This window comes from Magallana gigas, chromosome 2 (genome assembly GCF_963853765.1).
Source record: "Magallana gigas chromosome 2, xbMagGiga1.1, whole genome shotgun sequence".
Lineage (NCBI taxonomy): Eukaryota > Metazoa > Mollusca > Bivalvia > Ostreida > Ostreidae > Magallana > Magallana gigas.
Genome location: NC_088854.1, coordinates 27,041,025 through 27,185,203, shown reverse-complemented (window position 1 = coordinate 27,185,203; position 144,179 = coordinate 27,041,025). Strand labels below are relative to the sequence as shown.

Here is a 144,179-nt window from a genome sequence, read left to right as displayed (position 1 = left end):
AAAATGTACATAATGAAATAACTTTCGTCTATAAATATTCACAAACATGCTTGAGTGACATTGTCACGAAACGAAGTATCATTATATGACCATCGCATTTCTTTGATGTTTAATAAGAAAATTATGCTAAGAATGTTTATCTGTAGAACAATAAATTCCATTAATGTCAAAAACATAAAGTAAAAAGAAAATCTTCAGTAAAATATATCTAACAAGGGATATTTTTAAAAATCTTTCCAGAAATGGAATTTAAAATGAGATATTAATTTTATATCAAGTACATAAAGTTCAAATGATGACAAAGACTTACATGTATATTTTTTATCAAAATTTATCTATCTGTTATACAATTTAGTCATTTTAATTCATCTCGGAGTAGCTATGTTATGAGTTATTAAGAAAAATTTTAATGATTGTTGTTATCATGAAAAATATTATTTTTAATTCGTTTTATATCATCTAAATGCACTTATTTATTTCAATCTATTTTTATTTCATGCAAGCAATAAAAAAATAAAGTATGATTAGACAAAAGTTAATAAATTCTCATATGCATTACAGAAAACAATTTATTATATCAATGTTTAATATATAACTGAAGTACACGTGCATATCAATTCGCATTGCAGATTGAATTTAGAACACACACACACAAAAAAAACCCACCACCAACAAAAAACATCCAAAGAACCAGAAAACGATGGTTACGAATTAATTAATTGTGTGCTTTTAAAAATCTTACTGCTTTAAAGTACGGATTTATTCTATATAGTTCTATCGTCAAAAGCATGTAACTGATTTACACACTTAAAAAACAAAAAGCCAACAACAAAGCGAACCAAAACCAAGAATATTGAATTAACATAACATTACAGTCAGCGAAATGAATAAGGAATTCATTCATTAATATTTTTGTTCAACCATTATCGACCATCTAGAACTATAAAAGTATATCATTGATATATATGAATATTGATGTTTTAAAAAATATATATAAATGAAAATTTCAAATCTCATTCTTATGCTTTCACTTACACATATAGGCTAATTCTAAGGGGATAATTTTCATTTTGTATTATTTGCATTATTTTATTTCACTACACTTTAGGGTAATAAAATTGGGTTACTAACTTATTCATATTTTTTTTAAAGAAAAAGGTATCTATTGATCTGATTGAAGCAAAATTATAACCTTCATCACCTTACTTAAACATTAATGATATATTTATATTCCATAAAGCAGAAATCTATATTCCGATTGAATTTATTCTTCGATTTTATTATCAAAAAGTTTAATTTACATACAGAATTAACAAAATAACACGTTTTTGTAACAAAATAAATTGAAAAAAAAATTATTTATTTTTATATTCACTATATATAATTATCATAATACAATTTGTCTTCCACATAAATAGAAATTTTAATTCTTTGTAGTTATTTTTTACATATCGCTTGAAACTTCGATTCCGTGATAACAAGAAAACAACAACTAAAGCAAACTTGCTGTTTTAATTTAATAATGTATAGACAAAATCATTTATTGAAAATGGTAACAGTTGTCAACATATTTTAATGCACATCAATACTAAATATATATTCAGTACCAGTGTTATCACATGATTTAAAAAAAAATCATTGACCCATGAGGCAAGATGAAAAGTTCAATGTATGAACAATCCACAAATGTCAACTGGGTGGCATTGCCAATCCCGTTTGTATTGTTAGCACGTGCAGAAAGAGGGTCTTCGTTAACCCTTATCATTTCCATCTTTTTGTGGTTTTGAATAATTTTCTTCTATTGTGAATTTATACACCACACCAAATCTTTGATATCATTTTAGCGACTCTTTTTTAAAAAGGATTCTGATTCATAAAGACAGTGAAATCGTAAAACTAAAAACTAAAATAATAAACAAATAAATATTATGGAATTTGATTAACAAAATTAATTTTTTGAGGAAAGCAGATAACTTATTTTTATTATTATTAGCAAACAATTTATTTCAAAATAAACAGAAGTACAAAAAATGTGGTGTTTGAAATGAATTTATAAATTTATTAAAAAAATTTATTTCTTTTGTGTCGATCGATCGCTTTCATATTACATACATTAGACATTAGTTAGTGTGATTTATAATTTAAAAAAAAAGAAGTTACAAACATTATCTTTAATGTAATCATAATAATTTTAAGTAGTTTTGTTCAGTTATCGCAGTCTTCAAAATTTTCTAACTTACTCTGGATGTTTCCGGATTATATAGTATCTGTTAGTATGCAGAATGTTAATCTAAATACATGAACTTTGAAATTTAAAAACAATAAATTTTAATAATCAGAGGTTTTGGTATCCGTCGAAATATTTAGATTACATTTAAAAAATAGATATATTTTTAAATCTTAAAACTATGCGTGCGTTTTATCTGATACATTGTTATTTCTTATATGAATTTTTTGTAACAAACATATTGCTATAAATTTTATCAAGTCGATTAAAAGAAAAATAATACTTTACTAAATGAAAAAAAACTTTTTTTTGTTTTTAAATTTTTATGAACAAAAAGTTAGAATGTGTATTCTAACACTGACTTGCATTTTATCTTTTTGGTTTTATGGAAGATTGCCTACGTAGTCAAACACTGAGTTAAAACACGTGTGTGAATCCAAGGAGACATGTAAACGCATGTTTTAGAGACCACAAGAGCTAAAAATATGTAAATGTAAGCAAATAAACGTCATGGGATGTTCCGGGTATATCTAGAATATTTAGGGTCATGCAAGCTATCGCATTTATATGGTTCATATGTCCATTTTGTGATACACAAATACATGATATGATATAAATATCCTTTTAATACCTTTCAACAGGAGTGGTCTGCTGAAAAAAATTATCCGATTGACTTAGCAAGTAGAAATAATATTTATATGGTTAGTAGTACTTTTGAACGTGCATATCTAATTTTTTACAACGAAGTTTATTTCAAAACAAGTTGATTGAAAGGTGTCATACAATTGCATAAGTAACTATTCCGTGAAGAATGTTATACGTTATTTTTTGGAACAAATAAACTAAAAAAAACTCTGCTACCTAAAATACTAAAGTACACTTAGAACTCAGTCGTCGAGGAAATAAAAGGAAACCTAAGCTTCATACTGCAGGTGTTGAAATACAAAAGTCAGAACCCTTTTCAACTGCATTTGAATAATACGCAATTCAAGAAGGGGATGACATTATTGCAAAGTGCAATCGCTCTGTATTTCTTTGTAAATAGAGAGAGAATTAAAAAAAATAAAAGTGCGGTCTCTTAATGCAGAATCCTATATTCAACGTTATTATTTATACTTCAGTTGTTTCTTTCACCTTTTTGATATCTCTTGTCGGCGTGAGCACAAAGCTCTGTGTCAAACACAATGACCCCTCAGAGGGTCATCATGGACGATCGGCGAGGTACCCGAGAATAGAGGGTCGGGGTTCTAGCCCTGACAAGGGGAAAAAAAGTAGATCAATCGATTTCAAACAAACGTAAAAGAATAGAACAAATATCCGGATAAACGAATCGTGAATGCTAACGGGTGCATGTTGATGTAATCCATGTAAGAAACAGGGGGTTTCTGTGTCAATGTGATACCGAGTTCTCCTATCTGTACACCTCTTCGTGGGGTGACTCAGAGTGTATGTGGATTTACCATCCAACTTAAAATAGATAGAACTTAACCGCAAGTACCTGCGATTTTGTGCTCAGATGTGACTGAAGTTTGCAAGCATCGACTTCGGTTTCTGCAAAGGTAAATTGCTGGTGAGGGAGTAATACAACAAAGTCTGTTATGCACAATTTATTATTATTTTTTTTTTTAAATTTACTGATTGCATGTTTAATTTTTAAGCGCATCTGAAATTTAGGGACATAATTAGATACACCATTAAATATCATTTACTTGAGAAATGCCAATTGTCTGATTTCTTTGACGTAATTTTTTTTACAAACGTTAATGTAATAACTATCTGACATCGATATCATGTAAGACATTGTATTGAATTGCATTGGAAAAGGATAAATGCAATTTACGCAAATATCATTTATGCGTATTTTAAAGGATATGCATAATTTTATTTTTTAGAATGGGATAAAATTGGTATACCTGTGTTGTCCTGAATATCAAGATGGAAACACATATGCAGTATTGGAGACTTTTCAACGGCAAAAACCGAGAAAATGATCCAGTGCAAACCTGCTCTGACTTAGACTTCTGGTCATGGTTGCAAAATCAACCAGAGATAGAAAAAACTCATACAGAAAGAGTTCAACCAGGAAACAATGAAATAGAAGAACCTGTCTTTCCTTTTGACGGCATCGATTCCTCTACAACTCTAACTGACATAATGGATTGCATAAACAAAGACAATAAGCACAAGGAAACAAAAGGTAATAAGTGCAACCAAAATTATATTGGGAGTCCCTTAAAAGTCAAATACCTTACGGTTTTGCTTGAGATATCCGATTTAAGTTTATAACTCATTTCTATTTCAAATGTCTATAAAAGCAAGAAAGTTTTAATTAATGCATGCAAAAAAGACCCCGAAGTTTCAAAAGAACACGATTAAATTTACACGGAATTCTTTCTTGCAAAATGAAAAACTATGAATAAGATATAGGTTAATATATTTTTGTTCTCAGTACCTTAATTTAGTTTTAAATTTCACTTTATTAAATATTTGTGATATCTAAATCTAGTTTTAAGCTTCGTGTTTAATTTCAGATTCTGCTATCATAGATAACAATCAGATACGGACCGAGGATGACCTTCGCTACATTGCAACAATTCTATCTGGTAAGTGATAGATTGGGCAAGCCCTAATATAAAGATTAGAAGATGTATGTCTGCAACAAAAGCCACGTCCAGGTGTTGTGGTTTTTGCGTATTTTAAAATGTAATTATTCTTTGTTTACCCACGTTTCTTTTTGAGTCTCTTTATTACCAGTTTTAAAACCAAAGGATCGACGTAAAACTTGATATATATTGTTGCTCTTTTTCTTTGATAAAATATTTGCATATGCCTGGTATTTGTTTGAATATATATTTATCTACCCTGCAACAATATTTTTTTGACAATGCAGAGCAAAAATTCTATTTTTTTTTCATTACTACAGGAGGTGGACATGTTCAGTTGTGGCAGTTTTTGCTAGAATTGCTAATTGACAGTTCTAATACAAACTGTATACGTTGGGAGGACTTAAATGGGGAGTTCCGAATAGTCAATCCGGAAGAAGTTGCCAGAAAATGGGGACGTCGTAAAAACAAACCAAACATGAACTATGACAAACTCAGTCGAGCCTTGAGATATTACTACGACAAAATGATACTGCACAAGGTTCAAGGAAAAAGATACACTTATAAATTCAATTTCAAAATCATGGTGCAGAACCTGAGAAACGTTTCTTCCAGGTCTTCAGAGGAGGATGTACTACCATATTGTTCCACAAACTGCTCCTGGTCGTCTGCTTCTTTCTTTAGCGGTCCACAGGTCGATGGACAATGTATGTACAGTGATTCTGCTTCCAATAGATATTATGGTGATGTCAAATCTAGCGAAGCTCGATCTCAAGATCCGATCTCTTTTCCTTGCTCTCTTCACTCCTCGTCATATAAATAGATAGATAATGTTTTCATCTTTTTTATAGAATTTGTTTTTATATACACCTGTTTTATAGCTTATTCTACAAAGCTATGTATGTCTTAAAGTTTATTCTTGTATGTAGTTATTGTCACTTATTATAATTCTCATTGCTTGAATATGTGCATGTAAGCAAATCTCATATATCAAAATATTTTGAGAAAAAAGGGTTTTTTTCAACACATATATGTCCATTTTATAGATTTTAGTATTCATGATCCATAACTGAAAAGAGAAATAAACATATGATTAACTTATAATCATATTCACAGTATATTTTTTCAGAATTCTGTGTTGAAAACACATTACATATAATAAAAGAAAGATAACTGCTGTTTTTTTCTCCTTTTGTTCATTTTTGTGAACACTCTTTGAAAAGATATAGAGTATAGTAAACAAGTGTTTAGTATATCCTATTCAATTTGTAGTCGTAATGTGTAGCAAGTTGATACATGTATCTACCACCATGGCGTAATTCCTACAAATGTTTATATCTCGCTCCACCTGCTGTACAAGATGTTGTTGACACAAATTATCCAATAAAAATGTATCTTCTAGGTTGTGTTTATGTGACCGAACAATATTCATTAACTGATTGCTTATGACAATATCTTAAGGGAAAAATTCGAGGCGTAAACAGATTTCGTTTGTCATCACAAGAAAACAGAATTGAATTATTGTTTCCTTTTTAAAAGTTGTTATATTTTCGTTGGATACCTAATATTTTTGATGACATTTGTCGATTAAATAGATGCTTTAACTATGAATTCAGAATAGTAATAATAATAAAAAAAAGAATGGGCCAAAGTTTTTTTTAATAGCTAAAAGAAATAAAATTTACAGAATCAAGCCAAAATATTAATAAGTATAGAATTTCCTCCCTATTTGTATAACGTTTTAAACAACACACACATATATAATTTATATATATATATATATATATATATATATATATATATATATATATATATATATATATATATATATATATATATATAAACACACCACTGATACTTATTTCGACACAACATTTTTATAGAGCGGCAATTTTATACATTGTGTGTCATGTGCCACAGTGCGTACTGCACGCGAGGAAGGTGGCCTGGTTTGTGCCCAGGAGAGACCCCAGCAGTGTTCTCCCACGCACTGACCCATGATATGTCAAGCAGTCCAATGGTTCCTCTGATATTCATGTTATGTGACTATTTGACTAAGTCGCTTTGCCTTTATCTGTTATCAATGTGCATTGGAAAAAGTACACGTAATTTAAAATGTCAAAATTAATGTAAACTTTTTCGAAAATAAATTTTGGAAATAAATATAGGGGTTAATTGTTATGCATTGTCGTGATATTTTACACAAACACACAAAATAAAGTAAAATATAAGCAATTGATTATTACACAATGATACAGGTTTGATTAAAAATATTGATGTCTATTTGTGGGAAATGAAAAGTTCATGAAATATAGGGAAATGTTTTGATAGATACAAATGTACTTTCATGGAAGAATAATAATTTTTTAAAATGCGAATGATTAAGATTTGAATAATTCCAAAATATTTTCAAATTCCTTTTTAAAGATAATAGGAATTTCACAGCAATAACAAATTGCAACAAAATAAGGAAAGTAAAAATATGATTGATGAGAGCGCATACGTGTCACATGAAAGACTCGTCAAAGGTTCTGTTTATAGAAAGGTTACTGAAATAACATTTTTTCGTCCCAGAAATAAATGAATGCATAGCTGGGGACTTCATTACAAGAAAAAAAAACGAGGGTTTACAGTTGTTTAACACGACCTTGTAAACATATATAATTGTGAAAGTACATATGAATAAAAATATTCGGCTACGTATCAATATATCAAATAAATCACCAATCTACGCAATGTTAATGACCTTTATGATTAACATTAAATTCATAATAATGAAAATTGTTTAGAATTATATATTATCTCTTTGAAAGTCAAAGATGTAAATATATGTGACAACTAATTCGTTGCCAACACTCCATTATGCTCGATACATGTCAAATGAAGTTACATCGTATGTATGAAAATACATGTGTGATTATATTGATAATATTGTAATTTTAAATTTATGCATATGATAAGCTTTTGTTGCAACGTGAACATATCATACATGTTGTTAGAACATATACTACTAGTATATCGAGAATAGAAAAAAAAATCATGATAAAATTATACAATTATTTATTTCCTGGGCATTCAATGGACCAGAATATCTTCCCAAAGTGGAGGGAACAGCTCTATTTGTTCTTTTGCCCAAGGCCAACAGCCGAGGGCAATGGAACACACTACACATTGAGATGTTCCTGCACCAAATATTCTAGCTGGTCTTTTGACTGCTCGGGCAAAATACGGTTGTTGTTTGTTTTTTTTTTACCAAATTAAGTGTTCATACTTGAATATTACAGAAAGTTTTCATACAATCATACCTTCAGATCATTGTAAATACACACATTTAGAAGTCTGTCCAAGATATTTATGCTCGAAGGAAATTCTTGGAAATTTTTTATACTTTTGAATGAACATGTGGTACATGTAATTATAAATATCGAGTAATGAAGCAACTGTGAATCGAGGATATCTTGGGATAGAGTATAAATAGATGACCTAAATGATAGATTTTAAGAACGATAGCAAAAACAAACATAATACAGTGATCAATTAAAATGAGAAAATTCTAACAGAAAAATTAAACAAACATGTTTACAAGTTGGTAACTTGGAATTTTAATACATTTACATCAGTTTAAATTATTAGTAGGTGTGTTATAGTAATAATGCATACGCAGTCTAATGACTGGCGGTCCAATAAATCACAGTCTATCTAATAGACCGGCAGTTCAACAGACCCGTTTTAATAGTTAAGAAAAACTGAATACTTTTACAAAATAAAAGAAAATTTTAATCTAAAATAGAAGCTCCCTTCGATTAGGTAAGTAAACATTATTATTATAGTAATTATATTGCAGTAATAATTTGTTAATAATTCTGAATCGAAATGCCTTGCCTTTTATTTACTGTTATAACTTTGTTATTTTTTTTATAAAGTTTTCTAAATAACAAAACAATCTTAGACTTCTGTTGCTTTATCAACCCCATGCGAGTTAGAATGCTGCTACTCTCCTTAGGTTGTATTCATGTTAAACCATGATTACTATTAGTCAAGTCTAAAATGATGTAATAATTAATGGTATAATACACCAGAGAACGAAGCAAAATTTAAGAACACAAAAGTCAATCACATTTTGTTCTCAAACAGTATTGAACAGACAATATTGGTTTAAAATTTGATTCTTTTCTATGTGAAGAATGCGATAAATTTATTTTGATACAAAGGAAATCTATCCGTTCTTGTCTAATGATAAATCTAATGAATTACACAGAGGAAGTAAGGTTATAAACAGTTAAATGCTTTTGACAAAAAATGGACGTCAAAAATAATGAATGGTTGTAAGTAAAGAGGTCTTGGTAGCAGACGACGAATGTTTGAGACAAAGTTGGTCCTTCACATCGCACTGAAGATCTTCTGAAATTTGTTTTGAAATCAAAATAAATGGTACAGGTAGTGACGATCACCCAACAGTTCAGCAAGTTGTTCGTTGAATGGTTCGTAGAAATCAGTCAAAATATTCATCGTTTCCGGCAACATTTCGCCCACGTTAACTTTCCGAGTATTCACGGGGTTCTGGAAGACCATTGCTGTCATGGTGTTACGATCAACAGGTCCTGTAGAACGCAAAAGACATTGATTTTTACAAAAGGTAATAAGGAAATGAATTTTACTATCTAACAAAAACTTAACTTTAAATTTGATTTTATCACTTTTAGAAATAATTTATTTTAGTCTGTCATTAAATCTATATTTACATTTACAACTCTGTTGACATTGAGGTCACGAAAAGTAATTATAGAAAATATGTTTTCTATTAACTATGTCTTATTCCTTTGGTTTTAGAAACAATTCAATGTGATTGTATATTTACAAGTGTATTTGTCGTTTATGTACCAACAAGAAATATAGATATTTGCACAACATTATTCAATTAGATGTTATTTTTGTCCTCTAGTAAGAGTTCTATTTGAAGCAAACCTTAAAAGATTTCTCACCAATTTGTAGAAAATCAAATATGCCGTTAAGAACACTGCTTGTTTGTGCAGCATAATCTTCTAGTCGTACAAAATGGAACTGGTCCCTAGGAAATCTCTTCAGCCATTGTTTGATGTAGATGACATACATACCAATGCGCAAACGAACCTACAAAACGGTTTCATTTTTAATGCCATGTCAACGAAATGACGTATCGGTATACAATGTAACCATTTAGATGTAGCTTTGTGTTTAGAAGTTTAGAAAACAGGATGTATAAGTTTTATTTTCTGGTATGATATATTAATTAACAAATGGGTTTCTCGAGGTCTTTACTCAACACTTACAGGTCATTCTGTACCAAATCAACTTACGAATCATTAGGTACCAGTATTCTTTGGGTTTTTTTCTTAATTTCTTATCGATGATTCTATCATTTTCCAAAACTGCATTACGGCATAGAATTCTCATAAGTACACAATAAAAACTCAGCGATTGAAAACAAAAATTGAAAATACTCTATATGTATTTAACAAATATTTGATGAGACTAGAGAGACTTTTTATAATTTGAACCCATATGCACCTGACATTATGTATTTTAACATAAATTTTAAAAAATGACCCTCTATCTTAATAATTAGAGAAGAATTTTCTTTTTAATTTGAAGAAACATATATTTTTAAATGTATATTAAAGTCTGGTGCATGTGTTTGCCTCGTAACTCATTCCTACCTGAACTGTTTTAGCAAGTGGGGCATTGAAGACACAAGCTTCCACGCCTTTCTGGTCAATGCAGTTGTTATACAGCTTGATAGCAGCTGTAACTTTGTTGTGAAAATCATCGGGCCCTTTGTTCACGGCATGGAAAAATAGATAGTCTGAATATAACCTGCGATAAAATCATATTTTACAGTAAACAAAAATTTGTACACATAATAGGAAAGAAAAACGGATGCTATTTTGAGATTTTTAAGCTGTGATAAAGACATTTTTTCTAATGGTATTACCGATCACATTTCTTTGTACATCAAGATCAAACAAATTACTTAAGTAAGCATCTATTCCATTAAATAGACACAATACATGTATTTTAAAGGCTGGAAAAAGCTAAAGTGTTAGATATTTTCTGATAAAAACGTTTCATACATACCTTTGAACAGGGTCCCTCATCATTACTATGAGCTTTGCGCATGCGTTCATTTCTCTCACGAAGTCTGCAGTCATGTATCTTGGAACACTCAAATTAAAATTATTGGGCAAAGCTGAGTAAATGTCATTATCCCAAATTGTAGATGGACTAAAATCGCCTGTAAATAAATAAATACCTTGCTGTGAAATAAACAGTAACAATGTGCTTTGTCATATGAACATGTCTTACTTTCTGTGGTGATTAAAATGTATATTTTCTCCGAATAAATAAGAAAATATACCGTATTATACTCTGTCCCGTGTTTTTGCTTCCACCACTTTTTGCATGATATTTCAATAATAGTAAATACCTTTGTGCTCAAACTACGTTCATCCAATAATATAAAAAATGTCCAGATTATCTGTTTTGAAATGCCCCCTCTACCGCTTCAGGTTTCTATACACATCCCGAAATTGAAAGTCTACGGAGATTTTGCATTGCAACAGCCATTAATAAGCCCGGATGATAACGTTAAAAAATTGCACGATGTATTCCGAGTGTATTCCGAATGGAGAAAAAATGTAAACATTCTCCATTATAAATCTCCGTAAGGAATCTGTTTTCGTTCCTGTTAATTTTTCTGAGTGGAAATGGATAATTGTTCAATGAAGATATCTTGGATATATTCCCTTTTAACGATTTCAACTGTATTTTTTTCACAGGTATGTGTAATTTTATTAAAAATCAACAAAAAGCGATGGAAGTAATAACTTGGGACAGACTATAATAATAGTTTTTTTTTAACTTTGAAAGAGTTATAATTCTGAAAAAAATTATCCCTTAATCTAAAAAAAAAGACACGTGCATATTACCTAGAATTTTGAAAATTAAATGGATATTTCTTCATGTATCAACACTTTAATGCGGTATCATTTTCTTCACAGCCTTCCGCTCAAAAATTCAATACAGAGTTCTCCATCAGAGGGACCGATCGCGTCTTTAAATCAATACTGTAGCACATGTAGATTTAGTGTATTATTTTTTTACAGACCTGTGATTTTTCTGTATTCTATTTTCTTCCGATGTTTCAACAGTTTCTCCACTTCCACGTCGAGTACCATAGGATAAAATACCCTCGTGTATTGAAAGAAGCCGTTATCAAAATCCTTCGTTCCTGAAATACACCAAATTAAAACTAAGAAATGTACAACATGCCACACAATTGAAGAGAATTCATACCTATATAAAACATATAAAAACTGCAAGAACTGCTAGAATTCAAACACAGGAAAATACATGTACTAGATTTGTCAGAGTAAATGGGGAAAAATATTTGAACTCGAATCTATTATATCTCAAACATTTAGTACTTAAATTTAAAAAGTGTCATTGGCGAATAATATGATAATTACAAATTGCAGTCCGGAGTAATTTATGAAATATTTCATTAAAAAAGCAAGATTTTTCCTTTATGGTTTCATACGATATATAGCTAATATACTGATTACCCCCCCCCCCCCCGGGTCATTGATATACAAGCCTCTTTCACTTACGATAAGTTTTGTTCATCGCTATAAACTTTAACCTATCGGTCCTCGGGGGAATGAAACGGTATCTGGATATCCAATGAATTTCTTTGAATGCGGGTTTTAAAAACTCGGGATGGTGAGACAACCGGTCAAATAAATCCGTGGTCCCACATTTTGGAAATCCGATCACAAAAAAGTACGGGACGCACTGAAGAAGTTCCGGGGAATGGTCCTTGAAATGTTTCCTTTGGTTTCGGAAACAAGGATTCTTGTAGCCCTCGGTCCAAAAAGAGCGCACGTTCTGTAAATATGAATTTGAGATCTCCATGGTTAAAGTTATATTTCGTAATTATGTATATAAGTAAACGCTGTAATTCAATTTAAGTGTGATATGTGGCAACGCACTTTGAAAAAATTATGCACTTATTTTCAATTTTAAATTTAATGGATGGAGAAGAATACAAAATTTTCAATATTACAATACCCCCCACCCCATCCACCCTTTATACACCCATTCAGTATATCAAAAAATAAAATATTTATGTATGACACAGTCTGTAAAAACGATTTACAATTAGATAATTCAAATGTAAAACAATATTATAAAAACTTTATCCCAGAATATTTTCAAATATGTGCGTTTGATCATGTTTTAATGCTATAAGCATATGCAAGGGTTGATCCGAAAGTAATGTCACAGATGTGATAAAATCGTGAAAAATCAGCATAAAGTGACAAAAAACTTGTGCTTTGAAATATCTACTTATTTCACTCCAGATCTAAAAATTTTAATGCATTATGGTAATAATCTCTGAAGATATTTTATATAAACCGTGAGGTAAGTATAGTCGCCGCGGGCTAGCGACATGATTTATGGGTCCTCGGCATTCTGGTAGAATTTCATAATTTAGTCCTTTACTTAAGTCTTGACCACAATGATCTATTCACATATTTTATCTTTTTTTATTAAGTAAATAATTACTTGTTTTGCAAGTAGTAGCATATTGGACTTCATGTATTTAACGTGCGATCAGTTTTATCGATGGCTATTCAAAAGTCATAGAACCCTTGAACATGCGTTTATTCAATCAGAATCGAACTAGCAAGTGTCCATGATTCATAACTTAACAGTTCTCTATAACATTCCTATCAGATGGTAAATCTGTCATTGCAATGATCACAGAAGATATATTTCCCATTCATGTACAGTGTATGCACACTTATAAGAATGCAAATGATGGCTATATTGTTGCTATACAGTACTATGAGGAAGTCGTCGCCCGTCGGACCCCCGAGTAACAGGATGACCACTATTTGACACCTAAAGCAGAACTGACGTCCATTTGTTTCGCCATCAGAGGACTTATTGGTTAGTGTGGTTCGTGTTTACTGCCCGATAATTTCATTATTTGTATACACTAACTACCTTTTTTGGACATTAGCTTGACATCACAAATAATTGTCGATTAAATATAGCAGGAGTTAGTCATACTTCATGCAGTGGTCAAGAAAAAACAACAATAGTGACCCGAAATTAAGAGACACACTAAAACATGTTTAAAGATGTATCACTAAATATAAAATAATCTCTTGTATTTATAATATCAGTTTAGTTTTAAATGTATCGAATAGATTTTCTCTTTTTAAGCAACTTTCTCTACTGTTTATGGGATTAATGAAATAAATAGATTAAAGTCATGTATCTAATGCACAGGTGCTTTATTTTTTATATGGACATAATTACGTATATAAAATAAATGTTCTATTTTGGGAGGAATTCAGCAATGAATGTGAAGGCTAGTTACGTCCCCCTATGGTCATAAATAATGCGAGGGCGCCGATGTTTGATTGTTAATATGGCCGAACTTTATTACTCACTACAGCAAAGTGTACATATCCATTATTGTTACTTATTAGAGTTATTTCTTTTGAATCATTTTGAGAGAAAAAAATGAAGGTGAGAGAGAGAGAGAGAGAGAGAGAGAGAGAGAGAGAGAGATGAATGAACGAACTAATTTGCGTGCAGACAGTGTCATCGTTTAATGTTTAATTCTAATTTCTATAGTCAAAAAATTTCTACGTTACCGTTGAGGATTTTTGAACATTCACGCGGCACTGAAACACATCTCTCCATTTCTCAGTTGTCTTATAGAAATTTTCCATTTTGTTGGACTCTTTCCTGCTAGTGGGTTCCATTACGTTGTCAGTCATCGATTTGATAATAATTCCAGAAGATAAAAAAAGACAAAACACAAATAACAGAACTATTTTCTGGAATCGGCCCCGTCGGACCTTCCTGAACTCTGGGAGCCTTATCCTGGTGTATTTTTGTCCCTCAAACCTGAAGTTATATAAAACGACGATTTTCATTTTTCCGAACGAATTACACGGTGAGCCATCTCATCCCATTTTAACTTTGTCTACAAGGAAAATAACAATATGGAGAGAAGGGGAAGAAAGAAGGAGAGAGAAATAATATCACGGACAATATTCGCCCCGAGGTCATACTTCAACAAAAAAAACAAACCAATGTAAGCCTTGTCAAAAGTTTTAGAAACAAATGGCGACATTCGTTTACAAGATCTAGAGGTAAGGTCCCTGAACAGGTACGAGCTGTCATACCTGTAATTAACTGGCTATCATACGACGTCAGTGGTCAGTTATATTGCTTTTCACCACCAGGCGGCGTCAAAACAAATCAATATAAAACTGTTCCGAAACATAGGAATTCGATTATTTACCATCCAAAGATACAACCAAAAAATCAAACAGAAAACTTCATACTAAACGTTTAACCAATGCTGGCAACCTAATATTAGTAATAATCTCAATCTTACATAAAATGATTTAAAATTACTAAACAATTATTCATTGACAATGGCTATTTTGTTCGATTTGCTATTTACAAAAAAAACAAAAACAAACAAAAAACAAAAACAAAAAACCCAAGCGGATACATGTCTATTTTGATGTTTTATAAATATTAAGTTGGTATTGGACACCTGCCGATATTAATGTGACTAAAAGGACATTAAAATCAAAATAATTTCATCGTTAATTTTGTTTTTAATTTTACAGAATTTGACCAAACAATTTTGGGAAAGGTAAAATTATAAAAGCCCTAGCGAAATTCGAACTCATTACTTAGAGATTCGTAGTTAACGCTCTTACCAATTGCGTTACGCTGTTAGATAACAATTATTAAAATTGTAGAAGGAAAGAAATTATAAAATTATACTTGATTTTATTGTTTATTTTGAAAGGAAGTACATACATGTAACAATATAGAGGTGTACCATACCACCTTAAGAAAACTAGTCAATTTTCAACGAAAATGCATCGCATTCACAGAACACGAGTACGTCAATTAGATATGCACGTTACACATACAGTGATATAAAATGAATGCATGTGATGAAAATAATTATATAACGGCAACAATTAAAAAAAAGTTTGGTAGGTCAATATGAATATTCAATATGCAGATAATTATTCGTAGAGAAAATATGGTTGATATAATGTGATAATACAAAAATATGTATTATTATTTATAAATTTCATCAGATAATATTATGATATACTTACATTCGAGAGAAATATTACTATACTGTAGCTTTTTTTCCCGTCAAAAATAGCGCCGTGCAGAAAATTTCATCAAAGCACTGAGAGTGACGAAGTTTTATCTTCCATCGCATAATAATAATAATTTGAAATAGACAGAGACAGAACGTTGCTGTTATTTATAAATTCGAGCCCACTCTTGCCACGTGCGGTCTTGCGTTTTTCTGTTGCAAAGTCAGATTGTGCTGATGGACAAATGCAGCAACCAAAGGAGCAAGGATTTCATTGTAATATTTTAGTGCACTGTATTGCCATGAATTACGTTGAGTGGTGTTTGCCTTCCGTAAGCATTTCTTTCCCACACCATAATGTTTCCACCAGCAAAACAATATCTTTGAGCAACACAACAGTCTGCAAAACGCTCATTCTCCCTGTGATAGACACGTGGACAACCATCAGCTCTATACAAGTTGAATTTCGACTCATCTGTGAAGAGAACTTGGTGTCATTGTTGATGTCTCCAAATTCTAGGGCCATGTCTTAACCAACATTCAATTCAATTTATTATCCTTGAGCTTTACAACTCATCGGAATACAAAATATAATACATATACAATTATATACAAATGTGCAATGTGCAGTAAGTGAGTGGACATATTAAGTCAATATAATCATGTACATATCAACATAAATGTATAAGTAGCTCAAACTGTTACAGTAGTATTATTACAATGCTGCACTCTCATTTTGGAAGCGCTAGATAAATATTTTCCTAAACAAGCATTCTGAGAGTATTGCATAAGCAATACACGTCCCCTACCGGTTTGTGGAAATATTGTGAAAACAATGCACTGTTATGCAGAATATCGAACCCGAACATTAAAGAATTGGAATATAAAAAATTAATTTTCTCGAAAATATGTCAACCAGACGCTATAAAAGTGTAAACTTGATCTGTAGTTTGATATTTTGAAGCTGTTCAGCAAATTTCATATTATTCCTCAAACGCATAACGGTGAAAACCGGTAGGGGACTAATTATTGAGTTCCTTTGTATTGTTAACACTTAAAAGTTTAGCTAGCTTAAAAACACTTGGTTTTTTGTAATAAAAACTCTTTATACTCTTTCGTAATTCAGTGTAAAAAGGACATATGAATATAAAGTGGAACTCATCTTTTAAATCTTTTTAATTACAATGATTGCAAATCGTCCCTGGCCACGTCTAGGCGTTAGTAGGTTTCCAATTATGTACGGACGTCGTGAACGGATTCCAGCTCCTCGCACTCTGTTACAAATAGTTTGAGCGCTTATACGCTAATTTCCTCGTCCAGCAATTAAAGCGGCAGTTTCTTCAGCATTTCTGAATCGACTGCGCAGGTGCTGAAGGCGGTTATGATGGTCCTGTCTGAGTGGTAACCCGCAGACGGCCAGTACTTGGTCTGTCATTCGTGCTGCCGGTGGAGACGTACGTTTAATCGCTGCACAGTCGATTGATGTACTCCAAATGGCAAATGCAGTAATGTTGTAACTTCCTGTTGCGTAGCTCCGGCAAGTAGCATCGTTACGGCCTGGTTGTATTAATCTTTGTTTTAGCGTGGCATTACAGCATTAAACATGCAATTAAGATCTTTAATATGGGTTTGATAGGAGTGTTAAAATGTTTCTCAAAATCCGAAATATCTCAAATACCTCCGATTTACAAGAAATCGTACAGAACACGCTTTTCATAAACATGATTAATCAAGCGAAACTCTAGGGTTTTAAATGCCCATATTGCTCTTTAAATAGGTAACAGTTATCCAATGATAAAGGTGAAAGTTGTTCAATCTGCTGTTTCAGAAATTTATTTGATAAGTAATTTTTTTGTATTACATAGAATAGTATAGAATAACACACGTATTTTTTTTTTAGAATCTCCCCTAGTGTTTGGTATCGGCCCAAACCTGGAAGACAAGACTAAAACAACAAATACATGTGTATTCAATTTCTTGTTCAGTGGTATTGAACAGACAAAATGTTATTTTAAAACTGATACAAGTACAAACAATTTTGAATTAAAAGACAAACAGAAAACATGTATTAAATTCATATTAATATTTTATTTATAAAAATCAACCTGGATACATGGTAACAAAATGATCATAAAACAAATCCAGACAAAAGGCAACATTCACAGGAATTTCATTTTAATTATGGACGGCATATAGGTACAAATAAGTGTAGGACATGCAATATAAAACTTATAGAATAGGATGTGCAATGTAAAACTAAGGTCAATTTATAAATATATTGCAAAGTTGGTGATAATTGAATTGGTATTGCAACAAATCAGAATTTCATAAGTAGAATAAAGTCATAAAAGAGAGGATGCTAAAAGTGCTTATTAATAAGTAATTTGGACAAAGCTGATTTTTTAAACAATATAGAACTAAAATATCAACATTAGACATTCATCTAAACTTTAAAAATTAACAAAGTTTTAATAAAACAGTAGAAACAAGAAAATACAAACTCAAGTGTAAACGAGGAAAATATAAATTAAAAACACAACATAGGTTTTTACATTAAAAATTAAGGTAGTTTTAAACAACATATTTCTCATAGTGTTTATACTGCAAGCTTGATACTGCAAATTGAATCAAAAATTGGAAGCAAGACACCTTCCCGTGAATATTGAGTTTAACCAATGAGTTTCACAACTTTCGTGTTGAAATAAAAAAAAAACAATGTACAAAATGTATTTATCAGGTTCACGTAAGGGAGATAACTTGACTGATCCAATCGATATCGAAAATGTATTTCATATCGTCATAACATCAATGATCATATCAATATATGATCGCCATGTACATAATTCTAAATGAATTAGTATAATGGACATATCACAGATTGTTACATGTTCATCAGCAGCACCAGATCTATTTTCGCGCGCATGCTCATTAGCATGTACAGCGCTTCCGGTTTGGTTGTGTCTGAAAGATTCTGTTTCACATCGAGTTCGATGCAAGTGCAAGTCTTTGTTTTCGAGAAGCAACCATGATCATGTCTCATGTTTATTTATCGGAGGAAGAGCGCCGTTTCTCTTGCGTTTGGATCTTTTTTCAGTACTTAGGGGAGGGAGTGAATTTTTGGGGCGAGAGGCAAACATGTTCTCGGAGGTATAATCCGAACTTGGAAGGGATGATTTCTCCTGAAACAAAAAGAAAGAGGTCATTGAAAAAGTGGACAAAGTTATGAATGTTAGTATCATATTCAAAATATTTGAGTTTATGTGCGAAATAGAAGAATGTTTGGTAAAATGCATGAAATTCATCACAAGTATAATTTACATTTCTTACTTTAATTTACCCCACTTACTTTCTTGACCTTTACAACTATATTGTATATATTATATAAATAGTGCCTGTTTGGGAGGGTAACAGTTGAAATTGACACCCCGAGAAAACCATTGTCAACCGACGCGAAGCGGAGGTTGACAATGGTTTTCGAGGGGTGTCAATTTCAACTGTTATCCTCCCAAACAGGCATTATTTATTTTGTTATACTGAATGTCTTTTTTAAAATTTTTAAGAAAATTTTACTGCTTTTATATAGGAATAACGTGAATTCTACAGCGAACCGTACGCGCATAATTTTCGCGCATGTAACATTTTTTAATGTTACCCGTTGCCAAGTGCGTTGCTAACGCTGAGGGTAATAGTAAATATTATTAACTGCGTCTTAACCAATCAGATTTCAGTATTTAACATGAAAGTATAACAAATGTAAATATGTTTGGTCATCTTTGTGTTACAGTACCTCTTGTACCATTATATGGTGTTGAGTGAAAGAAACTGAACTGAACACTTTGACGCGTATAATAAACTACCTAAATTGGTATACATAATGAAAATTAACTGGAACTTGATTAACTTCATTAAAGCCATCGATTTTACTCGCAAGTACGTGTGTAGTTGGTACATTGAACTAGAAATACATGTACATTGTATGTCAGCAATAGACAAATGCCATTTGAAATGGAACATTAATTTAAAAGCAACTTGTACGTTTAAATTCACATAGGTCTGAGTAGAAAGTAAACATGCAGACAGAGGGACTAATAATTTCTATAACTTTATTTGTATCATTTACTGAAGTGTTACATTTGGTCTGTACTGTACGTTCATTTTGTATATCATATAAATTACATACATTTGTGAGACTGGTATAAGATGGCGGCGGAGTATCGTTGTCACTTTCCCCCGCAGACGTAGAAGCCTCGCTTTCCTGCACGTTCGGTTTTGTGAGCTGCGTTCGAGATGAAGGTCTGCCACCTGAGTAAGGCCTGGACAGGCGCGTGCGTGATAGCGGCCGTTCCTCCTTGGGCGCCGAAGGCTCTGCCCGGGTATTTGAAACGGTGAAAATATCATTTAAATTAGGCCCGGATTTTGCCTGCAATTCCTCTTCAGATATTTCATAATTCCCTGGTCTCTCAGCACTTTCTTCAGAAATAAATCCAATCTAGAATTAAAAAAAAGGAAAATATATCAATCATGAAGACTCGCTTTCAGTTTTTAAAAACGTTCGATTTTAAAATATAGAAACTGTAAGTAAATACTAGGTAAAGTAATAGGTTACCTGTGTGGTTTTGATATAGTACGGGAAATTTTCATTGGCAGCTGACGGTCGCGTGAGTACCTGAAAAAGTCATAAACATGTTTTACTAGAATTCATTTTTCCTTTGGATACATGTACATGTATGTATTCTAAGTAAAAGGAGGTTTGTTTACATGTGAAACATTTTTTTTCAGAACGTTATTTATTCTCCGATAAAAGTTACTTATAGCAAGAATGAAATAACTTACCAAGAATATCACGTGACCTAGCATCATGATTAACTGATCAACTCCGTTGACTATTTTCTCTCTAGCCCACTGTTTGATGGCATACACTCCTATTATGATGGCGATGGGACCAGCCCAAAACCTAAAAATAACCCATTCTTTGAATCAAACCCAGCATTCTTATTGAGAAATGGATTTGACAATGCATATAATTCTTTAAATGCATGTAATACTGTGGAATCATTTTGAATTAATTTGTGGGGAATCAATGTTCGTGGTTCGCCAAAATTTACTTGGTGCGTGGGGACGTAATTTCGTTGGTAGAAAAATCGGGCTAATTTTAATAAATATTGGACAAATTCTTGTATATAGTTACGTTCTTGGGGATTACCCACGAAAGTCACGAACATTGGTCCTCCACGAACAATGATGAATCCATAGAATGCAATGTCTTACAAAACTCTATATGCAAAACTTAAAACTGTTAAAATTCCACTATTAGCATAAAGAAATGAGAACAAATATCTCGTATGGTTAAATTCTTACCAAATTGTGTAGAGGACGAATAATGGATAATAGAATTTTCCATTTTTCCTGTGTTTTTTCAGCGTCAGGAAAAGATAGACTACAAAGATGACCCAGGCCAGCAGACGGAGGGCAATAAGAGCATAGCCGGGCCAATACTCGTAGATGTACAGCACCTTGCCCGGGTCGAAGGTCTAAAACGATTCAGTGTATACCTCAATATAAATCTCAAACAGTGGTATTCAATGATAGGAATCGAAATTTACGTCATACATGTTATAAAAACAATTCTATTTGCATATTATATTTAATATATTCGAATAATGTAATATTTAAGTTACATGGTTTGTAGTTGACTTAATATGGTTTATACATGGTCAGTAAATTTCATATGGAGGCTCGAAATATTGATTCAAAAGTTGTTTTGTCCCTTCGAGTGGCAATAAATGTGACTTTTTTGATAGATGTACGATATTTTTCCCATGACTTTTGGTATTTATAACATTGTTACAATGCAAGGTTTCATGTAGACTTAACAAGTACTCATATAGATCAAGCGTCCACTTATAAAATAAGCAACTCAATTGTCAATGCTATAGGACGTGCACTTTGATTTTGCAGTGGCATAACATACTAGCGCATTCTTACGTTAGCTTCCACGATGTACAAAGTGGCGTAGGAAATGACGTAGACAGTGAAGAAGACGGAGAAGATGATGCTGGTCCGTGACTTCATCCTGCCCTTGATTATTGTGAATCCATCCGCCATCAGGAGCAACATCAGCATAAACAGCAGTGAGCTTAAGGCCCCAAACACCCGGGCTGTTTGAAAAAAAAATATAATGGTTGCTGATTTAGTTTTGGCATTCAAAATGGCTTACTCCTTTTCTTTTTCTATTTTTTTTAAATATAAATAAAATAATGAAGCAGTTTGTGTTTTACTGTTTCAAGTTTGTTATTTGGTGCATGAGGCGGCAGTGTCTTTATGTTGTTTGCAAACAGCATTAAATTTCAACAACCATTCATTCCTTAAAACTTTTTGGTTTCTTTTTTTGCAAAAATATATCAAGTAAACAGTTAGTAGTAAAATATATGTATTTTTGTGTGTATATGCGTATGAAAAATTCAATATTTTTAAAAATCAATTTGAATTTTGATTGAAGCTAAGAATAGAACGCCATTTTAAAGATTGACATCGTTACATGTACCTGCTCGCTCTGTGCCAGTCTCCTTGTAACCATACGATGAATATCTACCGTAAGCAATACACCATAGCAACAGGTGAAACCACCATATCAACAGTGATGCAAGATAGATCTTGTAGGTCACGTGGAACATCTGTCTTGAATGCAGTATGACTAGGTTTTGGAAAGAAGAATGAAGATGCTTCATTAATTTAACTACTACCTTTATAAGAATATATCTATATCTATATAAAATGTATTAAATGGTTCGCAAACGTATACAAATTTGAAATAAGTTAATGAAAATTTTGAGCAACAAGTCTGAACGTAGAGAATTAATTCTTGGGGATTTTACATTTAGATGGGATATCTCGGTGATTTTCCTGTAAGCGATGTATGCAATAAATATTAATGTGTTGAATCAACAGGATAGAAATGGATTTACAATGTGGAACACGGCTCTTCAATATTTGATCGAGACAGATAACTCTGCTGTGATGACATTATTAACTCGACATGATGCAAACTCGAGGAAGAAAAATCAAAGGCCTGAAGGGCCACAATGGCGTCGAGTTAAAGTTAATTTGAAGAGTAAAAACCTAAATAATTTTTTTAACAAGTGAAAAGCTGTCAATGTGACAGCTAACCGGGTTTTCTTTTTATATGCGAACTGTAACCATAATCCATGTCAACCCATATCCAGTGAAATAAAGTACCCCATATGCAATATTTTGCTAAAAAGACTTAGTTCAAAAGCTGGTATTTTTTTCATAAATAATCAGAATTAAAAATCCTAGAAATATTCACACCTCTGATACATGTACAATTAATCTGCCAAAGAACAACTTTTTATCTATAAAACTGTAGGAAAAGTTATCTGTACAATGAGGTTACTCTATATGCAATATTTTGCTAAAAATTGACTAACTTCAAAAGCTGGTATTTTTTCCACAAATTATCAGTAATCAAAATCCTAGCAATATGCACATCTCTGATATATGTATAATTGATTTGCAAAAGAACAACTTCTTATCTTGAAAACTGTAAGAGGAGCTATCCGTACAATGAGGGTACGCTATATGCAATACTTTGCCCAAAAATGACTAAATTTTTTGATTTTTTTTCATAAATTATCAGTAACCAAAATCCAAGCAATTTTTTTTCATAAATCATCAGTAACCAAACTCCTAGCAATAAGCACACCGCTGATATATGTATAACTGATCTGCAAAAGAAAAATTCCTATCTTGAGAACTGTAGGAGGAGTTATCCGTACAATGAGGGTACCCTATATGCAATATTTTGCCAAAAAATGACAAAGTTCAAAAGCTGGTATTTTTTTCATAAATTATCGAAAATCAAAATCCTAGCAGTATGCATACCTCTGATATACGTATAATTGATCTGCAAAAGAACAACTTCCTATTTTGAAAACTGTAGGAGGACTTATCCGTACAATGAGGGTACCCTATATGCAATATTTTGCCAAAAAATGACCAAGTTCAAAAGCTGGTATTTTTTTCATAAATTATCGAAAATCAAAATCCTAGCAGTATGCATACCTCTGATATATGTATAATTGATCTGCAAAAGAACAACTTCCTATTTTGAAAACTGTAGGAGGACTTATCCGTACAATGAGGGTACCCTATATGCAATATTTTGCCAACAAAAATGACCAAGTTCAAAAGCTGGTATTTTTTTTCATAAATTATCGAAAATAAAAAAAAAATTAAAAATAGAAAATGTTATTTATCACATAACTAATAAAATTACAACTCATTACAAATTTGCTCACCTAATTCTTAAAAAGTTTTGAATTTCAATTGAAAATTTAAGTTTATAGAAATATCTTAGGAGTTAAAATTTTTTTAGATTTTTTTTCTCTATTTTATATGAAAATAAATATTAAAATTATTATTGTGTTTAATCTTATATATTGTATACTGCTGATAACCACTCTGTCTCTCATTATCAATTTCATCTAAAATTCACAAGGATCCAAATGACACGGGCCGAAAAGATCAGGGTAGATAAAAGAAAGCACCCATTCACGTTGTTTAGAAAGTGAAAGTAGTTCACTAGTTGGTTTAAAATAACTTTTGTTTGTAGATGTACTTATCGCTCGATTAGGAAGTTTTGTTTCTACAAGATCAAACATTTGTGCATTGTCAATTTTCGATATGGATACAAAATAATCTATTTTGCAGGCTAGTACATTTCATAACCAAATTGAGTATGTAAGCCCAGCTATTGCATGTGTCTCGGTGCTAGTGTATTCATCCGCTGAAACCGAGACATATTGTTTTCAATAAAATGTGAACATTTTTAAAGACGGCAAACATTTCGAATCTGCAAACTTGTTTTGTTGACGTACAGTTCTGCTCGAAATTGAAGTATGTCATCTATTTTTCTTCAAACACATACGAAAACTTTGCACTCATTTGAGTTGTTTGGCTCCTAAAAATGTAACTTCCGGACGTACGATCCCTAGATGGCTTTCGAGCTTCGCTCGACGCCATAAAAACCCTCACACACAGTACGTTAACAGTCATCACAGAGTTTCTCATTTGATGTTTAGTTCTTTATCCCAAGAAGAGATATGACTTTTTTTTTAACAAAATCATTACTTAAGATTATTTGATCCTAGCGCTGATGCTGGCAATCTAGCTTAAAGTGATGCCTAAATAAAACCTAGCTCATTGAAAAATCCTAACTTAGAAAAGCGCGCTCTGAAATGTGCAAACAATATCTTCATGATATCAAGTAACTCACACGTCACAATAACGAATCTAGCAAAAATTCTACTTGTGAGAAATATATGTATATACATATAATATAGTAATGTGTCATATCTGATTTAATTATTAAATGAACAACAAATACGGGAATTTATTGAAAGATACGGGCTTAGGGAAGACAGTATCCAACAGTCATGAAAATGCCAAGGTGGCATATTTGCACCACTGTAAGGCCAAGTCTCCTGAATATCTGCGTATATGTGTGACAGACATTGCAATGAGTTTGTACGTGTTGATGGATGAGATATTTACTTCAAATGAACCAAAATATTACAAAAATATGAGGAAAATAGAAATCAACTCTCTTTACGTACAACGTATAAACTAGAATACACAGGAAATACTAATCCTGTAGGATTTCTAAAAATAGAATGTATCACCTATATAGCATAAAATCATTATGAACGAGATTTGTTTTTCCCGACAAGTAATTTTCCAACAAAATGTTCACATAATGTGATTTTGTTCATCATGCCGTAACTACTTACTTGCAAAGATCATAGAGACCATTGTAACGAAGAAATATAAAACCAAAAAGGCGATATCTGTCTGTAGGATGTCTGAAAAAAAAAGAGTATTCCATTTGAGTTGACCCATTATTTGTTGAAACATAATTCTATTTATTTCATCGCAAATAGCATCCAATAATCTATCGAATCTTTCTTCCATATGACATCTTTTACCGTTCCTAACAGTAAGAATCATCGCAAGATGAATTTGTGCCGTCTGGGTCTTAAAGTGTGACTAAATGACACAGCTATGTCACTCGGTCAACTTCACGTTAACTTTCAGTCATATTTCGGTTGGCATGTACATCGCCAGAATGGCGGAGATTCATCTTGCATTGTGCATTAAAACTAATTATAAATACACATAATTTATTTATTTTTTAAAGAAAAAATATGTTTAAACTTATATAAATATTGAATTATTTGAAATATAATCAGAAATGACGATGTAGTTCTTACAGAGTTCGTCTGCTGAAAATTCTCTGTGCCACATGTCGTCACCATTCGTCATGTGGAATCGGAACGTAATATTCAAACCGGCGCGGGTCTGAAGGGAGTAAAAACCAAAAACACACTTTTAAAAGCTTACTCCTCATTTATCTCTTTCATTAAAGCTCATACTTGATATTGTTGTTAATATATAGAGAAGCTCTTTTCTTTTTTTCTTTTTTTTGAGAGAGAGAGAGAGAGAGAGAGATTTACCTTTTCAATTCTATCATCGGGACACCGACTTAGCACGAGGTACCACCACATGTCACGTGACGAGCTAAACTTCTGCGTATCCTTGCACTCCACATAGTCCACCCCACTGATCTGGATGTACTTACATCCAGAGTAAGAGGTCAGGGGACTAAGGGGCAGAATCTGTCCACGGGTGATGTCCAAAACATCTTTCTTCTGTTCACAGGTCTAGAAAATAAGAAGATAATAATATCAGGGTATTACTGGAAGGTTTGAAAAGTTGTTTTTGTCAATTTTACGATCAAACGCACGAGCAAAATCGTACTAAATTAACAAATTATGGAAGCTAATTGCATATTTAGGCAAAATCATTCAAAGTTTTGAATCAATTTTTGAATTTTGTTCATAAATTTGTAATATACGATATGATATGAAGTTATATAAGTTATTGAATAAACTTTCATATATGAAGTAAGAGAGTAAAGTTCACATGATTGTACTAAACCATTGAATGATTTGTTGGAGGATTCACATTCTTTTGCATCTGTGATGAACTACATATTATGACATTGCAGATAGAATAATACGAATACGTTTTTATTCAAATCCACGTATTCTGATCATTATTCATTTTTTTTTTATTTTACATAGCATATAAACTTGATGACTGTTTTAACGTGAAATGAGTAAACTGTTTAACTTTAAACCATGTTGAACTGGATTACATAACCAACCAGTGCCCCTTCTTTATTATTCTATGAAAACTAGATTTTCAAAATGACGTGTCCTCTTCGTAAAATACATCTACGTTGAATTGGCAGCATTATAAACAAAACGTTTAATGGGCCTTTAAATGGTGCTTTAAATATACTTCCCAAAACAACCTCTATTATATCCGCGGCATTCCATATACATGTACATGCATAAAAATGACAAATTTCCATGATCTAACAATTGCTTGGCTCTTAATACATGTATTGTTGTTTTACTCTGGTTTGTTTTCAGCTTTTCGGTCAACCAACAAATTACCAAATAATTGAATTACTTAATGCAATGCGAAGTAAATTGTACGATTAAATCAGTGCTCAAAATTTGAAGTTTGGATTGATTTCATTTGGGCATACTCTATGTTTACTTATTTAAATGCTAATTGAGATATAGTTAAACGTATATCTCGCATCGATTTCAGAAATTTCATAATAAATTTATCAGTATGTACACATCAGCAGAAAGTCGATATTGATCTCTGTTTTGTGGAATCATATTTCAAAAAAGATTCTCAATCGATCCATCAAATTAAATTTTGGTGTGTGGAGGATCCTTAATATTCGTGGGCATCAATTTTCATGGATGAAGTGAAAAATGTTAATAGAAATTGCACTTTAATGAAATTTAATTTCATGGAAAAACTTAACAACGAAATCCACGAAAATTAGTACATAACGAAAATTGGTGAAACCACAGTAAATATAAGTAATAAGGAATCATTCTTTGAATAATATGAAGTGATAATTTCGGCCTGGGCGTGATCAAATCTTTCATAAAGCTCTTTGGGATTTATTGGATTTGATCACGCCCAGACCGAAATTATCACCTCATTATACTCAAAGAATGATTCCTTATTTCTTAAATGGAACTGACAAATTAATCCGGAATTGTGTGTTTTAATTACCTTGGAGCTCTGGTACACATTGTCCCATATGGTCGGTCGATCATAGTAGAACAGAAGATGTTGCTTCTCATAGGACTATGAACAAAAAGAATTGAATTTTCAGATTGTCTTCATATGGAATCAAACAAATCTTAATAATATAATATAATTGCTTGTTATATTTTCTTTTACCTTCGGGAACTGTATGTAATATTCTAGTTCACCACTTTTGCTCATGTAGCAAAATCTGCTTAAAAATATCCAGTCCTGAAACAGAAAAAATCGATAGAATTATTTTATTTTTACGTAAACGTATCTTGCGTGTACAACAGGAAACTGAAACTACATGTACATGTGTTACGTAAAGATGACGTTATAGTGATTTATGTCTGGCAATACCTGAAAAAGATGATGATGGTGTTGATAATGTTTTTTATTTCGATGATGATGATAATTGCGATGATGATGATTATTATTATTATGACGACGACGACAATGATGATGAAAGCAATTATTGTAATGAAAATGATGTCGTCAGTGATAAAGGTATTGATGACGATGGCAACCGTTGTGATGATGCTATCAATTCTGATATCGAACCACCCATAACAAAAGGAGAAATTATTGAAAGCGCGGGGGTCGGTGCCACGTTCAATAAATTATTCACGGCATTGACAATACTTATATACGTACCTTCTGTTGACGTTCTATTTGTAGAGCATGATATTAGAAAGGAAATTTAATGATTTCCTTGTAATTGGAGTGATAGGCCAAATAGGTCTGTATCCAATACTACATGTACGCAACACGAACAATGTCATGTTCTGTGGGGACTTTGAAATATACAACGCACTTGTTAATATATCCGGCTTGGTACGCTCTCTGGCAGAAAACTCACAGTATAATTTATTTGGTAGCATGATTATCTGTGCATCTGATACACATGGCCTCTTTATGAATGATTTTTTTTTAAAATTTACTCTTCATTTATAGTACACTGTACATGTAAACAGATGTACATGAAAATTCCCCACAAAACGTAAATCTTGTCTGTTTGATGTGTTGTTTTATATATAGATGGAATGAATTTTTCCTTTCTATTCGTCAAAATTTGTTGCTACAAAGAGACTATATATGGCCGACGCTAACATGTGCACGCACATTACATAACTGTTACTACTATTCGGTGCACAATTCAGCACAAATAACCGTTGGCAACAGGGTAATAGAAAATCAACCAATTTTTAAAATGCAATCTATAACTTGCATTTAAAGATGGGTTTTAAACGTGCTTTAGTTCTAAAAGTAACGGTATTTTTTCTATATATTTTTTAAGTTTGTTGACATCTGATATTCAAGGTAAACTGAAAAGCTAGAGAGCAGTGATCGAGCGAATTCAATTACCGCCATCACATATTTCTGTTGTTATTTAGAGCTGCTTAGTCTTAGACCTTTAAGATTTTTATCACAGTCAAGAATACATAACTCTTTTGTTCAACCACGTTTTTAAAAAGAGGTTTATTACAAAAATTTTCTCTTCTTTAGTTGCATCAACACATAAAACCTGAAAGGGATACTTAAAGCCGGGGGGATTATCCCATGGAAATCGTTTGCCTGTAAATATATTTTAGAACACATCCAAATACGTATATGTATTTCTTGCGATACGAACGGCCTTGATTTGCCCATTTGAATCCCTGAAAACAGGGTACTAAGCAGATTAGAAGCAAACACCGTGAATTTATGTTTCAAGATATCAAAAACAAAGACACACCTATGCAGAATAATGAATTTTAGAGCGAGATCGGGTTAAGCAAACAACAGTGATACTTGTCTCGTTAACTTTAAGGGTCTGTAGACTAGCCCATTCAACGCATAAATCCAACTTTTACGAAAATGAAAAAAGAAAGATTTGAGAATAATGGCCGCGGTATTTTCTTTAATCTCGACATTAACTATAGTAAAATAATACGTACACTGTATAATATTTTGCGTGGTCTTAAATCGTCTGTGAGAAAACTCTTGCTCATCTTATAGTTTCTATCAACTTTGCAACTGTTTCGATTCGTTTCATTTTTTTGGCTTTTTGAATAGTAATGATAATAAATGTATATATGTTCATGTATCCAAGATTCAGTGATAGCAAACATAAAACTTTTTTATTTAGAGAGAATTTAAATCCACATACGTCAGTTTTCGTTCCATCTCTTCGCCTTAATGGCATTGAGCAATTGGTCACGCCTTGTATATACAGTTAGCAAAAGTTCCTAAGTACACCCGTCGTATGGAAGATTGCACAATATGAACTCCCCAAAGTTCTTCTATATGTATATATACCGTTGGTTAGTGCCTTGTCATTCAAAACAACATTAGCATTTTTCTCTATTCCATATCTACTTTTATCATTAATTTTTACGCATTTAAAAAACCTCTAGTTTATTTTATTTAGAATCGCATCCTCTTTCTAGGAAAATGTCTTGGTCCAATTCCCTTTTAATAATCTACTTGTGTTTACTTCAAATATATCTTAACATCTCATAACCCAAAGAGAGTTTGCTATTGGTTTTGCTCTTTTTAATACATTCACACTCCAGGAATGGGGGAAGGTTCAACTGTAACAGATAAATGTCTTTGATTTTAAAACACTTTTTTTTTTATAGCGAGTACATTTATTTCCTTTTACAATAAGATTATTCCCTGCACTATAGTGATAGTACTGTACAGGGAAAAAATCTTTAATAATATAAAAAGAACATTATAGTATAAAGGAATGATATTTTAATAAAAAAGAATTATTTTCCTCGTAAGGTTATTATCAAAGTACACGTGGTAATCTTATTATAAAAGGAAATATTTGAATGTCAGGTGCAATGTACCTGTGAATATGAAAATTTATAGTAATAGAACAGGGGATAATCTTTGATATTATAAAAGGAATATTACAGTTCATGAAATAATAATGTAATGAAAAGTATTATTTTCATCGTAAGGTACAGTGGATAATCGATATCGTATTATAAAAAGAAATATCTTAACGCGTCAGGTGCCTGTGAATATATATGAAGATTTATAAAAAAAAAAAAGAAGAAGATATTTTCACTAACATATTGGTATCAAATAAAGTCCTCACCCTACATGTACTTGAATAAAGAGATACGGAAATTGTGAGGAAGAGGGAGGGGGGGGGGTGGAGGTGCATGCTTGGAATACATCTTATTTTATCAGAAAATGTGGTTATAAATGGGGAGGAAAATGAAGATATGGAATACATAGCGGAATGGGTGATGTATGAGGATGCTGAAAATAGGGTAAAAGGTACATATGTAGTATCTAATAAAAGTGGGGTATGGTGGTAAGAACTGAAGAATGAGTGGTTAGATGGGGCAAGTAGATTACTAGTATTTAGTGGCAAGGTGAGATACGAGGATGATGTAAAAGGGGAGGGGGGTGTGGTTAGAGGGCTACAAAGCGCGCATAGTGCAAAGGCTAGGTATAATGGTTTGAGGGGCTAAGTAGTATACTAGTTTATAACGCTTATAGTGGAAAGAGTGCGGTATGAGACTGTAGAGTAAGGGTGGAGAAAAGCGGTGCGGATCAGAAACCCTTGACTTGGGAAGATGGGTGGAGGGGTAGAGGGTGGTATATCCTGAAGAATCATGAATCATTCACTCACCTCATTGTCCGAGTAAATACTTCCATCAACCCTCAGGGAGAGGACATTTTTCCAGGAAAGAAGCGCCGAGACCAACGCTATGAGGGTCCATTTAAAGGCAGCCATTTTTGTATCTATGCACTCGCTAGTGTCAAAACATCGCTCTAATTAGCAGTCCTCGGACGGTTGTAATGAACTATTCCCCTATATTCCCCATCACCTTTCTAAAACGGCAATTTCCACGGAATAGGTAACGGTCCTTTATCACTTTTATATTCCCTCGGATTATTGGGCTTGATTTGGATTTCACTGAGGGTTCAGACGGAATTCCACAAGTTCAGGCGCTAAACAGTTAAAGGTATAGACCGTATTGATTTGTGCTTTCGAGATTATATTTGGGGTTCCCACAGGTAGAAATCGATTGCCCAGGTAGAATAAGCCAATAAATGAATTATCCCAGTCCGCGTTCATTGGTATCAACAATTCTCTGCCTTTCCAATGACATAAAACTGTTTCTGACACGTTCATGAGGTGGTAATTGATAAACCGGGTTACAAAATATATATTAATCACCCGAAAAAAAGGGACCCAGAAACAAACTTACAGGCATAATTTTTTACTAAAGAACCTCATTATGATTTATCTCTAATGAAATGAAATTAATTAACGGAACTCTTTGATTATAGTACCCAGCAGGAAGAAATATTACATGAGGTAGTCATATTTTAAGAGGCACAATGTATTTATAGCGGAGGCTAAAATTTATATACCCTCCCCCACCCCTTGTGGTACCCTTTTAAATACACACAAAAAAACATTGTATTGCAACGAATCGATGTACTTCATAGAATTTAAAAATCACGAAAATCTATTTTAGGAGAAAACATGCACCAATTAAAAAAATTCATAACTGCGTGCTTGTGTAGGTAATGATAGTCATATGACATCGAGTTACTATTTTGTTTCTGCAAAAAAGATTGTCATATCCCATACCCACACGTTATGGTCATCACAAGCAGAAGTTGATCTAAATTTCGTATATTTGATCGACTTTGTTTTTGCGCAATACCACGGTTCACAAAATGCAAACACTCATCTGTCAATATGTGGGTCGCATTGCCTATCAGTTGATTTTGGTCAGGGTTGAGAATTCAGAGCTTTTTCCTTTTTTTCCGAAATGACATCCACGAACAACAATTTTTTTTTTTTTTACAAGAGGTCGATGGGCCACACCGCTCTCAAGAGCAACAATAGGCACGATAAAATCAGCTTAATGGAATCATATAGTACAAAATATCTGGACAATGTTGTAAAATACATGTAGTTCCTGTATAAATAAAAAACCAATTTTCCTCCTGGATATTATTATGTTTATAATTAGGTCCCTTTTCTAAAAGGATGATTTTATACTCATATTAAATGTTGAGCCCTGCAATTCTCAAAAAGATCCACAACAATTGTTTATACATGTATATGGGATATAAACCTACATCAAACTCTAATTTAAACATATTTTATTGAATAAATCCAATAGGATTGGACAATAGACATAGCCTACACATGTAAGTATATCCTCTCCTTGTACAATAGTTCAAGTTACATAAATTTCTATAATTATATAGGATAATATACATATCTCACTATAAACATGTATCATCAACCTCTGAACCCCTTGTGAGGCCAAGAACGGTCCAGGGGCCAAAGTCTGAACAATTTTAAACAATTTGTCAAAATACGTACAAATAGGTAAACTCATATATTTTAACATTTCAGTTTTTGAGAATAATTATTACGTATTCCTTTGTAAAATTGGATTCACAATGTCCCCCCCCCCCCTTACTCCTTATAAGATCTTGATTTTAATTGGTTTTAGAGAAAATTTCTATTTACATATTCCTGTATTTAAATTTGTCCATCCCCCAGTTGAAACCCCATTCTATCCATGGGGATCATAATTTGAATAGATGAATCTACAATACCTGAAAATGCTTCCACATAAGTTTTAGCTCTCCTGGTTAAATGGTTATTTTGAAAGATTTACTCTATATATTCCAATGTAAATTTTCGCCCCACCATTGTGGCCCCATCCTTCTCCCAGGGGTCATAATTTTCACAGTTTTGAATATAAACTACTAGAGGATGCTTCCACATAAGTTTCAGCTTTCCTTGCCAAACGGTTTTTCAGAAAAAGATTTTTGCTAATTCCTACATGTTACTCCTCTTAATAAGGGTGTGGTCCATAATTTCCACAACTTTGAATCCCTTTGCCTAAGAATACTTTGTGCAAAGTTTGGTTAAAATTGGTCCAATGGTTCCGAACAAAATGTTGAAAATGTGAAAAGTTAACGGACAGACAGACGGACAGTAGACAAAATATGATTGAGCTTTGAGCTAAAAACGAACTATTAAGAGTACCTAGTTTTCGTAGTCTCGTCACACAGTCATATTAAAGAAAAAATCCACTAGATAAACAACAAATAAACAGTTTATTGGGAAGCAAAGCAATCACGTTTGTAATTCATCATGCATACCAAAGTCAATAGTCTCCATTTGGCAACCATTTTGTATCACAGACTGACACAGAGAGGGACTAAATCAAAACACAAAATATGTAAATTATGTCCGGTATAGTGCATGTATGTTAAAATAAGACAACAATCAAGTCATAATAATTCAAATAAATAGACAAGTAAACGTAATTGAAATTAAAGATCACATAAATACAGTAGAAATGTGTAAACGGGTTAAGTATATATCTTGTAAGGGAATATTGTTTTAGAGAAAAAAAAGTTTGATATATATATCGAATAAAAATTGAAAAAAATGCCAGGAAAATAAAACAAAAAAGGTAAAAAACAAAAAATAATACATACATGTTCTGGTACATGAAACAACTGACTACATAAAAATTTAAAAGTTCTGGTATAATTTGCAAACATATATGTTTTGCCAGGTGGCAATGTTATAAAAAATATTCAGTTTCTTTTCATAAATGTAACAAATAACATATAAATCATAGTTGTATATATTACCCTGTTATGTAACATTAAATAATTAGAAAAGAAAAAAAAACCTCTGTAAAAATCATTCATAATCATAATCAACAAGGGAGAGCCAACATATACTTAGGCCTAATGTATAATACATAAAAAATTATTTATACACTTTCTTAAGGGGGATGGGTGATCAACAAACTAACCATCAGATCTGCCTTTAATTAATTAGGACATTTTTGGCCATTAGCTATTTTTAGCTTTAAATCTGAACATTTTCTTATATCTTTATACAGAGGTCTAAAGAATGTAAATAAAGCCTAAAAATAGCCATGACCATCCAGAACTCTTAATGCAATGCAGTATAAATACTTATTACATAAATTGTTTCAGTATATTTTACCAATTGGAGTGCGTGTGTCTGACATAATGTTAACAAAGAAATATTCCAATAATTACCAGATACAGGACCAAAAAATCAATCAAATTGAGAATTTTTCATCTCTGGAAAAAATATAGAGACTGTCATATGATACTCTAGGGCTCGCAGAGTGCCTTATTTGTCATACTATGAAAAGTACTCAATACTCCCGCGATGCAGCTGTAACAATGTCTCTACAATGTTGAGTTTGGTTTAATTTTCCAACTTTTGAGTAATGAGCTGCACAAAAGTACACAACTTCTGTTTAATAATCAATTCACATCAAAATCTAATAGCCATTCTATTTGTCTTTTTTCCATCATTCAATTAATCAAATTAACTACCATTACTGCTCCAAGACGGAAAATCTATTCCTCAAATTCTTTTTATTAACATTATGATACAAGATGAGCATATTTCTTGTACCTTTTTTATCATTGTACACACCTAATTCCTAATATGCAAGTACCGATTTCTAGATCTATATGAAAGCACTGTAATTTTCCTTTTATGGATAAAAGCACTTTAGTCCCATTTATATTAGCAGAGGGTGTTGAAATACATATTCTAACTTCCAATGGAGAACAAAGCGTGATTAGGATAAGCTGAGGGGGAGGAGGGTTCTGAATTCTCTGACCCTAGGGAAGTTGAGGTCATGGTATTTCGTCTTATAGGGGGCAGGGCTGCTCTTGAATTGGAATGACGTAGAGGGCCCATATCACTCTGTCGTCTAGGACTCTGGGAAAAAGAAAGATGATCATGAAAATAATTAGCTAGCAATTTCTGTGTCAGCGTGTGACTGCAAATATAATTGGCTTTTTAAAATTTTTATATCATGAAGAAAAAAATCCAGAAAAACAGAAGTTCAATAACATAATGTTTATCTCATTTAATCAACTGAAGGTTCTATATGTCATATGCTACATTCTGGACAAGCACAAACCTTACAAGTCATAATACATGAACTATTACGAAATTAAAAAAATTGTGATACAGCAGAGATTCAACTCCAAGCAATTAGGAATATTTTTTTTCTATTGAATTTACTGAATCCAAAGCAAAATTGCTTTCATACATACTATTGAAAAAGCTAAATAGGTTTTACTATAAGCACTTGTCTAGACAATCAGTACATACCGTTACACTGGAGTAAGATGGAGGCGGGGCTGTCGTTTCTACCCTTATGGCAGAATCCGGGAACTCGTTGAAGCTGTCATTGGGTACAAGTTTGTCGGTACTGCGGGAGTTGGACGTGATGAACAGACCGGAAAAGTCTGGACCTTTGGAGTAGGTGGAATCCCTTCTGCTCAATGAATCCTCAGCATAGGGGTGTGAACTAAAGCTGTCCAACTCACTGTCTCCTGTCCCCATCAATGACCCAATCTGTATCCAGAGACAATAAATTACCATTAGGATTAGGTAAAGACAATATTCCTGATTATACTGCAATTCTAATGAATGTGAATATAAGTTTCAAACCCTAATATCAATGGACTATACTAGTGATAGGTGTAAAAAAAAAATCTGTTATTCATATATGTAGTATGCTCAATTCAGTTTAAATTGGATTCAAAATACATCCAATCAATTTTATTTCAAATGCATTTGATTGAAGCAAGCAATGAACAAAAAATTTGTAGTTAAAATTTGTTTGCCATGTTTTCCATCTTCAGTAGAACACCTGTTCAAATGTTCGTGACCAAAACATCTGATCTACTATCTAATACCATCATTTTATTGATTACATGACGAAATAAGTTCAAAAAGTTTTGCACAATACCTAATTTAAGATTTGTTTATACTGAACAGAAAGAATTAAGGTTGAAGATGAATACAGATGAGAGAGGAGAGACTGAGGCTTGCTGTCAATGAGAGGCTCACCTGAGAGGTCCGGACATGGTAAGGGAAGTTCTTATTGGCTGCTTGAGGCCTCGTCAATATCTGATAAAATATCACCAAACTCAGGTCAAAGCAGGGTATTTTATTTCATGACAGGAAACACATATTAGTCATTATCATTTTAAGAAATTAATAATTAGAATATAAATCCCTTTTTTATTTTATTAACCTTTACATAGATCACAAACGGTAATTAATAATCAATATTGAAACTACCAGTATAAAATAAGCTGAATTATCTATTAATTACTTATATACAAATTAATACTGAAGATGAATAATAATTTAAATTCTTATCAAGTCAGTTAATAGTATGGTAATATAAAATGTACATAACATGTTACACAATTTTTCATTTTCAATTTAAAATCTCTTCATGAATAATAATTTATAGATTGATTTTTAGCTGATTCACAAGTTGTACATGGATGAAAGAGAGCCATTGAGAGTTACTGATTGTGATTTTTAAAAAAAGTTAGAAGAGAAAACAAGGCAAATTACAGTATTGCAACTAACACAGAAAAAAGAGAATATTGACATAAGAAATGTCACATCTAGGAAAGCATGTCTATAGCTCTAAACGAAGCTTAATACAGATGCAATTTTTTAAAAATTAATGGCATAATTAATATTATATGTTCATATTCATGGCAAACTAATTCAAGGTCTGAACTGATCTTATATCTTTTAACTCCTTTGCACGTCACAGGGGATTAAATTATTTGGCTCAATTCAAACTGAATTCATGTTTAAGTACATAAAGGTTCTTTTCAAAACTTTAAAATTGAATATCCTTTTTTTCCATATTTCTAACAGTTTAGCAGAAGATACAATTTAAAGCAATCTTTGTTTTTTAAAGCCTGAATTATGAAATTATATTTAAATCAAACTATTCTTCGTTGTTCACATACTCAGTAGCCATGCAGGCTCAGTCTATTGAGAATCAGAGAAATAAGGACCTGCAAATCTAAAGTTTGATTAAGGTGGAATAACACATCATCACAAAATATGGCTGATCTCTAATATAAACGACATTTTGTTTTATTACAAGAATTTTATTGACAATAATATGCACCTTACTCTATATCCAAGTGGATAAAGTGTCGTGCTTATTAATTCATACATCCCGAGTTCGAATCCCTTTTGTTGTTACTTACTAAATTAAATTTTCTAGATACTTTTTTCTTATCCCCAAACTGCAAATTGTTTGCTTATTTGACATACATACAGTTTATTTATCATTTTATCTTTCATAATAAAATATTTTACTGTTAATTTGAGTGACTTTTTCCAGGTGTGTTATATTTCACCTTATATGTATTGCTTCATTTTGAGAAATTATATTTCATACATTGTCACATATCTTACTCCAATGAATGTTTGATAACATGGAAGGTCAATTCATACCCAAAATCCATGAAAAAATTGCTGTCTAGAAAATAAATATGTATTGCTGAATCCACAGTTATTCCTTCTACCTTAAACAGAGGTAGGTATAGATCACAGTTATTAGTAATTACTTCTGATTAGATTGACAGTCTTCAGTGCTTGACACTGGTTAGATACTTACTAAGAAGAATGAATGACTGAGAAGTTCAATAAAGAGCTCTACACTATGAACAGTCTTGGCCCGGATCCATTTGTCGATGGCAAAAGCAGCACACAGGCTCACGATGGGGCCGAGCCAGAACCTTGGTGAGGAAAGCAGGCACCAACATATATAGCAGGTTATTATAAAGCAGCTATGTGTGCTAATACACTATACTATTAGAAAAAGCAACACTGAAAAGCTAAACAAAGCATTATGGGACCCAATTCTAATTCGCAAAATACTGTTTGATAAGGCCAAAACAAAATTATTGTTTATTTAAAATTGTCTTCGCGTTAATTAAAACACCACACAAGAAGGTTTTGTTGTATGGAGCTTTTTATTATTTTTTTTTTACTAATTTTTAATTAGATACTTCAAATTTGTAAAAATATAAAAAAAATTCCCTCCCTCCCTCCTTGGTTCAGCGACCACTAAATGTGTACATGTACTTTGTACTTCCACGGAAATTTCAGTTCCAATGATTTAGCCTTGACTAAACCAACTAATAAACTAGTCTAAATATATAAAAGCATGCTCATGCAGAACTCCAATAAATCAAACATGCAAGCTATTAAATATACAGATTGATGCAAGATTATAAAACACTACATATACATGGATTAATGAACTATGTCATATTCTACAGCTACAAACACTAAAAGAGGAATGCTGCTAAGCTCTACATGGAGGCCCATTGATCTTACCAAAAAGAATATATGTCCACAAAAAGCGACAAGATTTTCTACCCCTACCACTGTTTTTTCTCTGACCCAGAGATCCATTATTGTCATAGCTATGATAGTGACTATGGGACCTGACCAAAACCTTCAAAATAATTCGATTCATTGGTAGTTACCGTACTACTTCTTGGCTTAATTTACATCTTATACGATATTGTCATGCAAAATTGCAAATTGGATACATGAAAAGACATGTAAAAATGCAACTTTAGCCTAGCTGTCATACATTAAAAAGTCAATAAATATATATTTTTTAACAAACTCTGGATATCATTACTTTAACAGAAAGGGATTAAAATCAAAACTTCTTGCCAATGGTGAAACTTTTTATAAAATCTTCTTTAAACATCAAATGTATCATAAAACTTTAAACATATAATTAAAATATAAACAAAGTTATTTCGGGCCGCCGGAAGGCGGTCCGTTATTTGATATACATTAAGATATTGTTACTGCGTTTCTGCGGGATAGTTCTTGTTTCATAGAATTAATATTATGCTTATTTTTTATGAATTAAAAGTCAATTTGCATGTAGAAATATGTGTCATGCCTTTTAAAAAATATCACACATTTTTTGTTTTACTCGTAAATGAAAAATAGGTCATACTTAGTGAATTGTCGTGTTTGGCGCGTTTTTATCGAGACTATAATCTATTCGGAAAATTTCGGAGTTCTTCATTCTTTTCAAAACAATGCATCGGGATCGGTATGCGGGACATACTAAAAACCTGAAATACTAACGACCTGAATGTCATTAAATTTTATATAAATGATATATTTGAATTTCTATGTGCCGTGTTAAGTAAAATGACTTTGTGTGTGTATTTATTATATTTCCACGTAAAATGGGGTAGAAAATATCATGAAATGACATCCATTTCAATTTGTTACGCAAAAATAATGTGAATTGACTGAAAAATTTGAACTAATCCATTTCTTTTTTATCACGTGGTCCCTTGAAATCATATAAACTAATACATTAAGTTTTTATTCAATACGATGCAACAAAAAAACAAAAAACAAAATGGTTTGCAATACATAATCTCCAAGAGAAAAGTGATGAATTGAACTTTGTACATGTAGTAGAGTAATGTACAAATCAATGTGTTCTCCATTACTTCATCAGTTCCATCTTCGCTGGCCAAGGGTTTACGATCCGCTTCTCTCCTCTACAACGTTGTAAAGGAGAGAAGCGGATCGTAAACCCTTGGCTAGCGAAGATGCATCAGTTCATATATACTCTGGCAATGATCATAAAAATACCGTTAGATATGCTTACAGTAACTCGATTCTTTATGATAATAGTAAAATGTTAAACTTCAAAACAAATTGCTGAAAGTATATTAAAATTTACCATTAAAATTAGTACAAGCAACTCTCTTTTTTTCTTTGTGGTGTGTGTTTATGTTAACAACCAATGATTCATACAACAATTATATTTTTTGCGGCCCTTTTGACGCTTGCGTCAATATGATTTCTTGTTGTCCGTTGCAACACATCAAACAATTTGAATAAACTTACCATACGGTGTAGAAGATGAAGAATGGGTAATAGAACATGGATTTTGACTTGTAATGTTTGAGGGTGAAAAACACAGAGTAACAGAACCAGGCCCATCCTAGGAGACGCATGGTGATCAGTCCATACCCCGGGGGGCTCTCATACAGGTACAGTACCTCACCGGGGTCAAACACCTACAGAGAGGAAGCAAATATACAGATAACTGAAAAGTTGGACTCTAATTATATATTTCTCTCTCTCTCTCTCATCTGTCTCTAACAGATCTCTCTCTTTCTCTCCTAACTCTATCTCTTTCTGACTCTCGATCTGGCAACCCTTCTCTTTCTTTCTAACAGTTCTCTCCTCACTTTCTCTCTCTCCTATGATCCTCTCTCTCTCTCTCTCTCTCTCTCTCTCTCTCTCTCTCTCTCTCTCTCTCTCTCTCTCTCTCTCTCTCTGATATATTTCAGGTGTGTTTGATCTTTTTAGCCTCCACAATACATGTTCATGTACATTATAATTAATAATAATTATTACATTGTATATAAGATATTGACAATTTCTCTCTCCATCTTACAAGAACATCTATATACCCGTAATATTAATCTCTTTGTTTCTGTGTACCTGTATTCTCCTCTGTCTCTTTTGCTCTTAATGTTTAAATTTGTTCAGTCCATGCATAGCTCCTAATATAAAATATCTTACTCGCTCAAAATATCATAGCCATCACTGATCTCCAACAGTTTCTTACCAGTGACTCATAGATGAACAGCACAGCAAAGGTGACAAAGTAGAGAGTGAAGAAGACAGAGATCTTGATTGTACTGGCTGAGGTCAGCTTCCCCCTGGTGATGGTGTAACCTTTAGCCATCAGAATTAACATCAGAATAAAGGTCAGATAACTCAGGGTTCCAAAAGCACGAGCTGTCAAAAACAGAAGAATGTCAGAGTTATTCCCCTTGACGCAATTTTGATAGGCTGTGAATTATGACGACTTTTGTTCACAGACTTACATGTATAACTATGAATTATGATGACTTTTGTTCACAGACTTACATGTATAACTGTGAATTATGATGACTTTTGTTCACATGCAGACTTACATGTTTAACTATGAATTATGATGACTTTTGTTCACAGACTTATAACTGTGAATAATGATAACTTTTGTTCAAGTTTTCCTTCAAGAAATGATAAACTGACAATAAAGATGGTGCAGACCAGACTGACTGATACCTGCATATTCCGTTCCATGTTCTTTGTAGCCTGTGTTGGCGTACTTTCCGTAAGCTATACTGTATAGGAGAAGGCTAAATGTCCACAGTCCTATAGACACCATGTACATCTTGTAGGTCGTGTGGAAGAGCTGTCTCTGTCTCAGTAAATCTGATCAAAGTAAAGAATGTATACATCATCAATTAACTTATAAATTAATATGCAAAAACTTTGAAATTCTTATTTCTCTGCAAAATTATCAGTGGGGATTACACTTCCCCAGAGAGAGAATTTAACGACAGCTAACAAAAATATATATCTACATTTAATAAAAATCTAATTTCTTTGGCTTTTAAGGAAGGATTACTCTTCTAACAATGAAGCTGTAAGAATAAGAATGCCATGTGTTCTTTGATTAAATAATTTTTGTCAGATCAAATGGTAACATTGCAGTCCTGAAATACCAGTTAAACAGACAATTAGGCTAATTAATGTGAAAAAAATAATTGATATTGACTAATTTTGAATATAAATTAGAGATCTTTACTGCTTAATATGCTAAATCTCAATATGGTCTTTATTGTTACTAATTTGTGATACCTAAGCTTTATGAGTTATTGTACAGGCATGCAGTGCAATAAAATATTCATTCACATTCAATGGAGTTACCTCCCATTTGCAATTCACTTCCAATGTTATGCTCATATGGGAGTCAATATTGAATTTTTCACAATCAATCATTGTAATATCAACAAAAAGTGAAGCCATCGATTTGGAATCAACTACCTCATGAGAAGCAGTTTAAATCTCCACCAAACACTGTATTTGCAAACACTTACATGCAAACAAAATGGAAACGCCTAGGACCAGGATATACATAATGGTGAAAGATATATCGATTGGCAGGATATCTACAACACAAATATCCAGCACTTTATGGTAGCACAAACACAGTCATTTATTACAAGCATATTGGGGATTTACATTTGCATGTGGTCATATTCAAATTTATTCCAAAACGGTAAAAGTCAAACTTAGTGTTTAATTTGCTCAGCCAAATTGGCTGAGAGATAAGAAAGTTATTGACATCAAAATTATAAAATGCATGTTCCAGTACTTACAAAACTCATCCGCTGAAAACTCATGTCTCAATATGTCATCATCTTTGGCATTAGTCATATGAAGGCTGTATTTGAGGTTAAGGCCAACTGTTCCCTAAAAGATACAGCATCAATTGTTTTTCTTACATGTAATAAAGGAAGATGCATTTAAATTTGATTATCGGCATGTCATGAACAGACTGATAAACTTCTGACTCATATAATAAACTAAATAATGAAATAAACTTTAGAGAGCCAAGAGGGATTAACATATACCTTCTTATACTGGTACTTCTAATAAAGTTTTTATTGTTCAATATTATGTTGATAATCACATGGCCTTGAACTTGGTCGAATGGCCTAAAGTTACAATACACTTTTGGGTTATGAGCAACCTTTGTGCCAAACATTACATTGCTAAAGCATCGTATATTTCAACTTCATGAGTTGGATCGAGGTTCCCTGGGTCGATCAACGTGAGTGTTAGTACAAGTACTTACAGTGGTGCCAGTATCACAACGACTAATGGCAATGAACCACCACCGCTCCCTTGACGACCGGAAAGTACGACCTCCAATGCATTTGACCTTGGTGACCCCATTTTCTGTGACCTCTTTGCACCCTGACCATGTGTAAAGAGTTGACAGGGAAATAATTTGGTTATTGGCTGGATTCAGAACTGCAACCTTCTGGGCACATGACTGCATGAAAAAAAAGATGATTGAAAAAATACAGATTTTTCATCTCTTTGAGGGGCAGATTTTTTCAAAAATGTAGTTTGATATCAAATATACTTTTTTAAGAATGATAATAGCTATGTACTATGTAATTCTACCAGTAATCACAATAGGACTTTATATATTTTTTGTGCATCACTAGTGAGACTGTCTGTATGAGTGCATGATTCTTGAATAGGAATATCAAATAAATCTTCAGATTCCTATGACATGCATTCATATATTAAATGAGTTAAAAGCAAATTTCATTGTCATTCATATAAAATATCAGGCAGCTGAACTGAAAATATAAATAACACAAATTGAAAACTGTTTTTTTTTCCATCTTGCTAATGCTTATAGGGTAGTTTATAAAAACTAGATAAAATTGTACATGTATATAATTATGACTAAGTATTATTCATTTCCTTATAAAGTTTCAGACTTTAATATTATTTAGACATGTCTTAAATTATAAGGAATTCATTTTTGTTTAAGTCATAAAATAATCAAATTAACATAAAATCCAGCATATGTACATGTATATGCAGATGAAATCATCATATACTCCAAATGTATGCGGTTAAACAAATTGTCAGATATTTATTTTGCGAAAGAATACTAATTCCATTAGAATTTTTTTCCCCAAAACTGGATCTTTCACAATTGTGCATAAAGGGACTGGAGGAGACAGTTAATCGCTAAAAGTGGAACTCCAATCTACAATATCTGTATTAAACTAATATTGCATTATTGCATAAAGGAAAAAAGTTCAATAAATAAAAACACTTAAAATTATCTGGGCCTAAAAGAAAATTCCGTTTTTTAATCCGGATGATAGGAACAGTGCGGTACGTAAATGGAGTACATGCATACACAGTAGCATGAAATGTGTTTACTAGGGCTTAATTCTACGATTGCCTCATGCTTTGTTATTTTTCCAAAACATGGAATTACCTAGGCCAGGTGAACAGGGTTTGGAATTAAAAGCCAGTATACACAGAATGTAAATTAAAAACTTCTCATTTAAATTTTCCAACAGCACAATATATGAGCTATAGCTGATCCTATTTAGTGAAACAAGTCGGCAATGAAGTCACGTTTTATTTCACCTTAATGTAATTGTAACTCCTTGTCGGATCCAGGGTCAATCATTAATGTCTATACATCTTAAGTGAAATATTTAATAAAGTGGTTTGCAATTTGGTACATTTGGTCAATAATTTATAAGAAATAAATAATTTAAAAACAATTTATAAGAAACATTTATGGCTTTAATTGAGACTTTCAATTTCTGCTACTAATTTTTATCCTTGTTTTTTGCAGCTGCTAAATCTGCATTATACATGTATTACCTTGCATGTATTTTAGTATACATATATAGCTTAATATTTACAATTGTAAATATGTTTCCTTACTTAAGAACCTATAGAATAATAGAATAGCAAAAAATGTTCAATTCTGTGTGAACTTTTTTAACTGACATCTCAATGATTACAGTGCACACGCTTTTTAATTGTCATCTTCGCTAGGCAAGGTTTTCCGAACCCCACAGCTGTGCGGATCAGAAAACCTTGGTTAGCAGAGATGGCTCTCCGTTTGATAAAGTTGCATTATATTGTACAAACATAAAAACATGGTGATGTAAATAATTCAGATTTGCCTATCTCCAATGTAAATGTCAGTAATTAACAGCGATGTTAAGAAATTTACTGGGCGGGATATGAACTTGGATGGTACAGTCATTAAAACATTCTACTTTCCTATTTTGTCTTGCGTTCTCCATGCGCTCACAGTGTGTTCACTTGCACTCTCTGCTCCACTCCGTTTGCGCTTACCACTGAAAAGCACTCACTGTGTGTTCACAAAGCGTTCACTTTTCGCACTCAACGTTCCTTCTGTGTTCAGTTATCGGTCAGTCAGATAATATCATATTTAAGCTGATAACAATTAATACATACACATAGTTTATTTGTTATTTTTTCCTGATTACCGACTAATTAACATAATGTAAGGATAACTCCCGAGGCACTCAGTATAAATCGTTTATCTTGCCGCATTCTTGCGTTCACATACAGTGTGTTCATCATGCGTTTGCTTTGCGCTCTGCATTCGCTCACCATTCACCAAATTCTGTTCAGTGTGTGCTCACCGTTTGCTCAGTGTGCTCACCATTCACTCACTGTTCAAGTGGGAGAGTAGAACGTTTCTGGGACGGTATGTGATCATGCCTTCTGACTCCAGTGGGAAGCCCTGTGGGCTTCACAAGATTTAATAGCGTAATCAACCAAGTTCAAATCCTGCTGAACATTTTAACATGCTTCTATGGAAACTGATCTTGCATAGTACAAGAATGACATTATGATTAAAGACCATTTAATTTAAGGATGTACTTGATAAGAGTAATCCTTGAGCAGCCCTGCATAATAGTGATTAAAATACCATAGAAAAATTGTACCCAATATATCATGCTTTAATTTTGTTAAAAATTAACATTATTATTAACAACAACTTACCAAGGGTTGTTTGTACACAGAATCCCATTGACTCGCTTCATCAAAGTACAACAAAACATCCTGTGTCTTATACTCCTGCAAAAGAGCAAAAAAAAAAATGTAAAGAATAAGCGCTTAAATAAAAAAGATAGTTTACATATAGAAAATATAAATCATAAACATTAAATGTAACATAAAATATGTATATTAGGCCTAATGTATATTAATAATAATTATGATCTTGCATAATAAAAGCATAGTGAACTGAAGCCAATTAACAAAAGAGTCAAAGCCAGGTTAAGTTGCAAGGATTTTCAGCAGTACTATTAATATATTATCATACCAGCCAACCTCAAATAATGTTTTTTTAATTCTAGCTTAACATTTTGGGTGCCAAACTTTGGTCAAAAGATTGAGATTTTTCCATTGTTTAAAAAAAATTAATTTTTTGTTAACGCTTAAAGCAAAACCCAGTAGAATTTTACATTGAATATTACTTAACTCTTAATAAAAATGACCATTTTATGTATCATGTAATATAATGAAAAAATATTTTTATATATTAATTATGTTTTTCAACAAAGGTTTACAGGTATATATTCTTTTTTTTCATAATGAGAAAAATATAAAATAAAGTGCCTACAGTTGCAATTGATTTAAGATCATGACAGTATACCATTTTTAAATCAATATTTAGCACATGGAATACCACATGTTTACATGTATCACCATATTAATAATTAACTGTACAGTGAAAGAGCTAAGATGGCATTTATATATATACATCCTCGATCCATACTCTTTACAGCCGCTATAGACAAAATGTCCATAAAATGTGTGAAAAAATTCACCTTCAATGTAATTTTAAAAATTCATGCTAACAAACAACAATTCAAAATCAATCCGATCTGCCACATAACTGGTCTTAGAAATAAAAAACTTTACTGATGAAATTTACGCAAGTACAATGTATTTTGGCAAAATTGATCTTAAACTGTGCTGCAGAAAGTTTCACTGCACTAAAATAAAAAGATCTATATTTATAAAGCTTTTGAAGATTGATTAAAATAGTACCAATACATGTATATATACTTATGAATTAATAATAAGATCAAAGTACGAGAATTAGGTCAGTTTCATGACGAGTCATTAGCCATAACTGACACTTATTTAAGAGAAAGGAACAAACAGTGAAATATCACCTCATGTAAACCATACATTTTGAATCCTCTTAAGTAAGAATAAATCCCTAATCCTTAAACTGAGCAGGTCACATTGGTGTTAAACAATTTAACCCTTTAATAAATTGATCATACAATCTAAGTAATGCTGATGTATTTATAAGTTAAACCTTCAGATTACTGAGAATGAGTTACATAAAATATTTATTACCTGAAAGTATTATGAAATTGTATATAATTATTGTGTTTTGTTTTTACAATGTCCATTTAGTGCTTGATAAAATTTTAGGGCAGAATTATACATTTTTAGAAAGATTTATTTAAGTAATAAAAGAAGGAGTTAACTTCAGATTTCACCAATTTTAACTTCCCTATAATTACGGTAATATATTGCATCAGATCTTTTGATTAAACTGTTAACCATTGAAATATTTTTCTCTTGGAGTCCGATTTCTCAACATGCTTTTAACAGCTGTTAAATTCAAGTACAAAACTCTTATGTCAATATACCCATTTCTGTCTTTTAAAAACAAAACAAATGAAATACGTACCACTGGATATTCAAATTCAAATCTCATGGACCCTTTGTTTGACAGGAAACAGAATCTCGCTAGAAACTCCCAATTCTATCAAAAACATGAAATGCAAAGTCAAAACTTTATCATGTAACCCATTACCAATAATACGGCAAAATAAAATAAAATGTAAACATAGTTTTCTTTTCTTTCTGCTAACCTCTGTAGATGATAAAGTCCCTTCTATCCTCAGACATTCGGCGGGAAAAACTAGCACCAGGAGACAAGAGAAGATAATTAATTGACGATCCACAGCCATAATTAGACTCGCGATCACTCCGATTAATTAGCACCTTCTCCTGACACAACCGCCACTGCCATCAGTGGAACTTCTCTCTGCGAGAATGAGTGAAGCGGAACGGATATTTACACGCTAGGCCTATGTTGCGTAGAGACTCCGTCAACTAGTAAATCGCGAGTCGATCTGGCAAGAATGGTAGGTCCTTCGTACCCAATTTCGATTCATTGGTACGTCTTTTACTCAGTGTTTTGTTTTCTTTCATATTTAGTCAAAAATAAAGAAAAGGATTAATCTTCAACTAATGCATGTCAACATCTTCATCTGTGAAGAGGAAGATAAACTTAATTTTTAACAAATACACATGCATGTGTATTTATAATTAACGTTGGGTGTGTGTCAGCTAGTGTCAGTACATTTTACACCGATTGAAAAATTGGAAGGGTCCAATTCGCTTAAAAATGATGTTTTTGAAAGTGACTGATTGGTCATACAGGCACTATCCCTGTCACCTTTCTCCCGTGTTTACACCATATACATGTAGTTTCGCAACTACATGTGTATTAACATGTTCATGTACATATACATTATAAAAAGTAATCATTTTCAGTATGGTGTGATATTTGAATTATGATATGATTATCAGAATGATTTACCCCTTATGTAGTACTTATTCTTGGAACTTTAACACCCCCCACCTTAATAAAAAATAAAAAATAGAATCAGAGCCTCAACAACTGTACTATGAATTCGTAGATTTTGATAGACCTATAATCTGAACAGCTATAGTCTACTCTTATTGGACTCTTAAAAGTTTTGGGTCTTGACTTAAAGACCACTCAATGGTCATGGCCATTTTTAGACTGTTTTGATTTTTAAAAATATGGGAAAATACCGATTCATAATTATTAAAATATGGGAAAATACCGATTTTAAAAAGGTAAAATATGTAATTATATATTTTTCTTGATTAAATAATTGTTTATAGCTAATTTAAAATTAATCATATCTTAAAATTTTAGGGATATTTTATGGTTTATTTGTTGACTATACAGCCTCCTTAATCCGGTTTCTTGACTTTAAAATGAATCTACATGTACTATCAATGTAGATACCGTATTTTTATTTCCATATTTGTATATGGGATATAAAACTTAATTTCAATTTTGTTCATTATATTTAGAGACGAAACATAGAAATGTTACGAAAAGTTTTACCAGAAGAGATGCTTTTGTTCTATCAAATTTATAACAATCCATTCAATTTACAGACGATACAATGCATGTATTCTAGCTTTCTTCAAATGGAGCCCCTGAATGAATAGATTTTCCATCAGAAATTATGACGTACAGAGGTTTATAAACCACATTCATTTTGTCATTTTAGAGAGAGAGAGAGAGAGAGAGAGAGAGAGAGAGAGAGAGAGAGAGAGAGAGAGAGAGAGAGAGAGAGAGAGAGAGAGAGAGAGAGAGAGAGAGAAACCCCGTTTTTGGGTATTTTGTGATAGAAGAAACACGTCTGACATTATAAATGTTTAAATAAGTGACACTATATTCTGATCATAGCTCCTTATTTTGTTGAAGTAATATTGAAAAAAAAACCCTGATAGAGATACATGCACATGTACATGTAGCTATCATACCTATATAAGTATACATGTACATGTACCCGATGTATTGCTTTAAGTTAATTAGGTACACGAGTAAATAATAACAGGAGAACTTATATCATGCATCAGAATGTGTTTTCAAATGTACTTTGTCCGTATGCGTTGTCCACAGTTTGTCAGTACATGTACATGATATGCACGTGAGCACGCTGTGTTTTATTACGTGAGCTAGCTAGGTCAATAAGCTTTATACTTTTTATGTTGCAGTTCGTTGGATAATGTTATGCATGATGTAACTTAACACCATTTGCTAAGTACTGTGAACAAAACGAAATAGGGCATTGATAAAAGAGTGACAAATAACATAAGGTACAATGACTTTGAGTCCAAGTCAATTAAGACATAAAAAGGAATAACTTCTAAATATCAGAGTGTGACCTTAATATTTCAGCAACAAAAACGTAAAACTATGTAAATTTCCTCTCGTTCATTCATACTGCAACATATAGTCCCCCCTTTTCAATGTAGCATACACTGAACGCGTGACTTACCCCAAACTCCTATCGTAATAGGCGTATAACTTTGTCCCTATAGCAAGCTTCCTGGGTCCCCTTGATTGATTTTGTATCTTTTTTTCATAATCCATCGGTGATCAATGCAGGTGTGACAAAATGCAAGTAAAAGGCAAGAGGATTTTTATGTTTGTGCTGATGTTGGTGCAGTGCGCATTTATTGTGACTTTTGTTCTGTGTGTGGAATATGACAACAATGCAAAACCAAACATTGACAAAAATCTGCAAGGTTCTGAATCAGCTCAAGGGAAAACTCCAGAGAATGGCCGAGTAATGCAAACCTATCCAAGTAAGTGAATATACATGTACATGTACGTATATATGCAATAAGCATTTGTGAATACAGACCCTTTCCTCTTTCACCCCCCCCCCCCCCCCCGCCCCAAACCCTTGTCTAAAATTATAATTAAATGTTAAACCAATGTAGAGTGAACTGTTACGTGATACAAATTCTAATAGTAAAAAAAAAATCAAGGTGTTTACTTAACTAAAGAACCCTATCACTCAAGCAAATTTTAAAAAGCCTATTCAAAGAATATTACCAAGTTTAGAACGACATTTATAAATGAATTGGTCTTAAGTTACACGTACTTCTAAACCACGTCTGATAAATGGTGTATTTAAGGATTACTGAAGCATGCACCTCAGTGCAACATCGGTATAAGATACTTTATGCTCTCTAATCTTGAATCATTATACAGAGTGAACTGTTCTTCTCACGCATGCGCGGATCTAGAGGGGGGTCGGGGGGGTCCCGACCCCCCCCTGGAAAATGAAAATTTATTAAATTTACATAGTAAAATTATCGCGAAAATATGCCTCGGACCCCCCCTGGCAAACACAATTATCCTTCGGACCCCCCCTGGAAAAAATTTCTGGATCCGCGCATGTCACGTTGATATGAAATGTAATCCGAAGGAATATTACTATCATATCTAGACGCCTTACTCATTTGCCAAGCAGCGTTGAAAGAAAAAAAAATGTATAAAATTGGGAGATTGGTGTAAAATATTTAAACGATGAATCAGTGGGTCCAATAAAATCCACAATCCTCAAATAAGTTTTAATAATTACTTTATATCATTTTAAAGAGTTATCGAACATATACCTTTTGAGCGGACGACGTTAAAGAGATTTTTGAATAAATTATCAAACTGAATGAAGAATTATCGTAATTTAATACATGCATTTATATATTTACATTTTCCAGTGTTTTTGTCTGTGATAACACATTTTCCAGTGGCTTTTTTTCTGTGATAACACTAAAAATCGAGTTTGTGAGACATGGTCCAATACATTTCATCAACGACTTATTAATCTTGCAATGGCTGAAAATTATATGAATTTAAGTAATAATGAATCATTATTTGAATATGAATTATGGGGTGATCATAATACTCAAAGAATGATTCCTCATTCCTTAAATAAAAACAAGCCATGCAATGCGCTCCGAAATGTAAACGCAAACCATATAACGTGTCTGTTGAGCATGCAACCAAAAATTTTAATTTTTCCAACATAAACCAAACATAAATGTACACTGCAGAAATGTAGATCTCCGGTAGAAAAAAAATCGTAGGAAACCGGTCAACCTGAAGTTTACCGTAGAGCTACATGTACAAATCTGCAGCTAGAGAATTTGCAGATGTCTTTTGATCACTTAATTGTAACATTGGCATAGCTGATGAGAGATTGCTAGGGTTAACATAATTTTATATAGTTATACACAGAGTATTCAAAAATATTAACAGTATGTAAAAGTTAACCGAAAACATTCACTCATGTAAAGCAAAGGTTGGACCAGACATTAAAAAGCAGAAGAAAGAATAAAGAAGACATCCCGAAGTCATTGAAAAAGTTATCATAAAACCGAACATTCTTTTCAGAGGTTCCCGGATGTACCCCACCCAAAACGTCATCCGTCCAATCACAAACAGCAATGAACATACGGGGATGACGACAAGTGTTTGTGACGTCAGATACGTGCAGAGCACAAGTTGTCCAATCACGTGCAGGACTAGTTGTTCTGTTGTGTTCCGAATATACCTTTGGTGAATTTCTATGATATGTTCACCCCTTCCCAAGACTGGGTTTATTGCGGAACTTTGGAACCGTTTGTACATGACACACAAAACACCTGTCAATAAGGAAAAAGCAGGGAGCATTTGCCATCTTATGGTATACACCAACCGGGTGAGGATCGAGTCTGTTTGTGGAATCGTCACAGGGAACAAAAAATATCCGAGGACACCGAATGCAAAGGTGAAGACAACTCCAGCCAAGCTCCCACGAACCACGAACGCGCGGTCTTCCGGAAAAGAACGCATCTCCGCCACAAACACGTGGTTTAAGTCGGTCACTTTACTCAAGCTCCATTATATTGGAATTATTTCATAATTCCATGTACATGTACTTGTGCAGCTGCAGAAGACTATGTCTTGCGCTCCATACTATTTTTCACACTGCTAACTTTTAGAGTTTAGCAGATAATACCCAAAGGAAGCTCGTCGACTTATTTGTTAGGGGAAAATCTTAATCTATATATAACGTGTTCTACCTGAGTAAACCAGGTATGTTCATGTGTTTAAAACCGGAGTGGGGCCTTACTTGGGGAAATCTTAACGTTCCCCACAGTTCTATCTATTATCGTGTTACGAACAGCGTGCCAGTTTGTTTGTCGGGCCGTTCTAAAATTGTGTACGCTGATTATCATATAACTCATCGATTGGCTGTTCGATTTCATTGAAGTTACATGTAATACTAATTTGCATATCAAGCACAGAACCCAGAAACGCACTGACCAATGACATTACATGATTTTTTTGGTAGTGAATATCAACACGTGGACAGTCCAGCGCTTGCTGTTTGTAAAATGTATTAAATATATATGCCTAGAAATAAGTGATTTAATAGTAGTATGCTTACACCAGTTTACTCGGACCTCGTCGACGGGATCTTCTGCATATGGTACTAACAGTTACATACTGTTTCATCCATTTTCATAATTAACAAAACGCTAAAGAGGGGGAGATGGACAATGTATTTAAATGAAATACATCCTCCACCGTTTTTACTTGTTAAACGAACGTCGCATTAATCGAATACTCCCCGATAAATCTATTTATACTGGGAGCGAAAGCGCTCTTGCATGAAATAACCAGTCTTAAAGTAAACCAAAATTTACGGAAACTATCGGATATTAACGAAGTTGGAAACGTTAAGAAATAAATTTAACAAACAACAAGCTTTGGACTGTCCACGTGTTGGTATTTACTACCAAAACATCATGTTATGTCATTGGTCAGTGCGTTTTTCGGTTCTGTGTTTGATATGCAAATTAGCATTCATATCAATGAAATCAAACAACCAATCGGTGAGTAATATAATAATCGGCATACAAAATTTTAGCACGGCCCGCCAAGCAAACTGGCACGCTGTTAGTAATACGACAATAAACAGTAAACACAAACACTATACGAATCACATCATTTAATAAGAAATTCCAGCAAACGTGTAGCAGGTAAAATCAACTTGCAAAGTTGAATTGCAGAAAAAAGTGCTTATACATTTTATATTAATTTCGTTATCCAATAAAACTAATAAAAACAGGTTTTAAAATACAATACATACAATAAGCATAAACACAAATCGTAGTACTCGCTGTTCCACTCATGCCAACAGCTCTGTTGAGTGGAGCATTCAGATATCCCCACCAAAACAGCATCCTGAATATCACGAAATCGCACGACAAGATCGGAAGGATCTTTAAAGACGCCTCGTCCAGAAACGTACTGAGTGTCAACAGACCAACGGCATGAAGCAGGAACTGCTCAGTTGTGTTCCGAAGGATCCTGTTCGGAACATCCACCATGTCCTCTCCGCCACCTTTTACGGGGTCGATCGCTCTGGTGAAGAAACGAGTATCTGCAACGCTTTTAAAGAGTGCAAAAACTGGAATCGTAGATATGAAAATACAGCGGACGGCCAACACAAGCCTGTCGGCCGGTGACTTGATGTCTGATATCTGTATAGGAAGGAAGTGGTAGGCACCCAGGCACATCCCGATGCTGAGGATGATACCGACTATAATCTGGTTCCTTACCCAGATATGGGACTCCTTCGGTGCTTTCCTGTGTTGTGATTTCTGCGTCATAATTCTTCCTAAAGTCAACACACATCCAATCTTATATAGATGATCAATAAAAATTATCTTATCTATATTCGGGTATCCACATGATTAGATAAGTTAACGAATTTCAGTGACATTGAAAATTGAAATTTTTTTTTTAATCGTCTGGAGATTTGCTTTGCACATACATGTAGCAGTTGCCACTTATTTAACAGCATTTTACCTGACAGAGTTGTACGTACGTACGTGTCGTATCCCCGAAGAAGCCCAGTTATCGTCCCACAAAGTGAACTACCTCAGTCAGCACCGTCCCGCACACAAACTGGGTCAGTTCTCCGATGTTGACATTTGCTATAGAGTTTACTAATATTTGTACTATTTTATCTAAATCGAAGACAAAGAAACCAATGCTGTCAAGTTACTCAGCATTTTATCAGACAAACTTTCTCAGACTTATTACTCTGTCTCGGAAGTAGAAAGTTAAATTCACGTGCACTATTGCCTTTGCCCTTGAGCATTCTAATTATTCAATATCTTCGTCGCAATACAAAATATACAGTAAGCATACACACAAATCGTCGGAAAGAATGTGCTGACGAATCCATACGCTCTTTTGGTCGGAGAGGACATATAACCTATATGATACACAATTCTAGCGATCAAAAAGATCCCAGAGAGAATTGGAATAACTTTCATAGAACTTCCCTCTAAGAATACAGTCAATGCAAGCATTGCCATCATATGCAGTATGAACTGCTCCGTTGTGTTTCGGAGGATGCGGTTTGGAACATCCACGAAATGTTCCGATCTCCCGTACACCGGATCAATGGCGTTCGAATTTCCTCTGACGCTGCCGACTGCCACGATGCCCATTACAATGGAGAGAGAGGACACAAAGAGGCAGGGAATAGTGAGAGAGAGTCTGTCTGGTAGTGTTACCAAGGTCGAGGTGTCTATTGGAAGGAAGAAGTAGCTCAGCAAGAACACAGTCGCCGTGATAACAGTTGATACAATGGAATCACGTTCCATTCGCCCTTTTTTCTCTTTAAATGTTCTCTTTTCTTCTGTCCATTTCGATGATTTCTCTGACATGGTGCTGACAAAAATGCAATATTTTCCAGGAAGTTGATTTTCTAAACTGAACTTCGTAGAGGGACTGCTAGTAATATTAATTTTTCTTTTCTTGTCTCGACAGTGTTCTTAATTCCTTCAATGCTTCGGCGTGCATCTTGTAGATGGTCCAATAAATCATTGTTAGTTTTCCCTCAAGTTTGGGCCATCGTGTTATCAGGGACTACCCAGATTAAAGTGTTTGGGGCGTATGGAGGAGCGATAATGCAAACGTGAAAGTTGGGTACTAAAAACTATTGTCATCAGATAACGTAATAAAAATTCTAGGGTAGGTTTTTTTTTTACAATGATTGTATGCTACATGTATCTAAAATATATCGTAATATGTTTTACGGTGCGACCGTTGGGGCGAGCGCGCAGCATTTGATCAAATAATAAATTATGATAAATCAATAAAAATAAAAGTATCAACGTAACGTAAATGAATTTGAATGCAAAATAAAATATAAACATGCCTATTTTTTCTTGTAAATTTTCATAATTCATAATTTTTAAGATTGTTTATTTATTTAAATACAATTTATCTCAGTTTTTACAATGTTGTTGAATAATAACGATTTTAACATAATGTTTATTGAGGTTTATTTCCTCTTTTCTTGCAGCAGACATTTTTCTTAAACTTACATATATAAAATTGACTTATCATAGAGTCTCCCCCCCCCCCGTTTAAAAAATATATAATTTACGTATAAAAAAAAAATGCTGATCAAATAAGAAAATCGGTTTTGGACCCCCCCCCCCGGGAGGATGTAATAAATGTGAAAATAAAGATACCATTGAGCAGTTAAAGAGCTAAATGCATACTATGCACTCACCATTCCTCACCCGGATTAGAATTTCCCTGATTTTGAGAATTTATTTTTCATTTTACTTGTAAATATTTTTTAAATGACGCTGCCGCGCCCCCTTTTAAAAAACGTTCCTGGAAATTAATTACTGTAAATATATAGTGAATAAAATAAATGTGAGCATTCATCCAAATGAAAGCAAGTTACAACTGCATGTTTCCTATTTAATCAAAAAAAAAAAGATATCCCCATTCTTTAGCTTTGCAAGATTTTGAGAAGATTTTGGTATTTATATTCCAGCAGATTTACAATAACTACTTAGAGTAATTTCCCTTATTGTGACGTCAAAGTTGACGTCGGTCAAGTGTCGCCTTTCTCTTTGAAAAAAACCCTGAAAAAAAACCTAAGTGAAATATACTGTTTTGTTTACTTAAAAAGCATGATATTAATGAAATTACACAATTTATCTGTTTCTCAAAAGTTTAACTTTGATTCTCGCGAGAAGGAATCAAGTCTAGTGCACTCGGAACTACTCGGATGTCTCGCGCACTCGACAATATTTGTATGGAGCGTAGCGGAATCAGCCGAGGATTGCCGATTGAGTCTAGTGAGATCGTCCGACATTGATAAATTGCATTGTGGGTCGAAATTTACTGACTCCGAAAAATTTGCAAGAAATCGATTGTGACGTCACTCGAAGGAACGACAACTCTGTTAGTCTTATGTAATGGAATTATTTTATTTACAATGCATGATGTACATAGTCTTTTATCTTGTTCTCGTGAGAGTGTGAAATGGGAAACCATATTTACAGGGAATTACTGGGACGATTAAAACAAGGCATTACTGGTCCGATTTACTGACGCCAAAAAAATCCGTTGAATGAATGTGCAACTAGTCCGAATTTTCTATTCACACACGCCTTGCCGGTAGAGCTCGCTTCGCGACGGTGTAACGAAGAATATTGACCCGGGTTGAAAATTGACCCGGGGGTAATTTTTCAACGTTGAATATTGACCCGGGGGGTCATTTTTCAACGTTGAAAATTGAGACCAAAATCGTGAAATTTATACCCGGGGTCATTTTTCAACGGTATGAGAAAGATTTTTCTAAACTCTGATGACCTCGACCCGTTGAAAATTGATCCTGTTGAGAATTGACCCAAACCTCAGAGTTTTGATCTGAACTGGAACTTACTCTACACGGTTTAAATGTACAATCATGCACATATTTGAAAGTTTCAGTTTTAAAATGTACATATTGTCCAATACATATGCGGACGTGGCTAATTTCTTTTAGGCTGATATGTCCAATTAATCATTTAGTTTTTAGATTGAAAATATGATAAGTAAAAGACGCGATCACCCGTGGGTATCCGACGATGTCTAAACAGCAGTTTTCGATTTTGTCAACAGTCTGAAACGTGCTAGGGGGTAGCCATGTATAGGTAAGAACATGCTCACTTACAATGTTAAAACTAGATAAATACCTTTTTAAAAACCTGCAATGCAATAATTTGACTGCATGTGTTACCAAAATGTTAATAAATAATGGTCGTTGTGAAATATGACTTGAAAGACATGTTTTATATAGTATGAAATGGGTATGCAGGTGTATGGAGTATGCAGGTGTATTATAGTCAGTTTTTACACATATTGGTACGTACCTAGCGTACGTTAAAAAAATATTGTATGTTTTTCCTAGAATATTGACTTTGTGTCAATCATGCTTTCAGTGATCTCCATACAGAATTTCCTCGACACGTACAATGTACATGTAGTTTTGATACATGTATCTCATTTAAACTGTTAACTTAATTTATGTCTAATTATTTATCAATTAACGATGAGAGTGTTTATAAATCAAGGGTCTGCATATAACATTATACGAGAGAGAGAGAGAGAGAGAGAGAGAGAGAGAGAGAGAAAGAGAGAGAGAGAGAGAGAGAGAGAGTATGAAAAGCCATTACAAATTTTATAGTTATATGTCATTTTCCACTTAATGAGTTGTTACAGCTGTTATCATGGTAATGTTTTGGGCCATGTCTCATATACTTCATGTGCCCATAAAAAAGTGTAATCTGGGATACACCCTTTTGTTTTGATAATGTCAGCATTTAGCTTTGTAATGATAGCTAGTGTATCTTTTTTCTTCTAATCTACAGGTTTACCTGCGACCTCCAGATGTAGAAACTTGCAAAAATTCAAGTGACTGTACATATTGCAACATTTCAATCAATGAATTATATAATAACGGTGTTAGCTCCCCGGGGGCCTATCATGTTAGTCTCCTTTCTTTGTAATATCTAGCTGGGAGTTAGGACATATGTGCATGCAATGGGTGAATGCTTCATATAACATAAACAGTTATATTGCAGTCTTCCCCGAATGTCCAGCAGTATCTCCTCCCAGAAGCCCTCAAAGGAACTCGATCAGACACAGATATGAAAGGAGGTGTATATACATGTGAAAATAAATAAAGACATGAACTGTTGTCATCTAATTTGACTCAGAACAACGTATCTTTTGCATAAAAATTTCAGGTAATCTAAAATTTTCAGGTCAATTCCAATTTTAGATGGGGATCGCACTTCTGCGTAAATAACCGATAATGGTGCTATTTAATGATATATTTCAACACATATATACCTGGAAATATGATAAAAACGCACAAATATACATTAAAATTTACACAGAATATACAAATGTATCAATTACATGTATATAAAATTTCTGGTCAGTTAATATTCAGTTCCATGGCGATTCAAATTTTCAGGTCTTTCGTATTCCTGCATAAATAATTGATCGGTATGATATATTTTAACACATATATACCTGGAAATATGATAAAAACTCAACAATAAACATTAAAATTGACACAGAACATAAAAATGTATCAATCATTTAAAATTTCAGGTCATTTGAAAATTTCAGGTCAATTCAAATTTTCAGGTCTTTCATATTTCTGCTTAAATAACTGATCATTATGATTTTTTAAAAACAAAATTATACCTGAAAATATGATTTAAACCCCCACAAAATAATTTCATTTGACTAAAATCTTATAAAAGTATCATTTATATAAAATTTCAGGTTTTTCAGGTCATTAGTATTTCAGGTCTTTAGTATGTTCAGAGAGAGAGAGAGAGAGAGAGAGAGAGAGAGTATGAAAAGCCATTACAAATTTTATAGTTACATGTCATTTTCCACTTAATGACTTGTTACAGCTGTTATCATGGTAATGTTTTGAGCCATGTCTCAGATACTTCATGTGCCCATAAAAAAGTGTAATCTGGGATACACCCTTTTGTTTTGATTATGACAGCATTTAGCTTTGTAATGATAGCTAGTTTATCTTTTTTCTTCTAATCTACAGGTTTACCTGCGGCCTCCAGATGATCTGAAGATTAGGAATATAGAAAATATTGTCAATTTGATATTGCTAATGACCCAGTCAAGTCTGCTGAAGCCCGGAAGGTACTTCTTTGTCATGTAATAAACTTACAACTGGTCCTCCACATGTAGATATATTTGGTTTAAGCTGATTGAAAGCCAAGCAAGGTCATCTAAATAGCTACAATGTCTTGTGTAAAAGGGAAATATTTGTATGGGCATCTTGTTGCCACTCTGCATGATTATCTGTATTTGAAGTGGTGGGAACCTCTAAAAGGAATACTAGGAGTTTGAAAATATTATAAACTTAACGAAATGTCTTTTACACTATCTGAGAAATTGGGATTTGCAGAAATCCAATGAATTTCTCATGCTGGTTAGTTATTCAGTTTAGTTTTTGTTATTGACGCAATCTTATTTTGGTGTACATAGAATGTTGATACATTTGTAGTTGCAACTCATACAGACATTCATATGTTTCATAAGTGTTTATGACTTTGATCTTTGTTCAATATATTTAATATCTTTCTGTCCACTGGAAATCTAAATATCTTTGAAGTTACACCAGTTGGTAACAGGAGCAGATGGTTTCTAGTGATTCTATTTAAACTATTTAATTCATAACATTTATCATATGCGTGCGGAATTGATTGAGTCAGGTTTCCTGATTTTGTCGTATAAGTGATACATTGTACTGCTTTAAAAAGTATATATCACTTGTGACTTACTAGTATATTAGTATACATATTTCATTTGTAAAATCATTCGACAAATTTAAAGTGTTTTGTAGTACTGAATTGTTTTTTATGGCTTTCAGAATTACTGAAAGTACATGCACATGATGCAACTATCTTTTGACGTACTATATATAACAAAAAGAAACTGTAAGCTGGGTTAAAAATTAGTGGCGAAATGATGTAATACATGTATGTACAATATTAGAAAAGATTACATTTTTAGTATCACTTTATAGCACAGTCTTGAAATAACTGCATTGAATTATATATAAGTATTTGATGAGTGCACAATGTTTGCAAAAATTACGTGTATTTCTCTTAACACTTTATATTAATTCTATTTTAGTTTCCAGACCATGACATTAATGAATAGATCTTGAATGGAATGCATGAGGAATAGGATGGAACCTTATTCTGCCTCTTTACCAACTCACACCATCTTTTCAAGATTTATGGAGCCAACCACAGAAGAATTTGTTCTATACACATCATTCATAACATTCTTATTTATGTTACATAACTTTAAATGTTACTGGATGAAATGTTTCAACAATAAGTGTTCACATAATGAATACCAGCAAACCTTTTATCGAGTGCACTTATTTTGTATTTTTCCTACCCATCCATCTAACATATGTTTTTATATAACATATTCATAAACATGTAACATTTTTGGAAACAGCTATCTTTAATTGAAATTTAGCCTTGCTATTTTATACAAGTTTTTTATTATACTCTTTTGTTTACAAACAGAACAAAAATACTTAGTTAAAATGGAAAATGGACATAATATATATAAAAGGTGTCCAAGTAGCGTAGTGGTCAATGCACTCGCTTCTCACCGCTGCCACCCGAGTTCGATCACTGTGATCGACAGTGGTTGTATGTGACAGGATATGGCGGTCGCCCGTTTGGACACGTGGGTTCTCTCCGGGTACTCTGGCTTCTTCCTACACCAATGACCCCCTTGCGCTAACATCCGTGCCGAATCCGTGCCGACGAGAGATATTAATATAAGTTGTAGAACTTGTTTATCAATTGTTGTAAAATAAATAAAGTTCATTTATATATATATATATATATATATATATATATATATATATATATATATATATATATATATATATATATATATATATATATATATATATATATATATATATATATATATATATATATATATATATATATATATATATATATATATATAAAAGTGTCTGATAAATGTATAGGTCTTGTTCATGAACAGAAGAAATTGACAGAGAAATTTTCAGTTTTAGCCATCAAATATAAACATTAATATCTTTTAAGAATATTATTAATCTAAATAAGAAATAAAAGTTTTTTCCCTTTATTTAAATGTTTGGAAACAAATCCAATATATCTAAAATTGCTGTACAGTATATCCTATTGATCCCTGTAATATATCATTTTAGTTTCTTAAACATCATGTTTATTACTTTGTTTTCTTAGAATGATGTATACAGGGTCATTAATTTATTTTCATTATATTCAACTAGATACAAATAGGCCTTCTGCAACCTTAATGAAATTAAAACTTCATACCATTAATTACCTTTCATATGAAAAATGACATCTAAATCTAAAATTGCTGTACAGTATATCCTATCCATCTAATGTATCACTTTATTTATGTTGAAATTCATGTCTATTAGTATTATAATTATGATTATTTAAAAATGATATATGCAATTTCATTAATTTATTTTTCATTTTAAGAAAATTCACTTAAAAAAGATATCTTACAACCAGTGTATTTTTTTTTTCAATTTACATAATAGAGTGTATTAATTGAATGTAGTTGTGTAGATTTATACATGTACCTACAAGCAATATACATTTAATATTCACCAGGTACATGTACCAGCCTACTATATTTGATAATGTACTTCTTTCATGCATTTTTCATGCCTTTTACTTATTGTTATATGTATAATAAAAATACTTTGAAAACTTTTCTCAATTTATTTATTTTAAAAAGATTAAGAAACGGACTATAGTCAATGCACGTTTTCAAGAGTTGTCTTTCTTGGGGACAATAATGAATGCTCCCCAGGGTTCATGACCCTGAATATTGAGTAGGCTGTGAGGTGTGATGCATATAATCATAGATCGAATTAGCTTTTTTACTATCTACCACTTTATACTTATTACAATAGCTTTGCTCCGTCTACATGTAAATTATGGAATAATCTTCATGCAGAAAAGAAAATTTCATCAACTTTATCTTTCTTTTAAGTCAAAACTTAAAAAACAAAATATACCTAGAGCTTACAAACCTTTCAGTTAAGACAATAGGAAATATTATTTTACGTCAATTGCGGAATAAAGCTAGTAAAGCTTACTTATTTAAGGATTTTTTTTATCTGATGTGAGTCGATGTTTATACTGTGGATCTGAATCTGAAGGAAATGTGATTTTTCCCCTGGATATCCAAGATACACTCAACAAAGAGACGAACTTTTTAAACAACTTATTGACATTAGTGTACCATTTTATATGAACTATATACTTTATGGTAGTTCTGATTTTTCATATAGATAAAATTGTAAAATTGTTTCCCATGTTTATACTTATATCAGATCTCCAAAGCGTTTTTGATTCTCTTAAGGTACACTGTTTAAACCTATTTAAGTATTATACCTGTATATTTACTTAATATACAGTTCCCTTTTATTTACTGTTCTTTTCAAATGGGCTGGATCATGAAAATTTCATTCTTATGTTTGTATCTCTGCAGGTATAAATGAAGGTGATATGTTTGTTAATATAGGTGTGAGTGAACATGTCTACCAACAATATGTCATACAATCATATATGATGAATATTCAGATAATTATTTAATGTCCAAGTCACCTCATGTCTTATATACACATAATATACACATTTAACACGTTTAAATTAAATTAATAATGTAGGTGGCTGTGATAGGAATGTCAATCATCTACTCCAACGCTGCTGTATGATCTTTTACTACTTATTTCTATTCAAAAATTGCAATTTACCAATTTATTGACGAAAACAATTACTGTTAGTAATTTTATGATAATTTTTTGTGATCAAAGCAATTTAGAAACTTTAGAGCAAAATTATATTGTCATCCTGTACAAAAATTAGGTTGCTAACTTGCTACAGATTCCATGAAGCAGAATTGTTAATGCCTAGAAAAATTAGCGATTTGATGATATTTAGTTACATCAAGTTATTCTAACGGAACAAATAAAACACCAAAAAATCGGCTTTCAAGATATAGTTACTACAGCATTGTTCATGAAAGAGAACAATCATGTTAGCATATCATCATTTTGTAAACTGTTATTGGCTGGATGGGTGTGAATACAAAATTCAGATAGTCACAGTTTTAACAAACTGAGTGGGTGCAAACACAAAAATCTCAATGTGACATACTGTAATTTTTTTTATTTACACCCACTCAGAAAATTTACAATGAACAATATCAAAGTTTCAATTTACTGGGTGAACGTAAAACCAAAATTAAATAATACTAGTATGACGTATTGTAATTTTTTTAAATTATCTATATTTGTACACTTCTCCAGCAAATTAAAAAAAAGTTTTACTGAATTGAATATTTTAACGTGTAACCATGTATATTAATATTATTAAAAACATATATTTCTTTAAAAATATATAGATATCACACAAAACAGCAATTATACGGTAAAAGTTTATTATGAATAAAATAGTTATTACAGGGATACCCCCCCCCCCCCCCACCCCGTTGAAACATGTAAATCTAAAGAATAAATATATAAAAACTGATAATTTTTAAATAAACTCAAGTTATAATATTGATTCGTTAATTTGTGCTTCTTTGCTGTTGAATTTTGAACCGGTTTCATGATCAAAATTCCACGATGCGGGTCAATTTTCAACAGATTAGGGTCTTTATTCAACACCTTTGGTCTCAATATTCAACGTGGAAAAATGACCCCCGGGTCAATTTTCAACCCGGGTCAAAATTCTTCGTTACACCGGCGCTGCGCGCCGGCGAGCTGCGCTCGCTATAAAGGATTGTCAAGTGACGGATATCGTATGCATTGATATGTGATACAAGAAGAAAAATTAGATATTGTAACCATAAGTTCCAAACAAACATGTAAATAATTCTAATCATTTGAATGCATGCATCATGGATTATAATGTCAAATCATGTGATGTGGTGATGTGGAAGAACTTGCAATTAGTGCAAACCTAACCACTAATTTTGAGAGATCAATTCAATCTTTTATAGTCAAAACTTTTTGTATATATCGACATAAAAATATTGACGTCTTTACACTACGAATCGATCCTGTAATGTATAATCAAATACATTCTATTAATGAATGTTTTAAATATTTAACCCTACAATTGCTAAAAATTAGATAGGTAATGATGAATCAATATTTAAATAGTATACAAGTATTAAGGTGATCAAAGGCGGGCGGATGTGATCAAAATTATCATAAAGCCCTTAGGACTTTATTGGTTTGATCACCCCGACCGTATTTGATCACCTCCTAATAAGAAACGAATGATTCCTCATTTTCCTACCCTTATCAAAGTAAAGTCGTCTACATCATTTTTAACAGAATTAATTTAACCCTTGTATGCCAGTTATCAACTAACTTTTTTTAAGCACTCTTCTCATGTCAAGCATCGTCGGAAACCCACGGTTGATTACGCGTCGTTCTTCGCTACATCACCCTGTGACGCGTCGTTCCTCTCTACATCACCCCGGTGATGTAGAGAGGTGATGTAGATAGGGACGACGCGTAATCAACCGTGGGTTTCTGGCGATGCATGTCAATTATTCAGAGCTTTTGTTACATCAGTGACAGGTAACCATGCAAGACGCTCAAGGTAAGATTTTAAATGAGGTAATGCTCCAGTAATTTTGCAGCAAACAAAATTAGGACCAGGCTGTTGGTAAGTTAATTTACTTTTTTACAAATTCACGTCTCATTGGTTGTTTTTTCTTCAAAATTTATTATCCTTCCTTTCAAAACATATTAGGATATGATATAAATAAATCATACAAATACCGTTCATTTTCAGCCACAGTCTTTAATGACGAATTCTGACACAAACGAAAATGGAAATTTTCTCGAAAAAAGGACATGCAGCCATCATTATCAAACAAAGTTTGATTTCTTTGAGTGTCACCGGTGTATTCTTCCTCCTCAGTGTCCTCTATTTTCCCATAGACACTTCAAATATCACGAAATTGGACGACAGACTAGGCTTCACTATCTGCTGTCTCTTCGTATCGGCGCTTTCAATAGTTATGTGCATCGTGGCAGCCGACATGCGAGGAAATTCGGACCCTATCGACGCATCGGAAAATCTCGTGAATGTTCCAAGCAGAATTCTCCAGAAAACAACGGAGCAATTTCTTTTGCACATGATAACCATGCTAACTCTGACCTTATTCATACAGGGAAGTTCCATGATAATTATTCCCATTTTGTCTGCGATTTTCCTGATAGCTAGAACTGTGTATCAGTTTTATCCAATTATAAGAGGATATGCTCTGATGTGCACATTTTTACCAACAATGATTGTATATACCTACTGTACGGTTTGTTGCATTTTAAAAATATTCAGTGCTTATGATGTTCCTATAAACAATTTCTAATGATTGGTAAATCGTTCTGGCATTGATATTCGAGTCCTTGTCAGTTACAAAACATATGATGTTATTCTTTGCTTTGTCAACCACTTTATCAAGAGTGGAATTTGCTTGTACATACACTATTGAATCGGTTTGTGACGAGGGGGCTTTTACATGTACTTGAATTAACAAATTTTAAAAAAATACAAAAAAAAATATTGATAATATCATAAAAAAAGCGTATCAAAATAGAAGTGAACATGATACAATGTGTAAATGTGTTATAGACGCACAATAAAGATTTTAAAAGAATTTTAAAAACGGGTAAGAACATGCATGTAAATCTAGTATTTTCAGTATGAAATTCTGCAAAACTCTAATGCAAATCTCTGTTTGCTCAACTCTTGCATTAGCTTTTCTGATTTCATTTCTTTTAAGCCCTCAAAACAATTGCTAGTATTTATTTAGCACTGATCTTCTGCTTTTTGCATATTTGAGAATAGCTTACGTATATATATACGGTACAAAATAATAAGTGTTAATTGTGTTTTGATATAGGCCTATCCAACAATTACAGATAGTCTGCTCAATTAATTTTACGTGCGATTTTACCTGAATATTACAATTGATTTGATTAAATGGTTTAAAATATTTTTTTTTTTGGAAGATGTAAATAATAAATAGATCATTTGTATATCGACTTTTTTACGATAAAATTTCTTGTAGTTTCTCAAAAATTTCTATTAATTTCATTTTACTATGAGGGCCCATTCTTCAATTCGTTATAGTGTAATGTTGTACATTTTGAATTAACTGGGTGGGTGTTAATACAAAATTTACATTGTCATGTTGTAAATTTTGTATTTACACCCACCCAGTAAATTTAAAATTTACAACATGACAAAAGTCTAATTTGTTCAAAGATTAACTAAAAGAAGAGGTCTAAATTCAAAGTTAAAAATTTTATGGCTGAAACACTATTTACATTTAGATCATTTGCATTTTATTGATATTGTTAAATACATGTACTTTTTATATTTTTGTTCATTCTGGCATTTTCTTGTAAAGCCACCACACTTGTGCATTAAACCTGAACATATGGAAAAACGATGCCTCTCAGCAACGTTCGATAACTCTTTTATATTTGTTTCATCCATCAAAGGGTCACATACCACTATTTTTACCCCGTGCTCATTGACGCAAGTAGTTCCATTCTAAAAATGTATGTATTATTTCAAAAAATCCTAGGGGTACTAAATGGTCGAATTTGGTTCCTTTTATGGCATGGATGGAAAGAAGAAGGTTTGAAAAAAATACAGACAGGAAAAAATTTAGAAAAATTATCTTTACAGGCGCAATAGAAAGGGTGTAAAGAGGCCAATGTTTACACAAATTCCAAAGTGAAAGTGAATTTTTCATGGTAGGGGTTATTTTAGGGGCCATATCTCAGTCCCCTCTCGATTGATTTTCCTGTAGTATGGATATGTTGTTGGACTAGTGTCATTCTATAGGTATGCTGTATTTGAACTCATTTGAGCCGGTGGAATTTTTTATATGATTTATTTTTGTATAAAGGAATAAGAGGGAAAAATAATTGTGGTCTGTGTCCAAAGATTTGGCTTTTATTTTGGAGAGTGTGGTACTACTGAAAAAGTGTTATATACATTTTACACATCGGTTGACAGTAGCATCGTTTCGTGGTACCACAGGCAACAAGAAATCTACATGTCTGAAGGATATGGGTTCGACCATCGCCCCGCCCCCCCCCCCCACACTTCGCCTATGAAAAAATTTACATGTACTAAACGTTTTATCTATTTTTCATCAGGACTCCACTGATAAAAACATGCTATTAATTTTAAAAATTCTTTTAATACATTAAAACAGAAAAAGCAAATTTTAGGAAGATAACAATATTTTGCTGAGTATTGGAGTACCTTAACGTGCATGTACATACGGTGTGTATATGTGCAGTGTGCAAACTAATTATCGAAAAATTTAAGACATCGTCATCAGTGAGCTATATGATCATATACACCTCTACCTTGTTTCCTTCCCAGTTAAGAAGTGATTGCTTTAGTAACATAGCATTAATCTTCTTCCATGGAAAAGAACCCGTTCAGGCAAAAATTAGCAATTAACAGAAAATATATGGTTCGAAGAGTGGAACCATGCAACAAATAGTTCAGATAATTTTTATTTTTCTCATAGTAAAGTATCCAATCTGGGTAAACTAAATTCTATGCCTTGGACGAAAATATAACGTCTAATTAAGCAGTACAAAGAACTTGAATCTGAATGAATGATCACAAGTAAATTACGTCTGGATTTTAAAAATATACCGATTACGCAATTTACAATTTGTTCGTAAAGATCATTTATGCAAATTGTTCGTGAACATTTACATTGCATTGTCCAATCAACTTAATATGCATCTTATAATAATAAAGCTTGTTTTAATAGTTTAATCAACAGTCATCAAGAAATTTAAATAAATTGAATGTCTATGTATATTGAGAAGGTCTGCGGCGACTACCCCACAGCGTCTTTTAATTAAAGAGTTGGTGTATTATACAGCATGTGCAATATAAATACACGGCTATCGTTGGTAAAAATGTGCTGGCAAACCCATACGCTCGTTTCAATGGGGAGGACATGTATCCAATCTGAAACACAATTCTAGCGATTAAAAAAATCCCGCACAGAATTGGAATAACCTTCATTGAACTTCCATCTAAGAACACTGTCAAAGTTAGCATGGCCATCATGTGCAGAAAGAACTGTTCCGTTGTGTTCCGGAGGATTCTGTTCGGAACGTCCACGAGGTTCTCTGCTCCACCGTAAACCGGATCAATGGCGTTCGAACTTCCTCGAACATTTCCGACGGCATGTACCCCCATGATGATTGAGAACGAAGACACAAAGAGGCAGCAGATGGTGAGAGCGAGTCTGTCCGGAAGTTCTGTCAGATGGGAGGTGTAGATGGGAAGGTAAAGATAGCTGAGAACAAATGCCGTGCTACTGATGCTGACAGAGATGAGCATTTGCTTTATAACTGAGGCCTTTTTCTCATCGTGCGTCCTTTTGTCTTTTCCTCTGTCCGACATATTGACCCTGTGTTTGAATCTTTAAAAATACAGAAACAGAGTGTCATTGGTAATTTTTATGCATACAGAACTGGAAAGAGATGACAAAAAAGATCTCAATTTTTACAAAAGACTACAAAGTCTGCCCGTCCATATGAAGCATACCTGGTGATTTTGTCCAGCCGATGTAGTACGAATAGCTAGGAGTTGAATGTTTGCCTTTTACAAACGGTTATTGGGGTTGAACAATGTATGCGTCGTCTATGAGAACAGGGGCCAACGAGGGGAGGATTTTATAGGGGAAAAATTGACCATGTTATCAATTCCATCTTTTAAAGTTCTTGTAAAGCGCTGCCAAAACATGGTTATATCACAACTGATAGTAAGATACATTAAAAGACAGCAACTGGGGTAAATTAGCAAAGTGTGTTGCTCCTCTCCTAGGAAAGAGACATGCGTCGTCCACTCTTTCGGAGTGTCGTCATCTGTGAATCGAAGTTCAACAGACGACCTGCTCTTTCACCCCCCAGACAGTACCAAGGTCCCCATCTTGGGCGCCAAAATTAATGTAAAATATACTGCCTTTACTAGCTTTTGCTATAATTCGAATCCTCTGGCAGCTAAATCCAATACTTCACGGATCAAGCCAAATCTTAAGTTACCACACTTGCATAAATACTAGTACAGTACAGTGTACATATAAATTACGGTTTAATTTTTTTTAAAGTTTAATATTGATGAAAAATGGGTTGTACAAATAATTTTGTATCTTATTCAGTTGCAAGTGTATTTGAATTAACACGAATAAGGTAATTCGTCAGCAAATATTAATGTTTTCAAAAAAAAAACACCTTGATAACGACACCTAAAGTTATCATCTACATACTGTATATATTTACAAGGGTATTGTTGTTTCAACCATAACAGTGCGATGGGGTAAAATAAAAGTATAAAAGTATATATGCAATATGTCACATCAACTACACGTTCTCATAAAATGATCAAAACACAATTTTTTGTAAAATGCAGTAAATGCAATAAGCGTAAACGCTTAATGTTGGTAAGAATGTACCGGCAAACCCATATCCTCTCTTCATTGGAGACGACATGTAACCAACCTGATATACAATTCTAGCGACTAGAAACACCCCACAGAGGATAGGAATAGCCCTCATAGAGCTACCCTGCAGGAACACTGTCAAAGTTAGCATGGCCATCATGTGCAGAAAGAACTGTTCCGTTGTATTCCGGAGGATTCTGTTCGGAACATCCACGAGGTTCTCCGCTCCGCCGTATACCGGATCAATGGCGTTCGTATTTCCTCGAACATTTCCCACGGCGTGAACCCCCATGATGATAGAGAATGAAGACACAAAGAGGCAGCATATGGTGAGAGCGAGTCTGTCCGGAAGTTCTGTCAGACCGGAGGTGTTGATGGGAAGGTATAGATAGCTGAGAGCAAATACCGTACCGCTGATGCTGACGGAAGTGATGATTTGTCTTATTACTGACGCCTTCTTCTCCTTGAAGGTTCTCTTGTCGTTTTCCTTGTCCGACATATTGACCCTGTTGTTGGAGCTAGCCTAAGATTTAGAAAGTTTGCAATGGAAATGGCGTTAAACAACGAGAGAGAGAGAGAGAGAGAGAGAGAGAGAGAGAGAGAGAGAGAGAGAGAGTTTATGATCATACCTTGCGTGATTGCCCTGACGACTGTGGCACAGATATACATGTATGTAACTACTATAGTCGAATGCTTGTACCGTAGAGACTGCTATCGAGGTCAGGCATAATATAGAACGGAATCTAGCGAAGAGAGGAACAGAAAGGGTTTAAACTCTCTCAATGACGTTGCATATACAATCAAAGACAACTAAAAGTTATATTTGGTTTTGCATGTGATGCTCTCGGATCAAATGAATTAGGGACAGAACTATCATTTGTTTGATACTTATAGCATATATAACAATGCAAATTGGTAGGTACTATGAGTACTTGTATCATATAGGCATTTTGTGCTTTTTAGCTTAGTAAATCCAGCATTTTAATGTTTAGTTTTAGAGAGGTGAATCACCACATAGAACGGAAATATTGTCTGCATATAAATCAGCCTCTGTGAAATAAATTGAGCATCAATAATAACAATTAGGTATCAAAACATGAATATGATTTTCATGCAGAATTTGATCAGACTGAAATCTACGCGATCAAGTATTTTTAACGACTTGTCTCCGTATGAATTAACGTATTTCTTTTACTCTTAAAGCTGCTTGGTCCGATTTTATATCAAATTTTATGCACGCTTTTAAACGATGGCTATGCTTAGTTAAGTATATGTATAATAATAGACATTGCAGTAGTTTTACCCGTCAATTATGCCAAATTTTAATGAAGAACAATACGTACAAAATTTGCTAACAAAACAATCGACATTAAAAGGTACCGCGTTATTTCGCCTCATGTTATATTTCACCCCTGACGACGAGACGGGTATGGTTGTATTACGAATTTGACAGGTCGAAATGATCAGACAAATTACAAATAAACATGTGCACGTTTTGTTCGCTAATATTTCTAAAGTCTGCTTGTGACTTTGACCTTGCCCGAATGACCTTATGTCAAAACCATGACATACCCTCAGGTCATAAGCAATCATTGTGTGAATTAATAATCTCTTTATAAGAAAGATATGGACCGGACACGAATTTTGCACAAACACACAGACGGACGGACGGACGGACAAGGTGATTCCTATGTATTCGTGCAGAGAGAACTGCTCTGTTGTATTCCGGAGGATTATGTTCGGACCATCCACGAGATTTTCTACTCCACCGTATAACGGATCAATGGCGTTCGTATTTTGCCAACGAAATGGATACCGTGATGAAAGAGAACGAAGACTGCAACTGTTTTCTCCTGAAAAGTTGTCTTGTATTTTTCATTGACCGACATAATAACTATTGTTCGGGTTGGAGAGAGAGAGAGAGAGAGAGAGAGAGAGAGAGAGAGAGAGAGAGAGAGAGAGAGAGGGGGGGGCAGTTGTAGCTACAGACTGAGTTGAATATCATACCTTCTGTCCTGTCTTTTTTGTGGCACGGAATGTACCATAATCACAATTCTAGCTTACCCCGTGAAAACTGTTTTGGATTCAGTTTAATTTGTCATGAAGAGTTTAGCTGAAAGAGGATCAGAACAGGTAAAAAGAAAAAAAACCCATAAAGCATGCTTTCTCAATGACGCTGTATTTAAAAACTTTGCTAGCCAAAGGTTTTAATCAAATCTAAGATGCAATTTGAGAATAGGGTATTATACATGTATCTTAAAGTCCTCAAAAACTGAAAGTGCGTCCATACCATGTACTTGTATGCATGAAATATTTATGGTAATTGTTTAATCTAAACTAATCTAAGATAAACCCAGCGAGATTATGCTATAATGACAACCTCATGTCAACTAGTATATAATACTAATATCTAAAGGTCTTGACGTACGAGTACATGTAATTTTGGTAAAATAAACTTTGTTTACACAAAGATGTTTTGACAAGAAACACAATTTACATTACATTCTTTATTTGTTCTAAGCATGAGACATTTAAAATCTGTAACTGTAATAAATTCACATCATTATGTTCACCTAAATAATCTTGTAATGACCATCAAGACTTTCATCAAACTCACAAATTTCTTTCATTTTTATACATTCGTGTACACGTGCAAAAAGCTGCTATGTTGCATGGAACTTTTTTTTCTCTGTAATTATAATCCATGGTTAACATGCAATAATTATTGTTAACACCTCAACATTCTTCATTAAGGGATCAGTAACTTATCCGTTATAAGCCGGTACACGCAATAACCGTACATAACTAAAGTTGGAACTAGTGTAGTCATAAAACCAAAGCTTCGGTTAAAAGGAGATCGAGTATATCCAAACCAGAATGTAAATCGGCCCAGGAGGAACAATCCTACAAGGATAGGGATGGCCTTTAAAGAGCTTGGTTCCAGAATGGTGGCCAACATTAAGAGGCCTGTCATATGTAAGAAGTACTGTTCCACGGTATTGCGTAAAATTCTGTTCGGAACCTCCGTCAGGTTTTCGGATCCTCCATTGATTGGGTCAACGGCATTCGAGGTTCCGCGGACTTTCAGCACTCCGAAGAGGGCGAAGAGAATGCTCAGAGATGAGACAAACAGCCATCGAAAAGTGAATACAAGTCTGTCTGCTGGGGCCTTAAGTCCGGCGGTGTTAATTGGCAGGATCCAGAAAAAGACTAGGAACAATAACAAAGAAGTTATGTTGGCTGCAAATATCTGTGACCGAATCCATGGCATATTAGCTTTTAGCAAGTGTGTTGGTTGTTTTTTCTTCTCTTCACCGCCCATGGTTGTCTGTCCAATTATTTAATCTGTGTTAAAAACAAAATTGGAACATTTTACTGAGCGGTACACGTACCTAATGCATTTACTGTCTAACAGAGTTAATTGTTTCATATCCTCCAAATGTTCTCAACTGTTATATATGCATGTACAGTAGCTGTTCTTACCTTATGTTTGCAATATTTTCAGTGTGATTCACACCTTCTCCACAGTCATTATATGTGGTAATATTAAGGTTGAAAATGTATAACGTTCTTTCTCGGCAATCATGTACACAAAGGTGAACAAATAGAACAACGCACTTTTTGGGGTCCTTGAAGGGGATTTTTTTTAGACTGTATAACAGTCATCCTGTGGTGCTTTCTTGTCCCATTCTCTACCGTAGATATCAAATTTCTATTTTATTAAATACTTGAAAATCGAACAAGGTTTAAAAATTGCATTTTGAACAGTTTAGATACAGGAAAATCACATGTATATATTTTATAAATTGACCACCGTGTATGCTGGAGGACGTATAATTATGACACTTTTTCTCCTTTACACGTACACATGTAAGTGCTTTCCTGTTAGTCATTATGTATGATAAACAATTACTTATATTGACGACAGAGCCCTACACAGACACAGGGAGAGGAAAAAATGTTGATGACCAGGCACGTAGTATCAGAGCATCACTTTTTTGTCGCAGCAGATATTTTTTTCTAAATTTTCATATGAAAAACTGAATTATAATAGAGTTGGAACCCTTTCCCCCTTCCACTTTTTTGAGATCGTGTATTAAATGGGAGTAAGTCAGGAAATCAAATGTGAAAATGATGATTAAAGATACTACCGCACACCCCCCCCCCCCCCCCCACACACACACACACACACGGATTAGATTTTTTAACGATTTTGAAAATTTCTCTTCTTTAAAGTTTTATTTTCATTTGCTTGACAAGATTCTTTGAATGAGTCGCCCCCTCCCCCTACATGTAGGAAATTTTAGTAACAGAAATAGAAAGCGACTTAATTATAATTAAGTGTCTTCGCCATTCCTAGCAAAACACTATTGATGGCTATTATCTTTTCCAGATACCAATTGAAATGATTATTTCAGTAATTATTTATTGTTTCCTGGGGTGGATACTGAGTTAGTCTTGTAAAATCACAAAAAGCCATGGTTGTAATGTATCCTTTATTGTAATGTTAACATAATTTTAGCGCAATTCTGATATCTACATACCGCCGCTATTTTTTTTTAAACTAAAATTTCGTCTAGTTTAAACATGAACATGACTTATACAGAACTGAATTATGATATTACAGTAAATAGGTTGTAGCAAACTTGTACAAACAATAACCGTAAGTTATGAGTGTTGGAAGGAAGGTGATGAAAAATCCGAATCCTCGATTTCTCTCTGAAGATTTAAAGCCTAAAGAATAAAATACACGGCCAACGAAAAACATTGAAACAAGAACTGGGATAGCAGACATACAAGTCTCATCCAAATAAGTCGTCAGCGCTAGAAGTCCGATCGCATGCAAAAGGAACTGTTCCATCCCGTTTCGTAGAATTCTGTTTGGAACTTCCACGAGGTGTTCCGATTTTCCGGCGATCGGATTAATAGCGTTCGTAGTACCTCGGACATTTAAGACGTCGAAAATGGCCGATATAAGAGGAAGGATGGAAATAAGCATCCACCTGAACGTAAACACTATGCGGTCCTGTGGTGTTTTGAGGGTCCCCGTGTCCAATGGGATATTCCTGACCGTGTAGTAAAGCACGGCAAGGACGGCCGCACCGGCCGCGAATTCTTTGTACACCCACTTTATTGCCTTGTTGAGTTCCTCCTTTTCTTTTGCTTTCATTTCTGCCATCTTTGAATTTCAGTCTTATACCGTCTGGATGACAATATCACAATTAGAGCTACAGCCAGTGATTCCTGCAATGTATGATATTACAATAAGAACTGTTTACGCATTCATTAGCGGTACCAAAACGGTAACGTGGTGGACCCATATTTTCAAATTCACCCCCATATCCCCTTTAACCCCTCTTACCCTCAATCTACCAACCACATTTTTCTCTTACTGAGTGTGATACATGTAGTATGCTTCCCATCCAAATGATATTCAAATTATGCTCTTTTGAATGAATATAAGTGATATCATGCAGTGATGTGTAATAACCTTGCACTTTTGCAGTATGCCTTTTCTACATCTTAAGAAATTAATAATTAAATGGTCGATGTCCCTTACTTTTAATTTTATTTATTATTCGGTTCTGCAATATTCATGGATATTATAATAATACTCCGATTAATATTTAAACCCTACACTAAAAAACAAAAGGGGCCAGTCAAAAAGTATGACTCTCGAAAATATATACATGTACATACAGTGGACTTTAGACCCCGCCAGGAGTTGTCTCGTCCCCGGAAGTATTGTAACAAAAAAATCAGGTAGCTACGAATGCTTCATTTATAATACTGAAGCCGTTTTTGAAATTATTGTAGCAATTATTGTTAATAGCAACATAAGTTGGCAAGTTGCATTAATAAATACATATGCATAAGCACAAATTGATAACTATATAAACATACCCCACTATTTTTGTAATTGCCCTTCTGTAGACTGCACTATCGACTTGAGATAAGATAAGCTGCTATCGCTGATACATGTGTAACACAGATATACTAAGTACTAGTATATGGATTTGGGACGTTGCCTGCTTAGACATGCTTCTGCATAATATATGTTTGGGTGGATAAAGGGTACATCGTAGGAGGTGTAAGTGAAAGAGTTAGTCAGGTAAACTACTTACCTGAATTTTATATGGCCATAAAAATTTTCAAGTTTCTATCCATGTTCCGGGCTTAATTACTAGATATTGAATTTTTAAAAATCCGATTTCAAAATAATAGTTTACTTTTTAGTCAGAATGATATGTTAGCTAAAAAGTGGCAACTGTGGAATCGGATTAAGCATGAATACAATAGCCATGCATACATGTACATGTAGTTGATTTTATTGCACCTTTAATATATTTTGGTGCACTAGCAACAGCGTCTCCAGACCAAAATTAGCGGAAATAATTTCATCAAAGCTATAGATATACAATTATTTGTGAGATAATAAATATAAAGATATTTAAAAATCTTGGATAGAAGATCGATTACATAAATTAAGCATAATTATGCACACAATGACGCTATTCCCGACAAAAAATTGTTTAAAGCATGATCACGTATCACGTATTAAAACGTGACACATTTCTGAATGCTGGATATAAGAGTTGTCTATCTTGGTAAGTTCTGACTGTTGAAATTAGAAATATTATATGATCGTCCTCAATATCATTGGTACGTTAAATAGAGGGTCAAATCATGCACGTGTCATCATTTCATATAGTCCAAACATTGATAAAATTTTGTGTATATAAAATTACCTGAAAAATTGTCGGTCGTTTAAATTAATAAAAGCCAAAACTTTGCAAAAGGGCTGGATGATTGCGGCCATTTTGGACTAAAGTAATCTCCTTGGTAAGGAGAGCGTTAAGGAATGAAATGCCAGAGTTGCAATGTTTCGGATTTTTACTATGTTACTATGTAACATACTTTTTACTATGTACGTTTATGGCTTAAGAAAAAAAAATCTTAAATTATAAGGTAGACCTGATGGGTGATTGGTTGACCAACAAGCTCCCTTAACCTGTACGCGACTGTTAATGCTCACTTCGTTCGGTGGGTTGTACATGTATTTATTGAAACTGAATCAACGATTTTATCGACTAATATACTGATTTCAATAATTCTTATACATCAGGCACGTAGCATCGTTTTTGAAAATGGGGGGGGGGGGGGGGCAGACTCATCCAAAAAATCTTGACAAGTAAAAAAATAAAATAAATAAGGACTTTCCAAAATCTTCAAAATCTTAATCCGGGGGGGGGGGGGGGGGGGGGGGGGGGGGGGGGGGGGGGGGGGCTGGCGTAGTGCGTAGTATATAACTTCAATTTCAATCCTAATTTCCTTATTTTCATATTGATTTTTTACATCCTCCAAAAAAAGTGGGGAGGGGGGGGGGGGCAACTCCATGATAAATCAATTCTTTATGTGTAAATTTAAAAAAAATAAATTAGTTGCTGCGAAAAAAGTGGGGGGGGGGGCAGCCCCCCTCCCTCTGCTCCCCCCCCCCCCCCGATGCTACGTGCCTGTACATGTAGCATTACCTTAAGTAAGCATTCCCGAAAATGGAAAACAAATTGGGAACTCTCTCTCTCTCTTCTCTCTCTCTCTCTCTCTCTCTCTCATATGTTTCATATATTTCATTTACTGGAATATATGTTTCCTAATATATGGCTTGGGAAGATGGGCTCCCTTTCGTAATTGAAACTAGTTTGATCTTCAACTATAACTTTTCAGTTATATTGCATTTTGACGTGCATATTTTGCTTTACAATTAAAAAAAATGCTATTTAGCTGTCATTTGTCGCGTAACAAATTATACTTGCTTCGGCAAAGTATTTTAAGTAAACTTAAAAACAAATCCCTGGTCCATTGTCATACATGTGGATGTACATTGTGGATTTTAGACAATTTTGATGCGCTTTAATTCTAGTCTGGGTGTCCAGACAATACCCATGCCTCATTCTTATTCAGTACATTCCTTCACGGTTGGATTTCTCTGACCTGGGAGTACTTATTGTTGACAAATAAAAGTATTTTGTATAGGAATTAAATCTGAAACCGGATATGTAGGTCACTGGCGAATACATCACTCCATTCTTTCATTTAATGACAACTGTTACGAAAAGTTGGCGCTTAACATAATTTTTCAATGCAATATATTTATGCAAAATTACAATGCCATAAAACTTAGCTGAAATTCAATAACTGTCATCAGTAGAATCTCTGCAAACAAATTCACAACACATAATTGCATTCCTCAACCTATTCTGCCTCAGTTCTTGTATTCACAGTATCGGTAAGTCCTTTCATTGGAGTCGAGCACTGTGTCCTGGTTTTCAGCGAGTGTTACAAACACTCTGTCAAACGCATTATTTGTTTGCCTTGCTTTCAATAAGTGACCAATATATAAAAATCTATAGGAATACACATGTATATAAAACCTTTACTCAACATTTCTTTAAATACACCCTTAACCGACTACAATGATACTGTTAATACGGATTCCATTTGTTTGTTGTTGTACTCGGGATACACTTGTATATCTAATTTCGAGGACTTCACACGAAGATTCTCCCAATAAACGATGGACTACAGGCAAAATCTGAACACTGATTGTAGAAGGGCCCCATATATATATATAGGAATGGTCTATTTTTTTATGCGACAACTGCGTACGAGGTAAAAGATGTGATTCACGAAAAACACAACAAATGACATCAATCATGCAGTCCATTTTTAATTTTATTCAATGTTTTTGCAAGGCAGACAATCAAATTCGAAATAAACAATGGCATTTTCAAATAAATATCTGGACCATCTCAGCATAACTATATCTCCGAAAGTGAGAATGAGTGGTTTTGTCAATCTGTATTCTTTGTTATCGTGAGATATTCAAACAAATCTCCTTTTTTTTTTAAAACTGGCATACTTTTTCTCAAACGTCAACTTTGGTCCATTTAACTGACACTTGTATTTAAACGTCGCATAATTCGGTCATGATATTAATACTTCATATGGTCAGTCACACATACGCGTCGGTGTCCTCAAGTTTCGAATGGCCATGACTAAACACAAAAAATATTCAAGACCTGTTCCGTCTGCAAATTGAAACCTTTTAACTGAACTGAACTCTCAGGCCTCTATTATATTCAATGAATAGAGGAGTGTGTTTTAGAAAGTTTATTTTTTAATTAATATAGAAATCCGAGAACCCCTTTTCTTAGTAATCAAACAGACAACCATCTAATCCGGCACCTCACTCGATTTTCCTTCTGTGCCATTAGATCTCAAGTGTGTCCAAAATTAGGATCTTGTATTGTCGCGTAAATTCTCTAAAAATCTTTATCGTTTACAATACCTTACCCACATCAGTTACTCTTTCACGCTTCTAACGTTGTTTGAGAGAGGAAATGAAATCTGATTTTTTTTTACCAAATAAAAAATTATTTGATTTTCTGCTTTATGAAAATAAGCGTACATTAATAAACCCAATTTTGGTGGGTCTTGAAATTGTTTTTTGTATAAAACAGTTATAGGTAAAGTGTTTAAATGTGTGAAATAAACTATCGCAATGATACGGAAAACGGACAGACGTAAAATGCACGTACGCGATTGTTTTTGTTTTTATTTTATATTTGTGTGGACGTGGCATCTATCCAAATTCTAGTTCATCTTCATCAATCATCTAGCTGAATGAAAATATCCATTGATACATTTATTTTGTATTTTTGATTGGACATACAGTTGTACGTGGATAAAACAGACATTACCTGAGAATCATTTGCATGGTGTCTTTAAATACTTAAAACCTCTACATATTTTTTAAAATCTCTTTTGTATGGTAGCATATCTCTGCCCCTTGTGTGTAAGTTACTTTTCTATCAAATATGTCGACATGCACGATAAATATGTTGACATGCAACATAGTTATGTGAACATGCAACAAAACTATGTCAACATGCAAGAAAATTGCTATCAAATAGGAATTATGAAAATTTTCAAAAAATCTCAAAAATCGCTCACATATGACATCCAGGATGCGATATGCTACTTATTTATGTCGACATGCAACTAATTTATGTTAACATGCGAGATAAATATGTTGCGTGCAACTTATTTATGTCAACATGCAACTTAGTTATGTTGATATGCAAGATAAATATGTCGACATGCAACTTGTTTATGTAGACATGCAACTTATTTATGTTAACATGCAACATAGTTATGTTAACATGCAAGATAAATATATTGACATGTAACATATTTATGTCAACTATCTCACATGTCAACATAAGTAAGTTGCATGTCCACATGAACAAGTTGCATATCAACATAACTAAGTTGCATGTTGACAAAAATAAGTTGCATGTCAACATATTTATTTCGCATGTTAACATAAATTAGTTGCATGTCGACATAAATAAGTAGCACCTAGCAAATTGGATGTAACATGTGGGCGATATTTTTTGAAAATTTTCATAATTCCTATTTGATTGCAATTTTCTTGCATGTCAACATAGATATGTTGCATGTTGACATAACTATCTTGCATGTCAACATATTTATCTTGCATGTCAACATATTTGAAAGAAAAATAACTTGCACATAAGGGGCAGAGATATGCCACCATACTTTTGAAATTGTGAAATATTTTTCATTACAAATTAAAATCTGCATAATTGTAAGTAGAAACATGAGTTAAAGAAAATAAATTTTAAGTCGTTTATGACTAAAACTGATTGTTGCGTCTCGAGAACTGATTTAGTAAACAAAATGGGTGTGTTTAAGAAAGACAGAGTCTGATTGGCTAGGGAACATTTAACAAGGTCCCCAATGATTACCATCTGTTGTGATCACAAACGTAGAACTCTGGTAAATTATCAGGATATTGCACTCTCGCTCTACATCACTCTACCTGTGCAAAACTTAGAAAAAAAATCACAATGGCAACCGTAAAAAGCATGCGGCTTATTATTCCCCTGGCGATCGTGCAAATAGTGTTTCTGATAATTTTTGGAATTAAGATCGAATACCATGAAACGGCCAAACCGGTGGATACTGTCAAACCCTCTATTGTGGGTGGCCTTTATCCAAGTAAGCTTATATTAGAGATTTCAATTTTGTAATTTTTATATAATTTTTTTTTAGCTTGATTGAAAATTATGTTCATGAATACCGTAATGGGCCTGAGAGAAGGGACGTGCGCTCATTCACATGATATGAACTGTCACAACAAAGTAAATTCGTTTTTGCATGGCTGAACGCAGAATATGAAATAAAGCCATATCATACAGAATGTTTATTTAATTTGAAATGCAGTTGTTTGACATATATTATATATGTAAATTCTACGGTAGTTTTCATTAACAATCAGCAAAATTCACCGAAGAAGTTTTGTTTCACTTTCACAAACCAAAAGCAAAGCAAAACCCTAATATTCTCTCCATATTTTTGGTTGCATTCACACAAACATTGGGCATTAAAATACTGCAATTAAATCCATTTTAAATGACACTTTGCACAAAATTACATGTAATCGTGTGTAATTCGACCCAAAATGCTGCATATTGCATTCTACACCAAGACTATTCATAGCTAGCGGTGTCTTTCGTTTGCTTTTATTATATGTATTTCAATTCAATGAGTAAGGTTCATTTTATACGTTAACTCTGTGACAAGGGAAGATAGCTTGTCAGTGGAGTACAATAATGATACATCATAAAGGCCAACAGATTTCGTTCATGTCTCTAATTTTGCCATCTTGACCTCATTTCCCGTGTTGACAGTCCAAATTTTCGCTACAATTGCTTCACAGTACTTTGACCCCCCTGGGGACTGTAAACATTGTTACCGGAGAGGCATTCCCCTCAGTTGAGGCTGAAGCCAAAGTTCCGATTGTATACAGCTAGAATAAGTACAAAAACAACCCGTGGAGATATCCAAAATCTGACAAAAGTACCTCGCTGTGTTTCATTCTATTCCTATGTTGTAACGAGGTTAGAGGCTCCCAATTATATATCTAATTTACAATGTACTTGTAAAAATAAATACCATTAAATTTTACCCATCAAATTGTTGTATCGTCCGATATCGACATAACTTTCAGAAATCTTCCAGATCTGTTTTTTAAGGTTATCACGACCTGTTCTGATATCTTTTCAAATAAATTATGTTGGTGTTTGGAGCTTTCATTGATTTTATTTTTTTGCCTAGTCTATCATCTGGTAAATTCTTTACCGCAAAGCAGAAAAATGCAGTGTTAAATTGCTTTTTTATCGATGGGTCTTGAAGGTTCAGAATAAAAAAAAAAACAACTTTAGATATCGCTCTTTGCAAAGTTAAGTTACACAACAGCAGCAAAATCTTTAACCAGTTTGAACACTGCTTAAAAATAAATCTTTTCTACCTTCGCAAAAAGGGTAGAGAGGTTTTAGTATAGGTAAAGAATGGGAAAATGTGAGAAAGGAAAGTTCTTGCAGTCAAACGGGTGGTTATTTATAGTACGCTGATACCATGATTTATAATGATCACAGGGCAATAAACAATATTAAACAATATATTTCAAGGAACATTTTTTTCTTTTTTTTGTTGTGAAAAACCGTTGCATTTTTTGAGGCTATTTTTTTTTATTGTAAAAGGTGTTGCGGGTAACAGATGTAGACTACAACCATTGATTTTTCCCCAATCTTTGCACATATGGCTTAATCTGTTACCGAGCTAAGCTCATTCGATGCAATCTGTCATGCCTGTAGCATTGATTCATTCTACTTGTGCATGTACAAAACAAGCCCTACAATTTCGTGTAGTTTTCATATTGGAATGATACATCAGAATTTACTTGAATAATTATCTTGATGTTTTCGATTTATTTTCAAATTTATATATTTAATTATTATGCAAAACACAAATAAAAGACTTCCGAATGTATATATATATTTTAAGTCTTCTCGCCAACACGACAAAGAAGTGCATTTAATTCTCGCAACGATTATGAGATAAAGAAAAATGATTGTATCTACTGGATATATGCATGCATAATCATTCCGAAATCAGACTATAGAAGTGCAATTTCTTTCTCCAAACGTATTTAAAAAAAAAAACAAAAAAAAAAAAAAATTCAATCCTCATGGCTGTCTTTCCTCAAATTACGATTACGTCATGAAAAATTCATTCAAATCATGCAAAACCATTTTAAATTGCATTTCATTCTAGAATGCACATTTTAAGAAATTGTTTTTATGTGTTAAATTATGCAATTGCAATTTCACAGAGACTAGTCGTATATCTTACTTTCTAACTACAGTGGTGCATGCATGTAGTGATACCAATGTATTCACGTATCATAGAATCACTGTGTTCTACAGCATTCTACAGAAAATTGATAAATTAATCTCTAAACTTAAGATTTGTTTTTATTTTTCTAAACAAAATTGTATAAAACCGAGACGCATATACATTGTAGAACCATTGATTAGAATAATCAATTCTAAATGTGACATCAGAAAAACAATAGTTATTTGCATGTACAATGTACATGTAAGCTTTTCGGATAAACAATTTAATAATCATTAAACGCAAAGAAAAGAACATACTTAGTCTTGTAAATAAATTCAGGTAGTGAACATTTCAGGATTGTTTCATTGGATTGAAAATAAACATGTGTAACTGTTATTTATTTCATTTTTATGCATCCTTGTCGGTAACTTATCGATAATATGACTAATTCAGATTGATCTTCATTTTATTTTTAATTTTTACCTTTCTACGGAAGGACCTCTGGGACTTCTTCTGTTTCTTTTATAAATGTTTTTGTTTGTAAACTTTAAGAAAAATTGAACAACATATGTTATAGAATTTTAAAACAATCATTCAGCCGTATGACTGTTATATCTAAATCGCTCTATATATACAGATTTATTGTTATTTGTATAAACAAAGGATGTTTGCCATCGCTACTGTTACGAAACAGTAGAACAGAAAGGAATCACAAAGTCACTGTTTTCTTTGGCTCATGTTAAAGATTTCACAGCCTATTTACTCCAAGTCTTCGGACAAATCTTAGAATTCAAGATTTTTTTCTGTAAACAGCCATAATGTATGCGTTTCTGAACATGAGCTCAAGTCGTGAATACATCGGACCTTTTATAATGTGCCATGATAAAACATGTTTAAAAAATTCAGGATTATAAAAGTCAAACCTCATGATCATACCATTTGTAATTTTTGTACATATCTACTTCATTTTCTTTAAAGCTATTTAAGTTTGTTTTAATTGTTTAAAATAACGAAAGAGAAAGTTTTACTTTCAATTGAAATGAAATGACTTGATATGATTGAGTACCAATATTTTGTAATATAAATTTAAAGAATGTAATAATTGTCTACTACTCGTAGACGTTTTTATGTTTGAATCCTCTAATATATCTATAATCCCGCAGGCAAAAGTCATATGGGATTTAAACACTGTCCTCTAATATATCTATAATCCCGCAGGCAAAAGTCATATGGGATTTAAACACTGTCCTCTAATATATCTATTATCACGCAGGCAAAAGTCATATGGGATTTAAACACTGTCCTCTAATATATCTATAATCACGCAGGCAAAAGTCATATGGGATTTAAACACTGTCCTCTAATATATCTATGATCACGCAGGCAAAAGTCATATGGGATTTAAACACTGAGTACAAAGACTTAGTATCTTTGATTAAATTGCGATTTTGGTAACCTGTGCTAAATTGAAGACCATATTAGAAAATGTTCCTTAATGTCATTATTATTCATATAATAAAAAACTACAGAAGAACAGAAACTATCCTTCACTTTTGCTATGAAATATGTTTAAACAATTGGTACCATCCATACGTTTCATAATATCGTGTGACCTTGAACAAATATCAACATAATTCAGACGCAGCTTTTCCCATTAAGGAAAAAGTGTGTTATAAGAATTAATTAACTCCACTGAAGAATTTAATTTAAACTGGAAACGATATTCATTGTGTCATTTAGTATGCAAGATGAAAGATTACGCTAACAAAAGGAGACCAGATCTGGTTTCAAAGATGTTTTGCTTGTATGTTGGCATTCATTTGGGTTCTCGCTTTTATAGGGATCATGATTTATGTAACCCTTAATAGTTCATCTATAAAATATTTCAATGCAGGGTTCAGTACCACTATATGTCCAGAGTTTTATCTTTTGAATATTTTGGTTGATTTATATGGTCTATGCAATGCTGATAGAACGTTAAAAATCTGCGCAGTAACAATTATTACACGCGTGCGCGAGATACGTTTACGTAAAAATTTTGCAATGTCATGTGTGTTTGTAAATATACTATACATTATTTATAAACAGTACAGACAGGTTTCCTTCTCACCTGTTCTGTCTCCTTGTTTATTTTGAGCTTTGCAAGAATGGTGTGATTTTAAAGTCAAGGCAACACAGGCTGGATGTTTTTACTCTTTAATATATGCACGCATTTCTTTAAGGGAACTAGACACGATTTCATACGAAAATTTTATTTTTGATTTTTATGTATAAGATAACTTGTGCATTTTGAATGATTCACCAAAATTTGAATGCTAGACGATATGTTACAAGCGGGATACAGAGGAAAGAATGCATTATTATGTGCACAAAGCTCGAGTCTTACATATATTTGACTGTTTAAAAATAAAAAATAATCTAATGAAAAAAATTAGCAATTCATTTTAACAGAATAAGTTTGGATAACTTAAGAATAACTGATTCGATGTGTTCATAATCAATTTTATCAACAAAAAAAAAGCAACATCAGATTGATACCCATACCAGTACAATACATGTGTTAACAATAGCGCTAGCAGGGCTCCAGCTTTGTAAACAAAACAAAAAATTCTAACATATGCAACCTGCTTGTACCTCGATATTTTACTTTCAAATTTAAAAACATCCATATTGATTATTCCAGGAACGTAGCATCGTTTTTGAAAGTGGGGGAGGGGGCGGACTCATCCAAAAAATCTTGACAAAAAAAAAAAAAGAAAAGAAAAAAAAACAAAGGAAATTTCAACTTTTCCAAAATCTTCAAAATCCTAATCCCGGGGGTGGGTGGGTGGGGGGGTGGGGGGGGGGGGCTGGCGTAGTATTCAACTTCAATTTCACTCTTCATTTCCTTATTTTCATATCAATTTTTTACATACTCCAAAAAAATGGGGGGCCAACTCAATGGTAATTCAATTTTTTTATATGTAAATTTTAAAAAAAAATTTCCTGCTAGAAAAAGTGGGGGGGGGGGGGGGGGGGGGGGATTCTAGGCATTAAAAATGAAAAAAAAATTGGAAAATTCGAGCTCAAATGGTGTCTAAGTCCCTGTAAGAGTGACGCTAATATTTAAAATATGTAAGCGAATACATGTCAATTAATGATAAAGATAAAAAGGGTCGTGGATTAAGTGAACTCAAGCTTTGAGTAACATACAATTCTCTCCAGCACCTAAATACAGCCCTAATGTACAATTTTATACTACCAAAAATAAAATTCTAATTCAATAGCTAGAATTTCTAAGGTTGCATTTGGTGTACTTGAAATAAGGAATGCTAGTCAATGACCAAACTCTTAAAAAGCAACTGAAATATCAGATTCTGCTATATCATCTGAAATAAGAACTCCATCTTAACAACAGAAAATTTGGTTTCATTCTTTCTTTATATCATATTGCAGGTTGTTATGCATTTCTGACTTTTCTTGTCAAAACCATTTCTTTGCATAAAAGATATCACTTTGCACAATGGATCCATTTGTTGGTGATTAATTTTCTCCTTTTTAGGAGTTCATTTTAATCAACTCTCCTATGCAGTTACTCAGACAAACTGAAAGTGAAACAGTGTTTGGACCTCAGCACAAATCATTGCTGCTGAAAAGACTTAGTTCTTGAAAATAAATGATAGATTCGATGTACTGTAGGCTAAAGCATTGTTTTTCAAGTAGACTTATTTTATAAATACCTTGAAAATAGTCAGATTTTAAATGGTACGAACAATTTAAATACTTTTTGTAGTCGTATGTATTCCACGCCAGAGCTCGTTCAACTCGACGCTCGGCTGTCTCCGTAAATCCTTGTCGGAGATTTACAGTGTCAGCCGAGCGTTTGGTTGAACGAGACGAGATTTCAATATTGCTTGGATCCATACAATTTTCGAGAAATATTTCTATTACTGATACATAGTTTGATTGAATTAATTTTATCTTTAAATATTATTTAACATGATTCATATGGGGGTTTCTCGACATTCTTGTCGCAAAAGTCCAAAAATTCATATCATAAAAATGTGCGTAATTCAAATTAGAAACTACATGTACTTGTCATGCAAAATAACATATCATTGATTCTAAAATAAAGAAACATCGACAAAATCAACTCCCGTCAGTTCTTCAGTACTTTGATTAACTTTAAACACTATTCAATTAGATTTCACAACGATACAATTTTCACCTAAATATAATGTTAACTAAAATGGATAACAACGTGGTTTTCAACAACAACATATATCACCCATGCTGCTTGGGCTCGTGGTTTCAGCCATTAAAAAACGAGGAAACTGTATTCAGCCGTCATGTATATTTAATTCAATGTCAATCACTAGAATCCTTACTTCTCATTCCTGCCCCGTGGCTTGCTGCTTTGGTTGTCTTTACTTTTCAGCTTTGAAATCTATATACCAGCTTCTAATGTCATATTTCCATAATGATTGAGGTGTCATGGTTACGGATTTTCTCAAAATATATAGATATAAAAAGGTCTTTTGAAAATAAAGCCTAGACCCCCCCCCCCCCAACTCTGTTGCTTCTTGTCTGATACTGGAGTACATGTAAATTAATCCTGAACCTTATGAAACTTGTAAATGAACTATACAGTTATTCTTTTAGTCTTATTTTGTTTCATCACTCTTAAAAACATTACTTTTATGTTTAGCTTGAGACAACATAAAGACGACATCCAAATACGTAATTAATTCATAAAACAAACCCATTAAAATATTGATGCATTTGAAATATAAAATAATTGTATTTATCAAACTAAACCTATGAAGTAAATTCCTTTAGTGAAGGGTATCAAGGATTAATTTCAAAGATATAATGGACACAACTTAACAACTGAGCTGATCTTTTATGAAGATATTTTCCTTGATATTCTGCTTCCAATACGGTTTGTCTTTTGCAGGTTTCCAAGATGTGCATGTTATGATCTACATCGGTTTTGGGTTTTTGATGACATTTTTGAAACGATACGGATATTCTGCAGTCAGCATCAATCTTCTCCTAGCGTCTTTCTGTGCACAATGGGCCATTATTGTAAGAGCCGCCATTTCCGGAAACTGGACAGTTGGCGTCATGGAGTAAGTCATTTATATGAGTAACACCAGATACAAATCTTACGTTTTGAAAATTTGTAAACGAAATGTTAATTGAGGATTTATTTTAGCCAAAACGAAATCTAAATATTTCCTTCATAACAGAATGCTTACCGCAGACTTCGCTGCAGCAACAATTCTTATTTCATTTGGAGCTGTTCTTGGGAAAACTGGTCCTCTTCAGCTTCTGATAATGGCCTGTATAGAAATAGTCCTGGCGCAAGTTAACGAGCATATTGGTGTGCATATTCTGCATGTAAGGAATGCTATATACTAGTACATACAAGTAGAATTAACCACAAAAATTACTTTGAAAAACTTCTAACTTTAAAAAAATGGTTAGTTGAAACTATGCATACTTTGTATAGATATTTGTAAATATGCATCTCATTTTCTTTCTTCGAAATTTAATTACTTTGTAGCAAAGAAAGTTTGTTCTTCAAAAAACTTCTTTTTTGGTCTCTTATAGACAGCTGACGTTGGAGAGTCCATGTTCATCCACGCTTTTGGTGCTTACTTTGGCTTGGCTGTGGCAAGAGTATTATACAGTGAAGATATCGAAAGGGCAAGCGGCAAAGAGGGTGCCGTGTACCATTCTGACTTGTTTTCAATGATAGGTGAGTCTTCATGGTACATGTTGTCAACATTGCAAAAGAGAATTGGACACTGTCATAATCAACGGAACTTTAGAAAAATCCTCATGTATTTAAGCACAATATTTACAGTTGTATTTTTTTCTTTCAAGTCTCTAGTACTTAGTTTCCGTGATGAAGTATATCAGATGTCATTCTGCTTATTAATAAATATTAAGTACTATTTTTGTTTTTATATCAGTAGTTTTTATAAAGAGGCTGCACTACATGTTAACAATTTTAGCCTAAGCTTATTCATCAATTGTCAATCATTAATATGCATGACTCTCATACTAACGACATCTGAAGCTACTGAATTACATAATAATACAGTGTATGTATTAGGTCTGCAGCTAGGGTGTTCAATAACTGTTTTTCACATGTTTTGCGTTTATAGGTACAGTATTCCTCTGGTTGTACTGGCCTAGTTTTAATGGCGGTGCCGTCGAAGGGGACCAGCAACACCGAGCCTTCGTCAACACCTACCTCTCCCTCCTCGCTTGTACCGTCACAACTTTTATAGTATCCTCCCTCGTGGATAAGCGCGGGAAATTTGACATGGTAGGTTTATATAAGGACAATAATTCTTTAAATTCCAAAGTCTGGTAACTGCTACCTGTATTTATTCTGGAAGTGACGCCTTTCAGCAATAAGGCCACTTTTTAGTACTTGTTTTTCAAGAATTTAACCCCCAAAAATGGCAGTAGGTCGACAATTGAATTAAAAGACCCAGATCCCCCAACAGTATTGAAGTAATAGTCCCACATACATGTACCAGTTTAAAACAAGAATACAAGTCTTTTCCCCCCTTAAAACTTGTTTAAATATCTTTAAATCCATTTTATGCTGATTGTCTAAATAAATACAAATATTATAGCTTGGCTAATTTCATTCAGTTGATATTACGTCAAATCTAAATTTGGATCGGTCAGTCTTGAAAAACTACGAATTAAAAAAAATTGTTTAATTTGGTAACGTTAACTATATACTAGTATACGAGTAGAGACTGTGCATGCATTCAAGATGAATACGAACACTAACGAAAACACATGCTCGCCATATTTGCCACATCCAACACCTCTCATAGTATTCCTAAAAAAACAAACAGTGTGTACATCATGAATGATGATGGCACCCTCGTCCCCATGATAACATCTGCTGTGAAATTAAGATGAACGTTTTGGAATATTGTGTACTAAGGACATCCCTAAAATATTGCGGTGAAAAGTTCACTCTGGCATCACCCGATACAGATCCCCTACCGGCATGTTTTGAAGAATTGTAAATTAGTCCGTAAATGGGTTATATAGAGAGATGTAATTATATACACAGCGTGGCAGCCTGGTGTGCTATTTATCATACCTTACACAAATGAAGGTGTCTTTTTTTCGAGCATTGAATTTCAAAAAACCAAGCTTATTGTCAATCAAAGGATCGTAAATTTACCTTAAAAACTAGGTTAATCTGTATAGACCAAAAACGAGCTTGAATATCTAAATAGATTTTTAAGATTACACGCATATATTATGTTGCGTCGAATTGACCAGCTTTATTCTGCCCACTAAAAGACATTAAAAAATATCATGTTTTGGTTCAAAAGGCATAAAGATTTTTAATCTAACGCACTTTGGATTCCCTATATATATAAAGCAGTTGACAATACATGTATAAATATTATATCTAAATCTTTGCAGATAATTTAATTTTTTGTTTCTTTGAATGCGTTTTAAGTATAAACTCAAGCAACAAACTTGTCTTAAGTGTCCATTTAACATAAATTGAAAAATAACCACAAAACGTTACGCCAAACTATCACACTGTCCCGACAACAGGACTTTATACAACACGCCTTCGCGATTATTTAGCGCGACTGTACAACACACGCTGTTGCATTAGCGCGACTTTACACAACACGCCGTCGCATCCTCTCATTTTAGCGCGGACAAATCTTAAAACAATGCAACATGTCGGCTCGCCAACACGGCTAAAACCAACAACCGTCACGCTTGCCTTATTAAACTCAGCGCACCGTCTCGCAAAAACCAAATCGTACGATCATAGCGGGTCGCTCTATCACACTTCATACGCGCCGTCAAACAACACGACAACGTGCTAACGCAACAAATTATTTTTTTTTTTTTACAAAGCAATTGATCTAATAAGATTTTAATCCAGTTACCTTTGAATTATAAAATTAGTTAAAAATAATCGCACATTATGAATGTCCGACTACAAATGGTTTTAATTTCTAGGTCCACATTCAAAACGCTACTTTGGCCGGTGGTGTCGCTGTTGGGACCTCAGCCCACATGCCGATCCAGCCCTGGGGTGCCATGCTTTTGGGGACCGCTGCCGGTATCATATCTGTTCTCGGATACAAGTACTTAACCGTGAGTCTCTCTCTCTCTCTCTCTCTCTCTCTCTCTCTCTCTCTCTCTCTCTCTCTCTCTCTCTCTCTCTCTCTCTCTCCATAAGCATCTTGTATCTAATTTCCTATGTCTTACTTTTTTAGCCTTTGATGGCTTCCAAGCTCAGAATACACGACACTTGTGGCGTGAACAATCTGCATGGAATGCCGGGAATTTTGGCAGCTATAGGTGGCGCTGTTGCTGCAGCTATGTCAAGCAAAGAAACATGGGGAAACAGGTACGAGCAGGGGAGCAGGATATGTTAACCTAAAGTTTCAAGAAAACCCCAAAACCCTCTGCGAATTTGAAATAATTATATATTAAGAAAAGAACCATTTTATTTAGACCTTGGACTTTCGGTTGGACGTCCTATCTATTTCGTGCATCACAACAATTTGAGCATGACGCTGATTTTTAGTTAAATATGCACAGATTGTGTAGTTTTAGTTCAAAAGCCAGAGAAATCTTGTTGATTTCAAAGAGCCATGGCTAAGTGGCCAACAATAAAATAGACAGTCCTTTGTCACATTGCTGTTTGACAAACCTGCCTAAAGTCCAAGCTGTTGTTAACATTGTTCTAAATGGTTTTAAAATAACAGCTATAACTCTCTTTGCATGTGTTACAAAGTTTTTTGTTCAGAAGTTGTACGCATCCCCTGATGTTTCCCTCATCAGATACATAACCTGGTTATGTTGCATTTGGTTACCGCGGCAGTCACAACAAACATCATTACGAAACGAATAGTTTTAACCTACTAGTATCACTGGCGTCGGAAGCAAATTGAAAGTGGGGGGGGGGGGGGGGGGGCTAGACTAATCCTGCGAGAAAAAGTGGGGGGGGGGGCTGAACCCTCTATCATGCTATGTTTCTAATGGTTAGGTATAACTTTGCAAAAAAAAGTGGGGGGGCTAAGCCCCCCTAGCCCCCCCCCCCCCGGTTCCGACGCCTATGAGTATGATAAATAACCAGCTGCAAAACATGTTTGACAATTAAATGTTTTAAACTTATTTTTAGATATTAAGGGTCTGTATAGTTTTCATTGCCTTTGGAGTGTAATGCAATGTCTTTCAACATGTAGTAAAATATAAATACGCATAGCAGCTGTTTCCTTTTCATCGAGCAAAAATGAAAAAGAAGGCCAATAACCAAATAAATAAGGGTCACATATGCGCTTTGATTTCTTTTCATTTTTTTAATGTCGATTCTATGTTTTAAAAAAATCAGAATTTTATATAGGGGTCTAGGTAGACATTTCACCGATATTTTTTTATTCATTACATAGATATGTGCATGCGCATACTAGGTATAAGAAGCAACAAGGCAGCATAAATTTGATAGGGTAATCGATGTCATGGTAACAGAGACTACATGAAAAGATGGATAAATTGAAAACTTTAAAACGGCTCATTGGGATTACTGGAAGATTGTTTTGAACAAGAACATTTCAAAAAATCATCGAATTTTTATTATTGCAATTTTTTTGGGTAAACTGCACATTTTTACTATATTACAATGTACCAATTCTTCAACTCGCATACTTTTAATTGTGTTTGTAAATTGAAACAATTTTTGTAGTTTATACTCCATTTTTACCGCAATGGAGCCAACGATGATGAACACCACCATGACAACAAACGCCATGACAGCTAACGTCACAGAGGTCATGGGGAGGTCAGCGATGGAACAGGGTGGCTACCAGATGGCGGCTCTCTGTCTGACCCTGGCTATAGCCATTGTGGGCGGGGTCATTACGGGTAACCTCTATATGTGTTTATGACGTGTAATTGATAATTTTTTTGTACAAAGGAAGACAGCTGAGATCTAAAAAAAAAAAGTGGAAACCATGATTTAAATGTTCTTTAATTTTGGCAAAAATGACAATTTATGTAATGCCTTGTAGATGATCATATTTTATCCTTTCTTAAACTGTGTAATTATATCTACATATATATTTGCCAATTGATTAAAGAACCGCGGAAATGTACATTAAGGGGCAAATTGAATCAAATGCATATCATTATATCTAACTTGTAATCTTCGCTTGCGAATTCGACGACAGTTAAATCAATATATCTGCGCAAATTTTCTTTTTGCAAATTTTCGAGTATAAATTTTTACAATTGGTATAAATTTGATTGCGTTTTTTCTTTAGCTACTCAATTTTAAAATTTTCTGTGTTATTTGTAGGTTTTATCCTTAAAATTCCGTTCCTTGATAATCCGACCGGGGATCTCCTGTTTGATGATACAGATCAGTGGAATGTAGCCGACGAAGGGTTTCCGAATTCCGGGGAACTACCACTGAACGGAAAATCCGGTGACGGAAAGTCTCGGGATGACACTCAGATGTAAGGGCATCAGTCAGAGAGATGAGAGATTGGTCAAAAAATTGTCCAAGGCATAATTATTATAATTTACATTAATATAAAACTGTATTTATCAGGATACTGTTGAACTACCTTTATTAGTATTATCGAAATCAAGGCATATATAAATACAATTTTTCTAAAAGCTTGTATATATTATATACAAATTTTATATATTTGGTATTTTACGGAAAACAGTACTAAAAATAGCATTGAGCCCGCTTTGTATAACATTACCCGATACTACAAGTTGTGTTCTAAGATATCCTGGCATAATTCCACATTTAAAATGGTATTCGACACTGATATTTTAATGTGAATGAGAGTACATTTAATTTTACTTATTGCATATCTTAGTTTTTAAAGCTGTAGGTTTTTTTGACAGCTAAATGCGTTCTAAAATTAAAAATGAAGGTTAAATTTGTGCAAGAAAACATGTCGAAGGTTAAAGTACTTTAATTAGATAATTACGAACAGTGAAGTCATTAATGGAAGAGTACCATACTTCTTTTCCATTTTTGAGGACTACAAAAATATAACTTGCGAAATAAAAAATTGTCAATTGTTTGCATCGTATTTTATCACAGTCATTCATTGATCGAAAAGATTGTTGGTCCTTTGTGAACAACCATCCAGCTCTTTGACTTTTTCTGTGTTTTCAAAAAGATGCAGATCGGCTTTTCTCCTCTTGCTACGTGTATCTGTATATGGCAAATGATTATTCTATATGCTTCAGTGGAACATGTACAGTGTATCACCCCAGCTCCGAAATATCATAACATCTATTATACTGTTTTCATCCTTTCCTGCAAATTTAATTTAACATGTCTTATAGAAAATAACAATTATATAGCTTTATGGTTCTTATTTTCGTGGAGAAATTTTACATACTACAGTAGCTAGAAATCCAAGTCCTTATGTATACATGTATGTGTGTTTTCCTTTCAGTCCTATGCTGTGAAGAATTTTGGGAACTTGCCTCTCACAGAACGACAGCCATTTTGACAAGTCATGATACAGTACATTTACATATATCGCCTTTAGATTGTTTGGCTAGACTTTGAGAGAGAAAAAATTCTATTTCAATCGCAAAATGTGTTCTACCTTTTAAAAATTGCTGTCTATAATGTAAATGTGTTCAGTTGAAACTATCGAGTTTATACAGGAAATAAAAACCATGCCTTTTCTCTGCATGCAATATTATATACATGTAATATCCGTAGAATCAAAATACGGTGTTTCATGATTAAGTTTCAGTATTAAAAACATTCTAGCAAAGAAATGTAATAACTAATACCAGTAAAGCTGTAGACTTATTCCATACTGTGGGTTTCATTGATATTTGGGCATTCATTTTTGTGGATTAAGTGATTCAACGATACCTCAAGCAGTGCCTATTTGTGTCCTATCAATTCAATGTACATACTGCACTTCATTGAACACTTAGTTTTGCGATTACACGTAAGTTTAAGTACAATTTACCAACAAATTCAACAACGAATTTTAAAATCCGCGAATGTTGATGAAGCCACGGTAAATTCTGGTTAATCACAGATATGCTATAATTATTAGAAAGCATCTCTGTTTTTAGCAAAGACATCTTAATCATATTTACAGTATTATAAAGCTGTATCTTTATAATTTTTTGTAGAACTACTAACATGCATGCGCTGCATATATATATACATACCCTCAATCTATTTTCCTGTTTTACTAAAAAAAAGTTTGTGATTTACAGGAAAATGCCTGAAAAAGTGTAGAAGGCATATTTATATCAATATTCATTATTTTATTTTATATGATGAATAATGTGTTTTACATTGTATATTTTTGCTAGATTATCAATAAATAAATTTTATATAAAAAATTCTTTTTATGTTGTATTTTCAATGTTCTGTTTTGTTACGTTTCAAAATGGATATGCTATGTTACAGGTACATTGTACATTCAGAACTAATAAATCGAGAATTTCTATTACATACATGTAGTTTGTGGCCCGCATGAGATGAAAGCTTAAAGGGGCATGGTCACGATTTTGGTTAAAAAATCATTTTCCCGGTTTCAATGTTTACAATGCTTCAGTAAGGCATATTTGATAACCAACCAAGAGTGTCTGTCGTCGTGATATAAGCGAGATACAGGGCTCGCAAATCTTTGTCATGCAAACAAAGCTTGCGTCATGTGTTTATTTACGTTTTGAGTGTTGAAGTGAAAATTCCAGTTTTAGCCTAAAATGAATGTGATTAATGATAGGAACTATTTATTAATGCTTAAAATGAATTAGAAGAGAGAAAACTCAGCTTGAAAAAGAACTTTCACCATTCTACTGAATTAATGTAAACAAAAACAGGGCACGAGCCTTGTTTACATGACAAAGAATTGTGGGGTCTATATCTTACTTATAACTCTACCACTGATACTCAAAATTTCGTTGATCATTAGAAATGCATTTCTAAAGCATTGTAAACAATAAAAATAGCAAAATATAAATGTTTACCTAAACCGTGACCATACCCCTATAAGTAAACTATTCTGATCACCTGTCTGTGAACATTTCACATTTTTTACCTCTTCTCGAGAACCATGATTGTAAACCACACTTGGCATAAAGCATCCACATGATAAGGCAATTCAACTCTTTCAAGGGGAGATAATCAAGAGAAATTAAAGAAAAAAAAAATAAATTTGTCTAGAAAAGCATAAACTTAATATACATGTGTAAAAGCATTCTCAGGTAATTGATTAAATCTTAATTAGTTGGAGAAGTGTTTCATTTTTCACATGTTGTGTTGTGAGGCTAAAGAACTGGAAACCATTAATTACATTTTATCTAATTACAATTAGATGTCCTCGATCCTTGATCCACTCCAGAAGATAACTACCTTGCGTGGTGATCTACTGGAGAGATACTTTAACTAGAGGTACTGTCAGCAAGCTCACAATTGATACCCCCCGCTAAGAAAAAAATCATAACGCGCGTATTTTTGCTATTATAGAAAATATTGGATGAATCAATTTCACTGTCCATTGTCTAAAAATAACAACTGCTCCATTTTTTAAAACTGTTAATGCAAATAGGAGTAAACAAACCAATTTCTATCCTTTAATTCTATTTTATTTTAAGTTAACTGTTAATGCATGAGGGCATTTGCATCCTTCCGTTAACAACCATGACTCGGATCAAACGAAATCCACATGTCAAGCCAATCGCAACTTCTCGGGCCTTTCCGGCAGGCTCGGAAAAACCTGCCGGATAGGCCCGAGAAGTTGCGATTGATGTCAAGCAGTCATTGAATGTTCATTTTGAATTATTGGTATACTGATCCCGATTTTTTCCGAAATTTTTATCCACACATTTTTTTTTCCAAAAAAAATCTCATCGGTGCAGGCCATTTTCAGAGAGACGGGGATGAGAATCTAAAAATAATATTATGTAGCCTGAGACAAGCAAGCTTTGTGTCAAATTTTAGCTTCTAAAATTTCCATTAATACAAGACATGACACAGACAGAATTTAGCATTTTTGAAACAGTGACCTTGACTTTGCCCGAATGACCTTGTGTCAAGGTCATGACACACCCTTAGATCATAAGCAATCTTTGTGTGAAGTAAGAACTTCCAATGTTTCTCCATAAGAAAGATATGGACCGGACATGAATTTTGCACTTTTTCTGCCAGTGACCTTGACCTTGTCCGAATGACCTTTTTTAAATTTTGTACTGGTGAATCTCACCAAAGAAAATGCTACATGAATATACTGGTCGGCCTACTTGAAATCAAAACTTATTTACATTAAAACATAAATCAAATTACTTTTTCTTTTGCAACAAGTCCAATATCTAATTATTTGAACAATATTTATTAGCATGAAGCAAGTTAAATGTGTAAAGACACAAAATATACAGTAAAATATACAGAAACATTCATTCAATTTGTATTACTAGTAATTAAAAAAAAAATGCAGGAAAAAAACATCTGCTCTTGTTTCAAATGGTAAGTACAAATGTATGTACCTTGTTTTATATCCATCTTAAAACAGTGCAGATAACTCTTGTATTCCGAAACGTACAGTGATGATCTATTTACACATAAAAAGAATATTCAAAGTATTTATAGTGAAAGGGCACAATGGTTTTGTTCAGTTTTCTCCATTTTGATCTTTGGTTTCACATTTGTCCTTTTTGCGGAATGATTTCTGTAACACATATGCATCAGCTGGTTCTATTCGCTTGTAATAATTCTTTTTCTCTTCCACAATCTCAAATCCAAACTTCTCATAGAATCTTATTGCACCATCATTGTTGATTTGAACATGTCTATGAAGAGAAGAAAATAGATTGAACTAAAGCTGATAAATGTATGCTCCTAGTGATTATTTACCTTAATCGATCTGGTTTAAGTCAGATCCCTGATTCTCTTTAAGTAAAATGTTGATAATGATATACTCTGTACGTGTATTTATTGAGAGTTTTTGTAGTTTTATATTTTGTTTCAATCTATCATACTGAAAAAAACAACAACACAGTTTTAATGTAGAGTTGTTTCAAGATATCAAAGACTTCTATTTTATGTAATGATCTTTTAAAAGTTGTTAATTTTTTCATAATACAATGATGAAAAAAAAATATGTACAAGACATTTTTCTTTTTCAAAAATGAATCTTGAAAATTTCTGGGATATTAATATCTCTAATACCTAGTAGGATTTTTTTTTTTTTTTTTTTTTGGGGGGGGGGGGGGGTAATCTGCAACAAACTAAACATCAACATTTGGGAGGTCTCTTTTAAAAAGCATACTTGTGTATGAAAAATAAGATGGCTTTCAAAAATCATAACAGCAGTACTTACAGAAAAACATTGTCAAAATTGTTGTCCTCTTCACAGATCTTTAGTACATGTTCCACCATAGAGGTGCCTACAGTTAAGAAGAAAAGAAAATTACATGGATGATAAATCAACTCTTATATCAATACAAAACAATTCTTTGTATTTTTTCTTTGCTTTGTTTTCTATTTTTTGACATTCAATTTCTATGCATCTTTGCATGATTCAAAAATAAGCCATGGATTTTCAATTTTATGGTTGGAATTTAATTCAGATATTTGTAGCTTTCTGAGCAATGAGATCAGCTTTAATATAAGATCATCTTATATTAAAGCTTTTGCTTAAGAAAACCAGGTTGTAATGATTCTACACAATCTGTAATCTATTTTTGTAAACAATTTCAAGGAAAGCAACATTAAAGTCATGTTACCTAAAAAAATGTTGTTTTGAGCCATCTTCAAATATTCTTTGTTTGCGTTCTCCCAACTCAGTGTTTAAATATTGGGCCAATTTATAGTTAAATAGTTAAAAAAAAATATTTTCTAAAGCTACCATAAAATACAATAAAAAAAAGGTCAGCAAAAATTGTCTTAAAAATTTTAAAAATAATTTGTTAAAAATATATCTTTTGACTGGTCCTTTTCAGTCAGCTGGTTGGAATAGGCCAAACAAACGTTTTTGTACAGCTACCCATATCAAACTTCAGGGAGTAAAAAAATATGTCAAACTTAAGAATTTGATTCATATTGATCTTCAATTTGAGGAAATATGCATATCCCAGAGATCATTGTAAACATTGTTTTCATTTAAACACAAGTGTAAAAAAGCCATTACTTAAAATGTTTAGGAATTTAGCTCATGACCATGAATTTTCATAATATAGACATGTTCATGTTAGATCCCATACCAATTCTATACCATTGTGCATCTATTATTACCTATGCCTAATCTTCGGTATGGTGCTAGGCAGCCCAGTGTCATGATGTAGAGACGTCTTTGCTGGTCTGATGTGTCCACACGACAACATACAGCTCCCACCACTATGTCATTGAAGTATGCTATTAAAAAAATTTCATCATTCATTGGTTATTTATTAACAAGGATGAGTTTTTAAAAGACTAATGGACCTTTGCAGGTTTATCTGTTATGAAGGGTGTAATTTCACTAATTTGTTTATTTTCATCTCCCAGTGAGTTGATTTTGTGTTACTGTTTAGTGTTATCTAGTGATTTTTCTGATTAAATGTTCTTGTAACTTGGGTAGACATTGAGTTCATTTCTTACAATCTAATTTTTTGTAATTTGCTGTACAAATTAAGTGTGTTTTACTTTTAAAAAATGATTTTAATTGGTTCAAAATTCAAACGTAATGTCAAGCGGATTAGTATTTTTTTGATGTTGGTGCATTGTGACGTGTCTTATGATGTGCAAACAAGGTTATACAAATTTAACTTAATTTTTCTATCCAATCAAAGGCTGAATTACGACCAGAATAAAATTATTGTGACAAAACCCTGTGTAAGAGATGATTACATATACCCTCACTGGACTCTTGACAAGTGAAGAGCGGCTTCAAGGGGTCGGGTGGTAAATAATTTGTAAAATATAATCTAAAGAGTTGTGAATGTCGTACCAAGCTTTGCCAACTCTCCAACTTCCAACACATCTTTGTAGAACTTGTCGTTGTATGTGACAGGAAAGACAACTTGGTTCAGGAGTTTGAGTTGCTTGATGTTGTGAGGGGTAATGTCTCCTAACTCAGTGTTCCCTCTGAAATTCATTCAAAGAGCACATTATAGGAAAAAGATATGTGATATCAATACATGTACATGCAATACTTTATCGTACAACGTTATACGGACTCATTTTCATAAACTTTCTGCATATATTCCTACTTCAGTGATATACCTTCTATTTATGTTGTGACAGTGTGTCTGCTACTAGCGTACTTAATTATCTTTTGCTTACTTAATTACATAACCCTATATTGACTTTTCAACCGTTTATTTCCAAGTTGTGAAAAATTTGGAAATTCACTGGATGTCGAAAACATAGTTCGAATTTTTTCTGTAAAAATGATTGTCTATATAACGATTACTCAAGAAAGTGAACAGAAAATGATATCACGTCTTGATAAAAGAATAATCATGTAACTACTACTTAAAATATTTCGCTTTTTGACAAATACCGAGTCATTCTGTAAACAATTCCCGCTTTCACGTTGTTCCAAACCAAATCACTCCAGGTGAATTAAACGCTTGAAATTAGATTTATGATGCAGTGATTTACTCTGAAATAAACGTTCAGAGGCCCATGGTATTATAAAGAAAAAAATAATTAAGTTGTGCTTAAATTTATTCGTAATTATCTTCACTTAAACGTTACGATGGAATCAAACGTTTTCAAAATGTTTGATAAAAAGATTTTACAATTTGTACAATCTATTCAATAAAACCAGGGACATACATAGTCCCTGATAAAACTCCTAATATTTAGAATAATAATAATAATATGAAAAAACCCCCCAAATTAACAGCTCACCTTTTCACTTTGAAGAAAACGAGGTGCGGTGGAGGGCTGGACACATGAATGGGTTTGTTTTTCATGTATAATAAATGAATCTACAGACTTTGTTAGATGATAATTGTATGACTAGATCCATCATAAAATTTATCAAAATTAACATACCTTCAATTAAAGAGTTTTTTAAAAAATAACTAATTACTTTAATTTATAAATAGTACTTGTGCATTTCAAATATCCATTTTAACAAAATCCACGACGTTAAAAAAGTATTTTAATGTATTATCTTACATGTAGAATTACTGTTAATTCTATAATAATTTAATCTCTGTTATTAAAAAGATATTCGGTTACAATAAATAACACTGACGTCTAGTCAGGTCATAGCTGCATGCAGAACATATAGCTTTACGGGAAATTAGGGTTGACGGACCATAGAGAGTTCTACAGTTATGCCAATTGCAACTTCTCGGGCTTTTCCGGCAAGCTCGGAAAAACACCCGAGAAGTTGCGATTGCAGTTATGCAGCTACGGTCCGTCAACCCGAATTTCCCGTAGTGCTACATGTAGACCTAGTCAGGAAAAGACGAATTAAGAAAAAAAAAAAAAACCCCAAAAAACACACTAACAACACATACACATATTTATACTCTGTCTCAAGTTTCTGCTTCCACCATCTCTTGCCTTTGGGATCGGGCGATATAACACTCAAGCGCATGACTCTCAAAGCTTTCATTTCAGTCACATCGGGACAAATTATGGTAAATCGCCATCAAACTCGGCCGTGTAATATATGCATGTATAATGTACTCATGCATCGTCGGATACCCACGGGTGATCGCGTCTTTTACTTATCACGTGATAAGTAAAAGACGCGACCACCCGTGGATATCCGACGATGGTACTCATGTTAACAGCTATTCATTTGGACAGTCGAAAATCATAATAAATCAATATGAACAGTTTTATTCAATGAATTATAGTATAAGCAACAATTGTTGAAATGAAAATTTTTTCATACAATTTGTGTATCACAAAATATTTATGTGAAGAGTAATCGAAAGTAATAGACAGAGTAGTCATAGTCACACTAATTACATGTAAAACATTCGATTACAGATTACTTTCGATTCCTTGAAGAAAAAAAAATCATTAAAATCGATTACAATTACTCGATTTCAATTACCCCATAATCCTATCATTAGGATTATATTCAAAATATGATATATCAATCAGGTAACAGTTGGAAAGGATTCAATTTGACCAATACATGTATAATTATATTTCATTTATTTAGCCATTTATTAGAGACTGTGGTAGATTTTATCAAATTTGTGTTTGAATTCTGTGTATATCAATATACAATATATATTTTCTTAAATTAACAGTGATGAAAGAGAGACCTCTTCAATTAACACAAAGCTCGTATTTTAGTAAACAGTATACAGTGTCCATATATACACAGGAACTAGTTCGTTGTAGTGTTTTCCACGCTTAGTGATGCTTTCATATATGTTGCCAGCGCGCCTTTGGAAACAGTCTTGCCAATATTTTTTTTATTTCCTGTAACAAACGTACGAAAGTGTAAACAAATATCAACTGTTTCATGTTTAATTCATCATTTCCTTAGACTGAATTATAGTATACTTGTACATTTGAATTATACGCAATGAAAGCTGCTATATAGTATAAATGGTATATGATGAACATGTTAGATACAGACTGTAAAAGTGGATACATTGAACATCAAAATGGATATTCCAAATCTGAAAAAATAGTTGTCATATAGAATTTAGGAGGTAAATCTTTTAAATATAAATGATTTAAAATTGATCACAACAAGCACTGAACACTGATATAGGTCTATTTTCTGTACTCTTAATATAAACATAGTCTAAATTTTCATACACGCATACAAAATGGCGGTACATGGCGTAAATCATAAACAAGCAATACAATTTCAATGCGGGCGAAACTTAATTAAAAAAAATTAAACATTTAGAATCTGTCCCAAGACATTTATGCAGCACATTTTACCGATTGTTAATAAAAATGCACACACCTGTGAAAAAAGTGCAAATGAAATCAATGAAAGGGAAAATTATAAAATTTCTTACAGATATTTATAATCGGGAATGATTACGTCTTTTCTCCATTCGGAAGTCACTCGGAATATCTCGCGCAATTTTTCAACGTTACCATCCGGATATGCTGCAATAGTAAATCACATTTTTTATCCGTGTATTGAAACCTGATAAGCTAAAAGATGCGTTTCAACCGAGAAATCTTGGAAAATGTTCATACTTTTGAATGAACATCGTTAGAACACTGGAGAATATTTTTAAAACCGAATATTTAAGCAAAATGTAGATCGAGGATATCTCAGGACAGAGTATAATGCATTTTTTGTACTTAGTTTATATGTTGTAACTGATACTAGTAAATTGCAATGATATTTTTTCTTCTGAAAATGAAAATATAAAGCTTGATAATTATTCGAGGCAAAGAAAATGAAAATATAATGCTTGATAATTATCCGAGACAAACCTTTTTGTTATCTTTTGTTCCTCATACAATTGATGGTGCCTCAGACAATGAATCCCAGCAACAAGCTTAAGAGAGACGGTAGCACAGAAGCCACATTTACTCCCGCCTGGCCAGACTTCTGAGGAGAGGCTGTGTTTTGGGGTGAGGTTTTAGCTGCGGAAAAGCTAGGCAGAGTGGGTGAAGTGGTAGCTACGGAATAGGAAGGCAAAGTTGGTAAGGTGGTAGCCACGGAATGGGTTGGCATACTGGCATGTAAATATGGGGTAGTAGAATCGACTAAAAATATAGATCCATATATAAAAATATATCCCATTATGATTCTATTATCATTCAATTAATAGTATTCATCATAGATTTTATCTTTTTTGAGGGCATGGTCATATAATTTTTTTTGGGTGGAAATGTTGAATTGACTACTGTCTGCAAAATAAACTTTTGTGTGAGACTATTAACATTTTTAGAAATAAAAAAATCGTTTTGTTTAAGTACAACATGCTTTGATAAAAGAACATAGCATCAAAAATAAAAAGTTATACATGTACCCTTATAAACATGTTAAGTTATTTCACAAATCAACGTTATGTATAGAACTTTTGAAGTTTGTTTAAATATAGATTAAATAATATATAATTCAGGAGCAATTTTCTAATTAATGTATTAATAAAAATATATGACGATTTTAAAAATTTGTAAAAATAGTTGACAGAAATTTGACTATATCAAATATATATAGTCTTTTACCTGCGCAAGAGGAATTTAATACTTGAATGTAAATCTTTGTGACTCCTCTATAGTTGGTTGCTTTAACAAGATATGTTCCAAACATATGTCTATTCATAACGGGAATGTAGTAATTTGTCGTGTAAAATATTTGTGTGTAACCGCCTCCACGTCCTTCATGGTAATGTACATATTTATTGGTATTTGGTAATAAAAACCACGAAATGAAAGGTCCAGGAATTGACACAAATGATGCTGTCATATTCAACTCAGCCCCCTCACAGGTTCTGTAGGTCTGATTGATCAGCGCATCGTTAGCCAAACTGGGCTTGCCTTCGAGAAAAAATATTCCAGCATAAAAATTATAACAAGCTACATATGTAGTAAGTACTAGTAACTGTTGCACTTTTAGGGTAAAAAGATAAACTGATTATGACATATATGATACTTAGCATGTTCTGATGAATAAAACTTCTATCTCGATCTTCCATTGTTTAATGTTCAACGTACAAGGATTGTCCAAAAAGTTCATGGACAATCGCGGTTTTGTCATTTCGATCGGGTATATACAGAATTATGCATATTGAAAATCGAAATGTTTGTCATTAAAACAAATCAAACTTAAGTTGTTTTGAATGTTTCCATAAAATTAAACTAAAATTCTAAAGTATCAAAGGGTCGCGGAAAGTACGCAAGGCCCAAGGTAAAATTTGTCCAAACTTTGTAACTAAATTTATAGATATGAATATTTACAGTTTTTATGAAACTTGTCTCTTCGATTATAATTTAATGCAGTTACTGTTGTGTTCGTCATTTTCATACGCCTTTTGCAGAACTTTTCAAACTAGCAAAGGACTTTCAAAATGTATTTAAGAACTCCAAAGAAATACGAAATAATATGCAGTTTGTTGGGTTAGCATTTTCTTTTTTCATTAATAGAATGCAACAGTTTTCATGATTCCAGGTTATGATACTATAGAGCGATTATTTAGACGGGACAAAAAATTGGCGTATTTGGCCCTACAAGGTATAGCATTCATTTTGAGAAGTTTAGTGTTTAGTGAATCCTTTTCACTTCGTTAAAAATCTACTGTCAGTTTACATTTAATATCTGAGAAGTTAATGTACCAAAACAAAAATCTTAAGTCACCTTTACAATTGCAAGGTAATAAAAATTGTAGTCAGATCCAGGCTTCACACACTTCAATGTTTTCTATAATAATATAATATTTCTATAGATAATTAAACAATCCTTAATATATGCGTGAAATCCCATGTCTCCCAACACAATACAAGCTAACAACTCTGTGACGGTTAATTTCACACCTGAACAATAAAAATTGATACAGTATTTTAACAAATCTTACTGATTAATTTTTATTTATTAATTTTGCATTGGCTTTTTATTGATTAAAAGTAAACCTACACTGTATCTTACTGTATTGTGTGCATGTAAAAATTATCCTTTCTTAACGTGCTCTCAGACTCTAAAAATGAACAAAAAATAAGCTCATGAATACAGTCTACATGTTTGTCAAAATAATCGACATGAAAATACTTAAATTTGGCGATTTTAATATTTGTGAAATTTCAATAACAAAAATAAGCCAAAATTATATCCCCGATAAAAAAAAAAAAACAAAAAAAAAACAAAAACAAAAACAAACAAACAACAACACCCCCAGCTTTATAGTATTTATGTTTTAAGCCAACCTTCTGAAATTTGACAATTTGTCTTTTTAAACACAGAAATTAATTTTAAAAAAAATGATAAAAAAAAACTTCGCTCAGTTTATGAGAGTTATAATATTTAAGGGGTAAATGTACCTTAAGGATGACGTTTACTCAGAATGAAAAAAAATTCCACTGATGATAATGAAAAATCAACTATTGTGTGTTATAGACCTTACATGGTAGTGTTATTCTTCACTTTTAAAAAAGTAGGTCAATGACCTACTTTTTGAGTTAATGGCCATTGAATAATATTTGAAAATTTGAGAAAAATCCATAAAAATTTTAGACTATGATTGAGATTTTCTTAATTGTGAAAATAATACAAATTTCCTAACTCGTTGACAAATGAAATACAGTTTATAAATGGTAGTGACATTAAATTGATACAAAGCATTAAGTTTTTATTCACAATTTTTATAGATATTCTAGTCGGAATTTCCTCTATCAGTTTTCAAATTACTACCCATTTTTGATTCAATATTACAAAAAACTGAATGATGATAATGCTAAAACATAAATGGTATTAAACTAAGTATATTGACTTTTCTCTGCTGGCATAAAATTTATATTAGGTCAATGATCAAAATGTTGAGATATGGTGTCTTTTATCATTTTTAGGCATTTTTCAATATTTTTGTAGTGTGTGCCATGCGATTATCTAAACTAAAAAGCAAGATAAAACCAACAGAAAATATGCAAAAATATGTTGACTAACAAATAAAATCTTAACTTTAAATATTATAGTACTACAATAAATATTTCAGTGGAAAACAAAATCTGAAAAATTTAATCCGAATTTCCCCTGTTTCGCTAAAAGTCAAACTTTGTCAGAGCCTAATTCCATAATTTAGTAAAAATATCGATTGTTATGCCAATAATAATTCATTTTATAAATACTTTTTGTATTTAAAACAAATTTTACTCATGAAATTAAACTTTTTAACAATCCGGATTTTAGAACTCTGAGTAAACATCGTCCTTAAGATGACGACTCACATGTGACGGTGACGCTGTAGTGGGTTGTTTTTATCGTGGAGTTCCCTTTCCTGTTCGTGGCATACAGGGAATACTTGTTTCCTGTATCAGTGCACAATGGAGGGAACACGGTCAGAATGGCCGTGATTTCACAGTCATAAGTACACGTCATGGTCTGGTTAGCACTGTATCTGGAGTCTTTGGTAGAATGAACAAAAATCAAGTCTTATTAATATGTAAATGCCTTACACGTTCTTAATAACACTGATATCTTTTGATATCACATATCAAATTTGCAAATACACGAAACTAATTTAACTTGTCAATTAGATTTTACGAACTACGGATCTGGATAGAATTTAGCCATTCCAGTTAAAAGTATAATCATACCTAAGGGCAAAAATGAGCTCAAAGATTTTTCATGTGAGATGCCCCACGTGATTGTGGCATTTGGATAAGTCCTTATAATACTGGTCACTGTGATGGGGAAACTGTCATTGTATGGGTTTCTACGATATTCATTTAAAACCACTGACTTTATATCTGGAGCATCTGTGAGAAAGAAATATATTAGTTCAATGTATGTTTGAGAAATTACTCATTGGATAATATCATTGCAATGTATTTTGTGTGTGTGTGTGTGTGTGTGTGTGTGTGTGTGTGTGCGTTTGTATCATGCCGACACCTACGACATGTACTAGTTTACACACGTGCAACTTACTACATTTTCAAAACCTACGACACAAATCCGTGTAGTAAGTTTGCAGAACCCCGTAAATCGGGTTTTTCGACCATGATTTACCCAGAAAATACAAAATTATAAAAAGTGTGAGTTTCCGGTTTACACATGAATTTTGTTACACACGATATCGAGTCTAAATGGGGATGTTACACACTTTGCCCCTTTGCCACATTTGCGCATGCGCAAATTCAACTTCCTATGGAAATAATGGAAACGCAAAAGAAGGTACGATCACTTATTTCTTTCATGAAAAATTAATCTTTTGTTGATTTTTACACCAATTTTCTTTCGAATATATAATTTTAGATCATTTGTTTAAATGCGACATCTGATTTTTCGTTATTCTGCAGCTAAATTGAGGAAAATTTACATGTCTTTGTGTGTGTCACCTCATAAAGTTGTAGATGGTTAAGATGGTTTTCTTTTACGTTTAACTGGGTTTAATTTCGGTAGTAGTCAAACACATGTAGTGTGTGCTTTTTTTAATTTGTGTTTTAAATAATCATTTATTTCATTACAATTTTAGTATACCATTGAAATTTTTGATAAACTCTCAAAAAGTTAGAATTTCCTCTAGACTTTAACAAGTTGCATGTAGCACAATCGAGAATTATGTGCCTCCTGCATGTTCTTCTAAACATTTTAGGGGTTTTAATTGTGAAAATGTGTTGTTATTAGTTCGGGTAATTAAAGAATAATGAAGAAAAAATTAACATTAACTTGGAACTTTTCAAATTTAGACGCTCTACAGTATATACTTTTTATCAAGAGGAGAAAAATATGGATTTCCTCAAGGGGGTCAATAATTTTTCATAGGCCTTAACTGGGGAATCTTTTAATTATATTCTCTTGGAATTCACAACAAACAATTAATCATGAAGAAATAAACAATATGTTTCTTAACTTTCAAATTTACACCCAACACATTTTATCCAAAATAAAGAAATATTTTCTGTTCAACGGCTTTAATTGTGGAGTTTCTTAGTAACGTTCTCTTCAATCAATCAAGAAAAATTAGCAAATTGTTGCTCTATATTAATCACATATTAATTCTTTCATTAAATTACACCCTCATGAGAAAACTCTAAGTTTCAATTTAATGCCCCCCAAAAAATCAGTACGGTAAATCACTTATAAAAACCCTTTAATTTCATGAGCTTAATTTTTGCACCATAATTTACTCTTCCTTGCATTAAAACAAAGAAATGATTATTAGAATAATTATTAGGAAAAATCCTATTATTATTTACATAAACACCCATGGGGAAACCCAAACTTTTCATTTTAACGTTTAAAAATCAGTAATGTTAAACCCTAATTTATCCTTAATGACATTAATACAAAGTAATAATCAGTATTAGTTTAAGGGAAAGGCTCATTTACAAATTGCACCCCAAAGGAAAAACCTTGTTTTTCATTTTAATGTTAAAAATCAGTATTAAATTGAAAATCCCTTTTATCCTTTTTTTTGAAAATCCTATTATCATAAACTATGACCCATATGAGGAAACACATTATTTTCTTTTTATCGTTGAAAAATCTGACAGGTATAGTTAAACATTTAGGAAACCACATGCATCTTTCAGGACCAGAATGTACACCCTAATTCCCCCTAATGACATTATTACAAACAAATAATCAGCATTAGTTTGAGGAAAACCCTTTTATTAAGAAATTACACCCCCATAAGGAAACCAATAATTTTTAATTTAATGTTTAAAATTTAATACATGCAGTAAATCACTTAGAAAACTCTCTAAATCTTTTTTATTATTATTATTATTATCATTTGCACCCTTATTTATCTTTCATTACATTGATACAAAGAAATGGTTCTAATAAGTTTAAGGAAAGATCCTATATGTAGATATATATGAAGTTTGATCCCCATGAGGAAACTCATTTTTTTTTCATTTTAAAATTTAATAAATCATTATAAAAACAATACCCCCCCCCAAATCTTTCGGGATCAATTTTTACACCATATTCATCCTCATAATTAATGACATCAATGCAAACTTGTAAAACAAAAACAAAAAACCTACAAGAGAGCTAAATAAATACTGAATCTTGTAAATTTAACACTCTCCAAAAGTAAAAAAATATTCTTTAACAAGGTAATTATTTAAACAATTTTACTCTGCTTCATTTTCAAATTCATTGAAGTTTACCTCTTCTTTTTTTTTAAATTGAAGTTTATTGATTTGAGTGCTTGTAATACATATGAGAACAATTCTTTGTATACGAGTTGACCTGTATACGAATTGGTCTGTGTACGACTTGACCTGACAGTGTTACGACATATCCGGTAAAAAAATGTCACAAAACAAACCCCTCCATCCTGCATGCTTTATACGAATTACTACAGTCCCCCAAAAAGGAAAAGAAGCTACGTAAGAACTGTAAGTCGTTTGAATAATTAGTGACAATCTTGTAGGAGAAGTTGAACGTGTGAACAAGTGTAGAACCTCTCTGCGTTTCGTCAGCATGTGCATGTGTTTAACAGCTGCACTTGTAATGTAACGTGATCAAGTCCAACACAATCTCCTAATTTAGCTACATAGCTTGGTTATAACACTTTTTTTTTTTTAAATTGACATTTTACATAACATGTCTTTTTTTCTTGTATTATTTTCATAAAATTATTTTGCTAAATAAATGAGAAATTGTTGGAACATATTAGTATGATTTTGATCAACGAAATCGATGCAATGCAATGATAAACAATAATTATTACCGTCGATTGACTAGATAGAATGGTCTTTTCTTAAAATGACACATGTCCAACTAACCCGTTTAAATGATAGAATTTGTGCCCTTTACTGTAATTCTTAGTAGCAAATGAAAAAAGAAATATCTCGGTTGTGTCTTGCCTATATTTTCATTTGATTGGTCTCAAATACCTACAATGTTGCTCATTTATAATCCCATTTTACCACATTAACGGTTTTGGCAATGAAATCACTGGTCGCCATGTTAATGATAAAATCCGAGATATTTCGAGTGCAAAATGGCAGGCAAATTCAAACAGAGACACTTTTTGCCTAGCTCTGCTGGGGTTTGAACCAGGGTCCTCTGGCACACCAGTCAAGCACTCTACCGAGCGAGATAAAGGGTTAACCCACTAGCCAGAGCTATAGTAGGAATGCAATGTACCTGACTCTACCACAGATATATTAACAAAATGCCTTTGTATGACCCATTATATTAATAATGAAGATTTTGTGGACTTAATTACATATGCATTTTCAAAAAGGTTTGTAATATAAATGCTGTGTTTTACCCCTGCAGATTGTTTTTAACAGACTTAAAGTCGATGCGAAGCAGATCCGCTTTGCAGCTGCTACATTGCAAGTATATGGGACGAATTCTTACTGTGACCTGAGCGTAGCCTGGTCACGGTAAGATTTTTCTTTCTTTAGATTGACCAATACTGAATAGGGTATAGATTTGGCGGTGCTTTAAATGTTTCTGGGTGTTGTTTTGAAATCTTTTTTTTTTTCTTTGGCTGATGTACGCTATATTATTGCTGATAGTAATGCAATATTGCTTTATTTAGAATTTTGTCCTAAAAACTTATATTGGAAGCCATTTTACCATTTACGAATAAATCAATAAGTTCTGAATAGCATAGCTGTTTCCATGGAAATCGAATGCAGATAAAAAGTTTTAGCCCTATTTAAACACCATCAATTGAACCTATTGAAAAGAGGTTTGATGCATACCAACCAGCTATTGGCAATTCTTTTAACCTATACAGTTAATTTAATTTGCATGGATTTAACAAACAAGATCACTATAACAATACTTTAGACTACATGTAGTTTCTAAATTCTAATATCTTGTCGGAGTACAGTTGCCGCACCTCCATTTATCATTACTGTGGTTCAATATGATTTATTTAAGACTTAGTAAGAAAATTTAATGAATTCCAGAAGTAATTGTTTTAATCTATTTCTTCATATAATCCTGAAACAGACAAAAACAAATTGAGTTTTTGGAATTTGTAAAATGGCAGCTTAATAAGATTTTTCATCCTTCTGCATTTTTTAAAATTTATATCCTGCATGCTTATATGGGTATGTAAGAATAATACCAAAACAACTTTTGATAGAAGAAATCTTGTTACATGTGAAAATATAAGGCGTCAACAGACTATTTTATGCACATAATAACGTTGCAATGACCTGGCAAAGCAAAAGTTTAATATTGGTTGACTAATGTAAGACTGTAGTATTGAATACGTACATGTATATGACCGCAAAAAATGAAACTACTGCAAAATTAAACAAGCATTTTAAGTGTATAATATTAAAGGTAATGATTTTTTCTCCAACTTTTATTTCCATAACTATTTGCTATTCAACATATGATCTATTCGGAACTGGTCAATGACTGTATGAATAAAATTAAAGATTTACTATAAATTACAAAAGAGGTAGCCCAAGGTAGCAAGGGACAGTTTCGAATAAAGTACCCGTCAATATTTTTGTAAAATTGAGAGTTGCTGTACTTGAAGGCTTATGAGTGTTGCTAAAATTCATGAAATGATTTTTAATGATTATCATTAGTTAGAGGGGTGTCTATTGTTGAAATTGATATGCAATATGTAGGCCCCTTATGTTAGGTACATGAGAATCAGAAGTAAAATGCGAAACCTGCGGCTATGACTGTTGTGCTGACTTTACACAGTGAAATTGCAAGTTACAGACGGGAGGTAAAATAACACGAAAAGTAGGTGGATGGGACATTGAAAACTAAACACCGGTAAGTTTGTGACATGTGATAGTGCAACATGCACGCGGTACGGAAGGTCAACCCTCTGCAGGGAATTAGCTGGGGGAGGTCTAAAAAGCTGAAAAATCATGAAAAATTAGCAAAAGATGAAAGGGTCAAAATCTCATAAAAACCAGTGTGTAGAGAATTTTACAGGTTTTGATTAGTAATTTTCTTCAGAAATTGGTGATTGGCCTTATAAAGAGTGAATTAAAGGTATTTGTGCTGAATGGGAACTGAGGAAATTCTAGTTACAGAGTTCCGAAGACATGCATCCCTTGGCTACAAAGAATTGTATCAAAAAAACTGTCCCCTGCCACCTTCAAGACTACATGGTATTTTCATATTTCTCCTTTGAGTTTAATTTTGAGTGGATTTTGTACCATAAGTAATACATTTTGTGAAAATGGATGATTTTCTTGGCTGTAGATGTCATGACATGATTTATTAGCCAAAATATTCAAGGGGAGTAACTCCCTCTTCAATGTGTAGAATGACCACCACTAGAGTAAATTGGCTTAGAGAGTAGGCATTTCCTATCCTGATGACAATTAATAGGCTTAAGTTAATTACTGTGATAAGAATAAATACTTTAAAACAGTTTTTATCAATTAAATCATTAAATTTATGAATTTGCAGCCATTTTGCTGTCTGATTTTATGAAATAACATTAATCCACCTGACTTATATCACCCAATTTTTTTAAAACAGCATATTTTTATTTCAAATGAACTTTACATGTAGACAAATGCAGTTATCAAAGTATACAATATGTCAAAAAACTGAAGTTTTTGCTCCTTCCTATCAAAAAATGGTATTTTAGATGTATTTACAGAATTGAAAAAGCCACCCCTTCTTTCCAATGGACTCCATTACCATTACATGTAGGATATGTAAATGTACATTTGACCTTGAAATAACATCTGCTTTGATAATTACTCTTGAAATGAACAAAAAACAACATATTTTTACCCTTTTAATGTATATATGCATCAAAAATGTAGAAAAACATGTAAAATTTGAACATTTTTCATAGAATTCTCATCGGTCCCCAGGTACCCGGGTGTGTTTGAATTTCATTTTAATTAAATGCACACATCACACTTGTAGGTCTTACTAATTTAGCAAAGTTAAAAGGAGACTAGAAACCAGACTATATAAGATATCCACTAAATATGATTATAGGCTTAGTTTTTCATGAAAACAAGAAATCACATGTAGGGCGACATGACTTTTTGTGAATAAAAATGCTACAAATCATCCATTTACCAAAAAAAATCAATTTTAGATATCAGTGATGGTTGTTTTCAATTATGTGTAAGAAATGACTCAAGGAAACTGCCACAAGTTTCATAATATTAGGTTAAAGTGTTCAAACTAATGCTTCATGTCAAAATCAAAAGATAGGGGGAGGGTATACATGTAAAGGGATTTCTAAGTGATGTGATGCTTTTATCCTAATAATATCAAGCAGATGTATGTAGTATTGAATAAGGTTTCTTATTTAAGGAGGTTGAACAACAGTTGACCTCTAAAAGATTAGGTAAAGATGCTTTATTTATGGAGAGCCCTGTGAATCTGTGTTAAACAGAGGAGAGTGGAAATGGTGGGTTCACTTAAATGGCCATATTTTTATTAAACCTCAATGGAATTGGCAAAATGTGGTGTACTTTTTTTCAGAATAGCATAAGCTTTTTAATTTTAAGACAAGATGACTTTTCAGAGAATGTTAGTGTATGTTAAAGGTAGCAAGGGACAGTTTCGAATAAAGTACCCGTCAATATTTTTGTAAAATTGAGAGTTGCTGTACTTGAAGGCTTATGAGTGTTGCTAAAATTCATGAAATGATTTTTAATGATTATCATTAGTTAGAGGGGTGTCTATTGTTGAAATTGATATGCAATATGTAGGCCCCTTATGTTAGGTACATGAGAATCAGAAGTAAAATGCGAAACCTGCGGCTATGACTGTTGTGCTGACTTTACACAGTGAAATTGCAAGTTACAGACGGGAGGTAAAATAACACGAAAAGTAGGTGGATGGGACATTGAAAACTAAACACCGGTAAGTTTGTGACAAGTGATAGTGCAACATGCACGCGGTACGGAAGGTCAACCCTCTGCAGGGAATTAGCTGGGGGAGGTCTAAAAAGCTGAAAAATCATGAAAAATTAGCAAAAGATGAAAGGGTCAAAATCTCATAAAAACCAGTGTGTAGAGAATTTTACAGGTTTTGATTAGTAATTTTCTTCAGAAATTGGTGATTGGCCTTATAAAGAGTGAATTAAAGGTATTTGTGCTGAATGGGAACTGAGGAAATTCTAGTTACAGAGTTCCGAAGACATGCATCCCTTGGCTACAAAGAATTGTATCAAAAAAACTGTCCCCTGCCACCCAAGGGGACATTTACTTTTAAGTTGAAGTTTCTGACTAGCTTAATAATAATTCGGATGCTAAAAAGTTAAAGTCAAGTGAAGAAAAAGAGTAAAAATAGATATCAAAAACAGTTTCTGTGGTTCAGGAATAAGGTGCACCATCCAGTCTTTAATCTATCTTTCTATAGACTATCAGATGATGAATCAAATTGCCTTAAAAATAAGCCCCTTTCTGAGTTTCACATCACTTTATAGCAAGATACAGAAATGCCTATTGGGGGCAGTCTGCAGAAATCCAACCCAGAATATTGGTAACAAAAAACACTAAATTCCTCTCTGACACAAACAAATAAAATTATTTCAGGGGGAGGGGATTGTAGCAGCTCATCTCATGACTTGAGGGTGGTACATTTAAAGGAAAAATTCAAATTCTAGATGGGGAGGGGGTGGTATATCTGGATGGAACAATGCATATAAAAAATGGCAGGTGAATAAACAAGGATGTTTTGCAAATAGGACACATGTTGAAACATTAGATTGAAGTCATCATGGTAATACATGTAATTCATGAATTGTTCATGTCTAGTTGTCTATTTCTTGAACACCCAGCTAGCTACATGTACATCATTTTGACTATGTCTGTGGTTATCTGAATCTAAGATCAAGCAAGAGGAGATTTGATATTAGTATTGACCCAAATTGTTGTTTTAAAAATTACAAGAGCCTTTTTTATTTATATTACAGAGATAAAACAAATACATACATGTATGGAGAACTCTCTCGGTAGTGTGCGCATGATGTATGAGTTGTTTAATTGTATGGTCTAATTTCAATTTGGTTGGACTGACAATTTATGAATATGAGCATTTTTACTTTCTAATTTTCTGTCTAAAATGTTAATCAATTAAACCTTAAAATGAGTTGTTTAATCTGCGCAATTCTCATCTGGTTTAAGGTTGAGGCTGACTTTAGTTTGCATGGTTCATGTTTTTGTGCATTCTGATCGAGTAAAATACAGTGTATTTCAACCTTTTATGATTTTTATATAGATATAGACATTTATTAAATTGAACACAATAAACACATGATAAACAATTTTTTTTCAACAATTTTTCTGTGGTTTGGTAGGTGAGCATTGCCATTGATCTTGCTTTATATGTCGACATTATGATAAAATGAAGCTTTGTAGGAGTATATAGGAAAAAAGAAAAAGTAAAAATTGTAACCCTTTGAAATTGTATACACTAAATGATGGTATCTCCAGGGTTATTTTGCTTCATTTTGAATGAATCCATCATAGCAATTAATCTACATTTGTAATACATGTACCCAAAATACATGTATATAGCAAAATTTATCAACTGTTCATATTTTGAGATGACCCTCACTTAAACTAGATGGTTGAATTTAGTATTTTTTACATATAAGGTACAAAATGATATTGCTAATCGCGATATCACAATTCAAAGAAAATCTCTATTGTAGTATTTTTTTAAATCTGCTACGAAGTGCGGAAAATGAAAATTCTCTAAATATTCCTATAGAAAAATATACCTGTATTTTGAGATTGCCCCCAAAAAGAACCAGATGGTTGCTTTTTCTTTTTTTTTAAACTAGAGCTGATGTAAATTACATATGGTTAAAAATAAAGAGGTTTTCTAATGGGTTTTTTTTATGCACCCCCCCCCTTCCCCAATCGACCAGCTTAAATTATACTTGAGTTCAGGAAATCAGGGACATATTACATGTATGTACACTCAGGTGCCAAAAGTAGGTCAATTTATTTTTTCTTTTCACCATATATTAATTGAAAATTTCTTTTTTTTAGAATTGTTAAAATGAAACCCTTTGACCATGTACATTGAAAAGACTTGGATTGATACATTAAGAATTTTTCTAGCTCTTTTTGCATCTTATTTGAATATTTTTCCAACCTTCTATTACTGAAATTTAATATAAACAGTTCAAACTTGAGTAAGATTTTTCGGCTCATACATTGCAAAAAATATTAATAGAGCTCCTAAAAACTATCTCAGTGTTAATGTGTTTGAAATATTCAAATTTTACAAATGAGTTGTCAAAAACTAATGTACGACAACAAGTGGAAATTGAATCTACTATGCGGGAAATCAATATCACCTTCTTCAAAATCTGACCAATAATCTGACCTGAAAACCTTTTTAAAAAAAGTCTTGTTTTCGATGAAATATATAGGGAAAAACAAAAAATTGACATACTTTTGGCGCATTAGTGGACAATCATGTAATAATGCCTGATATTCATGGTCTGTGTGTTGCCTCTTTACCAATCTTGTGCAGTAAGTTTCAATTGAATAACATATACATTATTTTATACATGTGAATCAACCCACCTTGTGTAATGAGTTTTCTTGCAACCAACATTTACCATGGTTGGTTGCATTGCCAACAATTTTATGTATTTCATATGCACATGTAGTGTCAATTTTCTTGCCAATATAATATATATTTCCTAGACACATATAGCAAGTTTCCCAATTACACCAGTATAAATTCACCTCACAGATGTAGTGAGTTTCATTGCCAATTAATGTACATTCCTACACACATGTAGTGAGTTTCTTGTCCATATTCATTTAAATTACCACACACATGTAGTGAGTTTCCTTGTCCATATTCATTTAAATTACCACACACATGTAGTGAGTTTCCTTGTCTATATTCATTTAAATTACCACACACATGTAGTGAGTTTCCTTGTCCATATTCATTTAAATTACCACACACATGTAGTGAGTTTCATTGCCAATATACAGGTAACTCTCAATGGCTCGAACTTTGATTGGATCGAAGTTCTTGATCGCTGGAAGTGAGTCTAGGGTCCCGATTTTTTCCCCTATATAACTAAGCAAATTTACTATTGATTTCTCAAACTCTTGATCTCTCGAAAACCGTTAGTAAGCTTGATCTCTCTAAGTCAAACTGCAGTCCCGTTCATAATCTATAGTTTCTTACTCTCGATACCTCAAAGTCTCTGTGTATCTCCAAGAGCTATACCTAAATAACACCTTAGACGCGGGACTTGTGTCACGAGTTGTTTGTTCAGGCGGCACTTGTCCTGCAAGGTGATAATTGTTTGATGACTGACTATACCAATACCTAATCTATAATTATCACAACCGTTTTACGATAATTTGGAGACGCAATGAAAATGAGAAATTAATTGAGATGAAACGATAATATTGAGCCATGGTCAAATTTTAGAATTATAAAACTGTTAAAAGTATGCTTATCAGCATCATTGTCATTGTAATGATTATATTGCTGAACAAGTTCTTACAGCTGGTGAAGGACCCTTACGTGGGAACAATGGGTAATACTTAGTTATCACATTTATGACATGTTAATCGTCTCGCACTCCAGTAGTACTGAGCAATTTGGTCTTAATATGATGCATAAAATAAATAATTATATTATGAATTTATTCAATAGTTGTTTGAATTTAGTTTTAAAAACATCCAGTTCTGTATATTTTACTGAAAAGAAAATGTTGTTTAAGCATGAGCGTAAGGTTAGCACTAATTAAATGGCTTAATCATAACATCCGGTAAGACTAATTTTAAAACCCATTGGTCAACCCAGAAAATTCCGAACTCTTGAAAACTCGAACTCTTGAAACTTCAAAGTTTTTCCTTGGACCCATGGACTTCCAGCTATCGAGAGTTACCTGTACATTAATCCTACACACATGTAGTGAGTCTCCTTGTCCATATTCATTTAAATTACCACACACATGTAGTGAGTTTCATTGCAAATATACCTTTCCACACACATGTAGTGAGTCTCCTTGTCCATATTCATTTAAATTACCACACACATGTAGTGAGTTTCCTTGTCCATATACATTTCCACACACATCATGTACATGTATAGTGATTTTCACTGAATTGGATTTCATGTGATAAATCAATAGTCATCATGAGGTGATAATGATAATAATAATTAAGGTGAAAAGTTAATAATTATCCACCTTATATATACATTTAGTATAATATCTCATAACTCACATTAATGAAGTATGGCATCTCATATAACTCACATTTTAATTTGTATTGGCATTCATGTACAACTTCTTCTTCTTCTTTTTTCTAGCTTATGTAAGTTATAAAGCAGTCAACTAAAAAGATGGCAGCTTATTCAAGGGGGAAAATTGCAGTAAGTGAAATTTTTAACATTGTACATACAGTTGAACTTTTAAGGTATATTTCAAACAACAGTACATGTGTATCGAATACCATTGATATGTTAAAGTTATTTGGGTATGCATATCTCTCATTCTTTAAGTAAACATTTTACCGGTGATATCTCAAATTCTCATATTTAGATGTTAATTCTTGTTTTTGCTTAGTGTGACATATTGAAGTTTTCTATAATTGTCATACAGTCACAATATATGCTCAAATTGTTTTATCAGCAATTTGAACAAAATCAGTTGCTCGGTCTGTTTTGTTTGTAAGTGAAATTATCACAACAGAAAAGTGAATTAATCAATGGTTTTATCAAATTTATGATAATAAAAAAAACAATGCGACAGTATTAAGTATTACAGTCCCTTAAACCATCTACTTTCCCATTTTTTCGTGCATTCACCATGCGCTCACCGTGCATTCACCATGCGCTCACCGTGCACTCACAGTGCGTTCACTTGCACTCTTCACTCCGCTCCTTTTGTGCACACCGTTCAGAAAGCGCTCATTGTGCGTTCACCTTTGTTCACTTATCGTTCACAGTTCACTTATCGTTCGAATTCAGTCCGTTTTCATTCATTTTCATTCGGAACTTCAAAAATGAAAGAATCGATCTCAGCAAAATGAGGAAAAAAACCTTGCGTTAAGGTGAAAGGAAACTAATATTACACATAAAGCATCATTTTAATTAGAATTTAATCCGTGGAATTTAAAGTACACATTCTTGAGCAGGTCTGTTTTTTGCTGTTGTTGTTTTTATCACTCTCCTAAACAGGCATTTTTTTTGTTGATCCGAAAATGGCTTAAGTATGCAGTTACTGTGAAAATTTTATGTTACACAATACAGCGATAAATTGATACAAAAATAATATTTAATGATTCCTTTTAAGATAGTCAATCCAGTCGTTTAAAAACAGAAGAATTCAATCAACTAACGATTCGACACATATATATATATATATAAATATAAGAAACAGACATTGTATTTGTGTATTTTTCACGATTCATTAAATAATAATTCCTTCGATTCCAAATCACAAACATGTCCATGTTTGACAATAAACTGTCTTACTGAACAGATCAACTTAAGATAGTAAACATAAATGCGTGTTAATTTATAGATTAACAATGGTTTTATGTATTATTTAGACATTTTTATCATTACATTACTCGATTATCTGTTGATAAAATTAATATTATGGTCTTAAATTTGGTTTTATTTAACTGTTATTCCTAAACATGCATAAATGGTATGGTATAACTTTAAAGATAATACAGGATAGATATTATTTGCAGGATAGTCGATAGGATAGGACTGTTTTGTCAACTTTCAAGATAGCAGCACTGTACGTGTAGTTTATTAGCATGTTTTTCCTGATTTCCGTCAAAATACAATGTAAGGATAACCATCGAGACACTCCGAATAAATCGTTCATCTTGCGTTCACATATCGTTCACCGTTCATCGTTCAGCGCATCATGTGCACTCTGCCTTCGCTCATCGTTCACCTTTCATTAGCGTTCACCAGATTCCGTTCAGCGTGTGCTTACGTAGAATGTTTCAGGCACTGTTTCTGTAAAATTAGCATTCTAATTTATGTATGTAATATATCTTTTTTATGTAATATGCACGGTGTCAGGGCTCTACATTAACTTTTTTTCCTTCTTGTCCATTCGGACAAGTGATTATGACCGTGTGCATTATATAAGTAATATTAATAAAGTTTTTATTTTGATCTTGAAATAGTTGAAAAGGAGTTTGCAAACCAAAATGGAAGGCCTTAAGATAATTTGATTTTAAAATCAATGTGATAGTTTAAAAGACAAATTTTGCATATTTTGAAATAAAACTTTTTTCTAATGAGTAATTTATTTATGTGCTAGAAACAACGAATAAGCCCTAAAAGAGAAGCAGAATTTATGTGTCGTTCTGGACTGGACTGTGATGCATTAAAAGTTGAATTGATCAACAGAAGAATTGGTGAGTTGATACACATTTTTTACTACTATACATTAAAATAAAAGACTCGAATTTTTGGGCTTTAATATCGAGAAATCAGAAGAGAACTGTCTTTTGTTCTTTATTTTTTAAACATCATTGGCATTTGAAGATTACCAGTTTGTTTTTATTTTTTCTCAATCAAGCTTCGCTTATTAATAATTAACGAAAATTCCTTATAAAAATCCGGAATCATCTGGATTTTTTTTATTCTACAATCTTGCGCATGTGCATTCCATTCACGCTAAATCACGGGAGGCTCTTTAGTTTATGTTTCCACAATATCACACTTGCATGGATAAACTCAGAAACGATAATACACATATGTTTAAATTTTCATTCAAAATTTGCTATATCCTGAGAGTTTGAATGTCAACATGTTGTGTAAATTCGAAGTGAGTAAAAAACATTGGTAAAAAAGTGTTGAATTCTTCATTAATATGAATTAAATTTTTAGAAGAAAGGTATTTACAGCCTCAAAATGGTTTGTTATGATAATTTGACTGTTAATCACAATGCAGCTTCAATAATTTTCTCCAAAACAGTTTCGAAGCGATTATGCAATTTTTTGCTACATTACGGGTATATGAGAGGCATTTCAAATGTGGTGGAGGCCTGTCCCGAGACACAGTTAGATTATTCTAACTAAGCAGAGTGTAGTGAAATTAATAGCATTATTGTAGGCTTAAAGCTTGGTTATGTAAATATGGTGTGTCGATGTATCTATTTCGTGAATGTCCGATATCATATGCAATATGTCAAACTGTGCATGCACGGGTCAGAGTCTAGTGTAATAGAAAATAGTATCATTTCTTTGTTTTTATGTACCAATCTACTCAGTTTCACACATTTGTTTCCCTTGATTATGCAGATCCTTAAATGAAAAATGTCATTAGTTTCTGGAACAATTTTAGCCCCTTGCATTTGATATCATAATTATATAAATAATTCCATAATAAAAGGCATTTATAAATAAATTAGGTTTTGTACATGATTTGTGAACACACTGTACAATCATGTAATGCAAAATATTCACCAATATTTTTTTTCTTATTTTAAGGATATGGGGTTTTTGCAACTCAAAATTTTCCAAAAGGAAGCTTCTTGGTAGAATATGTTGGAGAGAGAATTGTGCCCAAGGAAGCAGAAGAAAGAGAAAAGAAGCGCAAAATAAAACATACTAGTTATATGTTTTATTTTAAGTGGAATGGTCTGAAGTGGTAAGCAAATATAATATATTTATTGTGATTGTTATGAGAGAGAGAGAGAGAGAGAGAGAGATACAATTGTTTTATTTACCTATTTTAGATTTTTTGTAATACAACTTTTTCTGGTTCTTATGAGAATGTGAAATTGATATCCATATACAGTTTACTAGATGCTGGGAATTGTACAATTTAGGTCAGATTTTGATGACAGAAAATTAATTAGAATTTAATTTTAAAAAATTGTGTTTGAATATTCTCACCACCCTGGCAATTTGTTTTTAGAAATTGCAGTGTTTGCGGCAGGTTATGAGTTCTGAGAATTGGCAAAAAACCATTGTTACGTACATTTCAACTAAATATGGAGATGAAAATGATATCCTGTATAACTCTTTGCACTTTATAAAGGAAAGTAAAGTGAGCATGAGATAAAAAGTTTTATACAATGATTAGGTATTTTCTATTACCATGATTACACTATAATTCAGTGAATAAATCATTCTGACATCTTTGCTTGATGACTAAAATAACACTATGCATACGTAACAGGATTGGAAATATAATGACGGCCAAACAGAGATTTGAACCAGGGCATCCAGAATCACTAGATATGTACTCTACCAACTGAGCTATATATGGCCACCGATGATCAAACCAGTCCCACTTTCACACATATATGTGTAAATTCATTTTCATTAAATACCGGGTGCAACCCTGCAAAAATCTATAAAATTACTTTTTTTGTTTGTAGCATTGATGCAACTAACACTGAAAGAAAGGGGAAGTATATAAAGGACGAGGAAGTCGGAAGTCCGTTGAATAACTGTGTTATGCGCCTTTTGGTTACCGAGAATTATCCAAGGCTCTGCCTCTTTGCAAATAGAGATATTAAAGCTGGAGAAGAGTTAAGATATGATTATGGGGAAGCCAACCTACCTTGGTGACAAGTATGTGACAATTTTAATAATTGTTGATGTGTTAATGTGATTTAAATGTCAAAAGGATTTCAAAAAAAAATTGCACATGGTTTAACATTTCATATTGTTTTTTACAACAAGAATTAGTATAATCAGTGAATCAATTAATTTTTAACCTGTATAATATTGAGTTTACTGCGCGAGAGTACATGTAGTTCAGAACTGCACAGTAATCAGTAATAAATACTAAATAATTTAATAATAAATTGTTACAACTATTGTTCTCTTTAAGATTCACCTGATGATAATCCATTTGATGATAACCCATTTGATGTCAACCAGGACAGTGAGGAGAACAATGAAGGTTACTTTTACTTAATGTTTCTAGTGTTCATTTTGATTTGATACATGTACATGTATTAAAATGTATTTAATATTTATGTGTAACATATGTCATAACAAATACTGGTACACATTTCCTGCACATGTGGTGAATTTCCTTTCCATTTTGAATGCATTTCCCACACATATGAGTGAATTTCTTCGCAAGTGTACATTTACTACACATGTAGTGAGTTTCCTTGTCCATATTCATTTAAATTACCACACACATGTAGTGAGTTTCCTTGTCCATATTCATTTAAATTACCACACACATGTAGTGAGTTTCCTTGCCAATATACATTTCCACACACATGTAGTAAATTTCCTTGTCCATATTCATTTAAATTAACTTTTTCAGTGTTTTTGCTTGTGATAACATATGATAACACAATTGATTTTGTACTATACAGTCCATTAAATTCAAATAACGTATGATTTGGGCGCAAGCAGGGTTTGCTTATTCATATTCAAATATTTAATTGTACAACTGCTGGAAATTGTCAAATCCATCATAAAGCCCTCGAGCTTCATTGGATTTGATCATGCCCCGACCAAAATTATCACCCCATAAAACATGTACTGAAAGAATGATTCCTTATTCCTTAATAACTACCACACACATGTAGTGAGTTTCCTTGCCAATATACATTATCTTCACACTGATACTGTGTAATTTCATACCTTTTGTGCTACTTGAGGTGAATTTTTATCGAGATGTAATTAACATTGTATATTGTATCAGCAGTTCCATGTAAAAGTAAAAAGCTAAGCACAGAGAGATCATCATGCCCACCCCATGCAAAACCTGAGGCTCAAGGACAAGGTATTATCTTTGATTATATAAATTTAAAACTTTTTACGGACACCACCTGCCAGTTGCCATTAGTGACAGTAACTTAATTGCATATAAATTAGGTATTGTAGATTCAAGTTTGTTCAAATTATGGTCCCTGGGGGTAGGGTGGGGCTACAATGGGGGATAAATTATATATAGAGAAAATCTTTAAAAATCTTTTTCTCAAAACTATTCGGCCAGAAAAGCTCAAATTAAAATGGAAGCATCCTCAGGTAGTGTAGATCCAAGTTTGTTCAAATCATAGTCCCTGGGGGTAGGGTGGGGCCACAATTGGAAGATCAAGTTTTACATAGGAATATATAGAGAAAATCTTTAAAAATCTTCTTTTTTAAGACTATTAAAAGTATTTGGCCAGAAAGGCTTAAACTTGTGTAGAGGCATCCTTGGGTAACTATGTAAATTCAAGTTTGCGAAATCACAGTCCCTAGTGGTAGGGCGGGGCCGTGATGGCGGTTTGGATTTTTACATAGGAATATATAGAGAAAATCTTTAAAAATATTCTGGGAAAGTTTTCGGTCCTAATTTTAACTCAGTACTTAGTGTGAAAGCACGGGTTATGCAGATTTAAGTCTGATGAAACCCTGATTCCATAACGAAAAGTGGTGCCACAAAATGGGGGGGGGGGGCTATTTAGGAATAAAGAAAAATCTTCTTACAAGTACAACAAAAGGGGCTTGGTATTTACCAAAAATAAAGAGGTGGATAAAAATTGGCAGATTTTCAAGTTTTTACTGTACTTACCTAGGTAGTTGTCAAGATATTTTGATACTGTTATGCTAATTTGATCAGAATTGAGGCAATTGTTGCTCAGGTGAGCGATGTGGCCCCTGGGCCTCTTGTTTAAATTCTTGGATACAATGAATGAATGAATATCTTTTTACTTTATTTCATACAGTTTTAACATTCAAAGGAAGGATACCAATTTTTGAATAAAGACTATACATTTGGGCTGAAGAACAAATAACCTTAATGACAAAAATATGATAAAGATAGAGCAATTTTAAAATAATAAAATCTTATTTTTTTTCACAGCCAGTGTTCAACGTCACACATGGACTGCTGTAGAAAGGCATCCTTGGAGCGACAGTTTAATAACTTTATCAAACTAGGGAAAACTCCTGGTCAGCTTGACTGTTTAAACGCCATTAGGAAGGAAAAGGCATTATCAGGCTTCACTTGGCGCAATGTGAAGTTTGCTGTCAAAAACATAATACCTCTCGTCTGAGAAGTTGCAGAAAATGAAATTCCAGGTGGTCGCAACGTTAAATTTCTATGTGTTATAATTATGTTACCGTAATGAAGTTCGAATGCATACTGTTTGTGCTGTATTATCAATTTGTTAAGGATGACGTTTACTCAGATTGAAAAAAAAATCCACTGATGATAATGAAAAACCATCTTTTGTGTGTTATAGACCTTTGCTTGTATTGTTATTTTTCACTTTCAGAAAAGTAGGTCAATGACCTACTTTTTGAGTTAATGGCCATTGAATATTTATTGAAAATTCAAGAAAAATCCCATAAAATTTTACACTATGATTGAGATTTTCTTAATTATAAAAATATTACAAATAATTAAACACTTTAAAAATAAGATACAGTTTACGAATGGTAGTGGCACTAAATAAGTACACAACATTAAGATTTCAGCTTCAATTTTTAAAAATAATTCAATCCGAATTTCCTCTATCAGTTTTCAAATCCCTACCCATTTTTGATTCAATTTTACAAAATATTGAATGATGATAATACAAAAACATTTATGGTATTGAAATACTTATATTGACCTTATTCTGTTGGCATAAAATTTATATGAGGTCAATGATCAAAATTTTGAGATATGATGTCTTTTATCGTTTTTAAGCATTTTTCAATATTATTATTATTCGTGCCATAAGATCATTTTAATGAATAAGTGAGGAAAAACCAACGGAAAATATGCAAAATTCCGTAGACTTAAATATAAAATCCTAACTTTTAATATTAGACTACTGCCAAAAAACTTTTAGCAGAAAACAAAATCTGCAAAATTTAGTCCGAATTTCCTCTGTTTGGCTAAAAGTCAATTTTTGTTTGAGCATAATTCCATAATAAAGTAAAACTATTGAATGTTTTGTCAATAATAATTCATTTTATAAATACTTTTTGTGTTTAGAACAAATTTTACTCATTACATTGAACTTTTTAACAATCGGAGTTTGAGAACTCAAACCCTGAGTAAATAACACCCTTAATAACATTATGCCAGTATCTAAATTTAATACAGGGTGCATGCATTTGTGACAAATGCTTATTGGCTTATACAAATGTACATTTATTTTTTTGTCTGTTATTCTACTTCCTATTCCATGAAACATTTTGAAATGGCAGAAATGGGTAGACATTATTTGATATTTTAATTGATAAAATATGATCAGAAATGTAAAGAAGGGCACGCATCATGCATGATAATGTCAATAATTGATTGAAATTATTTGAATTCATAAACAAAATTCCATATATCATGAATTACTATGAAATTATGTACTTTTAAATTTTAGCTTAAAGTTGTTTGATCCTAAAATAAAATGAATTATAATTAAGATTCTGCAGTTGATTTATGTTTTGTTTGAAGAAGTGTTCAAAGTCCACAGGTCTAGATTTTACAAAGCAAGTGGCAAATAGGAATTTATTTAATTTAAACAGTATATGTTTTTAAAGAAATGAAACACACATGAAGACTTTTCAATTCAATTAGATTTTCTTATAAATTCAGTCTTGATAGGGTGCGTAAAAGTTAGCAAGAAATCCTAATTATTTAAGTCATACAGTGATAGTGTAAAGTGTTTTTTATAGGCAAAACAGTTAATAAAAGCACACAAGTTGCAATGGTACTAGACTGTGCATGTCCTTTGACAAGAAATATTACTGTCTCGTATATGTTTCAAATTACAATACTTATAACATAAAATGTTGAATGAATTTACATAATTGAATTATATATGTAATTAACATAAGATTCTTTGTATCGAAGTAGGGTCTGGTGCTAAATATAATGTAGTTTAAATAGAAAACGTGCATATGTGGAGAAAAGTGTGAAATGCAGTCTAATTTTATTTATCCAGAATTCACTTAGTATATATTGTTCTCCACAAATTTGACAATATATGCATCTTGAGTATACCATAATGAATTGATTAGATTAGCCTGAGTATTAGAATTAGTATTAGAATAATTCGTTTTGCAGCTTGCTGAAATTATTAGATCTCTCTCTCTCTCTCTCTCTCTCTCTCTCTCTCTCTCTCTCTCTCTCTCTCTCTGTGTGTGTTCAGTAATAAATGGTTTATGTGGTAAATTTCCTTTGAATCTTCAATCGATCACATGACTAGCTAGATGTATTGACTTTGGGGTAAATTAGGAAGAAATACACACTGTAGTGAGTTTCTGGTGTGTATTCACAATGAGTCATGTGACCTCATGTAGTGACTATCAGGTATAAAATCATAAACTTTTACAAAGAGATTTTGCCTATTTCAAATAGCAGAATAGTAAAAAGATGTCTTATATTACTTAAAAATATTAATATATATTGAATAGCACAACTAGAACATAGTGTAGTGAATTTCAGGTGTAAAGTCTGATGTAGTGAGTTTCGGCATAATGCAAGTATGTGTGTGTGTGTGTGTGTGTGTGTGTGTGTGTGTGTGTGTGAGTGTAAAGACACATTAAAAAAAAATGTCAATACCTGAAATATATAAATATCCAAATTTTTAATTATTGTAAAACAACAAAAATTTTTGCATTACCAGTTACATGTATATGTTCATAAGAACGTCTTCCAAATTAAATTTCAATTTTGGCTTACATTTCACACGCAGCTCAAAGGTCACATTTGCTCCTAAATATTTTCCTATGACATATGCTTCTGCCTCACACATGTAAATTCCAACATCGGTAGATGACGCATTGCCGAGTTTTAGAACGGCAGTGGACGTAATTCTGATGCGTATATTCGTCCTGTAGTACCGATACCACGCGTAATGACAGGCAGGGTGACAGTCGGCGGAGCAAGTAACGGGCGGTACGGGCTCTCCAGCGTCCACTTCTAACGTTGTTAAGTTTGGAGACAGCTTAACGGAGTCTCCAGGCCCATCTGTTAGAAAATAAGTTAACACACTCAGGTTTACTAGAGCTACCTTAATTTACCATATATAACACCAGTCCTAAACGTCAATTTTTGGTCTTGATCAGAGGGTATATAGATTCGACTTTTGGCTCATTGGTACTTGAAGATTACCATTTTGTTTTTATTTTTTCTCAATCAACTTTCGTTAATTAATAGACAACGAAAAATCCTCCAAAAATTTCGGAAATCATCTGGATTTTTTTGGGATTTACAATCTTGTGCATGCGCATTACATTCACGCTAAATCACACTGGATGCCTTAGTTTATGTTTCCACAATATCACATTTGCATGGATAAACTCAGAAACGATAAATACAAATATGTGTAAATTTTCATTGGCGCTTCTCCATTGTAAGAAAACAAAGGAGATAACTCTAACACAGTGCATTTACTATGAAAAATCCCGATAATTTCGAATGTTTACATTGTGTGTTAATTTGAAACGAGTAAAAACGTTGGGGAAAAGTGTTGAATTCTTCAATAATAGAATTAAATTTTTAGATGAAAGGTATTGAGAGCCTCAAAACGGTTTGTTATGAATTATTTGACTGTTATTTTCAATGCAACTTGATTAATTTCCCCCAAAATCGTTTGGGAGGGATTCTGCAATTTTCTGCTACACTGCGGCAGAGACATGAATACTAGTAACAATTGTTATTTATGTCTCTGATTACGGGTATTTGGGGGGCAATTTAACAGTGGTGAAGACCTGTTCCGAGGCAGTTACCGTAGATTATTCTAATGAAACAGAGTGTAGTAAAATATTAGCATTAAACTAGAGTTAAAGCTTAGTTATGTAAATGTCAACAATACGGTGTGTCGATGTACTAGTATCTACTTCGTAAATGTCCGATATCATATGCAATGTCAACCCATGCACGTACTGATCAAAGTACTGCAGTTCTGATAAATGACCAAAATACAGAAAATTACAACAATAATTCATACACATTCACATTATTTGAAACAATAATGAAAAGAAACTATTATATAATAAAATTTTCAATATTAAATAAATACTGTTATGCTTGTTTAGGTGGGTATCAGTTGAAATTGACACCCACGAGAAAACCATTGTCAACGAACGCGATCGAAGCACTTTTTATTGCCTGAGGTCCACGCAGAAAGTATATAAGCGAGGTTAAAAAGGACGCTATGGGGAAAATTCAGCCTGCGCATGAGCTAGCCTGGTTCCTGTGCGTAATGGGTAGCTCAGGGAACCAGACTAGCACATGTTTATCTGAATCGGGATTGGGATTCCATGTCATATGCACACTTTAAAGTTCAAAGGCGCTGTAATTGAAAAGTTTTCGGTAAACAGTACAGAAACAAAGAATTCCTTTTAAAGAAATTATCGGCATGTTATATAAACGGTCATTATTATGAAATAATGACGGTTATGGCGAAACTACAACAGGCATCAAATAGCATAATTTGCAATGTTTTGTTGTTTTCAAAAAACACTGTAGCTTAACTTTACTTTTCTATTAGGCGAGGCGAGAGTGCTTCCTGATTAAAAATATTTAAGCATTTATGTATGATTGAATAATTATGTGACTGTATATAATAGATGATTGAATAATTATGTCACTGTATAAAAGTTAAAATATCACAAGAAAAATGCATCAAAATATGAAATTAATTTATACAAAGCTGTCGCTGCATACTAGTAGTTAACAAAAGTAGTGCGGAGCGTAATGTGTGCGCAAATAGTAGAATTCGCCGAATGCCTGATACTATACATGTACATGCAATCTTCATTGATATAGATCATAATTACAGTATTTAAGAAGTATGAACCCTTTAAATTCTAAGATAAAAGTCAGGGCAATATATGTATATATACGTAATACAACGTACATTTAGTGGTTAAAAGCAGGCAGCTAGAGTCGGTGGAATCTTTGAAAATCTAAAGGCTTTCACTTTTTCTTTGGAAACACGTGCATATGGTCCTCGTATTGCAGTCCTTTTTTTTTTATCACACTTAATGTTTTACTTTAAAAAAAAACAACAACAAAAACCCCAAAAACCCGCAGTACTGACATCTTTAGAAGACACGTGAATTCTACGGCGAACCGTACGCGCACAGCTTAAGCGCCTGTGACAACTCATTGTGTTATCCGTTGTTAACGCTGAGGGCAATAGGCCTAGAACGGATTATAAACTGCGTCTAAACCAATCAGATTCCAGTATGTAAAATGTAAGTATTATGATATATATTATCATTATTACCCGAGTTCATTGAGTAAGCAGTTAAAGTGCGAGATTTACCAGATGTTGAACAGTTGAAATCGTTCTCTGCTAAGTCACTGTACGTTTATATTTGAATTTTTAAGATGAACACGATATACTTTGCGTCAACTTTGAAATGACAGTGAAAACGCATGTGTTTTCTTCACTGATAAAAGTTACATTTATTCTGTAAATTACAACGGTGGAGATTCCATCTCGTTTAAAAAGAAATGAAATTGAGTTGTTTATTTATCTGCAAGGTAAGTAATGCTTTTTAATAAATATTTATGAAGGAAGAGCCATTGCGTATGTCCGCGGGAAATCGGGTAACAGTTAAAAAAAATATTTTTTTGCCTTATTATTCTTATCGTCTCGATTTTTTTTGTACATGCTTAACAGTTGTTTTTGAAATTAGAATTAGAATTTTGAAATATACACACGAAGCTAGTATGAGTGTAAAGCGTTTATCATTCACGATACCCTTACTTTAGCATGTCTAGATAGGATAACACCCACGCGAGCTAAAAAAATCGCCTTTAGGGAAAACACGTAGGCCTACGTCATTGTTAAAGAGAAGTTGGCCTATATACACAATGTACATGCCCAAACACTCGCAAAAGTGTTTTTTTTTTCGTACTCCCATATTGGGCAAATTTACGCTCGACTGAAAAATTAACACCCTTTTCTTCGTGAAACTGTAACAATTATAAAGATGTTGACCTTTCTTCAATGTTTGTATGATAGTCTATAATTAGCTGTCGATATCACGTGATAGGTTGGCATTACTTCCCTGGCAGGAAATATTTATTTTATTGTTGAAAAATTGATATCTTTGTAACGTAATCGAATTGAGCATTGTAATTAACAGTACAATGGAACCTTTTATAAGTAATCAAGCACATGCACTTTCCCCGTCATTCAAAATTACCGCAATTTATTGCGTGTATAGCTTAAAACATAACTCGTCTTCTTGTTGTTTGTAACATTGTAATTACTTCGACATTACAATTTAAATTTTCTTAGCGAAATGCATTATTTACACTAACAATCTCAGTTAACTTTTAATTAGAGATCATGATACAGCAATTGTTTTAAGAGCGTGTAAAGTTCTCTGAATATTATGAGGTGATAATTTCGGTCGGAGCGTGGTCAAATCTATCAAATCAGCAATTGTTATAATAGCGTGTAAAGTTAATCTAAGTTGGGGAGTTACATATCTTAATAGACTCCTTGTTCGATTTATTATATATCAACGATATCTTTATGAATTAATCAAATTAAAAATTACGTCAATTCATAAAGAACGACTCAGTGTTTGTATTTAGTCTGATATAATGCCATATCATGAAAACGTTTACAATGCACATTGAATAGCATAGATATATGTACTTTATATACTTTGTTATATGATACATTTCTATGATTTCAAACATTACAACATTAAACTATATTAACATTTCCAACTATCTTTGTCTGTGATAACATTTCGAATCAATTTTGAGCCCTTAAACCTAATAACTTCATAAAACAGGAGTGACACAAAATGGGCGAGAAAGCTACTGGCTGCGCTTCGTAGTTATACATAGCATATGCTACCTAAAAAAAGTGGTTTTAAATAATGTTGTTTTAAAGTGTACAAATTGGAAATAAAATAAAGTTATAAGGAATCATTCTCTGAATATTATGAGGTGATAATTTCGGTCGGAGCGTGGCCAAATCTATCATACAGCCCTTCATGCTTTATTGGATTTGACCACGCCCCGACCGAAATTATCACCTCATAATACTCAAAGCCTCAAGTATAGACATACTTTGTTATATGATACATTTCTAAAGTATGATTTCAAACATTACAACATTAAACTATAATTATAGACATACATTTGACTACCACATTCACAGTGGTGTTTCCTGTGACTTCTTCAGTCGTGTTGTTCTCTCTCATCCTCAGACTTGTGGCTTCCACGACATACACCCCTGCTTGTTCTCTTCTTATGTTTTGGAGACTTAGCTTCAAATTCGTAGACAAGACCTTTGCACTTCCCACTTTTCTCCAAGTAATTTTCACAGGTAATGGATTTGCATTTAATATATTACCATTAAGGGTAATATTGTCTCCTTCATTCGCTGATTTGTCTAATATATTGGAAAATTCCGGTCCGTCTATTAAAACAATTTAGATATTTTTTCATTAATATTGAATCATTTATAAATATGTTTAAAGTCACGACAATATAAAATTGAATTCATAGATTTGAATTATTTCAAGAAATTTTTTAATGATACAAATAATTACAACATCTGATTAAACAAATTAAGATCAATATGTTAAGTCCCATTACTTTAACTTAATTGGTATATAAAGTATAGTTTTCAATGAATCAAGAAATGATGCATACACTGTACAACAAATCTGACACGAAGGTAGGTACTGTCCACCGAGTTTTGAGCTTTACAATTAAACATTTCAGATCCTAACCGTTTTGGAACGTTCGTAATTACTAATTGGTCAGTTCCTGAAATGAATTTAAAAAAGAATCATTATTATAAATGATATAAACTTGAAAAAGTTCATCAACACCGTTTATGAAATATTTCAATATAATATCTTGACATCCATGCAATTGTTTACAATTTATTGCATTTAGTAAATACTTTTAAAAGGTCATTACTCATTGAGAAAACTTTATAAAAATCTTTTTTTAACCTGAACAATTTGCTTCAAACTTGCCGAAATGTGAAAGGAACAATGAATGATGAATAAATAAATAAGTTTTAGGTATATTGTACAAATTAATCCAGCTGATAACACCTGGAAAATGATTAATTTTGGTACAGACTGGTTTATGAAACTTTTTGTGTTCTAATGAGTGATTTATTTCCTTTCACCACTGTAATGAAAAAAAAACCCTGATGCTATAAAAAAAAAACCCTGAGGAAACCCTGATGCAATGGCCCTGAGGTCAGGGTCCCTCAGGGCTTCCTCGACACCCTCAGTGCAAATCTCAGGGCCACTCAGGGTTTCCTCAGTGCCACTCAGGGTTTCTTCAGGGTTTTTTAGGAGTTGATTTTAATCAACTCACCTATACAGTTACTCCGGCAAACCGAAAGTGAAACAGTGTTTGGACCAAATCACAAATCATCACCGCTGACAAGACTTAGTTCTTGAAAATAATAGAAAAATTCGATGTAATGTAAGCTGAAGCATTGTTTTTCAAGAAAACTTATCTATAAACACTTGGAAAATACTCAGATTTTATATAATATCAAAAAAATTAGATATTTTTGTAGTCTCATGTATTCCTACGCCAGAGTTTAATATAGTCTCGTTCAACCAAACGCTCGGCTGTCTCCGTAAATTTCCGACAAGCAGATAGTCTCTCTTGGTTTTCGGAGATTAACGTAGACAGCCGAGCGTCTGGTTGAACGAGACAAAAGTTCGATATCAATAGTGCTTGGACCCATACAATTTTTAGAATTGTTTCAATTACTAATACATAGTTTGAAATCTATCTTTAAATACTACACAACCTGATTCATATTTGGTTTCTCGAAATTCTTGTTTGAAAAGTCTAAAAATTCATATTATAAAAAAGTGCGCAATTCAAATGCAGACTAGAAACTAATTGCCACGCAAAATAAGTTGATTTTAAAATAAATGATATTCGATAAACTCAACTCCCCTCAGTACTTCAGTTCTTTGATTGATACTCTCAGGGTTTTTTTTTCATTACAGTAGTGAATTTCTGATTAGCTTGTTTCTCTTTTCGGTAAACGGCTTTACCCAGTATATGATTACATATTATCTGAAAACAACAAAATATATTTTTGTAAAAATGATTTGATGACTTTGAATAGAAAGCTCACAAACCAAGTTACTCCCCTAAACAACAACACGAGAAAGTCTGGTATAAGTACATAAATCCTTATTCACATTGTTCAAAATCAATTACATGTAATTAATTAAAAAAAACACCATAAAATGTTTTTTAGTTATTTATTTTTTAATGTAATAAATATTTTATCCCTATTTGTGTAACTTTCAGGGTATTTATACTATTTAATTGACGGAAAAGGCGATCATCTGAAGTTATGGTTTCCTCCCTAACGATTTTTTGTTTCTCAAAAGCGACACTTATTACAACAATTTAGCCTTACGTTGACCCAAATAAAAGAGAATTAACACATCTGTTTAGTGAGTTCAGAATAATTAACAGTAATGACTCATGGAAATATGAAAAAAGAAAAGAAAATACAAAGAAGAATTATATACACAGTCAGTGAATGCTTTAATACTGAGTGAAGAAGTAAGAGTGTTTTTTTTCTCTGGGTAAACTGATTGGCAGTATGTAGTTTTAAACCTTTCTTTTAGTATTATCAAGCAGCGAGATCTTTTGTAACGTTGCAGTACCTCTTCTTTCCCACTCTGCACTGGTCATGGGACTGGCTGCCACCATCCTACAGGTCAGATTCAAAGTGGCCCCCTCATCAATATAACACTTCATTGTGTTCTTATCTATGAGGTATAAGTTCTTTCCCTTGACTTCTAGCTCTGGAGCAACTGCATGTAAGGAAATTTTAAATATGTCCAACTGCTAATTATAAAATAGTGTTGATGACATCATAGACCTCTAATAAAATGATTTACAAGATAACAGTTTAGGCTTGTTTGGACAATATCTAGTATTTTAATAGACGTTGTATATTGGTAACTGAATTACTTCCTTCACACTACGAACCTGTGTATCAATTAAACAATAATAAAACAATGCAATGACGTTGTTGTTGATCGTTTACCATAATGAATTTATTTTTCAATTAATTTTTAACAAAACATAACCATTTATTAATCCATCAAAGATGCAGTGGGTGATTTCACCGCTTGTATAGCTTAGTTTTGATTTTGGGAGTAAATGTAGCTGGCGCTCATTAACCAGAGAGACCAAACATTTTCAAACGCGTTTTGTTGTAATGATATTCCAAAATAATTTCAAGTGCACACTATCTCTTCATCTTAAGCATTTTACGTTTGTATACTAATTGACGCATCGATATATAAATTAATTTCATTTCAAGGAAAAGGTTGAGAAGACTTTGCTTCCACTTTAATTGGACGGTTAGTGTAAAAATATAAAATATAAAATTTCATTACTAGGAGAAGACTATCTAAGTTTTAGAACTTGTGTCTTATCCATTTGATTTAGTCAATAAAATATGTTCAATTAAAAAAAAAAGTGTAAACAACCTATAAAAAATCAATTTTATCTATTTCAGATTTTTAGAAGCCGCTTTGATCATGCAACATTTGCTCAAACTTTCAACTATTTTTAACAAGATCATTTAATACTTTAACCCACACCAATAAACTAAGCAAAATTGCTAGTATTTATACTGATAAATATCAGTATAAGTTAACTTTATAAATGTTACAGATGCAGACATGTAGTTATCTTTTGATTATCAAACAATTAAAATTACAATAATACTTGTTGAATCATTCTACATGTACATGTATACAACTTGTGAATATCTTGAGTGTTTATTCATAACGTAACATACAAACTTACAATTGACCTGTAACTGCTTAGATTTAGTGACTCTTTTATTCTTGTAGCCGTTGGCTACACAACTGACATTAGACCCAGTGTAATCTCGAGTGTAGATGAACTTCCACTCTTGCTCGGTTTTAAAGTTACCCTGAAAATGATTACAGGACTTGAGTACAATAAATTTTTATAAAAACGATATAATTACTAAAAATTAATCATTACTCGGCAATTTGAAATTGATCACACCTGATAACAAGTAATGATTACGATTGCCGTGCCGATGTTACAGAATTACAATTTTAAAACATGCTTTTCATAAACATGTGTCGCATGGTTTTTATCAGGTGTTCGAATGGAATCAAGTCACGTGATCGAATTAAGCGATAAGTAAGACCATGCAGAAACGTCACACTTAATGGTAGCTCGCTCTTACGGAGATTGATACAGATTATGCTAATAAAACTCAATGTTTGATTTAATATTGCACAACATGCGTGTAATAAGGGAAATCAAACTGTGAATGACATTTTCAAAACTTTGAATTGAAATAACAATAAATAGAAACATTGAAATAAAAGTGTGTTTAATTATCGCTCTTAAAACCTTTAAGTAAGAATCCTTAAATTACACGAGTACTTAATTTCACGACTCAACCATTTCCCATATAATCGCGAGAATATAAAATTGCTAACGAGACATTTTTATCACAGTTCATCTGTCCGAAAAGAAAACTTAAAATGTTTAAAACCCGGAGATCTGCTTCTTTATTTTACGCGGATAATTAATCATTAATTATAAGGAATCAACAGTATTAGCTATAAGATTGATAATCTTACATCTGTACTGGTGACAACAGGTTTTGAGTCAGGAGTGAATTCCGTGGAGCCATTGTACCAAGTGAGGTTGACTGCAGGATTAGATTCGCTCACTGCACATTTCCATGAAACAGAGACTCCTTCGATTCCTGTCTCTTTGCCAGAGAGTTCCATTTTACTGTCGTCTGGGCCATCTAAATAAAAGAAAAATAGAAAAATTTACAGATTTTTAAAAATTTGTCTCAAAGCAGTATTTCGTACATTAGAAATTGTTTCCTAGAGTGAAGTTTCTTAGACTTGTGAAACAGAAAATCCGTGACCTTGCTTTTGACTTTTTATGAAGAAGCCCTTAAAGTGCGTTATAATCGAAATTCTATTTTTCACAGAAACCCAAACACATTAATTTAGCAGAAAAGCTTAATTTTTCTACATTCGTATATTCACTACGCAGATGTAATACAAAGCTACATCTTAAGTACATATACAAGGATACACCTAAAGCTTAATGGTGGTTTTAAATTATCAACAGTTAAGACTAATTATCACAATTATATATATTTTCAATGTCATGAATAGATTCTTAATAAATAGAGATAATTCAAAATAATTCATTCAAAATTTTGACGATTTCTATACTCTGTCCCGAAGTTTTGCTTCTACCACTTTTCGCTTGATATTTCGATAATAATAAATACCTTTGTGCTCAAACTACCGCTTCAGGTTTCAATACACATCCCAAAATAGAAAGTCTACGTAGATTTTGCATTGCATCAGCCATTAATAAGCCCGGATGATAACGTTGAAAAATTACGCGAGGCGTCCCGAGTACTTCCAAATGGAGAAAAGATGTAAACATTTCCCATTATAAATCTCCGTAAGAAATTTGTTTTCGTTCCTGTAAACTTTTATGAGTGAAAAGGGATAATTTGTTAATGAGGATATCTTGGATATTTTCCATTTCATCGATTTTAACTTTACTTCTTTCACAGGTATGTGTACTTTTATCAAAAATCATCAAAAAGTGATGGAAGCAATAACTTGGGACAGACTATACTTGTATTTTACAGACATTATAAGATCTTAATATTGATTTAGTTAGTTTCAATTGACAATCATTCATTAAGTTGATGGTTAAAGTAACGTTTTTGAGAAACGAAACCAAGAATTTTGACTTACAATAAACCAATAATCGTTTCTGTTTGACGCTCCACAAAGAAGAGCAAAACAAATTTTTGTAATTGAATCGACGATCCATGTGGACGTTTAGCACTGTGAAAGTCGTTGTGTAGTTCTTTGAGTTGTTATTATATTCAATTACTGGATTCAAGGTTGAGTTGACGAAATATTTAGATACATCATCCGAATGAGGGTGGATCATGAAAAAAGAGCGAGTAGGTGTTGTTGTTCCAGTAAATGTACAGGTGAAGTTGACTGTGTCGCCTTCCGCTACCTCCCCAATATCAATAATTGTCACAATGAATTCTGCCTCAACTATATGATAATTCACAGACAAATCATCAGTCAAAATACATAACTTGACATTAATAAAAGTTCAACACTGTTATTGATATTTTAAGAACAAGCATTATATCTAATTCATTTCAAAATTTATTTTCAAAGTTTTTTTAGTAGCAGAAATAATTTATAAAAAATACTGAACGATAACAATGGGCTAGCATTGATTGCAGTTGGTCATCTAAAACCAATAACATATCTTTAAAGAGGTTCGCATTTCGAAAAGGATTCTTCTCATTTTTTCAATTACTTTTGCTGAGGTATTGAGAAAAACAAGGGGTAATATAAATAGTTCACTTCGTGGTAGAAATCCAAACCTTTTATCTGCACAATTAACACCAACGTAATCACCACCCAGAATCCCATTTTGGAAGTTGGTTCCAAAGACCTGGTTTATACTTCCCTTACAAGAGCGGCGTGAATCTGCCTTGGTTTTGGACTTCAACTTAAACCTGAAAAAAAAATTTAAAAAGATAAATTAATACATTTTAATATAAGATTAAGGTAGTGTACATATGCAACTACTATTATGTCAAACTCAACAATCTTATATATTTAACAAATGCATAACGATATGAGATATCACCGTCATGAATTATTATTAACTTATTTTCGTATTAAACTTGCCAGTAGTAAATAGAGCACATATGCAATTTTATATGCCTTGATTAATATGTCACATTTAAATCTGTTAAGCATGGCAGCTGTTGCAGGTTTTTCATTTTTTTCTTGCAATATGTATAAAAATTTGAATCTGACAAATCAAAACATTGATAAGAGAAGTTTATTTCATGAACTTCAAACTGAATATCTCATCTCTTAGTCGAGATTCATCACTTATTAGTGTTTATGCATTTTAAACAAAAGTATATCCACTTTATATTAACATAGGGATGAGCAAAAGTCTTTGGAAATACATGTAAAAAACGGTATCTGAAAAAAAAATCCCTACCTTTTTACTCTTTTCAAAGGAATAGGTACCATATACCTTTGTTTTAAACAGCGTTGATCAATCCCTAAAGGTATATGTTTATCCTAAGTTCTGCCAAATACAGTTACATGTACAACAGTTACATTTGCATTCTAACATACACAAATAATTCAATATTATTTAAGCAAAGGCGTTGCGGAACAAGACCGTTATGGGTTGATGAAATCTTTCTATCTTTATATATTCATATAGGAAAGGTTCTCCTGGATATGACTAGATCCTATATATTACACGGATTATATAGTTCCTTATTTCGACATATTCGTAGTTTCATACTTTCTAATCTTAAATATCTACCTGCATAATTATTACAGTACAAACTTGGTTTAAACATATTTTATTTTACATATTAAAATAATTTCAAAATCTTATGCCAGTATAATGATTATGGTTTGGAATGTTTGAAGCAACACTTGCTGTATAACGATACGCATGTTAAAAGTGAAAAATACAGTGATAGTTTGTAATTGATGTACATACATGTAAAATTTATGACTAAAGTCACTAATTGATATGTGATCTGTTATTTAATACTTTCCGATCACGATTCACCGATAAAATCAACCCGACGTCTTGTAAAAGATATATTCATACAATGTGCGCAAAGTTACTGCTTTTTCTGAGATGTATAGTTGTTTTTATCTCATAAGTGTGGTGTATTCTATCAGTGTGATAAACTTTAGTCTTATCAAACGGGTAATACTTTATCAAATACATCCGGTCCAACTTATTTTTGACACGCCTTTTCGCGTCAACGCTTCAGTGACCTAGTTTCCAAAGATGTTTCCATATCTCTGTGTTTACTACTTTAACTGATTTGAAATGGATTTGTCAAATATTTAAATAAAAAAAATAAGGGTGTGTAGTTATAAAACTGCAAACTAAAAAGCTAACAAGGAGTGAATCCTAACGAAGCAATGAAAACAGAACGCGCTGGACAAGAAATTTACGCAATAATGCCTCCCAAGACTTTTAAATACATCATTTATCAATATTCTTAACTTTAAAGCATTTGCATTTGTTTTATAAATTTTGTATCAACTCGTTGAAATGGTTATAATTGCTCAGAAAACCTCGCAAATAGGTACATATTTCAACTTAAAGGATAAAGCAAATAAAAATTACACAACAAATGGTATCCTCTACACGCATTTTGCTTTATAACTACTAAGTTAACCTTCGTTTGATTGTTTTGTCAACATAAGCATTTAATATGTTATTAATTTTAATCTTATTTGTTTCCTTTGAGCTCTTATAACATTTTGATCACTTTAATGTTGATATAAGTAAATATCGATAAAAAAAATTAATTTTTTTAAAGTTTAAATTACCAATCAATAAATGAGACTTTGACATATTTAGATGTCTTTTTCAATATCAATATAATAATGTTTTCATTTTATATGGGAAATAAAAAAAAATATGTTATCGTTGTTAGCGAATTAACATCGCTGGCGTGGAGGTGATCTTGGAATGTCTCATTAAAGGTACATAATCACTGTTTTGGTATTTTGTCAACAACACTTTATGTTTACAACTTTTTAATAATGCATTTTTAATGATTAATCAAAATTTTACTGTCGGTCCTAAAATTTCTGTTTACATTGGTTCAATATACAAGTAGACGTAAAAGGTCGTTTAAAAGCTGACGTTGTTCCTTCGTATTGAATTGAGCGTAAATAAACAGTTCTTAGCGTTTGTCACATTCATTTTAGGTCCAAACATGAACTTTTTTTTCAACCTTCAAAATATCAATAAAAAACAAAACCTGAATTTTGTCTACATCACAATGAATCGTGAAGTCTGTAACTCGCTTTTAAAGCAATATGAGCTGTATGTTTTAGAATTTTATTTTGCTTAAAAAGCTGCTAGTATGATAAGTCTGCATATAAATTAAACTTTTATGATTAATAAGGTTTGAAAAAAAATCATTGATTTTTGTCAGAGAAAAGATTTCTCTTCTAAGGAATATATAGCAAATCAATTTGTTACAGGACGACAATAATTCAGTTATGCTCCAATTAAGGCTTCTTTACGGCCTTTTCACACAAAACTATCGCTAAACGATATTTAAAAACCATGATATTTTTGTCAATTTAATAGAAAATAACATTTTCGTAAAAACAAATTTTAACATGAAAATTGCAGCTCATATTGCTTTAACTTATCGACCGACACTATAGTTTAGGTTGACTATACTTTCTAATGTGGAGCACATGACTCAGTGGTCATAGGCAACCGAAAGGTCGCTGGCTCAAACTCAGGCCAGCATTTTTTAAAATTTCGATTTACAAACCCGCCGACCCTATTTTTTAAAAATTCAAATAAAAATAAAAGGACCTGAACTAGCTATTTATTTTATTTTTTCCTCCGACCCGAAGTTTTCTTTCTGGTAAAAATAAAAATAAATGTTGATGCAATCACGTATGTGTAGTCTGAATTATTGTTGTTCATGCATTGATTTAATAAAAAGACCAAGTTCTTTCCGATCAAGTCACAGGCACTAGAAGTCACAAAAAACCACCAAAGGGCCTACTCCTGTTTGCTTTCGTCCAACCCTACAATTTACGACCCTATTGAGTTTTGTGATCGGCAACTTAGCCAGAATTTCCTCAATAAAGAGAAGTTGAAGTCTTTTTCTATCACAATTCTGTAAATTAAAAAAAAACACCTCATTGACAAGAAAATGATAAGTTACTTTAAAAAAAAAACATTTTTGCTAAATAAAATCTAGAATAATCATAATTTAACCGTTTGGAAATAGATCCTCTACATAACGGTTGTAAGTGGGTCATAGGGTTGGACTAATAACCCTAAACACACTGAACACAGGTCTTATGACTGAAGGAAAGAGAATAATTTTATTTGTCATTAAGGTTAAAGCTAACAAAATAACGAAACATTTCCTTTATTGAAGGTATAGTTACATAAATAAATAAAATATTAAAAGTTATTTAGTCTTTTTTAAATAAAAAAACTTGTTTGATTTTTTACTGACATTTATGGACATGCTTCTAATCCAATTTATTTTCAGTAACAATATTTTAAATTTTGAATTTGTGAATAGCATTGTTAATTTAATCAAATAAATTATTTCTCAAACTTCTTCCTATTTTTCTGCAAGGAAGAAGTGAAAACTCCCTTATTTTTTTTTTGGTCTTAATGTATATGTACAGTATGTACTTGTATTTATAAAAAAAAAAAAACCTTCGTTTTTATACATGCATGTACAATATATCAACACAAATTTTCAGTGCCCATGGATAAAATATGTTATGATAAGAACATCACCAACAACCAAAATTACTTAGATATTTTTAAAAAAAATGGCAGCTCCTAGACACATGTTCTTATTTTAAAAATAAAAAAAATATTGTTGAAAAATTGTTTTATTTTCATTTTTTTTCTTGACGGACAAATTTTTCAATTTTATTTTTATTTTTTTTCCCTCCTCCTCACAAAATAATTTGAAAAATATTTCGTAAATCTAAAAATAAAAAAATGCTGGCCTCAGCTGCATATGGTCACTTGTTGTGTGTTGTTTCATTTTATCTAAAATTCTATAGACGAGGAGACATATCTTTTACGGGACGTTGAAAATTGTACATCATGTTGTTATGTAGTATTCAAATCCAGTACTCTAAAACTAGTGAGTTATGAACATGGTCCATTTC

General features: G+C 32.8%; 8 protein-coding genes and 2 long non-coding RNA genes across 21 annotated transcripts in view; 3 read left to right on the top strand and 7 right to left on the bottom strand.

Moving 5' to 3' along the window:
* Window positions 1-6,473, top strand: part of LOC105320559 (ETS translocation variant 3) — a 7,433-nt gene extending 960 nt beyond the window's left edge. Inside the window, exons 2-5 of one of the 4 annotated variants that reach the window (XM_066075912.1) lie at window positions 2,620-2,720; window positions 4,120-4,424; window positions 4,759-4,830; window positions 5,151-6,473. In XM_066075912.1, the coding sequence (XP_065931984.1) occupies window positions 4,163-4,424; window positions 4,759-4,830; window positions 5,151-5,653 (837 nt within the window). In that variant the 5' untranslated portion in view covers window positions 2,620-2,720; window positions 4,120-4,162 and the 3' untranslated portion in view covers window positions 5,654-6,473. Of the gene's footprint in view, window positions 1-2,619; window positions 2,721-3,087; window positions 3,798-4,119; window positions 4,425-4,758; window positions 4,831-5,150 lie in introns of those variants that run through there. The other 3 variants (XM_066075911.1, XM_020064196.3, XM_020064197.3) reach the window with 3 other exon arrangements.
* A 1,329-nt stretch (window positions 6,474-7,802) lies between these two features.
* Window positions 7,803-15,085, bottom strand: LOC105320560 (carbohydrate sulfotransferase 15). Of its 2 annotated transcripts, XM_066075910.1 has the most exons (8): window positions 14,980-15,053; window positions 14,538-14,872; window positions 12,477-12,753; window positions 11,975-12,097; window positions 10,945-11,101; window positions 10,527-10,683; window positions 9,813-9,960; window positions 7,803-9,431 (listed from the first exon to the last, which is right to left on the bottom strand). In XM_066075910.1, the coding sequence occupies exons 2-8, from the start codon at window positions 14,820-14,822 to the stop codon at window positions 9,250-9,252; spliced, it is 1,329 nt and encodes a 442-aa protein (XP_065931982.1). In that variant the 5' UTR covers window positions 14,823-14,872; window positions 14,980-15,053; the 3' UTR covers window positions 7,803-9,249. The 2 variants fall into 2 exon arrangements, with proteins under 2 accessions (XP_065931982.1, XP_011416839.3); XM_011418537.4 differs by having other exon boundaries at window positions 14,538-15,085.
* Window positions 15,086-18,092: 3,007 nt separating this feature from the next.
* Window positions 18,093-32,339, bottom strand: LOC105320561 (transmembrane protein 145). Its single transcript, XM_011418539.4, has 13 exons — window positions 31,860-32,339; window positions 28,379-28,453; window positions 28,208-28,282; window positions 26,557-26,763; window positions 26,314-26,401; window positions 25,834-25,905; window positions 22,569-22,718; window positions 22,010-22,182; window positions 21,383-21,555; window positions 20,858-20,978; window positions 20,631-20,690; window positions 20,205-20,513; window positions 18,093-19,203 (listed from the first exon to the last, which is right to left on the bottom strand). The coding sequence occupies exons 1-13, from the start codon at window positions 31,962-31,964 to the stop codon at window positions 19,054-19,056; spliced, it is 1,758 nt and encodes a 585-aa protein (XP_011416841.3). The 5' UTR covers window positions 31,965-32,339; the 3' UTR covers window positions 18,093-19,053.
* A 1,966-nt stretch (window positions 32,340-34,305) lies between these two features.
* Window positions 34,306-48,760, bottom strand: LOC105320563 (transmembrane protein 145). 2 transcript variants are annotated; one of them, XM_011418540.4, is made up of 13 exons: window positions 48,425-48,760; window positions 48,241-48,315; window positions 46,530-46,604; window positions 43,798-43,998; window positions 43,319-43,412; window positions 43,037-43,108; window positions 42,219-42,368; window positions 41,734-41,906; window positions 41,004-41,176; window positions 39,447-39,567; window positions 37,134-37,193; window positions 36,390-36,635; window positions 34,306-35,990 (listed from the first exon to the last, which is right to left on the bottom strand). In XM_011418540.4, the coding sequence occupies exons 1-13, from the start codon at window positions 48,521-48,523 to the stop codon at window positions 35,820-35,822; spliced, it is 1,710 nt and encodes a 569-aa protein (XP_011416842.2). In that variant the 5' UTR covers window positions 48,524-48,760; the 3' UTR covers window positions 34,306-35,819. The 2 variants fall into 2 exon arrangements, with proteins under 2 accessions (XP_011416842.2, XP_011416843.2); XM_011418541.4 differs by lacking the exon at window positions 39,447-39,567 and adding an exon at window positions 38,722-38,842.
* A 1,907-nt stretch (window positions 48,761-50,667) lies between these two features.
* Window positions 50,668-96,298, top strand: LOC105335432 (ammonium transporter Rh type A). Of its 2 annotated transcripts, none has more exons than XM_034447743.2 (10): window positions 50,668-50,972; window positions 88,847-89,021; window positions 89,142-89,292; window positions 89,506-89,653; window positions 90,066-90,229; window positions 91,921-92,058; window positions 92,181-92,314; window positions 93,653-93,831; window positions 94,265-94,424; window positions 95,391-96,298. In XM_034447743.2, the coding sequence occupies exons 1-10, from the start codon at window positions 50,783-50,785 to the stop codon at window positions 95,401-95,403; spliced, it is 1,452 nt and encodes a 483-aa protein (XP_034303634.2). In that variant the 5' UTR covers window positions 50,668-50,782; the 3' UTR covers window positions 95,404-96,298. The 2 variants fall into 2 exon arrangements, with proteins under 2 accessions (XP_034303634.2, XP_011437584.3); XM_011439282.4 differs by lacking the exon at window positions 50,668-50,972 and adding an exon at window positions 81,470-81,729.
* Window positions 68,679-74,405, bottom strand: LOC105320565 (uncharacterized). The gene is made up of 5 exons (XR_004596379.2): window positions 74,128-74,405; window positions 72,652-73,989; window positions 71,274-71,387; window positions 69,750-71,167; window positions 68,679-69,612 (listed from the first exon to the last, which is right to left on the bottom strand). It is a non-coding gene; the product is annotated as an uncharacterized lncRNA (long non-coding RNA).
* On the bottom strand, window positions 75,821-77,483 carry LOC136272893 (uncharacterized). Its single transcript, XR_010710952.1, has 3 exons — window positions 77,394-77,483; window positions 76,549-76,616; window positions 75,821-75,888 (listed from the first exon to the last, which is right to left on the bottom strand). It is a non-coding gene; the product is annotated as an uncharacterized lncRNA (long non-coding RNA).
* Window positions 96,299-98,279: 1,981 nt separating the features above from the next.
* On the bottom strand, window positions 98,280-101,571 carry LOC105335433 (N-alpha-acetyltransferase 50). Its single transcript, XM_011439283.4, has 5 exons — window positions 101,451-101,571; window positions 100,896-101,032; window positions 100,202-100,321; window positions 99,288-99,354; window positions 98,280-98,757 (listed from the first exon to the last, which is right to left on the bottom strand). Exons 1-5 carry the CDS (start codon window positions 101,456-101,458, stop codon window positions 98,580-98,582), a joined length of 510 nt encoding a protein of 169 aa, XP_011437585.1. The 5' UTR covers window positions 101,459-101,571; the 3' UTR covers window positions 98,280-98,579.
* Window positions 101,572-102,876: 1,305 nt separating this feature from the next.
* LOC105317327 (contactin-2) lies at window positions 102,877-140,638 on the bottom strand. The gene is made up of 14 exons (XM_066075908.1): window positions 140,503-140,638; window positions 139,832-139,966; window positions 139,176-139,490; window positions 138,021-138,193; window positions 137,203-137,332; window positions 136,047-136,196; window positions 134,035-134,151; window positions 133,517-133,798; window positions 129,082-129,369; window positions 108,152-108,313; window positions 107,783-107,959; window positions 105,074-105,385; window positions 104,333-104,608; window positions 102,877-103,348 (listed from the first exon to the last, which is right to left on the bottom strand). Exons 2-13 carry the CDS (start codon window positions 139,878-139,880, stop codon window positions 104,373-104,375), a joined length of 2,391 nt encoding a protein of 796 aa, XP_065931980.1. The 5' UTR covers window positions 139,881-139,966; window positions 140,503-140,638; the 3' UTR covers window positions 102,877-103,348; window positions 104,333-104,372.
* LOC117681894 (N-lysine methyltransferase KMT5A-like) lies at window positions 108,399-126,575 on the top strand. Of its 6 annotated transcripts, XM_066075902.1 has the most exons (9): window positions 108,399-108,728; window positions 111,809-111,904; window positions 119,784-119,846; window positions 121,762-121,858; window positions 122,937-123,096; window positions 123,833-124,028; window positions 124,291-124,362; window positions 125,128-125,205; window positions 126,271-126,575. In XM_066075902.1, exons 3-6 carry the CDS (start codon window positions 119,817-119,819, stop codon window positions 124,023-124,025), a joined length of 480 nt encoding a protein of 159 aa, XP_065931974.1. In that variant the 5' UTR covers window positions 108,399-108,728; window positions 111,809-111,904; window positions 119,784-119,816; the 3' UTR covers window positions 124,026-124,028; window positions 124,291-124,362; window positions 125,128-125,205; window positions 126,271-126,575. The 6 variants fall into 6 exon arrangements, 5 of the variants coding, with proteins under 5 accessions (XP_065931974.1, XP_065931976.1, XP_065931977.1 ...); XM_066075904.1 differs by lacking the exons at window positions 108,399-108,728; window positions 111,809-111,904 and adding an exon at window positions 110,707-110,905; XM_066075905.1 differs by lacking the exon at window positions 108,399-108,728 and having other exon boundaries at window positions 111,672-111,904; window positions 123,833-123,985.
* Window positions 140,639-144,179: the final 3,541 nt, after the last annotated feature.

Bases quoted from the DNA above. Each gene is read 5' to 3' on its own strand.
- LOC105317327 (XM_066075908.1), bottom strand. From the start codon at position 139,880: ATGGGATTCTGGGTGGTGATTACGTTGGTGTTAATTGTGCAGATAAAA. The intron at 129,370-133,516 runs GTATGTCTATAA...ATTTTCTAACAG, and splicing joins TGTGAATGTGGTAGTCAAAT to ATGGGCCTGGAGACTCCGTT. The intron at 107,960-108,151 runs GTATGATTATAC...ATTCTACCAAAG, and splicing joins GAGCTCATTTTTGCCCTTAG to ACTCCAGATACAGTGCTAAC.
- LOC105320563 (XM_011418540.4), bottom strand. From the start codon at position 48,523: ATGGCTGTGGATCGTCAATTAATTATCTTCTCTTGTCTCCTGGTGCTA. The intron at 48,316-48,424 runs GTTAGCAGAAAG...TGTTTTTGATAG, and splicing joins GGACTTTATCATCTACAGAG to AATTGGGAGTTTCTAGCGAG. The intron at 42,369-43,036 runs GTAAGTGTTTGC...TACTTTGATCAG, and splicing joins CGTTTCCATTTTGTTTGCAT to ATTTACTGAGACAGAGACAG.
- LOC105335433 (XM_011439283.4), bottom strand. The intron at 100,322-100,895 runs GTACGACATTCA...TTTTTTTAATAG, and splicing joins TGGAGAGTTGGCAAAGCTTG to CATACTTCAATGACATAGTG. The intron at 98,758-99,287 runs GTAAGTACTGCT...TTCTCTTCATAG, and splicing joins AATTTTGACAATGTTTTTCT to ACATGTTCAAATCAACAATG.
- LOC117681894 (XM_066075902.1), top strand. From the start codon at position 119,817: ATGGCAGCTTATTCAAGGGGGAAAATTGCA. The intron at 119,847-121,761 runs GTAAGTGAAATT...TTTATGTGCTAG, and splicing joins ATTCAAGGGGGAAAATTGCA to AAACAACGAATAAGCCCTAA. The intron at 123,097-123,832 runs GTAAGCAAATAT...TTTTGTTTGTAG, and splicing joins AAGTGGAATGGTCTGAAGTG to CATTGATGCAACTAACACTG.
- LOC105335432 (XM_034447743.2), top strand. From the start codon at position 50,783: ATGCAAGTAAAAGGCAAGAGGATTTTTATGTTTGTGCTGATGTTGGTG. The intron at 89,022-89,141 runs GTAAGTCATTTA...CCTTCATAACAG, and splicing joins TGGACAGTTGGCGTCATGGA to AATGCTTACCGCAGACTTCG. The intron at 89,654-90,065 runs GTGAGTCTTCAT...TTGCGTTTATAG, and splicing joins TGACTTGTTTTCAATGATAG to GTACAGTATTCCTCTGGTTG.
- LOC105320560 (XM_011418537.4), bottom strand. From the start codon at position 14,822: ATGAAAATCGTCGTTTTATATAACTTCAGGTTTGAGGGACAAAAATAC. The intron at 9,961-10,526 runs GTAGGAATGAGT...ACCGTTTTGTAG, and splicing joins CACTTGCTAAAACAGTTCAG to GTTCGTTTGCGCATTGGTAT. The intron at 9,432-9,812 runs GTGAGAAATCTT...TGCGTTCTACAG, and splicing joins ATTTGATTTTCTACAAATTG to GACCTGTTGATCGTAACACC.
- LOC105320561 (XM_011418539.4), bottom strand. From the start codon at position 31,964: ATGGCTGCCTTTAAATGGACCCTCATAGCGTTGGTCTCGGCGCTTCTT. The intron at 20,979-21,382 runs GTAAGAATTTAA...GGTTATTTTTAG, and splicing joins TTCGTCCTCTACACAATTTG to GTTTTGGGCTGGTCCCATCG. The intron at 19,204-20,204 runs GTATGTAATTTA...TTTTTGTTTCAG, and splicing joins CTTATACCAGTCTCACAAAT to GAGAAATCATCCCTTCCAAG.